Raw genomic sequence first — 144,179 nt, 5'->3', positions numbered from 1 at the left:
ACCAGGCGGTGATACAGCCCGACAGGATGCTCTCGATTGTGCATCTGTAAAAGTTTGTGAGTGTTTTTGGTGACAAGCCACATTTCTTCAGCCTCCTGACGTTGAAGAGGCGCTGTTGCGCCTTCTTCACCACGCTGTCTGTGTGGGTGGACCATTTCAGTTTGTCCGTGATGTGTACGGCGAGGAACTTAAAACTTTCCACCTTCTCCACTACTGTCCCGTCGATGTGGATAGGGGGGTGCTCCCTCTGCTGTTTCCTGAAGTCCACGATCATCTCCTTTGTTTTGTTGACGTTGAGTGTGAGGTTATTTTCCTGACACCACACTCCGGGGGCCCTCACCTCCTTCCTGTAGGCCGTCTCGTCGTTGTTGTTAATCAAGCCTACCACTGTAGTGTCCTCTGCAAACTTCATGATTGAGTTGGAGGTGTGCATGGCCACGCAGAGAGGGTGAACAGAGAGTACAGGAGAGGGCTGAGAACGCACCCTTGTGTGGCCCCAGTGTTGAGGATAAGCGGGGTGGAGAAGTTGTTTCCTACCCTCACCACCTGGGGGCCCAGTTGCACAGGGAGGGGATCGAGACCCAGGGAGGGCACTATGGTGTTAAATGCTGAGCTGTAGTCGATGAACAGCATTCTTACATAGGTATTCCTCTTTTCCAGATGGGTTAGGGCAGTGTGCATTGTGATTGCGATTGCGTCGTCTGTGGACCTATTGGGGCGGTAAGCAAATTGGAGTGGGTCTAGGGTGTCAGGTAGGGTGGAGGTGATATGATCCTTGACTAGTCTCTCAAAGCACTTCATGATGACGGAGCCAGCTGGTCTGCGCCAGCTGGTCTGCGCATGCTCTGAGGACGCGGCTAGGGATGCCGTCTGGGCCGGCAGCCTTGCGAGGGTTAACACGTTTAAATGCTTTACTCACGTTGGCTGCGGTGAAGGAGAACCCACAGGTTTTGGTAGCGGACCATGTCGTTGGCACTGTATTGTCCTCAAAGCGAGCAAAAAAGTTGTTTAGTTCAGGACATCGTGGTCCGCGACGGGGCTGGTTTTCTTTTTGTAGTCCGTGATTGACTGTAGAACCTGCCACATACCTCTCGTGTCTGAGCCGTTGAATTGCGACTCTACTTTGTCTCTATACTGACGCTTAGCTTGTTTGATTGCCTTGCGGAGGGATTAGCTACACTGTTTGTATTCGGTTATGTTTCCAGTCGCCTTGCCCTGATTAAAAGCAGTGGTTCGCGCTTTCAGTTTTGCACGAATGCTGCCATCAATCCATGGTTTCTGGTTGGGGAAGGTTTTAATGGTTGCTGTGGGTACAACATCACCGATGCAATTGCTAATAAACTCGCTCACTGAATCAGCGTATTAATCAATGTTATTGTCCGACGCTATGCGGAACATATCCCAGTCCACGTGATCGAAGCAATCTTGAAGCAGATTGGTCGGACCAGCGTTGAACAGACCTGAGCACGGGCATTTCCTGTTTTAGTTTCTGTCTATAGGCTGGGAGCAACAAAATGGAGTCGTGGTCAGATTTTCCGAGAAGGAGGGTGGGGCAGGGCTTTGTATGCGTTGTGGAAGTTAGAGTAACAATGGTCCAGAATTTCTCCACCCGGGTAGCCCGGCTAGCGAAACAGTCCTGTAGCTTACCATCCGCTTCATCGGACCACTTACGTACTGAGCGCGTCACTGGTACTTTCAGGTTTAGATTTTGCTTGTAAGCAGGAATCAGGAGTGCAGGGTTATGGTCAGATTTGACAAAGGGAGGGCGAGGGAGAGCCTTCTATGCATTTCTGTGTGTGGAGTAAAGGTGATCTAGAGTTGTTTTGCCTCTAGTTGCACAGGTGACATGCTGGTTGAATTCTGGTGAAACAGATCTGTTTTCCTGCATTCATTTCACCGGCCACAAGGAGCGCCTCCTCTGGGTGAGCATTTTCTTGTATGTGTAACCCTCTCACCAGGCTCGAATATGACTCTCACAATATTAACTTATGCAGAGTATCTCAGCAGCATGGGATGTTAGGTGAGAAGGACATCTCCAATAAGAATTCCTATTGTAAACTATCTAGGGTTATGACAATAGGGTATTAACTTCAGATTAAATGATTATAGGTTTCTGTTATTGAATCAGGATAAACCATCCCATGCATTAAATGAAATTGAAACAATCAATGACTCCACCAAGGCAATATACATAACGTTCCATATGTGTATTAAAACATTTTCAAACACAAATACATTTTCAGACACAACATCAAAAGAAATAAAAAAAATAACCCCCAATGAGTCATGCACAACCCGTGTCCAAATTAATTCAAGTTTTCTTAAATAAACCGTTGGCGCGCGTTGGAGCTCCAAAAAATGACGACACCCAAAAATATCCTGAAGCACCTCACGTTGTGGTTACTCACTACTTGGTAGATATTCCCTCAGCGAAGTATGGCAGTTCTATGCAGGTTTCCTCACAAAGTCCAAGGCAAGCACAGTTACCCATGCAGACAGTACTCCTTAGCCGTAACCGATATCCCATGGGAACACGAACTCGTTAAGCTTCCCAAGCAATTATCTCCCGGTGTCACACGATGCTAGGCTAACCTCAATGCTGGCAAATACCTCCACGACGAGACGGTAGCTTCAGTCTTTACTAAGTTTTAACAAAATTATAAAAACTCTTTTATAAAATAAAACATGTATTTCCCTTCATATCTTAGTAGGTATAGGTTTTGTTCTAGTTCTGTCGTCTTCTTTTATAATTTCTTTACCAACCGTCCTAGGATAAAAACGTCCATCCTCTCATCAACGTCTTTTTTCCCTCTCTCTTTTTCCCAGGCCTCCCGTTAACCAGGTCAACTCCCATTGGCCACAACTTAACAAGCGACCTTATTGGTCAAAACTTTAAATTCAAAGTAAAACAAACTATTCACTTATACATTAAATAAATATTTCTTCAAAAAGCATAATGCATTAACAACATTACAGTTTAGGAGCAATTCAATAATCTTTTAAATATATAACCAATTAATTATAACAAATAAACTCAATACCTGGTTCAAACAAGGGTATTACACTCTCCCCCCACCAAAATTAGGCATGTCCTCATGACTTGTAAACACACAGTTGAAAAGTAATAAGTAACCGTGTCAACTCTTAACTGTCTACAACCTACAACTGAGACAAATCTTGTTAGATAATTGAAAAGGAGATACATTTGTATTTCCCTTATCCAATCCACTTGTATAGTGTGGAACAATATCTGACAACTGGGGCTAGACTTGGAACTCCAGGTTTATCATAGGTTAGTAGTACAGGAGCTTTCTTTATTCTCTGAGATCTTCGTATCCCTGGTCCTTCTATTTCCTCCGAAGTTTCCACTTCTCCTTGAACTTCTTGTTCCTCTTCTTGAATCTCCTCCATTGAATTAGATGTCTCATTATCATCTGCTTCAACTCCAGTTGCGACCTTAGCTTCTTGACTAAGGTCTCCAACTTGTTCTGTTCTTTCAGGTTCCCCTGTCATTTGATTCCAGACTATGTCTAGGTCCAAGCTAAACGGTTCCGACATCTCTTCCACTTCTCGGCTCATACAGTTTGTATTAGGCACGTCATACCATACTCCGATGTCCTCATCTTCTGAGTCAAAATCCTTCTCATCTTCTGGATTCTTAACCTCTTCAACTTTCTCATCATTCCGAGGAGTACATTTCCCAGGCAACTTTTCATTTCCCTTTCTCTTCCTCCTTCTTTGCAGGGTCCTTCTACTAGGAGTTAGTTCTATGTTAACCACAGGTTCTAGGCGCACTTTCTGCCCCAGTGGTAGCAGGTGATTCCGATTAAGAATCTTATTGGGTCCATCTCCACTTTCAGGCTTCAAACGAAACACAGGTAAGTTTGACATCTGACTTTCCACCACATATGGTGTAGAAATCTAGCGATCTGCCAGCTTATGTTTTCCATGCAGTCCTAGATTCCGTATAAGGACTCTGTCTCCAGGCATAAGTTGCGTGTAGCGAATCTTCTTATCATATCGCTGTTTGTTTTCATGGTTTTGCTTTCCAGCAGTGCTCTCAGCAACTTTGTAAGCAGCTTGTAACTGTTTCTTCATATCAGATACATACTTGAGTTATGTTCTCTCTGACGAGCTATCACTCGAGACTCCAAAACAGATATCAACGGGCAATCTAGCTTCACGTCCAAATATCAGAAAATAGGGCAAGTAGCCAGTCGCTTCATTCCGAGTACAGTTATACGAGTGCACTAGATGACCAATATACTGACTCCATTTTTTATTTTGTGTAGGATCAAGAGTTCCAAGCATGTTCAACAAGGTTCAGTTGAATCTCTCGGGTTGTGGATCTCCTTGAGGGTGATGTGGTGTTATCCTTGACTTCTCCACTCCAAGCATATTCAGTAGCTCACGGATGAGTCGAATTTCAAAATCTCTACCTTGATTGCTATGCATCCTCTTCGGAAGACCATAATGGATGAAGAACCTTTCCCACAATACTTTGGCGACAGTGGATGCTTTCTGATCCTTCGTAGGAAAAGCTTGAGCGTATCTCGTGTAATGATCCGTAATGACCAGGACATTCTCTGTGTTACTTGAGTCAGGCTCAATGGACAGGAAATCCATACACACAAGGTCCATAGGTCCATCACTTTGCATATGACCAAGCGGAGCAACAATCTTTGGAAGTGTTTTCCTCTGTACACAGCGAGCACAGGACTTACAGTAGTCCTCTACTTCCATCTTCATGCATGGCCAGTAGAACCGGTCTCTGACAAGTCCATAAGTCTTGTCAAATCCTAAATGACCTGAGTCATCATGCAGCGACTTGAGAACAATAGTTCTGAACTTCTCTGGAAGTAGTAACTGAGCACGACGAGTTTCGTTTGGCGGATGCGTGATCCTGTACATAACTCCATCTTCCATCTTTAGCTTCTCCCACTCTCTCAGGAGCAAAGAGATGAATGGATGTTTGGTCTTTGTCACCCTGGTAACATCATGTTTATTAACCTGTTAGGGCTAGGGGGCAGTATTTGCACGGCTGGATAAAAAAATGTACCCGATTTAATCTGGTTACTAATCCTACCCAGTAACTAGAATATGCATATACTTATTATATATGGATAGAAAACACCCTAAAGTTTCTAAAACTGTTTGAATGGTGTCTGTGAGTATAACAGAACTCATTTGGCAGGCAAAACCCTGAGACAGATTCTGACAGGAAGTGGATACCTGATGTGTTGTATTACCTTTAAACCTATGCCATTGAAAAACACAGGGGTTGAGGAATATTTTGGCACTTCCTATTGCTTCCACTAGATGTCACCAGCCTTTACAAAGTGTTTTGAGTCTTCTGGAGGGAGATCTGACCGAACAAGAGCCATGGAACGATGATGGCCCATTAGACACCTGGCGCGCGAGTTCATGTTGGGTACCCTCGTTCCAATACGTTATAAAAGAGAATGCATTCGTCCACCTTGAATATTATTCATGTTCTGGTTAAAAAAGGCCCTAATGATTTATGCTATACAACGTTTGACATGTTTGAACGAACGTAAATATATTTTTTCCCCTCGTTCATGAAGTGAAGTCCGGCGGGCTTAGATCATGTGCTAACAAGACGGAGATTTTTGGACATAAATGATGAGATTTTTTGAACAAAACTAGATTCGTTATGGACCTGTGATACCTGGAAGTGACATCTGATGAAGAGAATCAAAGGTAATGGATTATTTACATAGTATTTTCGATTTTAGATCTCCCCAACATGGCGGCTAGTCTGTATCGCAACGCGTATTTTTCTGGGCGCAGTGCTCAGATTATTGCAAAGTGTGATTTCCCAGTAAGGTTATTTTTAAATCTGGCAAGTTGATTGCGTTCAAGAGATGTAAATCTATAATTCTTTAAATGACAATATAATATTTTACCAATGTTTTCTAATTTTAATTATTTAATTTGTGGTGCTGACTTGAATGCCGGTTATTGGAGGGAAACGATTTCCTGAACATCAACGCCACAGTAAAACGCTGTTTTTGGATATAAATATGAACTTGATAGAACTAAAAATGCATGCATTGTCTAACATAATGTCCTAGGAGTGTCATCTGTTGGAGATTGTAAAAGGTTAGTGCATCATTTTAGCTGATTTTATGGTTTTGGTGACGCCTGTCTTTGAATTGGCACAACATTACACACAACTCTTGTAAATGTACTGTCCTAACATACTCTAAATTTATGCTTTCGCCGTAAAACCTTTTTGAAATCGTAAAACGTGGTTAGATTAAGGAGATGTTTATCTTTCAAAGGGTGTAAAATAGTTGTATGTTTGAAAAATTTGAATTTTGACATTTATTTGGATTCAAATTTGCCGCTCTTGAAATGCACCTGCTGTTGATGGAGTGCACCACGGGTGGGACGCTTGCGTCCCACCTAGCCCATAGAGGTTAAGAGCAACCCACATCTCTCCCAAACAAGGGTCTTCTTGTTGCGATGCAGAAAGTTCCATAGTGCTCAATCTGGGCATTTGAGACTTCAACATGCTCAGGTTACAGTATGCTTGAGGCACAGCATGCATAGAGGCTCCCAACTGATCAATCACTCTACTAGATGATCCAGGAGTTACTCTAACAACATTAGACATCTGGCACATGGCTCGGACACCAGATGCAGGAATGTCTCTCCAATCTTGTTCCACTGCAGATTGCTGATGAGAGCGGCGAGATAAAGCATCGGCATCTATGTTCTGCCTGCCGGGCCTGTACTTGAGACTAAAGTCATAGGTAGACAACGCAGCTAGCCAACGATGACCAGTGGCATCCAATTTTGCGGACGTGAGGACATATGTCAATGGGTTGTTGTCTGTTCTTACCTCAAACTTCGCCCCATACAGGTAATCATGTAGTTTGTCAACCACGGCCCACTTCAACGCAAGAAACTCTAACTTGTGAGCTGGGTAGTTGCGTTCAGAAGCAGTCAGGCTTCGACTCACAAATGCCACGGGATGCAGACCCTCACCTTGATCTTGGTACAGTACTCCACCTAACCCTTCATGGCTAGCATCTACATGGAGAACGTATGGCAACTGAGGATCAGCAAAACCCAACACAGGAGCTTTTGTGAGGCTTTCCTTCAGTGTCTCGAATGCTAATTCACACTTCGCATCCCACCTTGATCCAAATGGTTCTGAGGGGTTAAGGTAGGGTTTCTCTTCCTTAGACTTTCTTCCTTTCTTGGCAGAGGGAAGATATCCACATAAGAGCTGATTCAGGGGGTAACTGACTTTAGAATGTCTTTCACAAATCTTCTGTAATATCCACAGAATCCTAGGAAAGAATGCAGAGCAGTCACAGTTTCAGGCCTTGGCCACGTGGTGACAGCTTCAATCTTTGAGGGGTCTGCAGCCACTCCATTCTGGAATATGATATGTCCAACATAGTTGACAGATGTGCGGAAAAACTGACACTTGTCAAGGGACAGTTTTAGACCTTCACTTTTCAAGCGGTCTAACACCTTCAGTAACCTCTGCTCGTGTTCCTCCAGCGTCCTTCCAAACACGATTAAGTCATCGAGGTACACAAGAACTTCGAGTAGGTTCATGTCTCCAACTGTCTTTTCCATGACACGTTGAAATGTTGCAGGTGCTCCGGACACACCCTGTGGCATCCTCTCAAATTGGTAAAATCCAACTGGACAGATAAATGCAGTCTTCTCTTTATCTGTATCGCCCATCGGAATCTGATAGTATCCACTTCTGAGATCTAACACACTGAACCATTTGCTCCCACTCAAACATGTCAGAGCGTTCTCCACACGTGGGACTGTGTACTGATCTGGAAAAGTGCGCTTGTTGAGAGTCCTATAATCAACACACATTCGTATGGTGCCATTTTTTTCCCTCACCACCACAATAGGAGACGCATAGGGACTTCGACTCAGATATGATCCCAGAACTTTTCAAGTTATTAAGATGCTTCCTCACATCTTCAACATCAGCTGGGGCCAAGCGGCGAGATCTCTCCCTAAATGGTTTGTCTTCAGTAACTCTGATGGTGTGGTGAGTACTCTTTGAACAACCAACATCAAACTCATGTGTTGAGAACACTTCTTTCCGTTCCATCATCTTTTCACATAACCTCTTCTTCCATCCTTCAGGCACGGAAGAATGTCCAAAGTTGAATGAAGAAGACGTCAGTCTCTCAGATGAATCCTGCTTACTTTTCAATGGGACACCCGGAGCAACATCTACAGGAAACAGATGAGCAATAGGCGTACCTCGTTTCAGGGTGATCTCCTTTGTCGAGACATTCCTGACAGTAAGAGTGATTCTTCTAGATGACACAACTGCAACCGTCTGGATTTCAGGCCTCACTAGAAGTTCGTCGGGGAACCGGGGTTCTTCAGGCCTCTCTACCAGAATGGCTTGAGTAGAAGGTATCCCAGGAAACGTTGGAATTCCAGTAACTCTCATCTGTTTTGTCTGTGCAAACCAGACCGTTCCTCTCTTCTCTTCATCATCAGTTGAGCTTTCTATCAGCCTCTCATATGCCTCTTTGATAGCAGGATGAACTTGTAGTGTGCTAAGGAAACCTTCACCTTCCTTTTCTTTGCAAGCAGTCATAAGTCTCTTCACTACAGATGTATTGGTGCCGACCAGAATAGAAACGTCAGCTTTCATGGCCGGATCTGGACATATCAACACAAGTGCTTCCATGGTCTCTGCTACACCCACAACCGATCCTGAGAACTCAAGCTTGAGTGACAAATAGCCATCATATGGATACTGATCAGAGCTAAGGCCCCATATCTCTAAGTTTCCTATAGGAATCAATGGCAAATGCGTCAAGTACTTGTCATAAAAGGATCTGTACAGTAGAGTAATCTGAGAACCACTATCTAGTAAAGCTTTAGTATAGATACCTTCGATCTGTACAGGAACGACAGAACTTGGACCAACTAAACCTGTAGGTAGCATGTCTTTCATGTCTTCATACTTGTGGCACTTAGTGGAACGTATCTTCACCGGGACGTCAGGCCGCTCGTTTACTGGGTCCCTCTGTAGTTTCCCATAGACCGCTTTTGTTTGATTAGGCGTGTGTTGACTTTCCTCAAGTTCTCTTCACCTTCACAGTTTCTCTTGAAATGGCCGTCTTCTCCACATCTATAACAGAACACTCCGGGGTTGCTGTCGGCTTGTGTCTGTTCTTGTGATGGATTTATTCTCTTCTTTTTGCTTTTAAATGCCACATCTGACCTTTGTATGTCAGATTGAGCTGTTGTGACATTAGCAGACATGAGACGTGTCATTTCAGTTTTTAAATCATTCAGCTCTTTTCTCAGCACTTCTATCTGAGAATTAGCTTCTTTGCAAACTGTGACAACAGGAGCAACAGCTGATGACTTCACAACGCTCTTCATTGTGTTCCTGTCTTGAATCATGTCCTCCTCCTCCCTTACTTCTTGCAGTAGTTCAGTAAAGGTTGGTGGTTCACGCAGTTTATAGGTCATGCGAATACGAAGCGCAACCATGTCATGTGAGGATGCACCTCTCACTATTTGACCAATGCGTGTGCGATTCATTTCTGACAGCTCAATGCCTCATTTTCGATAAACAGCATGCAGCAATTTGTCAAGTCTCAACAGGTAAGCTGAAAGCTTCTCTCCTTCATTTTGGAATGTGTTTCTGAACCTTACCATGAGATCAGGTGCACTTTCGGTGGTACCGAATGCTGTTTCTAGAGCCTTCATGTATTCGATCGCTGTAGTATGGGGGTTTCCTGTCTTGAAGAACCTCACAATGTCAGCAGCAGGCCCTTTAAGACTTTCTATTATTCTCTGTTTTTTCACATTGTCGGCGCACTGCCATTCCTCTAGAAAATGGGTGGTTTGTTCAGCCCATGCATCATACTCTTCCTCTCCATTAGGAGTGGGTTTCACACCTGAGAACATACGCAGCTTAGGGTAACTCTGAGTCTCAGATGGCACATTGTTGCATTTCTCTACCAGTGAACTTATGGCAATAACCAGTTCAGTGTTGAGGTCAGCACCAGAGGGACTTACCAGGCCTTTAACATCAGCTACAGTCTTCCCTTCATGTCTTAGAAAGGATAATAGCTTCGCCTGAAAATCTTCACCCTCTCTCTCAACAGGAGATGTGACTTGTGAAACTACATGTACAGGCCAGGGACCCAACCCTCCAGGTATCCCAACAACACTTGGCACAGCTATTTCGTTAAGGTTGTTTGATACCTCCACCAAAACGTACTGCTTTTTATCAGCTGAATAAGAACAACGACCATGAAGTCTAATTTTACCAAAAGCCTTAATATAAGTCAGTGTTTCCAGCAGAACCTCATCAGACATATCCTCTGTCACATTGCTAAGGACAAATGCACGATTAATAGCTAGTTGTTTCTCTCTACACCAGGTAACAATCTCTTCAGCATCCATGTTGTAAGTCTATACCTACACAGCAATGTTAGATAGAAATTTAAAATTTCAATGAAAACATTCAAATGGTGAGTCAGTGTAGAATCTTAGCATAGATGTCAGCAGTGATAACAGTGGACAAAAAAAAATCTACACCAGAGTCATTTCTGAAAATATCCATCAACAATAACAGAAATCCCGGACGAGCCCCCAAAAATGTAACCCTCTCACCAGGCTCGAATATGACTCTCACAATATTAACTTATGCAGAGTATCTCAGCAGCATGGGATGTTAGGTGAGAAGGACATCTCCAATAAGAATTCCTATTGTAAACTATCTAGGGTTATGACAATAGGGTATTAACTTCAGATTAAATGATTATAGGTTTCTGTTATTGAATCAGGATAAACCATCCCATGCATTAAATGAAATTGAAACAATCAATGACTCCACCAAGGCAATATACATAACGTTCCATATGTGTATTAAAACATTTTCAAACACAAATACATTTTCAGACACAACATCAAAATAAATAAAAAAATAATCCCCAATGAGTCGTGCACAGCCCGTGTCCAAATTAATTCAAGTTTGCTTAAATAAACCGTTGGCGCGCGTTGGAGCTCCAAAAAATGACGACACCCAAAAATATCCTGAAGCACCTCACGTTGTGGTTACTCACTACTTGGTAGATAGTCCCTCAGCGAAGTATGGCAGTTCCATGCAGGTTTCCTCACAAAGTCCAAGGCAAGCACAGCTACCCATGCAGACAGTACTCCTTAGCCGTAACCGATATCCCATGGGAACACAAACTCGTTAAGCTTCCCAAGCAATTATCTCCCGGTGTCACACGATGCTAGACTAACCTCAATGCTGGCAAATACCTCCACGACGAGACGGTAGCTTCAGTCTTTACAAAGTTTTAACAAAATTATAACAACTCTCTTATAAAATAAAACATGTATTTCCCTTCATATCTTAGTAGGTATAGGTTTTGTTCTAGTTCTGTCGTCTTCTTTTATAATTTCTTTACCAACCGTTCTAGGGTAAAAACGTCCATCCTCTCATCAACGTCTTTTTTCCCTCTCTTTTTTTCCCAGGCCTCCCGTTAACCAGGTCAACTCCCATTGGCCACAACTTAACAAGCGACCTTATTGGTCAAAACTTAAAATTCAAAGTAAAAAAAACTATTCACTTATACATTAAATAAATATTTCTTCAAAAAGCATAATGCATTAACAACATTACAGTTTAGGAGCAATTCAATCATCTTCTAAATATATAACCAATTAATTATAACAAATAAACTCAATACCTGGTTCAAACAAGGGTATTACATATGCTTATGGCGCTATAGAGCTCATTGAGTGTGGTCTTAGTGCCAGCATTGCTTTGTAGTTGTAAATAGACAGCTACGAAAAATGTACATGAAAACTCTTGGTAAATAGTATTATCTACAGCTTATCATAACGTATTCTAACTCAGGCGAGCAGAACCTTGAGACTCCCTTAAAATCTTAATCAAATCACATTTTATTTGTCACACGTGTTTAGAAGATGCTATTGCTGGTGTAACGAAATGCTTGTGTTTCTAGCTCCAACAGTGCAGTAATATCTAACAAGTAATATCTAACAATACGCACAATCTAAAGTAAAGGAATGTAATTAAAAATATATAAATATTTGGATGAGCAATTTCAGAGTGGCATAGACTAAGATACAGTAGAAAAGGACAGAAGACAGTATATACAAATGAGATGAGTAATGCAAAATTTGTAAACATTATTAAAGTGACTAGTGTTCCAATTATTAAAGTGGCCAGTGGATTCAAGTCTATGTATAGGGCAGCAGCCTCTAATGTGCTAGTGATGGCTGTTTAACTGTCTGATGCCCTTGAGATAGAAGCTGTTTTTCAGTCTCTCGGTCCCAGCTTTGACGCACCTGTACTGACCTCGCCTTCTGGATGACAGCGGGGTGAATAGGCCGTGACTTTGGTGGTTGTTGTCCTTGATGATCTTTTTGGCCTTCCTAGGACAAAAAGATCATCAATGATGTGTTGGTCAGACCGTACCACCCTCTGGAGAGCCCTCTGGTTGCGTGCAGTGCAGTTGCTGTACCAGGTGGTGATACAGCCCGACAGGATGCTCCCAAATGTGCATCTGTAAAAGTTTATGAGGGTTCTAGGTGCCAAGCCAAATTTCTTCAGCCTCCTTCTTCACCACACTGTCTGTGTGGTTGGACATTTCAGTTTGTCAGTGATGTGTACGCAGAGGAACTTGAAGCTTTCCACCTTCTCCACTGCGATCCCGTTGATGTGGATAGGGGGGTGCTCCCTCTGCTGTTTCCTGAAGTCCACAATCAGCTCCTTTGTTTTGTTCACATTGGGCGAGAGGCTATTTTCACCACACTCCCGGGGCCCTCACCTCCTCCCTGTAGGCTGTCTCGTCATTGTTGGTAATCAGGCCTACACTGTAGTGTCGTCTGCAAACTTGATGATTGAGTTGGAGGCGTGCGTGGCCACGCAGTCATGGGTGAACATGGAGTACAGGAGGGGGCTGAGCACGCATCCTTATGGGGCCCCAGTGTTGAGGATCAGTGAAGTGGAGGAAGTGGAGCATGTTGTTTCCTACCTTCTCCACCTGGTGGCAGCCCGTCAGAAAGTCCAGGACCCAGTTGCACAGGGCATGGTTCAGACTCAGGTCCTTGAGGTTAATGATGAGCTTGAAGGGTACTATGGTGCTGAATGCTGAACTATAATCAATGAACAGCATTATTATGGGGCGAATAACTACACTGTTTGAATTCTGCCATATTCCCAATCACCTTGCCATGGTTAAATGCGATTGTTCGCGCTTTCAGTTATGCGCGAATGCTGCCATCTATCCACGGTTTCTGGTTAGGATAGGTTTTAATAGTCACAGTGGGTACAACATCACCGATGCACTTGCTAATAAACTCGCTCACCGAGTCAGCTTCTAAATGAGAGAATGGTCTTCATAAGTAAACTATGCTCACTCAGTGGCCACGCCCAAGTGAACAGACATTGGTTGAGAACTATGAAACACGCCCTTCTCTCCCCATTACAAAAGCCCGTTGATGGAAGTCAACCTTAGTTTCCGACTACGTGAGGATTGGTGTCCATACGTTTAAAAGGCTAATTTCAACATGGAGGTAACAATCATCACGCTGGAAGGATGAATTTCGACTAGACCAGCCAGAATTTGGCACGAGCTGGTATGAACTTTGAATTCTTTTTCACTAAATAAGTGATGCATCCTAGGCGTCGATGTCACGGTTGTCGTCGGTAAAGGAGGACCAAAATGCAGCAGGACTGTGTTTGTTCATCTTGAACATTTATTAAACTCCAAAATGAACACCAAAACAACAAAACAAACTCACGATCACCGAACAGTCTTCTCAGGCTCATACACGCTAGACAAGAAACAATCTCCCACAAAAACCTACACCAAACAATTACCCATATATAGGACTCTCAATCAAAGGCAACGAGGAAGCACCTGCCTCCAATTGAGAGTCCCAAACCCCAATCAACCTAACATAGAAATACATTAACCAGACTACACATAGAAATACATCAACATAGACCATAAACCAAAAAACCCGGAAATAATAAATCAACCGCCCTTCTACCAAAACACCACCCCGAACCACATAAAACAAATACCCTCTGCCACGTCCTGACCAAACTATAATAACAATTAACCCTTATACTGGCCAGGACGTGACAGTCGAGTTATCAGCTACAGTTGTAAACGTACGTGGCTTAGGAAAGGACAGACAATCTCCTAATAAGAACGACAGGGTACAACGTATCCGCCCTACAACACTACGACCAGAAAGATTCTCCATAGGACAATGGCAATCTCTGCTGGGCAAACCAGTCTTCCATTTTCAACCCATCTATCGATGCGCAACTCAGTGTAAATATATATCTTGCATTTTCCTTTTCCAAATGGGTGGTTATTAGAATGCATAAGATTCTGTATTTACAGTAGCATAGCTTCTCATGGTCCAATAGAGACCCAATCCCATTTGTGCCTTAGTCTTCCCTCTCTTTCATCCAAACCCAACCCCCTTTCTTTGTGTAACCAGCCGTCATATTGTTTTCGTCCGCTAGGAACTTTTTCTTTTATGACATGATTAGTAATTGATGTATGATCCATCCTGTGTATACGTAATTCTGTGTGATTATTTAGGTATTTAGTAAATTAATAATTAAGCCAATTTTTGAATTGCTGATTCAACTTCTTAGCGGGGGTTCGTGAAGATAACCAAGAGTTTTACGACGTTCAGATGAGACTGAATAAGGTGACGATTAATAATTGACTGCTATTGATATAAAAGATCTTCAGATCTTTAAGAGTTTATTTGGAAGACAGCAGCTCTATAAACACTCTTCCATGGTGCCCCAGGTTATTAATGAGTTAATTGCTGCATGGTTTAATTCAATCACGTAATCAGTCAAACGTTAGGTAATCGATTTGATAAAATAGCATGCAATATAATTTAATCAGTCAGAGACACGACACCGCCTGGTACGCCAACTGCTCCGCCCACAACCACAAGGCTCTCCAGAGGGTAGTGAGGTCTGCACAACGCATCACCGGGGGCAAACTACCTGCCCTCCAGGACACCTACAGCACCTGATGTCACAGGAAGGCCAAAAAGATCATCAAGGACAACAACCACCCGAGCCACTGCTGTTCACTCCATTATCATCCAGAAGGTGAGGTCAGTACAGGTGCATCAAAGCTGGGACTGAGAGACTGAAAAACAGCTTCTATCTCAAGGCCATCAGACAGTTAAACAGCCATCACTAACATAGAGAGGCTGCTGCCAACATAGAGACTCAAATCTCTGGCCACTTAAATAAACAGACTTAATAAAGGTATCACTAGTGACTTTAAATAACGCCACTTTAATAAAGTTTACATATCCTACATTACTCATCTCATTTGTATATACTGTGTTCTATACCATCTACTGCATCTTGCCTATGCCGCATGGCCATCGCTCATCCATATATTTATATGTACATATTCTTATTCATCCCTTTACATTTGTGTGTATAAGGTAGTCATTGTGAATTTGTTCGATTATTTGTTAGATATTACTGCACTGTCAGAACTAGAAGCACAAGCATCTACACTCGCATTAACATCTGCTAACCATGTGTATGTGACCAATTCAATTTGATTTGATTTGATTTGATTTGAGAAGCATATATTGTTTGGGCCTCAGCTGAGTGCAGCCATGAATGAAAGATTGACTGTTGAAGGTTCTGTATTGGGTGCAGTTAGAGATTGCTCAGGATGTTCAGACGAACGAATTACGTGTGTGTTGCACATTGTTGTTTAGACCAGAGAGAGGGTGTTATCTCACACGTTCAAGCGTGACATAATTTAGCATTCCAGATTTCTCTTCGCCATTTTCAACATCTCACACTCATCAAGGCAATGTCATTTACATTATTAACACATTCAAACAAACAATTTCATTAGAAATCAAAGTTTACCATAAGAATATTTTCAAAGAGGAAACGTTATGAATGGGCATCTTTTCTTTCAACGATGAACTTACAGGGGTTGGCCACTGGTGCAAACAGACATAACAACCGCCAAATTTCTGCATAATCGGTCAGAAGCTCATCTCTGTGTTCATCATCCTCACCAGGGTCTTGACCTGACTGCAGTTCGGCATCGTAACCGACTTCAGTGGGCAAATGCTCACCTTCGATGGCCACTGGCACACATAAATTAATCCCCATTCACGGATGAATCCCGGTTTCAACTGTACCGGGCAGCTCATTTCTAGTCAACAATGGGGGAGTGGTTGCTTCCAACAAGAGCACAAAATGTTTGCATTTCTAGCCATTTTTGAAAAGTGAGTCAGGTAAATTAAGGGGAAAGTGTTGTATTTTGAGACAGTCTTGAATAAGCTAGCTGAGTAGCCATTAGGCAGAGCGTAGCATAATTTGTCTGATTCTCTGTAATAATGGTATAGGAATAATAATACATTTTATATTGTAAAGTGGTTTCTTGCATCAAACAACATTTTCAGTCACCTCCTTGTTCGAAGGACAAGTGAATAAACACGTTAATGTCAAACCCTGCATGTTTGTTTTCCAAAATTCTCATGGAATGTAGGCATTGAACACCACACATTGGTTGCTATTGTATGCTGAATATTATAACAGCTATTTCCATGTTAAAATGTTATGGGATGCATTTTGTCCATTGTTTTTGATGGTACAGTAGGCCACTCTGGTAGGCCTACATTATAATCAAATAGCCACAGTAGCCTACATGGCCACTGTTAAAACTGGAACTTAACGAGGGTACAGCCTCAGTGTTTACAGTAAAAAAAAGCACCTTAAGTTGCATAGAATTTTCAATGTTCAAATTTGCGCTCGGCAGACCTGAAATTTGCTCAGTGATTAAAAAAATTAGAGGGAAAATTCGTCACCACCTATTGAGCAAGTTTGGGATGCTCTGGATCGATGTGTACGACAGCGTATTCCAGTTCCCGCCAATATCCAGTAACTTCGCACAGCCATTGAAGAGTGGGAAAACATACCACATGCCACAAACAACAGCCTGATCAATTCTATGCGAAAGAGATGTGTCGCACTGCATGAGGAAAATGGTGGTCACACCAGATGCTGACTGGTTTTCTGATCCTTGCACCTACCTTTTTTTAAGGTATCTGTGACCAGCAGATGCACATCTGTATTCCCAGTCATGTGAAATCCATTGATTAGGGCCTAATGAATTCATTTCAATTGAGTGATTTCCTTATATTGAAATTGTTGCATGTTGCGTTTATATTTTTGTTCAGTGTATGTCTTGACTAATTCAGGCATGTCGAATGTGCCTGGACCAATCAATCCATAAATGAGAGTCTATTTGCTCTCGGCTTGTAAATTGAATTTTTATCTTATTATCTGGAATGATAATATTCTTAAAACTGTAAAATGTAAAGCTTATTATGAAAGACAACAGAAAAAAGCTCCAGATTTAAAATGAAAATACAGCCTGAATATTTAATACCAAAGATTAATGGGCGACCTGTTTAAATGAGACACTACAAGACTAAGGATTTGAGGATTTGAGAATGTGTCTTGCTGGAGCAGCAGGATTTAAAAGGACAGGCTTATTTGATAAGACATTTAAACATATGTTGGGTAAAAGCATAAGTGTGAGTATATCCGTGATACATATGAACCCTCAGGGGATTACAAAAGGTGGTGAAACTTTACATTGTTGCCCCATTATGATGTAACTGCACAGCAATACAACTTTATGACCCTGTCTTTACATAGTAACACCCATGTAATTACTATGTAATTACTACAGTTATTACTGTGTATTCAGGCTACATAGTTATAGGGGCAACTTAATGTAAAGTGTTACCCAAAGGGTATGAGAGAAACAATAACCGTGACTACATGCAGTACTGTACATGCTACTGAATCATCAGGACCTGCTAGCATTGACCTGCAATATAACTACCATACGTAGCTACTTAGCCGTAATACTTGACCTTTGGAAATAGACATTCTTATACAGTTGTCTTATATTAATTTGGCAGTAAATACACCCATTGTCTCATCATCCCATCTTATAATGTAATCTCTGCTAAACAGCCCTGAATGCAGAGAAAATGGCAAGCACAAGGTCTGTTTGCTTGAGATGAAAACTGAGGTTTAGAGAGAGCTGTTCTCGCTTGTCCCAGAGGACATCCTAGTTTGTTGGGGGTATTGGTGTGGAAATGTTGACAGTTCCTTGAGGACCAGCCTCATTTGATCCAGTACCCCCTGCTACCTGTGAGAGACCTGATGTATGTCAATAGTTGAATGTTACTGTATGAAGCCCCCCAAAGAGTAACAAAGCTTTCAGAGGCACCAGGGGAGAGAGATACACAAACAGGAGGGAGTGACACGGGGAGAGAGGAGGCATGGACCTTTAGGCCTCTGAAGACCAACATACCCAGCATGGAAGCTCAAGCCTGGGGTTACGTGCTACAAGGCTGCTCTACTGGGAGCTCAACACTGACGTCTTTCCCTTTTCCACTGCATCTTACTGCTCCACGATCTGATGAAGAAATATACAATGAAAACATCGAAGCGTGAGACAACACAAGGAGTTGTGGGATGTAAATATGAATTGAGCAGTAAGAAAACAAACAGTGTAGGGTGATGAAATAGATCAGTGTTGCAGATGCAAAAGCTGAAATGTGAAATAAGCTCCCCAGACTCCATGCTGCTCCCCACACACTGTCTGCATTACAAGCAGATGGTAGGTGGTGAGATGTCGTTGACATCTGTTCGTGGGTAGACAGTCTGTAGGTTTTTCAAGGAGATAAGAGCCTGTCCATTGACTGGGAAGATGGACTGTGCCTTCATACTGCCAAAAGTCACAAGTGAACGTTTGCTTTTAAATATATATGTTGTTGTATTTTTAATCTCATGATAGACCCAGACTCTGTGCAAGACTGCACTGTGTTGCCATAGTTATGGGAAGGCGGTGGAAAAACACAGCTGAATGAAATTATTAATAAATGAACTTCTGCATGGAACAAGCCTATGCAAGCCTATGTTCTGCAGAATATGCTAATAACATCCTGCCTATATAAAGACAATAGACAATGGCTTCAGAATTACATGGCTCAATTTAATACAACGGTTGATTTGTTGTTCTGGATGCAGTCCATTTTGTGCTTCATTAAAACATCAGTGTATTTTGGGATGCAGAGATGGTACATTTGCTGGAAAAGGAAGGATTTATTACCTCTTTTCACTGAAACGTTGACAGCATTGTTTACTATGTCCTAAATCCAAGATTAACAATCTGTCAGTGTCCGTGTATAGGAAATTAGAAATAGAGTCAGTCGCAGGACACCGAACTGAGTAAAACATACGTATTTTACTCTAAGAAAAGTTCATCATACAAAATCCACGCAGGGATAAAACAATAACTATTCATACGACGACCACGACCAACAGTAAAACAATAACGCACAAAACATCATGAATATCAGAGGGTTTAAATAGGGAAGTAATCATAACGAAATGGGAACCAGGTGTGAACAATCAAGACATAACAAATGGACAAAGAAACATGGATCGGTGGCAGCTAGAAAGCCGGTGACGATGACCGCCGAACGCCGAACAAGGAGAGGCACCAACACAATCACATAACTACCCAACCAGTGTCAAACTTCTCTATTCGAGGTGTATGTTTAAAACTGATAACCATGCTCCATCAATTTAATTTTTTTTTTACAAACATTGTTTACTGTGTAAACTGACAGTAGAGAATTCAGCAACCCACTCCAAAAAATATGAACCTCTGATCCTCTGGTCAACACTACCATTAATAGGGAGAGGCAGCCGTACAGAACAAAGCTACCATACGATGACTGTACACTTGGCCTAAGCCTTTGTTCATTATGTTTGTGTGGGCATGTTATCATGTGTGAGAAAGCAGGCTAAGACATGAGCAGGGTTATTGACGTGATGGTTCAGACTTCAAAATGAATTAGACTATAAACAACCCAGATGAGGTGCTGTGTTGTTTTACACTGTGTTGCATTGTGATTTCTGAAGTCTGTTTATCAACATTTCTCCATAGCATTCCATTCCAGCCATTACAATGAGCCCGTCCTCCTATACCTCCTCGCACCAGCATCCTCTGCTCCATAGTCAATCTGTACTGACAGACACCTAAGGGACTAATGCTCAATGGCCTCAGTATAGCCACTCTGGCTCTAGTCACAGTGTTTGCAGCTGCCATAGAGATCCCCAAAGTATCCATTTTCCATGATGACATCCTCAGTTCATTATGTCAATCCACATAATGAAGTGGCCACTAAAACAAGACCAAAGATTAGATCCTCATGAGGCCAGCAGAGATGATGAGGAGGATAAGGGGAACACAACTACTGCCCTCCCAATCCTGTTCCCCCTTCATGTAAAGGTACGCAATCAGGAAATTCATTACATCCTGCCCTGGCAACGGCTGACGTGTGTGAGATCAGTAGTACACAGTGGCGTGGGGTGGTATGGTGGGTGGAGAGACCCTGTGGTACGCTAGGTGGAGGGGTGGGGTGGTACGCTAAGTGGAGGGGATGAGGGTGGTAGGGTGGGTGGGGAGACCCTGTGTTACACTAGTTGGAGGGGATGAGGGTGGTTGGGTGGGTGGGGAGACCCTGGGGTATGCTAGGTGGAGGGGATGAGGGTGGTAGGGTGGGTGGGGAGACCCTGAAGTGCGCTAGGTGGAAGGGATGAGGGTGGTAGGGTGGATGGGGAGACCCTGGGGTACACTAGGTGGAGGGGATGAGGGTTATGGTGGTCAGTTGGGGGTAAGGTGTGTAAGGCCTCCTAATCACTTTTCTGTCAGAGGTAGAGGTAGAGTAGTACTGCATTCCTGTGGATAATCTTGTTTTGGGGCCAAGGGCGTAATTGTGGGTTGAGGCCAAAGCTTGACTATTGTACAAATGCGTATTTGCTCTTTACACAACTATACAGAAAAAATATATGAATGCAACATGCAACAATTTCAAAGATTCTACTGCGTTACAGTTCATATAAGGAAATCAGTCAGTTGAAATACATCCATTAAGCCCTAATCTATGGATTTCATATGACTGGGAATACAGATATGCATCTGTTGGTCACAGATACCTTAAAAAAAGGTAGGGGCGTGGATCAGAAAACCAGTCAGTATTGCCTCATGCAGTGTGACATCTCCTTCACATAGAGTTGATCAGGCTGTTGATTGTGGCCTGTGGAATTTTGTCCCACTCCTCTTCAATGGCTGTGCAACGTTGCTAGATATTGGCGGGAACTGGAACAAGTTGTCTTACATGTCAATCCAGAGCATCCCAAACATGCTCAATGGGTGACATGTCTGGTGAGTAAGTAGGACATTATCAGCTTTCAAGATTTGTGTACAAATCCTTGCAACATGGGGCCATGCATTATCATGCTGAAACATGAGGTGATGGCAGCAGATGAATGGCACGAATATGGGCCTCGGGATCTCGTTACGGTATATCTGTGCATTCAATGCAACTGTGTTCATTGTCCGTAGCTTATGCCTGCCCATACCATAACCTCACCGTCACCATGAGGCACTCTATTCACAATGTTGACATCATTAAACTGATCACCCACACAACGCCATACATGCTGTCTGCCATCTGCTCGGTGCAGTTGAAACCAGGATTCATCCGTGAAGAGCACACTTCTCCACCGTGCCAGTGGCCATCGAAATTGAGCATTTGCCCACTGAAGTCAGTTATGGTGCCAAACTGCAGTCAGATCAAGACCCTGGCGAGGACGACAAGCAAACAGAATGAGCTTCCCTTAGACGGTTTCTGACAGTTTGTGCAGAAATTCTTCAGATGTGCAAACCCACTGTTTCATCAGCTGTGCAGGTGGCTGGTCTTTGACAACCCGGGAAGTGAAGAAGCCGGATGTGGAGGTCCTGGGCCGGCGTGGTTACACGTGGCCTGCAGTTGTGAGGCCGGTTGGACGTACTGCCAAATTCTCTAAAATGGCATTGGAGGCGGCTTATGGTAGAGAAAGAAACATTCAATTCTGTGGCAACAGCTCTAATGGACATTCCTGCAGTCAGCATGCCAATTTCACGCTCCCTCAAAACTTGACACATCTGTGGCATTGTGTTGTGTGACACATTTTAAAGTGGCCTTTTATTGTCCCCAGCACAAGGTCCTCCTGTGTAATGATCATGCTGTTTAATCACATGCCACACCTGTCAGGTGGATGGATTACCTTGGGAAAGGAGAAACAGTGGTATAAAGTACCTAAGTAAAAATACGTTAAAGTAATACTTAAGTAGTTTTGGGGGATATCTGTACTTTATTTGACTATTTATATTTTTGACAACTTTTAGTTCACTACATTCCAAAATAAAATAATGTACTTTTTACTCCACACATTTTCTCTGACACCCAAAAGTACTTGTTATGTTATGAATGCTTAGCAGGACAGGAAAATTGCCCAATTCACACACTTATCAAGAGAACATCCCTGGTCATCCCTACTGCCTCTGATATGGCAGACTCACTAAACAAACATGCTTCATTTGTAAATTATGTCTGTTGGAGTGTGCCCCTGGCTATCTGTAAATGCTTAATTTAAGGAATTTGAAATTATTTATACTTTCACTTTTGATACATATTTTCTAGCTTTTACATTTGCTTTTGATACTTAAGTATATTTAAAACCAAATACTTTTAGACTTTTTCTCAAGTAGTATTTTATTTGGTGACTCACTTTTATTTGAGTAATTTTCCATCAAGGTATCTTTACTTTTACTCAAGTATGATAATTGGGCACTTTTTCCACCACTGGGGAGAAATGCTCACTAACATGGATGTAAACAAATTTGTGCAAAAAAATGAGAGAAATGTGCTTTTTGTGCATATGGAACATTTCTGGGATATTTTATTTCAGCTCATGAAACATGAGGCCAACACTTTACATGCTACATTTATATTTTTGTTCAGTGTAATATCAGCAAAGTGTCAGTAAATGGTTGTACACATTTTTTTACATAGTCCTCTTGCATTTACATTTTTCATTAAGATCAAATTTTTATTGCAACCATTAATACTCCCAGTGTCAATCTGTAGTGATTAATAGGGGATTAGACTGCACACTAAAGTAATACTCAGAAAAACCTCAGCCTTATCCCAAGATGTCTGCATCAAATCTATCTCTTACTGTATGTCAATGTCCTATGATTAGATAGGTAGTTGTGTACTTCCATATTTCCTCAACAAAAAAAATTGAAATACTTGTTATGACTTCTCTGATGTTCAATTGAGCAGCATTATGTTTCAGATATTGCAGTCATGTTTCCTTATACTCATCAATTGAAGCCTTTACGCTGCATGTGTACTGTACTCTAGACTTCTATCAATGGAAATCAAGCATCTTCTAGAAACATTTACAACAGCTACTGTAACTGGCATATCTATTGACGGAACCAAAATATTGTTTGATGAGTTTTAACTAAATTTCAATTACCTTGAATGTAACTTTCAAAATAATTGATTAGCAAATTCTGACATTGTGCATAAATGCAAACAAATATTTATTTGAAGTGCAGCTGGAAATTGTGCCTTTGCGTTGTACCCTTAGATTAAGATCTAAAAGCATCCATACAAAATATGCAAAGGAGCAGTAATGTAATTAGTTGCTTTCTGAACCGTCAGTGTACAGCTTCCATTATGCAGAAGGCCATTCCATGAACAGGTCAGGATGGCTTGTCTTGCCAGACTTCCACACCGAGGCGTTCTACAGAGACCAGGCAGCCCATCTCCAAGAGAGCTCCACCAGGCTTTATCCTTTCTTTAAATAAAGACTTCAGCTGGACAGGAGTACGCAATTAGTGTCCCCTCAACTGTGTCTGTCCCCAGGGAAGTACCGGGAGGTACTCCCATTCACACCTTAATATTTAAAATGGCCTGAATGAGCTGAATAATTCAGTGAATCACAGCTCTGCTCAGGGTAAGGAGCACTTTGGTGTTGGCTTCATGCTCAGGCCATACCCTATTACTCTCCCATTCCCAGCTCTTAAGCCTGATGGAAGATGCTGCTGGGTGGGAATTATGGCTCCAACAGCAGAGGATGAACCCAATGGTGACGGGGTGCTGTAGACACGTTATTGTATGAATACGTTTGTGGAACTCACTTCCCATGCTGAAAACAATGGCGAAGCTAGTAGAAAACGTGGACTTGTCGTGTGATTTTCCTTTTTAATCATCAGGAGCAATCCACGATACCTCTCATTCTTGTGTAATAAGTAGATTCAATATGCTTGATTTACTAGATGTATCATTGTCATATGTGTAATCTTCATAATGCAGCTGCAAATCCTACCAACAGTTGTGCTTCTAACTTGAACCATTCACATGGGGAAAATGTTGCATGTTGTATCCTTGTACTCTAGTGCCTCCAACTATTTTGAAATGTTTCTATTTGTTCTACTTGTGAAAAATGCGCTTCATGACCCAATAAAGCTTACATAACATAAACATTTGTAAAAAAAATTGTGATTTTGCCTGGAGTTGAGATTGTCCAAGCACACACAGTATCTCCCTTCATGCTGATCCTAATCCATTATTCACAACATGTATTCCTCTCACAGAAGCCAGAGCAGCACCATTTTGATCTGGTTTTAGGGAAAAAAATTCCTTCACACCAAGACAAACAAAATAGCTAGTGCCTCCTACAACTACCAATTTCCAAATTTAACAAAGCTATGTTGCAATGTACAAATAAAGACTAGTTTATCTACTATATTGAACCAAATTCTGGCATCGCTTTTGGCAACCTACACATCCTCATTGTGAAAACAGCAGTTACCTTGGCAACAAGCACACCACAATAAGGGCAAATTGGGAGACAAACAAATCGTGCTGTGAAACGGAGGCTGGATCCGTGTAATAGATTTACGTAATCAAGGACATTTACTGTACAGCCACTCATACTGAGATCTTGGGTAAAACACCATTCAGTCACATGGACACTGCTGTTGCTTCTTCCTCTAACTTACTGTGGTACCATCTCTGAATAGAGATGGGATTCTGACATGCACCAGCCAGGTTGCCCAGTCCTGGTTTGAAACGGTGCCTGATGGCACTGATACCTCACAAAGGAGGAACACTTCATTCCTTCTTTATACAGTATGTTTGGTGTATGCTTCATACAGTCAAAATGGTTGGCAGGTGGAGATGGTACTTTGAGCACGATTGAATCTGAATTCCATCCATTTTATTCGCCCAGTGCTACTGATAACATTTCATACACTTAAGCTGCTCGGCCCACTTCAGTTAGGCACTGATCAAAGAAGGATTCCTCTGTGGAAGGTTTTATATTGCTGCTGCTTCTAATGCTGAAGGCTCCAGAGGCGTATCATTATGTCACTCAACTGGATTATTGTTAGGAATAGCTTCTGCCTAGGTGACTTTCCATTTGGGCCTTTCGCCAAATACCAGGCAACTCAGGTAGTTTTCCCTTCACACCTACAGTAGACTGCAGCTCATGGAATACTGGAGAATGTGGTTGCTTCATTAGAGCCCTGTCATACGATGGGCCACCGTGTGTGCTCATGCCCAAACACAGCCTCTAACAAGAGATTCACAACAGCAGAATCGCACCACAGCGACAACCTTGGATAATTGTAGGTCGACCTACATTCTGTATGCCTGGAGGAACTGCACCCATCCAAAATCTAATAACCGCCAACCTTGCTACTCTGTCAGTGAAAATGTGGCAAGCACTCCTTGGCCTGCAAGTACTCCATCACTGATGAAGTTCATCTGGAGCTCCATCATCATGTCCCTGCCATGAACAGGAGCCAGGGTTTGTTTGGTTGTTTTTATAGTACGATGTTCAGTTTTGCAATGCAGAATTGTTGGATGCCATGTATTCAAGGCTATTTGTGGAATACATCAGCCATCGATGTGTGAAAGGGAAGTGATATATTTGGAACAAAGCAAGCGGGCTACACAGAAAATATTGAATATATTGTAATACTGAATTATAATATAGGAGTGAAGTATGACACACACCAGACATATTCAGACACCATAGCAGGTCAACAGAGGGGGTTTGTATGAGTTATACTGCTGACAGACCGGCCCAAGTAGGGGTTGGCATGATAAAGACAAGACACAATTATTCTGTCACATCTTTGTCATTCTAAACTACTACATCTACACTGTTTGCTCAAAGTTTCATTGGCTGCTAGGAATGAGACAGTGAATGTGAGGAATTATAGAAAATAATTTGTTTGGGATTTCCTTCAATTGGAAGAGACCTCTAGATAGAATGCTAAGGTGATTCCTACCTCTGTGTTGTTGTTTTGTCTTGATTTATGGCTACACATTTACATAAGTGTTACATTGCCATGGCCTCAGAACAACAATAAGCCTTCTATGTTATTCCACCCTGTCACTACTTATTCCTGCAGATGCGTTAGAGGACCCTGGTGAATGTGACTTATCTGGGTGACTCAGTTGGCTTGTTGCTTCTCTCTCATAACAACTGATATTTAAAATTAGAATTATTTCAATAACACCAAATATCACAAGGGCTACAATCCACAAGAGAATATGTTCAATTTATTCTCCCGGTCTTACTGTAGCCGAACCCACCATCAGCCGGATTAGGAATGTCTGGCTAATTCCTACCTAAACAGTTTATTCAAGTGACACGGAATGACCCTGACTGCATTTAGCCATAGAATTTATGAACTTGACATTTGAGGCAATATCTATCTAAAAGGAGGAGTGGCATTTATCTCTCGCCAACTGGCCCTTTGTATGTGGACCACTGTCTGTGGTGTTGAAACATCAAGTGTTGTAGTTGCATTTTTCCTTCACATTTTCAACGCTGGAAGTTTCAGCACCAAGGATAGGGGCTCATATAAAAGGGTTGCCTGTAACAGCAGTGGGACAGAGAACGAGAAAGAAGCGGATACCCCAGTGTGGAGGGAAGCCCTCAGATGCACAGATGACTTGCAGCTGCTAACAGACAGACCTCTCCTCTAGGGAGCCAGCGCCATAGGCATGCAGGCACCTGGGTGTCCAAACCCAGGAGACGGCCAGCTCACCCTCTCAAACAAATCTGATCTGCCAGCCAGGCCTGGGCTTTCCAGACTGAGACAGTGACACAGAGACAATCTCTTTTTGATGAGATTGTGGAAAAGCTCAATGCTCATGAGATTAGATGTGAGATAAATGTGATTGAGTTCAGCGGGTTGTCCTGGGAATGTCATCCTGAATTCCTGAGGGCCTAAGCCAAATATTAAGGCATGTATGGCGCAAACTGATTTTATTTTGTCTGTCATGTTGAGTTAGGAGAGGAAGCCTCGGGGGTGGCAGCACGGGGGTGGCAGCATCATGTTGTGGGGGTGCTTTGTTGCAGGAGGGACTGGTGCACTTCACAAAATAGATGGCCTCATGAGGTTGGAAATTATGTGGATATATTGAAGCAACATCTCAAGACATCGGTCAGGAAGTTAAAGCTTGGTCTTCCAAATGGACAATGACCCCAAGCATACTTCCAAAGTTGTGGCAAAATGGCTTAAGGACAACAAAGTCAAGGTATTGGAGTGGCCATCACAAAGCCCTGACCTCAATTCTATAAAAGATTTGTGGGCAGTACTGAAAAAGTGTGTGCGAGCAAGGAGGCCTACACACCTGACTCAGTTACACCAGCTCTGTCAGGAGGAATGGGCCAAAATTCACCCAACTTATTGTGGGAAGCTTGTGGAAGGCTACCCGAAACGTTTGACCCAAGTTAAACAATTTAAAGGTAATGCTACCAAATACTAATTGAGTGTATGTAAACTTCTGACCCACTGGGAATGTGATGAAAGAAATAAAAAGTGAAATAAATCATTCTCTCTACTATTATTCTGACATTTCACATTCTTAAAATAAAGTGGTGATCCTAAGTGACCTAAGACAGCGAATTTTACTAGGATTAAATGTCAGGAATTGTGAAAAACTGAGTTTAAATGTATTCGGCTAAGGTGTACGTAAACTTCCGACTTCAACAACTTCCATCCCTGAAACTTCCATCCCTAACTATAACAATTTCCGACAAGATAGAACTGCCAAAGTGGGCGGTGTTGAATCTACTGCAGAGATAGCCTGCAGAGTTCTGTCTTACTATCCAGGTCTGTACCCAAACAATAAGAGCTTCTACTTTTAAAAATCCACCTTTCCAGAAACAAGTCTCTCACCATTGCCGCTTGCTATAGACCACCCTCTGCCCCAGCTGTGCCCTGAACACCATTTGTGAATTGATTGTTCCCCATCTATCTTCAGAGCTCGTGCTGCTACGTGACCTAAACCATGACATGCTTTCCACCTGGCTATCCCTACCCCGATCAACAGCCCTCCACCCCCCACAGCAACTCGCCCAAGCCTCCCCCATTTCTCCTTCACCCAAATCCAGATAGCTGATGTTCTGAAAGACCTGCAAAATCTGGACCCCTACAAATCAGCCGGGCCATACAATCATTTTAAAAATGATCTGCAGAAATTGTTGCAACCCCTATTACTAGCCTGTTCAACCTCTCTTTCGTATCGTCTGAGATTCCCATTGATTGGAAAGCTGCCGCGGTCATCCCTCTCTTCAAAGGGGGAGAAACTCTAGACCCAAACTGCTACAGACCTATATCTATCCTACCCTGTCTTTCTAAGGTCTTCGAAAGCCAAGTTAACAAACAGATTACCGACCATTTTGAATACCACCGTACCTTCTCCGCTATGCAATCTGGTTTCAGAGCTGGTCATGGGTGCACCTCAGCCACGCTCAAGGTCCTAAACGATATCATAACCACCATCGATAAGAGACATTACTGTGCCACCGTATTCATCGACCTGGCTAAGGTTTTCGACGCTGTCAATCACAGCATTCTTATTGGCAGACTCAACAGCCTTGGTTTCTCAAATGACTACCTCGCCTGGTTCATCAACTACTTCTCTGATAGAGTTCAATGTGTCAAATCGGAGGGCCTGTTGACCGGATCTCTGGCAGTCTCTATGGGGGTGCCACAGGGTTCAATTCTAGGGCAGACTCTCTTCTCTATATACATCAATGATGTCGCTCTTGCTGCTGGTGATTCTTTGATCCACTTCTACGCAGACGACACCATTCTGTATACCTCTGGCCCTTCTTTGGACACTGTGTTAACTAACCTCTAGACGAGCTTAAATGTCATACAACTCTCCTTCCGTGGCCTCCAACTGCTCTTAAATGCAAGTAAAACTAAATGCATGCTCTTCAACTGATCGCTGCCCGCCCGTCCAGCATCACTACTCTGGACGGTTCTGACTTAGAATATGTGGACTGCTACAAATACCTAGGTGTCTGGTTAGACTGTAAACTCTCCTTCCGGACTCACATTAAACATCTCCAATCCAAAATTAAATCTAGAATCGGCTTCCTATTTCGCAACAAAGCATCCTTCACTCATGCCGCCAAACATACCCTCGTAAAACTGACCATCCTACCGATCCTCGACTTCGGCGATGTCATTTACAAAATAGCCTCCAACACTCTACTCAACAAATTGGATGCAGTCTATCACAGTGCCATCCATTTTGTCACCAAAGCCTCATATACTACCCACCACTGCGACCGTATGCTCTTGCTGGCTGGCCCTCGCTACATACTCGTCGCCAAACCCACTGGCTCCAGGTCATCTACAAGTCTCTGCTAGGTAAAGCCCTTATATCAGCTCACTGGTCACCATAGCAGCACCCACCCGTAGCACGCGCTCTAGCAGGTATATCTCACTGGTCACTCCCAAAGCCAATTCTTCCTTTGGCCTCCTCTCCTTACAGTTCTCTGCTGCCAATGACTGGAACGAACTGCAAAAATCACTAAAGCTGGAGACTCATATCTCCCTCACTAGCTTTAAGCACCAGCTGTCAGAGCAGCTCACAGATCACTGCACCTGTACATAGCCCATCCAACTACCTCATCCCCATACTGTATTTATTTATTTATCTTGCTCCTTTGCACCCCAGTATCTCTACTTGCACATTCATCTTCTGCACATTCTACCATTCCAGTGTTTAATTGCTATATTGTAATTACTTCGCCACCATGGCCTATTTATTGCCTTACCTCCCTTATCCTACCACATTTGCACATGCTGTATATAGACTTTTTCTACTGTATTATTGATTGTATGTTTGTTTTTTCCATGTGTAACTCTGTGTTGTTGTATGTGTCGAACTGCTTTGCTTTATCTTGGCCAGGTCGCAGTTGCAAATGAGAACTTGTTCTCAACTTGCCTACCTGGTTAAATAAAGGTGAAAAAAAACTGTATATACCTTTTGAAGGCATTCCACCTCAGATCATTTTTCCTCACTTGACAAGTGCATGCCTCAGCCCTTTGATTCCATGTTGCCAATAACAGAATTTCAATGCCCCAATGAAAAAGTATTCTTCCTCTCTAAAACAGGGACCATCAGCTACTGCAGAACAGACAAAAACACCCACCGTTTGGGTGGGCTTCAAATAAACTATTGTGCAACAGAGCTCAGCACCTGACAGCATGCCAATACCAGACATGATACTGTAGTGCCCCAGTCGGAGTTAAAGCAAGTAATTACAACATGTCTAACCCACATCTATAATTGTGGGACAAATCATGCTACAGTATCTTGGCCTGAAACATTAGCATTTTCTTCCACGGCCAGAGCGCCTCAAATTACTGTCATTTTTTTCCCTGCAACAATTGAATTCCAGTGCAGTTCAGTGCAGCAATGCCCTGGAGCCTGTAAGCTTTTTAGAACCTACACTAGTATGTAGGCCTATCCATTTTTTCTATGCTTATTTTCCCGCAGTGAGACACACATACTAGCACTATACTGCTGGAGTGTTTGAAGTGTGAACGAATGACCAAGATCCATCTGTGACAGGCCCAATTAGGCAAGATGAGTTGCACTAGAGGAGACAGAGATCCTTGTGAGTGACGTCAGGCCGCAGATGCCTCAGGGACAGCCTGGGCTCCACTGGTCTTTGTAGAGCGTCAGATGCTGGGATGATCACTACAGCTCCATGTGCTCTGATATGATAGGCAAGTCTCACTGTCCAAACTGGGCTTCAGCACTATAGTAGCCAACACATCAATGCTTTCCATCTGCTCATTTTGGATGGTTTTCGAAATACCAAATTGACATCAGTATCCCCAAATGTCATTTCTTCCCATAAACAATATTGTGGCAAAACTCAGCAGTAATTGCAATTATACTGTATTTATCAATGTCATATACAGTGCATTTGGAAAGTATTCAGACCCCTTCCCTTTTTCCACATTTTGTTACGTTACAGCCTTATACTAAAATGGATGAAATATTTGTTTTCCTCATCAATCTACTCACAATGCTCCTTATAGACAAAGTGAAAACTGGTTTTTCGAAATTTTGCAAATGTATTAAAAATAAAAAACAGAAATACCTTATTTGCATAAGTATTCAGACCCTTTGCTATGAGACTCGAAATTGAGCTCAGGTACATCCTGTTTCCATTGATCATCCTTGAGATGTTTCTACAATCTACAGCTGTCTATATAAGGTCCCACAGTTAACAGTGCATGTCAGAGAAAAAAACAAGCCAGGAAGTCGAAGGATTTGTCTGTATAGCTCCAGGACAGGATGGTGTTGAGGCACAGATTTGGGAAGGGTACCAAAACATTTCTGCAGCATTGAAGGTCCCCAAGAACACAGTGGCTTCCATCATTATTAAATGGAAGAAGTTTGGAACAACCAAGACTCTTCCTAGATCTGGCTACCCAGCCAAACTGAGCAATTGGGGTAGAAGGGTTTTGGTCAGGGAAGAATCCGATGGTCACTCTAGAGTTCCTCTGTTGAGATGGGAGAACCTTCCAGAAGGACAACCATCTCTGCAGCACTCCACCAATCAGGCCTTTATGGTAGAGTGGTCAGACGGAAGCCACTCCTCAGTAAAAGGCACATGACAGCTCGCTTGAAGTTTGCCAAAAGGTACCTGAGGGACTCTCAGACCATGAGAAACATGATTTTCTGGTCTGATGAAACCAAGATTGATCTCTTTGGCCTGAATGCCAAGTGTCACATCTGGAGGAATCCTGGCATGGTGAAACATGGTGGTGGCATGGAGTTGTTTTTCAGCAGCAGGGACTGGGAGACTAGTCAGGATCGAGGGAAAGATGAACGGAACAAATTACAGAGAGATCCTTGATGAAAACCTGCTCCAGAGCGCTCAGGACCTCAGACTGTGGTTAAGGTTCACCTTCCAACAGGACAATAACCCTAAGCACACAGCCAAGACAACGCAAGTCTCTGAATGTCCTTGAGTGGCCCAGACTTGAACCCAATCGAACGTCTCTGGAGAGACCTGAAAATAGTTGTGCAGCAACGCTCCGCATCCAACCTGACAGAGCTTGAGAGGATCTGAAAAAAAAAATGTCAGAAACTCCCCAAATACAGGTGTGTCAAGCTTGTAGCAGTCATACCCAAGAAAACTTGACCCTGATATAGCTGCCAAAGGTGCTTCAACAATGTACTGAGTAACGGGTCTGAATTCTTATGTAAATGGTTGTTTTAAAATAAGTGTTTTATTTTTAATACATTTGCTAAAACTTCTAAAAACCTGTTTTTGCTTTGTCATTATGGGGTATTTTTAGAATACAGATTGTAACGTAACAAAATGTGGACAAGTCAACGGGTCTGAATACTTTCCGAATGCATTGTATGTATGTATGAAACCTTTTTTTTAATCTGGTGCATTGGTTTTGGAAATATCTAACTTGAGAAAGTGGTGGAGAATTATATATTATTTATAATTTATTATTCATAGTCTCTCTAGTCTGTAGTATAGTGGGACATTTTTAAATATCCAATTATTCTAAATAAACTGAAACAATCCACACATCCTTATTGTAATCTGATGCAAATACAAAATGTAGCAACAAGTTTAATGTTAACACAATTCCTTATAAGCTCCTTAACTCAAACATTTCCCCTCGCTAGCATCTTTTGAAAAAACTAAATGCATTGCAAGCAAACATATACTGTATGGTGTTTATTCAAGTGGAAACATGGCAATGCTTTTTTGGTCAATAATGGCTCTCAAAAGCAATGATTCCAAACCTAACTTTGCCCAGATCTGGAGCAGTGAGAAAAAAGAAAAACTAGTCCAGGAAAAGAAAAAGAACAGAAAACCCTGGGATAGCAGTTAGTTGCTGACTGCAACCTGAGCTCCTCTCTCTCTCCTTTTTCTTTGTGTTATTGAAAGGAGATGTGAGCAGTGCAGTGTGAGATGAGAGGTTAGAGCGTTTGGAGGGAGGTGTCACTGGGGCTGAGACGAAAGAGGTGAGAAAAATAGGCTCATTACAACAACAATGTAACCAGGGGCGCAACTTTGGTTTTATAAGTGGGCGGGACATAACTTTATTCGTTTTTTATCCAATTGGATAAAAATTCCAAACCGACCACTTGGAGGCGTCCGCATGGTCCTAAAGCACACCTTTGCACTCGTTTTGTATCACATTCCAATAATAAAACTGGGAAGGAAAAAAAATGCAATTTCAGAATGTGGGGGACATGTCTCCCCTGTCCCCAGTCAAAGTTGCGTCCCTGAATGTAACACACCAGCCGAGGGACAGACAGAACCATTGGCACTATGTAACTATCCAACCTGGTCTCAGAGCACTTCGTATTGTTCAGTACGTAAATCCGGTACACTACATTAAGAAAGGTATCTTACGTTTCATATGGTATGTATTCATTTGTGGATGTCCATCACCCATTTTGTATTATATGTTACACATTTGTGAATGTACATTATGTTATGAATTTACAAAACCTACTATATGTTCCGAATTTGCAAAACATAGTATATGTTATGAATTTTCTAAATGTATGATATCTTACGAATTCTAGCTAGGTGACTAGCTGGCTAATGTAAACTGGTCTAGAGGCTGGGTTAAGGTTAGGATTAAGTTTAGGAGTTAGGTTAAAGGGTTAAGGTTAGCTAACATGCTATGTAGTTGTAAAGTAGCTCAAATGTATTAAGTAGTTGAAAAGTTGATAATTAGCTAAAATGTTGATGTTGTCCATGATGATATTCAAACTCGCATCCTTTGGGTTTCTAGACATTCGCTTTATACGTTGTTATCTTAAGTAACTATCTGTCTTATTTAACTATACCAAGCATAACATAGCATACTAATTTAAGCCTCGCAGATGTACATGTACTATGTTACATCTACTCTATGATACCAGGCTGAACTATCGCCACATCTCAGATGATACTGCCTTTTTTTAAATTATTGTCAGTCACATGTTTCACCATACCCTTGTGGTTATATAGTATTGATTATAATTGACTGTGTTTTGACCCCCATGACAGCATATTACATGACGTAGAAATTCATTCTCAATCAAATAACAGCCCTCTTTGGGCTAGGGGGCAGTATTTTCACATCCGGATGAAAAGCGTGCCCAAAGTAGACTGCCTGCTACTCAGGCCCAGAAGCTAGGATATGCATATAATTAGTAGACTTGGATAGAAAACACTCTGAAGTTTTTAAAACTGTTAGAATAATGGCTGTGAGTATAACAGAACTGATTTGAAACCCCGAGCACAATCCATCCAGGGAATTTTCTTTTTGAGGTCATTGTGTTTCCCAATGGGTTCTATTGAAAGCCCTATTTATGATGAACCTGGTTGCAGTTCCTATGGCTTCCACTAGATGTCAACAGTATTTAGAAATTGTTTTATGTTTTTCTTTTGAGAAATGAAGAAGTAGTGTTGTTCTTTGTAAGTGTCACTCCAGGTAGACTCCACTGTTTTGGTGCGCGTGAACTGGAACGCGCTTCACATTGTTTTTGTCCGGTATTAGAAACAGTTTATTCAGTCTTAAATTTTATTGTTTATTTACGTTTTAGGGTACCTGAAGTTGGATTAGGAACGTTGTTTGAAATGTTTGGACCAAGTTTGCAAGTAACTTATTAGATACTTTGTAGGCATGTTGGGCGAGTTGAAACCGGTGTATTTCTGAATCAAACGCGCCAAATAAATTGACATTTTTGGGACATAAAGAAGGACATTATCGAACAAAAGGACCATTTGTGATGTTTCTGAAACATTTTGGAGTGCCAACAGAAGAAGATCTTCTAAGGTAAGATATTCATTATATTGCTGTTTTTTTATTTTTGTTGCGCACCTGCCTGGTTGAAATCTGATTTTCATGTGTTTGTATGCGGGGGGCTGTCCTCAGATAATCGCATGATGTGCTTTTGCCGTAAAGCCTTTTTGAAATCTGACACAGCGGCTGGATTAACAAGAAGTTAAGCTTTATTTTGATGTATTACACATTTATTTTCGTGAATGTTGAATATTGATATTCCTGTAGTTTGAATTTGGTGCGCTGCCATTTCACTGGATGTTGTCAAATCAATCCCGCTAAAGGGATTGGCGCGTGAAGGGATCCATAAGAGGTTTTAAGTGCTGTCACAGCAAGAGGGTAATTTAAGGTTACAATATGTGTGACTTGTTTGGAAGGAAACCCATTATATTGTACAACTACCAGAAATTGCCAAACATACCCTCATCATGTAATTGCCTACTGTATGTAATAACCTGCATCTATCAGTGAAATGGACAGTGTGTTGTCAATATTTCAACAAGTCATTGTTCATTATAACATTTTTTTTTTTTTCTGATGTGGTAGAATATTTAGGGTAACAAAAGGGCAAGCATGTTAATGTGTGCATGGCCCATAGAGATGTATAGAGATCATTACTTGGAAATAACCCTTTTTTGTTTGGATATTAAGGGATTCCACCATTTTAATGTAGTCAACTGGGTGGGGATTCCAATGAGTTGGTAGGGATCAGTCAACGATCAGAGCATCGTCGTCTTGAAATTGGTTTATGTAGTTTGTAAATGAATGACAAGATTTGGTTCAAGACTCCAGCACTGCAGATGGTGTTAAGTCACCAATATTGGCTTTAAACTTTTTTTCAAACATCAAAAGAAGAAGAAAATGTACTACTTTAAAATGGAGACAGTCTCAATGGTGCTTTCCATGCTGTCACAGATGGCATAACAGCACAGATACAAAGTTGCGATCTCCATACATCTATATGGCATGCCCTGTGTAGGCTACTGATAAAATCACTGACATGCCCTACTATAACCTTCACCCACTGTGCCTGCATTACCATAATTACTGCTAATTATCTTGCTATACTAAACAAAAATATAAATGCAACATGTGAAGTGCTGGTTCAATGTTTCATGAGCTGAAATAAAAGATCCCAGAAATTGTCCATACGCACAAAAAGCTTATTTCTCTCAAATGTTGTGCACAAATGTATTTACATCCCTTTTAGTGAGCATTTCTTCTTTGCCAAGATAATCCATCCACCTGACAGGTGCGGCATATCAAGATTCTGATTAAACAGCATGATCAATACACAGGTGCACCTTGTGCTGGGGACAATGAAAGGCCCCTCTAAAATGTGCAGTTTTGTCACACATCACAATGCCACATATGTCTCAAGTTTTAACAGGGTGTGCAATTGGCATGCTGACTGCAGAAATGTCCACCAGAGCTGTTGCCAGAGAATTGAATGTTAATTTCTCTACCATAAGCTGCCTCCAACGTCGTTTTAGAGAATTTGACCGCACGTCCAACCGACCCCACAACCCCAGACCACGTTTAACCACGCCAGCCCAGGACCTCCACATTCGTCTTCTTCACCTGTGGGATCGTCTGAGACCAGCCACCTGGACAGCTGATGAAACTGTGGGTTTGCACAATCAAATCATTTCTGCACAAACTATCCGAAACCATCTCACAGAAGCTCATCTGTGTGCTCGTCGTCCTCACCAGGATCTTGACCTGACTGCAGTTCGGCATTCTAGCCGAGTTCAGTTGGCAAATGCTCACCTTCAATGGTCACTGGCATGCTGGAGAAGTGTGCTCTTCACGGATGAATCCCGGTTTCAATTGTACCGGGCAGATGGCTGTATGGTGTTATGTGGGTGAGCTGTTTGACGATGTCAACGTTGTGAATGGAGTGCCCCATGGTGGCGGTGGGGTTATGGTATGGGCAGGCATAAGCTACAGACAACGTACACAATTGCATTTTATCGATGGCAATTTGAATGCACAGAGATACCGTGATGAGATCCTGAGGCCCATTGTCATGCCATTCATCTGCCACCTTAGCCTCATGTTTCAGCATGATAATGCACAGCCCCATGTCGCAAGGATCTGTACACAATTCCTGGAAGCTGAAAATGTTACAGTTCCTCCATGGCCTGCATACTCACCAGACATGTCACCCATTGAGCATGTTTGGGATATGTGTACCAGAGCGTGTTCCCGCCAATATCCAGCAACTTCGCACAGGCCACAATCAACAGCCTGATCAACTCTATAGCGAAGATGTGTCACGCTCCATGAGGCAAGTGGTGGTCACACCAGATATTGGCTGGTTTTCTGATCCACGCCCCTACCATATCTGTGTTCCCAGTCGATTAGGGCCTAATAGATTTATTTAAATTGACTGATTTCCATACTGAACTGTAACTCAGTAAAATCTTTGACATTTTTGCATGTTGCGTTCATATTTTTGTTCAGTGTACAGTATATTTGTCTTCTCTTGCTGTTTCGTTGGCCACAGCAGTCAGGGAAATGTCATATGTTTTTGGTATGTGGGAAAGGTAACTCAAGAACAAGAACATGAGGTCGGCTGTTTTCAAGAGCTGTGTCTGATGTACTGTAGCGTTCATATTGCAAAAACCAATGACCACTTTAGTACACTCACTATTCCTATGTTGCTGAATCATTTTGAATTTAGCTGGCAGAGGTAAGCTCTGCTGTCCTCCCCCACTGTCATTGCAATGTTGTAATTAAGTATTATGTTAATTGTCATTGCTGGGGTTGAGGAGTTGCAGGTTTTCATTAGCTGCTGGGATAAGTACTAATTTCTTAAGGGGTGGAAACCAGGGCTTTCTCTCCAGTGTAACACTAGATCATAATTATACCCTGTGTTTTTTACAGGGGAGTGGGAGGGTCAGGGTTCTGCCAGAAGTCAGATGACTCAGATTGGAGGTGAACAAGTCCATACTATAATACAGAATGTGATCCAGATTCCTGTAAGTATGCCCTCAACGGGGGTTTCTATTGTCAATAGCTAACCATGTCACATATGTATATAATGTTTTGGCAGCTCAGCAGCAAGACACAGCCCATTCAACTAATCAATAACTTGTATCCAAGCTCTCGTTTTAAAATGATACATTATGGAGCCATAAAGACAGTCACATTCACATCCATGAGCTTAAAACATTTTTGAATAGGAAAACCGAATTTGCTACAAATGGCTTCATTTGACTGGTGTCTAGCCCCGTTGAGAGCTATTGGCCAGACAAAACAACACACGGGAATGTCTGCCTGTATTCACTGGAGTCAGTGTGGCAGAGGGAGAATAGTAATTTGCCAGGCGTTTCTCCAGGAAAGTTCCTAACCTCTGGGTGTAACTGTAGCATGCCGAGTGAACTCAACATGGCGTTTCATAGGGCTGGATGATATTTTGTGAATACTGGTATACTGTTCCGGTATGGATTTTTACAATACAGTCTATTACGATACTTTTATACAGTGCTAAATGAAATGAAACGTTCTAAAAATTGGACCACTTCACTGTGAGTTTTGTCCTAGTTTGGTTGAAAGCCATTAAAACCACATAGAACTACAGTAATTTGTTGCCATTCAAGGGTTATGCACTACTCAAAACATATTTAGAACTTTCATTATTGAGAAACATAAAATATCGTAAAATACCACCATACCTTCAAAAATATAGTGATATGATATTTTGGCGATATCACCCAGCCCTGTACAGCAAGACCGCTGGAGCCAACGGAATATCTGACATGTCAAATTCTACATTTCTGTCATCATTTGTCATCAGTGTCTCGCTATATTACTCTCTTTCAAAGATGAAATTATAGGCTGAAACATAATCGAGGAACAGCATTTTTTATTTAAAAAAATGATGACTATTTAAGATCCCTAGAGTGTTTCACTCTTCAGAATAACAGAACTAAGTCAGCTTTAGGCTAAACATTTTATCAGAACAATATTTATCTATTTCTTTATTTGTTTATATGATGTTGATGATTTCTTAGTTGCATATTTTACATTTTCATCTTCCTAGACATTCAACGGATGTATGAGCAATAGAAATATATAAAGATCATTTATTACAATGTAGGGCCTACCAAAGGTTTGTATTCACAGGTAAAATAGATTTACATTATATAATATGCAAATAAACATGCACAACTCCACTCAACTCTAAACCCAACACCAAGACTTTAAAGCTATAACTGACACATAGCCAAGATAACCGCAATTGAAGAGATACCGCATCAAGAATGAAACTGGTTAACAATATTGTACATATATTGAAGTAAACACAACATAAGGACTTGTAACAATAAAGTGAAAGAGGACTGTTTTGAATGACTTCTGTTATGGCAGTTTGGTAATAATACATCTTATTTTAAGTGGTTTTCACAACACCCAAAGTCACTTTACATACACAAGAAAATCAGCAGGATAGTTACTTTATAAAAGTACACTAAACATAAGTACAGACTAACCATGGAGAACAGTAAACATGATGAGAGACTAACCAGGGAAGTGAACTAGACAGAGGATAAAAGCTAAGACAACAGAATCTGGGTAAGCCTGTGTGAAGAGATGTGTCTTTAGTGCGGATTTGAATATGTGTATGGGTATTGGTGCCTGGAAAAGTGGGTATAATCTAATTTTGCCAAACATTCTATGAGAAACATTGACACACACTCTGAATGACCTAAAATATGAATCCCATATTGTTCTTTCACAGTCAGGGCCAACCCAAGCTGTACTGTGCAAGTCAGCTAATAGTAGGCCTATTATTGAAACAGATAAATGAGGCTGTCAACTGAGTAAGAAATGCACAGGTTTCCTCCCGAGTGGCGCAGAGGTCTAAGGCACTGCATCGCAGTGTTAGCTGTGCCGCTAGAGATCCTGGTTCGAGTCCAGACTCTGTCGCAGCCGGCCATGACTGGGTGACCCATGGGACGGCGCACAATTGGCCCAGCATTGTCTGGTTTAGGGGAGGGTTTGGCTGTCAGGGATATCCTTGTCCCATCACGCTCTAGCGACTCTTGTGGCGGCTGGGCAAATGCACGCGGTCGCCAGGTGTATGGTGTTTCCTCTGACACATTGGTGTGGCTGGCTTACAGGTTAAGCAGGTATTGTGTCAAGAAGCAGTGTGACTATTTTTGTGTGTAGTTATTCTTTCATTCAAGTACACAGGCACCTAGTACTGTTAGCAAAACAAATGGCCACTGGATTGATGCAAATAGTCATAAAACCATTCTGCCAGGTAGGCTACTTTGTAGCTAGTTAATATTTAATTGAGAAGGTTTTTGGTAAAGCTTTTCCATCTACCAGGAGATGGTTAGACTTATCATTAGAGTCGCTATATTTTTCCTGTTCCTTAACTGTTTGAAACCTGGATTTGTTACTTCATGAGGCATGTCTTACCTTGCTTCAAAGTAGCCTATAGCCAAAATCCCAACATAGAAATGTGGAAGCAATTATTTTATAAAGACTTCCTCATATGCCTTCTCCTGTTTTAATGGTTTTCTTTCAACTTTCTTCCATGGTCTAGCAGCCAAAGAAGGCATTATTCTAGTCATATTAACAACCCATGATAGTATCTTGAGATCTCCCCTCATTCAAAATTTGGAATGGATAATTCCATCTCTGTCCATGAAACCGCTGGCATCGGAAGTGCGCATTTTAGAAGTGTTTTCCCACAAATTGCATTTTCGAACATTTGCGCTTAGGCCTAGTGCCATGTGCACATTGCTGCGCCTAAAATGTGAAGAAATAACAGTTCAACATTTTAAGCTAAACGTTCTGGTCTGTTCCATCAGCCTTATTAATTGATACGACGTATACCTCCACTACACTACTTTGATACACATCGTAGGGATTAAGAAGTGAGTTTACACAATGTCCACTGGAAAATAAGTGGGTATATAGCGTATACTATACCTCTGTGTAATCGTTACCCATGTAGCTCTGACACTCCACAGATGGTACAAGAGAGGTAGGCAGCAGTTCCAACACTTTCCAAAGAACAGCATTAAGAGCTCTTATCCCTCTCTGCAAGCCGACACTCTGACACAGGGCTGAGGCACTTGATGAGCATGAGCATCATTAAAAATGGATGTTGATGCATAGGGAGAGAAAATGTCAGCATGATGTTGCTGTAACACAAAAGTAAGTTGCAGCAATATTGATATCTCCCTATGTTGTCATTGATTACGGTGAGTGAGTGGAGAGTATTAAAGAGACGTCCAGTCCCCAGGAAAAAGCCATGTGATTGATGTTTGTTTTACTGCGTGCACTCATCCTCACATTGTCAAATAGCTATCTCGGCAGAATTTTTTTTATATGCCATAGTAAATATGTTGGCTTGAAATTATATTTCCAAAATCTAATAGCAATCCAGTCTAGGTATGGTTATAATGTACTGTATCTCCTGTATTTTTAGGTGGAATGTTCTCTATGAATTTGAAAGGAGAGGAACATTCTGGCCTCAGCTCGTCAAAAGGTGCACAGCAGACTCTTTTGGTGTTTCTCTCCATCTCTCTTTCTTCTGATTATAGAAAAACATCTGAAATCTTGAGCAGTGCTGACTCAGTATAGCTTTACATTTCCAGAGATATTTCAACAGGCGCTGGCCTCAAAAGGATAAAAAAAACAAGTCTGTGCCTCAAAATAAGATACTCTACACTTTTGAAACAAGTCTACTGGCTGAATAAATTAGAATTCCATTCTTTCATTTTACCCTCAGGTCATTCTGATTCAGTGTGATGAGATATAAGCTCATGCTAAGGCTGACTGTGTACATGCAAATCTCTGTAACAAACCCTGACCTCCACCACAGCAGATTAGTATCTGCTACTCAACAAAATCCATTAACAAATACTCCCTGTTGGCACTGATGTGATGTGATGATGTGAATGCTCCTGAAAATTGTGTTCTCTATTAGCCTTCTGCAAACATTTACTGTGTGATAGGGAGTGGTAGGGCTATCACAAGATAACCATATCACATACATTACTGTGATAAAGACATTTTTTAGCAGGTATTTTCACAAACTGCATACAAATTATAGGGCTTGTTCAGTAGCTGCCTAAATGTGGACATTAGGCTGGTGTCAGGCAGTCAGCTGCCACTGTATTAAACTCTTATCATACTGTACCAATTTGGGCACAAGTTTATGGTACACATGTGCAAACAAATGAATGTTATTGTTATAATCCATATATGTTAATTGTGGAACAAAATGACAGAAAAACAGTCTGCTGCACTTGCCTTTTTGCAAATGTTAGTTACATGTTGTCATGTCTTTGACATCATCAAAGTGAAGAATGTTATTTTATCAAATCAATTCTCGGTAATTATTATTACGTGATTAAACTAATCATGTAAATGTAATTAACTAGGAAGTTGGGGCACCAAGGAAAATATTCAGATTACAAAGTTATAATTTTCCTAATATAACTCTTTAGACATTTTAATATCTGATCAATTAGTCTTCTAATTAATGAATTATTCTTTACCTCAAGTTAGTCTCATTCCAAACGTCGTAAATTCTTGGTTATCTGCACGAACCCAGCCTTTACTATGAATCATCCATACACCAATTGTCTTAATAATTTATTTACTAACTAACTAAACAATCACAGAAATGCATAAACACACAAACAGTAGATATGGTTACAAGGAAATAATAGGGGAGGTTCCCTAGTGGGCTAAGCCGATATGACGGCTTGGTGGACAAAAGGGAGGTGGGTGTGGACTGAAAAGGGCGGGAAAGACAAAAGAAGTCACTACATAGTTGATAATTATATCAATTGAAATGCTAATCCTTTGCACATGAACGCTCACTCATTCGGGGATAACTGCAATCAATATATATTTATGCCCAGTGTGTCGTCGTGATCTCTGTTGGAATCGTCAGTCCTTCTGTTGGAGAGTCAGTTTGTCCTCGTCTCTCTCTCTGCTTTCCTGAAGATCAAAGTATTGCGTGGTTAGAATGGCTACTTCAGAGTACCATTCAGAAATGCTCTCATAGAATAGATGTTTCGGCGGTTGTTTCTAGCTGCAGACTAGTAATTATTATCTAAGATTTCCTCTTATTCTGTAGGGATTGATAGTCTCAGAGTTTAACCATTTCCAGCTGTGCAGGCAATGCTACACGTGGTATGGTTAGGAATTCAACAACCATTTCAACCTTAGCTTATACTGAGGTTTTTGTGGTCTGAAGAGGATTTCCTCAGGAGGGGGTTTTATTCGTAACAATAGAAAATCCGGTCTATGACGCCAAATCATGTCTGTGCTCACGGGGGCGGGCAAATGACTTAGTTAAACTTTAAAGGGAATACAATGCTCTCACATTAAAGGTTTAACATCACATTACATCATTTCACAAATAGTTTCATCTGTACTCATTCCTTTTATACAAGAATTAGATGCAAACCCCATAATTGAGAAATGTACACATTCAGAGATATAGTTATGTGTGTTTCCTGTCCTCTCTGAGGTCACCAAATGAAGCACAGTCGTCATACCTGTCCCTTAAGTGTCCACGGACCATTCCGTCATGACAATGTCTTCTGGCTCAGTTTGTGTGAAGCACAGACAGTCTCACTTTTCTATTCTCAGAAAATTTACTCTGGGGTGATTGAATTCTGCCTCTTTTTTTTACAGACAAACACCACCGCAGCCCTTTAGGTCATTGTAGAGATGGTGAGTGACTAAATGTTTGCCATTGTAAATTATTCAGCCAGCGTCCCAAACAGTTACATGCTGAGCTGCTTGGGGCTTCTTGTACTTTGGCATGGACGGTAAGCAGTGTCAGTAGTTATTAATGAAACATGACATAAAGAACTGCACGGTCGTATCCTTAACAAGATACAGTTTACGTGATATAGAATTTATGGTTTGGGACCAAGGGGCAGAATGAACCATGTGGTCAGTTAGACCTTTCCTTCACCTTTCATTTGAGCACGAGACACTCACTGTATAGAAACGGTTAATCACACTCTTAGCAATTATGAAAAGACCTTTGGTCTTGTGGTTTGTCTCAGTTGTAGAAGAAAGGTCAGAGGTTCATGTGGAGTTGATGCTTTGTCAAGGTCTCTAATGTATTATATCAAACAGTATCCTGCCTAATATAGTCTCATGGACAAGACACCTCCACCCCACTCACAGCCTCACACTATTATATATTATCTATTACACTGAATCTTGTGGGACTTCCTGAGATCATGGGGCCATTACCAGAATACAGAGCTGAATCACTTCCTGAGAACATGGGGCCAATATCAAAAGACAGAGATGAATCACTTCCTGACAACTTTCCTGGATTAGGTACCATACCAAAAATCTTGAGGGGAGCAGAATGATGATTCATGCAGGAATTTAAAAAGCATATTTAATAGAATATATTGAATGTTATTATTCCTTATAGGGGGGTGTTTCTATATGCCTCAACTCAAAATTAAAAAGATGTTACCAATATGTTTAGAGGGCCCCTTTAACAAATCCTCTTCGCTCCTGGGCAGAACTGTCTCTGAAATTCATTTAACTTTTTCTGATCGTGCTCTAAAGAGATTAAACCAAAACATTTAATGTTTCTTCCATTGTTGATTATTTTTGCGTAATACTTTACATGTGAGCAATTGGAGCTATAGGAGGACGGCCTCATTGTAATGGCTGGAATGTAATTATGGAATGGAGTCAACCATGCGGTTTCCATATGTTTGACGTTTGATGTTTGATTCCATTCCAGCCATTACAATGAGCCCGTCCTCCTATATATCCTCCCACCAGCCTCCTCTGCACTCAATGTAGCATACACTATTGTTCAATTCTGATTTTAGATGATGCCTTGTATTCCTGTTAGTGCTCTCAGAAAGTCTCTAATGGATTCTAGTGTTTTCCTCATTGCCGTGCTAGTGAAGCTCATATGAAGTATAGCTCTAATGTGTCACTGAATATTACACATGAAGCCTTTAATGGGGGAGATGCTTATCACCCAGATCAATCTCAATTAATATTTAGTTAGGAGCTTAATATATTTTGGAAAAGGTCATACAATTTTTGCAAAGTCCAGGGCACACTTCATTCACCTTTTTACTTAGCCTACACACTATGTTCCCTTGCCTGCTCACCTCGACTTGAAGCAGTGTGAGACAGAGACCTAAAAGTATGGGTCAGTGGGTTTGGATGGACATTCCCATAATCCTTTCAGGTCCAGACTGTACTGACTTTCAGTAGTTAAAGTTAAGCTATACTGTGATGGTGTTAGGGGGAAAGTATTTAGCTTTTTAATGCTATAGGCTAATTTGTGTGGTTGGAATTTACCCCTGTATGAGTGCAGGGGTCAGTAAGTGCACGTCTTACAGTGCAGATATAACCCTAGGACCCCTGGGAGCTAGACCCCTCTCTAACAGTGAGTCAGAAACCTCAGTGTTTTAACACAAGCCATGCTCTTAAGCACTACTAGCAGAGGTGAGAATGGACCTGAACAACTCCACACACTCTTGTTGAGGATTTACTGGTGTCCAGGGAGAAAGCTTGATAAAGACTGAAGTCGACAAGAAATCATTAGCCCTCCTCCATCTTCAATTGGGCCATACCTTGAAGTCTCAGGTTAAGTCCATTAGAAGATAGGAAAGAGGGGGAAATGCTAAACTCTGACTAGTATTGTGAGAGATGGTTCAGAACCTCTGAGAGACCTTCTGTTTAAGGAAAAGATGTGGTGCTTCTTCAGCATGCGTCAGACAAGTTAAATTACCACAAGCAATAATTTACTTGGGATAAGAGACAGCATTGATCATTGCTTTGTCTGTGTCTGCTTTTAGGATTCCAATTTACTGAGCACATTTACAGAGCTAATCAATTTGGAGACAAAAACAACTTTCAAAAGCCAAAACTGAGACTAAATATAATTTGGAACTATGCAAACACTAAGCAAACTGTGTCTATCCATTCACCAAAACCATTGATGTGTCAAGGCTGGCTCAAGGAAGCAGGAGAGGTAGAGTCAAGCGCAGGAGACAGTACATTTCAGAGAAAATGTGTATACTGTTCTCTCTGCTATCGCACGGCAAGTGGTACCGATTCACCAAGTCTGGAACCAACAGGACCTTGAACAGCTTCTACCCCCAAGCCATAAGACTGCTAAATAGTTACTTAAACACAGTATTTAAAAAAATAGCTACCCGGACTATCTGCATTAACACTTTTTGCACTCACTTTTTGGACTCATCACATACACTGCTGCTACTGTTTATTATTTATCCTGTTGCCTAGCCACATTATTCCTAATTACAGTAAATGTATATCAATTACCTTGTACCCCTGAGCATGGACTCTGTACTGGTACACCGTGTATATAGCCAAGTTATCGTTACTCGTTGTGCATTTATTATTATGCGTTATTACTTTTCTACTATTTCTCTATTTTCTCTCTATCTCTCTCTCTCCCTCTCTGCACTGTTGGGAAGGGCCCATAAGTAAGCATTTCACTGTTAGTCTACACCTGTTTTTCCGAAGCATGTGACGAATAAAACTTGATTTTATTGTATTCCTAAAGCGCTACGTGCCAAACAATATTCCTAAACGGATTCTTTACACTTTTAATATTTTTTAGAGCCCTTCTCTCTCAAGTCATGCAAAGTGTTTCCAAAGAAATCAACAAGATTTCTTGACCTCTTGTCGCTTAGGTGAAATAATTCAGGCATGTTGCTGTGAAATCAATAGCTTTTAATATCACCATATTTCAAACCCATCTTCCAGGACCCTGGACCAATATCAGCTTGTCAGAGTGAATCTCCTCTCTGCTGTCAACATGGTCTGGAGAGAAAAGGTTAGATGTTTCTGCTCCCTTTCAAAAAATATGTGTAAATTATTAATGGCTTGTATTAAAGATGCTGGGGAGTAAAGTTTTCTTCCAGATGAAGAACTGCCATCCCACTGGGATAACTTGGATAATTGGGTAATACACCCCAAAAAGACACACAAAACTGAATTGAATTTCCAATGTGTTATCACTATGCTTTCAACCATTCAAAAGCACTGCAAAGTTCAAATGGGAATACAATGTCAGATATTTTGTTTATTTATACAACAGATGAATACGTTATCACTGTGCTTCATCTAATAGCAAAACCAAATGGCTTGGATTGCAGTTGAGATTACATTAAAAGTAAATGGTGAAAGTGTTACATTTGCCCCTGCCACACACTCTACTTCTAATCCTGTCTCCCTAACCTGCCGCCACTCCCCCAGTGCTCTCTCCCTCTCTGTGTGTGTGGGTGTATCTGATTGTGTGAGTGTAGACAGGTGTGCTGGAGTCAGAGCAGATCCCCACCAGCTGCAACCTGTTCCATAATCAAGACCTCTACAAATACTCAGCAATGCCACTTCCATGCTGCCAGATCGTAGCCAATGCTCAGTCAGTCTGCATTTCAAGCCGGTTGTTCCTGCATGTTATCCTGTACCCTAACCTGACGCTGCCCTTCTCTCCGCTACAGTTCCACTACTGGTTCCCTACTATCCGCCCGAGCTCCCCCTGGCCTGCACCCTATCTCCCCCTGCTTTTCAATAAATACCTTGTTTACATTATCCCTGTCTCCTCATCTGAGTCTGCACTTGGTTTCACCTGCTCCACCCCGCATAACAGCAAGTGATCAATGCCGTTCAAGATTCTGCACAGATTATCACAGCAATTCTGAAGATCTCCACAGACCTGCGATGACTTGTACATGCTATCTTGAACATGCATCCTTTATATGATTACATCAGAAGAAATGTATAGTTACAGTAACCTCAATGTGCCATGGAGGTGTTACTCATTTTAAGGTTGAATGTTGTCTATATTTGTAAGATAGCTAGGCCCTTAACTTTAGGCTATTTACTGTATTACAAAAGTAATTTTGAATTGTGTTTGGTTGACAGCGCAATCAAATATCAACATTTATAGACATGTATCTACTGCTTGGATAGTTCCATCTGAGCAACTGGCTCAATCCCATTTAACTTTTTTTGTGATTGAGTTTGAGATGTGAATGCAACAAATTATTTGTTAACTTGTCGACAAGTTAATAGGCAATTTTTTGTATTTAAAAAGAGATATTGAATTGTGTTTATCTATATCAACATTTGAAGGAGATTTATCTTCTGCTTGGATCGTTCCACCTGTCACTGACTTAGTCTGGCTTTAATTCCAGTTTGTCTACAAATTAATAATTTATGTTGGATTCACATCTGCATCATAACCAAAAATCTTAAACTTAATGAATAGGATTATATCAAAACAAACATTAAATGCACTTTAAATAAAGTTGGATTTGATTTAGTCCTATTCTTTAATTTAGATTTTAGGTTGAGATGTATATGCAAATGCAACATATTAATTATAAATTTGTAGACAAACCGGAATTGTCAGCCTCACAGGTGTGACTAATTGCCTGATTAGTGAACGAGGAATTTGATTGGACAATTGATGATTGAATATGCCACCTGGCATATATTTAAACCCTGTTTATTTCTGTGTTCTAGGTGGCTGCCCACAGGATGTGATGTAGTCCAGAGAGGTGTGGCAGGTTCCTGTTTGCTAGGCCACGTTTGAGGTGATTGATTTTGAGGACAATGGAAGCTTATAGAAAATTATTGCCTGCATCCTGGGCTGTACCGCATCCTGTGCTTTTTGTTTATTTTGTCTTTTATGGTATGTTTTGTGTGTATTCATTTGCATGGTTTTTTTGAGTAACAAGTTGTTTTTAACATGCTGTATATTGTAGATGTAAATCAAGAGAATAAAAACATGGGGAAACTTGCATTTGTGAGAACCATGCCTTAAAAATAAAATGTTCAAACTGGTCATTTGTCTGTCTCTACTTCACACTGCCTGCTCAACCCAGATCTTAAGAACCTGGTCACTTTTCCACCATGAGCCAGACTGAGGGCACTATTCAATCCGTATAACAGAAATTTAGCTTCACAGTATGATTGAAATTTAATGGCAACGTTGCCGCATTAGCAGAGACTGCATTCATGGTAAACGCACCATATGTCGGCTCAATCAGAGATTACCATTTCATTTCTAGCATGCATATCTATGACACTTCAGCAATACAGATTGAATAAAGCCCTAAGTCAGTGGCACAGATGGAACTATCCAAGCAGAACACACTGTACATCTTCAAATGTTGATATTTGGGTTGTGTTGGCAAACTAACAATTCAATATCATTACATTTGAGATCAACCAGAGCTTGAATCCTAGAGCAATTGTACTGTCAATTTTTGTTGTTGAATTGAAACAAATGCTGTTGATGACTTTGCAAATGCTATACAGGCCTAATAGCATCATTGAAATGAGTGATAAAATATTGTCACATTTCACTTACAGTACCAGCCAACAGTTTGGACACCTACTCATTCAAGGATTTTTAATAATTTTTACTATTTTCTATATTGTAGAATAATAGTGAAGACATTAAAACTATGAAATAACACATATGGAATCATGTGGTAACCAAAAAAAGGGTTAACGTACCCATATGGAAAAATAATATGGCATTATGTATTTATATGGGCATATATGGTGGAAACATATGCCCATATATGTGTCCACACAAGTACATATAAGTCACTCATGTTAAAATATACAATCATTGGCCGTTTCAATATATGTGATATTTCTGCCTTATAAACACATATGTGCATATATGTGCGACACATGGCATTCAAATGTGTATTACATACATGTCCCTTATGTCACAATACATGTTAACAATGGGAGCATTATTTCAGTGATATTTGTAGTCATGGTAATAAAACAGAACAAAGGTCACAACACAAAAAACGTAATTTAATCCTATTCACTTCTCAATTCATTTTACTGTTTTAAGCCGTTCCCACTTGTCCTTTTGTTGCACCCGGGAAGCGCTTCATGACAGCATCTGTGGTGGGAAAGCAACAAATAGAATTTAAAGAGCTCATTGAACAGTTAGGGGTTGGGTTTATGGTCATAAATTAAACAAAAACATTTTAATAGAAAAGCTTATCAGATTCAGTTTAATAAGAAATGCTTGACCATTAATGCCCTATGTGCAATGATTTGTAAATTCAATTAAGGGATAGTTCACTTTTTTAAAGCCAGTTCCTTACACTGAAAGTGTCTATGTGCCAGACACTGTAATGCATGGTTTAAACAGCCACTATTAACTCGAGGGGATTTGACCACAAATATTGAACTTTGTCTAACACCCACATATTTTTTTTGATAGACATCTGACTATAAGGTGTAAAAAAGTGAACTATCCCTTTAACATCTTCAAGGTATTAAAATTGAACCCAACCCTGTTATGGGGTGTTCATTTTTGAAGTGATACTGAGAGATTTGGAGATTGGACATTTTTCTACTTACCCAGAGTCAGATTAACTCATGAACACAATTTGTATATCTCTGTGTGCAATTTGGAGATTATTGAAGTTAGCATGCCATGAGTCCTATTATTTTTAAAATATCATGTCAATAACCACAAACTGTCAAATGCTCATTTCCAATTGATGAACAAAAACCTACTCACCAGTTATCGTAGCACTTTTTTAGGATCCAATCAGTCTTTCTCCCCATCTTCTCCCCTTTTAGCTTTCCACCTTGAATTGTTCAAATGAAATAACTTCAACGTGTCATAAATAATTATCCAAAATCCTAATAACACAGCCAGATATTAAAATGTTAGTTAGGTCTGAAGATAATGGCTTATCTGTACAACACTACAAATACATACTGTACCACAGCCATTGTTACATAGCATTAGAATGAATTAGATCAGACCCCCATCCAAAACAGTGATTGAGTGAACAACAAGTAGCCTCTTTTCACAGGTGATGTATCTCTGACACAACACCTCTTATCCTTGATATGTGCTTTCTGAAATGGACCCCCCAAAAATTCTTAGAACTACTGAGCCTGAGAAAGCTCCTTCCTCACCCCCAAGGCAGAGCCCCTCACAGCAATGATCTAAGGGCCTATGTCTCCTCTAGTAATTCTAAGGTCTATACAAATCTCTAAAGCAGGGTTTCACAAACTGCCCCCCCCAATGCACGTATTAGTTTTTGCCTTGGCACTAAACAAGTGATTCAAATAACCAACTAATCATCAAGCTTTGATTATTTGAATCAGCTGCGTAGTGCTAGGACAAAAACCAAAATGCGCTCTTGCCATTTCAGTGGAACTGTTAGCCTGGTTGCATGGCCGCCCTCCAGACGTTCTTTGGGACTGTAACGTTGGAGCCAGGGATATTTCCATCTGCAAAATATGAATAATTAAGTCAGATGCTGTAAAAGACTAAAGTACAGTAATAGAATATGAATAAAAAAATACATTCTCAGTATTTATCTTAACCTCAAGTACTAAGTTTCAATAAAAATGCCTTTAAATAGCTAAATGAACCATAAAACAGTACATACCTTGCATAACCGCAAACCCAGTCATCTCTATGTCAAGATCTCTAACAGTTCACTTGATCAATTTACACATTTAAATATTACAATTTCAACATAAAAAGGTAAGTATCACTCAGATAATCATTTTGACTAACATTTTCTATAAATAATGTGCTTTTGTACACTATATACCTGTTTAATTAAGAGAACAAAGCAAAAAAAGAGAAATGGTAGTTGTTACAGGAGTCTTCGAGTGTTAAGTGGAGGGGAGATGCAAACCGCTGTGCTCCCTTGCCCCCTGCTGGTGGCAACAGGCATATCCATTCCCAATTGAAATCCTTGGAGGACTCATCCCAAAATAATAGTGGATTAAAACCATATTCAGACCGTCATAGAGTACAACAATATCTAAACAATGTTTTAGAAATACAATGTGATTCCATAACCTCATGGGCAGCCACAACTATAGTGTACGAAAATAAACATTCATACTTAGTTTTCTGTGCATTTTCAAAACGTGTACATCACAAATTATAATCCTACAATGGTCTATGACATCTCAATCTAATTTCAAAATGAGATGGCAACATCTACAGTAGATACGAAGATCTGACAAAGTAATCATAAGGTTTCCTAACACTAAATGAAATTAGAAAATAATTCATCCCTACATGTGAAATGTATGTATTGCTTTAAAATATATGGCATGTAAAAATAAAGAAGTTTCTGGAACACATTTCAAAGCAACAACATTTTTTAAATAAATCTGAGTACATTTTTCATGATGAAAATACATATCCATATTATTCTTTTTGTATGGGGGATGTGAGATTTATGTTATTAAACTATATGATCTTAGATTTTAAAATGTTTGTCGGGTTTATAAGGGTTTTAAATATACGATCATATATTAAAATATATGTCATGGTCTTTGATATATAAGGCGATATACACTTCGGAAAGTATTCAGACCCTTTGACTTTTTGCACATTTTGTTACATTACAGCCTTTTTAAAACTGATGAAATTCTTGTTTTTTATCTTCATGAATCTACCCACAATACCCTATAATGAAACAGCAAAAAAATGGAAATGTCACATTTACATAAGTATTCAGACATTTTACTCAGTACTTTGTTGAAGCACCTTTGGCAGCGAACACAGCCTCGAGTGTTCTTGGGTATGAAGCTACAAGCTTGGCACACCTGTCAAATGCTGTCAGGTTGGATGGGGAGCATCGCTGGACAGCTATTTCCAGGTCTCTCCAGAGATGTTCGATCAGGTTCAAGTTCGGGGCTCTGGCTTGGCCACTCAAAGACATGCAGAGACTTGTCCCGAAGCCACTCCTGTGTTGTCTTGGATGTGTGCTTGGGTCGATGTCCTGTTGGAAGGTGAACCTCCACCCCAGTCTGAGGTCCTGAGGTCCTGAGTGCTCTGGAACAGGTTTTCATCAACGATCAACGATCTTCCCTGCCACTGAAAAATATCCCCACAGCATGATGCTGCCACCATCATGCTTCACCGTAGGGATGGTGCCAGGTTTCCTCCAGACATGACGATTGGCATACAGGCCAAAGAGTTCAATCTTGGTTCCATCAGACCAGAGAATCTTGTTTCTCATGGTCTGAGAGTCGTTTAGGTGCCTTTTGGCAAACTCCAAGTGGGTTGTCATGTGCCTTTTACTGAGGAGTGGCTTCTGTCTGGCCACTCTACCATAAAGGCCTGATTGAAGGAGAGCTGCAGAGATGGCTGTCCGTCTGGAAGGTTCTCCCATCTCCACAGATGAACTCTGTAGCTAGGTCAGAGTGACCATCAGGTTCTTGGTCACCTCCCTGACCAAAGCCCTTCTCCCCCGATTGTTTGGCCGGGCAGCCAGCTCCAGGAAGTGTCTTGGTGGTTCCAAAGTTCTTCCATTTAAAAATAATGGAGGCCACTGTGTTCTTGGGGACCTTCAATGCTGCAAAAATGTTTTGGTACACTTCCCCGACACAATCCTGTCTCGGAGCTCTAAATCAAATCATATTTTATTTGTTACATGCGCCGAATACAACAGGTGTAGACCTTACAGTGAAATGCTTACTTACAAGCCCTAACCAATAACGCAGTTTAAATTCCAAAAATGTAAATAATTAAAGAGCAGTAGTAAAATAACAATAGCGATGCAATTTACAGGGGGTACTGGTAGAGAGTCAATGTGCGGAGGCACCGGTTAGTTGAGGTAATTGAGATAATATGTACATGTAGGTAGACTAATTAAAGTGTCTACAGACAATTGCTTCAACCTTGTGGCTTGGTTTTTGCTCTGACATGCACTGTCAACTGTGGGACCTTATATACACTGCGTGCACAATTATTAGGCAAATTGTATTCCTCGGGATTAATTTTATTGTTGAACAAACACAATGCTCTCAGTCAATCCAAAATGTTATTGAACCTCAAACCTGAATGTTTTACAAAGGAAAAGTGCGTTTTGTCTTTCTCAGGGAAATATATAAGTGTGCACAATTATTAGGCAACTATTAGTGTGCACAATTATTAGGCAACTAAATTACAAAAATAATTTCTCTCAACTCACTTGTTTATTCTCAATTTTTAGAGTAAGTGTAACAGATAAGTAACACAAAATGACAATTATATAACATTTTTGGCCTTTCAGAAATATTCAGTGACCAATATAGCCACCCTTATTTTCAATAACTGCCATGAGCCTTCCATCCATGGAGTCTGTCAGTTTCTTGATGTGTTCACGATCAATGTTCGCTGAAGCAGCAACCACAGCCTCCCAAATGCTGTTCAAAAGGTGTATTGTCTTCCATCACTGTAAATCTCACGTTTGAGAAGGGCCCACAAGTTCTCAATAGGATTTAAGTCAGGTGAGGAAGGGGGCCAGATCATTATTCAGGCATCTTTGAGGCCCTTGCTGGCTAGCCAAGCAGTGGAGTACTTGGATGCATGTGATGGAGCATTGTCCTGCATAAAGATCATGGCCTTCTAGAATGCTGAGGACTTCTTCCTGTACCACTGTTTGATGAAAGAATATTCCAGAAACTGGCAGTAGGTTTGGGAGTTGAGTTACAGTCCATCTTCAACCCGAAAAGGTCCAACTACCTCATCCTCAATGATAGCAGCCCATACCAGTACCCCTCCTTCACCTTGCTGGCACCTGACTCAAAGTGGTGCCCTGTGTCCATTACTGATCCAGCTACGGGCCCATCCATTTGGTCCATCAAGAGTCACTTTCATTTCATCTGTCCATAAAACCTTTGAAAAATCTGTCTTCAGGTATTTCTTTGCCCAATCTTGACGCTTCAACTTGTGAATCTTATTCAGTGGTGGTCTTGTTTCAGTCTTCTTGACCTTGGCCATGTCTCTGAGCACTTGACACCTTGTACTTCTGAATACTCCAGGTAGGTTGCAGTTCTGGAATACGGTGGCACTGGAGGATAATGGGTTCCTGGTAGTTTGACGTTTAATTCTTCTTTTGCAGTTAATTTGCGCCTTTTCTTCCCCATACGTTTTTTGAGCCCCAGTTGACAATTCGCAACAAAACGTTTGAATGTCCGGTGGTCACACCTCAATAGTTTAGCTATTTAAAGTGTCGCATCCGTCTGAAAGGCATTTTACATTTTTGGCTTTTCAGTGTCAGTTAAATTCGTTTTTTGGCCCATTTTACCTGAGGTAATGAGGCTGCCTAATAATTATGCACACCTTGATATAAGGTGTTATTCACTTTCGCCACACCCTCCCTCATTACACAAATACATATCACCTGAAAATGATTAAATCCAACAAGCATTCAAGTTTATATGGTTTGGAGTTCAAAAATGTGAATAGAAACAATGATAAAATCAGAATACTCACTTGCTTAATAATTGTGCACGCAGTGTAGACAGCCTTTTGAATCATGTCCAATCAATTGAATTTACCACAGGTAAATTGTAGAAACATCTCAAGGATGATCAATGGAAACAGGATGCACCTGAGCTCAATTTCGAGTCTCATAGCAAAGGGTCTGAATACTTAAGTAAATAAGGTATTTCTGTTTAGAATTATTAATACATTTGTACACATTTCTAAAAAACTGTTTTTGCTTTGTCATTATATGGGGTATTGTGTGCATACCCAATAATGAGGATTTTTTTTTTTTAAGTATTTTTTAGAATAAGGCTGTAACGTAACAAAATTGGGAAAAAGTAGAGGTGTCTGAATAGTTTCCGAATGCACTGTCTGCACAAAAGTATGTGGACACCCCTTCAAATTATTAGATGTGGCTATTTCAGGTGTATAGAATCGAGCACACAGCCATGCAATCTTCATATACAAACGTTGGCAGTAGAATGGCCTTAATGAAGTTCTCAGTGACTTCAACGTGGCACTGTCATAGGATGCCACCTTTCCAACAAGTCAGTTCATCAAATTTCTGCCCTGCTAGAGCTGCCCCAGTCAACTGTAAGTGCTGTTATTGTGTAGTGGAAACATCTAGGAGCAACAACGGCTCAGCCACGATGTGGTAGGCCCCACAAGCTCACAAAATGGTTTGGGATAGAACCTTTAGTTCTAGTGAAGGGAAATCTTAACCCTACAATGACATTCTAGACAATTCTTTGCTTCCAACTTTGTGGCAACAATTTTGGGAAGGCTCTTAACTGTTTCAGCATGACATTGCCCTCATGCACAAAGCGAGGTCCATACAGAAATGGTTTGTCGAGATCGGTGTGGAAGAACTTGACTGGCCTGCACGGAGCCCTGACCTCAACTCCATCGAACACCTTTGGGATGAATTGGAACGCCGACTGCAAGCCAGGCCTAATTGCCCAACATCAGTTCCCGACCTCACTAATGCCTTTGTGGCTGAATGGAAGCAAATCCCCACAGCAATGTTCTGACATCTAGTAGAAAGCCTTCACAGAAGTCACAGAAGAGTGGAGGCTGTTATAGCAGCAAAGGGGGACCCACTCCATATTAATGCCCATGATTTTGGAGTGTATTACTTTTCCGTGTGGCTAACCATGATTGCGTTCCAACCCCAGTGCAGCTCAGTGTAAACAAGCATAACGGTAGAGTCAGAATCTTCTGGCAACAACCCCAGAGGCTCTGTAATAGGCCTATACACTACTGATAAATGGCTGAATCAACACGCTCAGTTGCTCAGCACGCCTCCTACGTTGCCGACTTCTATTCTGACATTGCTTTTGTGCCAGACGATTTGTGCCAGAACCCTGATTTACCAGGAGTTGGCCAAATGCGGTACTGTGGAAGTATTGTTACGAAACCAGCTAGCCAGCTTTCTGAAATGTCTACTCTCGCTATGTCTAGGGTTCTAGTCCTAATTAACTTAACCTGTCTTAATGTGTGCATTTAACATTAAAGTAAGAGTCCACAGACAGAGTGTTGGATGCATGTGTCTAGGCAACAGATTACTCATCAGGGTCCAGGGACAGCTTTGTCTGGATGCCAACAGTCGGCCAACCCAAGCAGGTTATGAATTGCTGGCCTTCCGACACTAAAGATTCAAACAAAAGCAGAAAGGCCCCGCCAAGTTCCAGAGGCTACTGTTCAGCCTCACTGCTCTCACCTACCACTCCCCTGCACCTATAAAGCCTGGCCCCGTTGCTGCTGCCACCTAGGTGTGGAAGTGCAAGGGTACTGTCTACCTGTGCACCTAATCACTTCCTTACATGACTACCCTCCATTCCTGAAAGTGTTTACACTTTGATTTAGCTTATGCTATAACCATACTGCAGTGTGTGATACTATGTCTTTTGAAAGTTAACAGTCATTCATTCTCTTCATGTATACTGTAGCTAGTAAGAGCTGACAGAACACGTCCCACAACTCTGATGTTTGAATGAAATCCTAGAGAAAAGCATGTGTTGAATCATTATAGATACCGAACATCATAGATACTATAGTTTCAGATGAGAATGCACTTGTATAAATATTTATTGGATGTGTATTGCCTGCACATGGAGAGAAGAATCACTGTATGATCAGAGACCCAACACTGAACCGACAGAGGTTCTCAGTCAGATAAAGATGAAAAGGAGAGGCAGGCAGGTTAAGTTGGGTGTGATGAAACCAGGTTTCACAGTGGCTGCAGCATTAGCACACAGACAGGCAGGCAGTGTGGTGGAGAGAGACAGAGTTTCTTCATCCCCTCATTCTCCTGTAAAACCCAGGGTTCTGCCCTACTGGGTGTTACCCTCCCCGGCACCCAGGCACATTTTTTACAATGTGCGCTTTTCTTAGAAATAATAAAATGTCCCGCCAACTGGGAATTCACTTTTGTTCTCATGTAGCTTGGGAAAAACATAGACTTTATGTTTATTTCCCTCTTGTTTTATTTGTCTTGGATTCTTTTTGTGTGCAAGAAGCGTGACTGTTGTGTGACTTTTGTATTTTTCAACTTTGTTGCTACTTTACACAGAAATCCAGCTCATCTTTGGATGGGTGTTTTATGGTTGTTCTTCCAATTAATTCATGACAACAGCCAAATCTAATTGGCTAATGACCACTGTGTGCACTCACAAAGACACATAGATATGCAATTTAAAAGTATGGAAAGGATATTATCCATATGGTATGTACACCATTACGACATGTTTTTCAGTGAGCTATTTCTCTTTTACTTTATGGTGTTCATACAACGTGAGTCACATATTAAAGTGCTGAATTTTCTCCATATTTCTCCAGCGTTCCGTAAATATAGTAGAACACTGGCCTCTAGTGGAAGCCTTTCTCAATGACAGTAATAATATCCTGATGGACTCATTAAAAAATATATATAATTTGGTGGGTGCTTATATTTGTTCTATTTCACACATGTACACGTTTATTTATACACGTGTGAATTGGAAATGTGTTTTTTAGCATATCCCAGCTACATATTTACCAGTGACAGTTTACACAAGTGTCATTTGTCTCTGATCTACTGTAAGTGTAGAGTGACAATGGGTGAAACCACCACATGGGAAGAAGCCAGCGTAGAAAATGTTAAAACTTAAATTACATAAATGAATATCTTATCATATTGGAATTTTACATAAATGAGCCATTTTACTCAAATCTCACAGGAACAAGAGTATATAAACAAATAAATATGTTAATTTATTACACTATCTAAAACACATTGTGCATGAAATAAAAATAACAGAATAATGACAGATCACTGTTAAAACATTAGGGTACATTTTGTTTGGTAAAAGTATGATCCAAAATATACAGTATAATTACTACATCTCAAGAAAATTAAGAGAAAACATATAGACATTACATCCATTCTTATTTACAAAAAGCTTTGCCAGGTAATATACTATAATGTGAATGGGGGAGGACCATTCAAGTCCCTACACTTTCAAAACTAGGTAGTAAAAGACAAGTCATTTTCTCCAGGATAACCGACGACCTTTAGTTTGACTTTCTAACTGAGCCCCTTGTGCTCATAGCACCAAGCCATACTGTACTACATGTACCTGTCCTGATGTGACATCAGGAGGACATTGAGCGTGTGTCTTCGGTGTCTGAGGAATCACACTCGTCTGCGGACTCTGTGAGGGCAGGGTAGGGGCGTGGCTGGTCCAGATTGACATAGGTGACCTTGAGGCTGATGTAGTGCTCTCCCTCGAGGCCAGACAGGATGGTCAGGACAGCAGACACCAGCGTTGCGAAGCTGGGTCTCATCTCTGGGTCTGGATCCCAGCACTGCAACATGATGGCATACCTGGAGAGAGTTACATATAGCACTTACTATGGGGCTTTCTTCTAACAATAGAAGTACAAGTCATACACTACCGTTCAAAAGTTTGGAATGTCCTTGTTTTTGAAAGAAAAACATTTTTTTTTTGTCCATTAAAATAACATCAAATTGATCAGAAATACAGTTGTTAATGTTGTAAATACAGTTGTTAACATTGTTAATGTTGTAAATGACTATGGTAGCTGGAAACGGCAGATTTTTTTATGGAATATCTACACAGGCGTACAGAGGCCCATTATCAGTAACCATCACTCCTGTGTTCCAAGAGCATGTTGTCTTAGCTAATTCAAGTTTATCATTTTAAAAGGCTAGTTAATCATTAGAAAACCCTTTTTGCAATTATGTTTGCAGAGCTGAAAACTGTTGTTCTATTTAAAGAAGCAATATAGCCTTCTTTAGACTAGTTGAGTATCTGGAGCATCAGCATTTGTGGGTTCGATTACAGGCTCAAAATGGCCAGAAACAAAGTAATTTCTTCTGAAACTCATCAGTCTATTTTTGTTCTGAGAAATGAAAGCTATTCCATGCGAGAAATTGCCAAGAAACTGAAGATCTCGTACAACGCTGTGTACTACTCCCTTCACAGAACAGTGCAAACTGGCTCTAACAGAATAGAAAGAGGAGTGGGAGGCCCTGGTGCACAACTGAGCAAGAGGACAAGTACATTAGAGTGTCTAGTTTGAGAAACAGACGCCTCACAAGTCCTCAACTGGCAGCTTCATTAAATACTACCCGCAAAACCCAGTCTCAATGTCAACAGTGAAGAGGCGACTTCGGGATGCTGGCCTTCTAGGCAGAGTTGCAAAGAAAAAGCCATATCTCAGACTGGCCAATAAAAATAAAATATTAAGATGGGCAAAAGAACACAGACACTGGGCAGAGGAAGATTGGGAAAAAGTATCTACAGGGACTAATCTAAGTTTGAGGTGTTTGGATCACAAAGAAGAACATTTGTGAGATGCAGAAAAAATTAAAAGATGCTGGAGGACTGCTTGACGCCATTTGTCAAGTATGGCAGTGTGATGGTCTGGGGGTGCTTTGGTGGTGGTAAAGTGGGAGATTTGTACAGGGTAAACGGGATCTTGAAGAAGGAAGGCTATCACTCCATTTTGCAACACCATGCCATACCCTTTGGACGGCGCTTAATTGGAGCCAATTTCCTCCTACAACAGGACAATGACCCAAAGCACAGCTCCAAACTATGCAATAACTATTTAGGGTAGAAGCAGTCAGCTGGTATTCTATTGAATTGTTGTGGGAGCAGCTTGACCGTAAGAAGTGCCCATCAAGCCAATCCAACTTGTGGGCGGTGCTTCAGGAAGCATTGGGTGAACAAATTGACAACTAGAATGCCAAAGGTCTGCAAGGCTGTAATTGCTGCAAATGGAGGATTCTTTGACGAAAGCAAAGTTTGAAGGACACAATTATTATTTAAATTAAAAAATAATTATGTATAACCTTGTCAATGTCTTGACTATATTTCCTATTCATTTTGCAACTCATTTCATGTATGTTTTCATGGAAAACAAAGACATTTCTAAGTGACCCCAAACTTTTGAACGGTAGTGTACAAATTGCTTAACTGAAATAAAACAATATTGTGCAGGCTATGTACTTATTTCAATTTAGGGACCGAAATGACTAAGCAAAAGCGATATGGAGACGATTTATGGCTTTTACATATTTGATGTGTTTTTTCCCCACACAGAAAAGTCAGCCATTATGTTTTGTTATCCTACTCTACTGTTGTTTTGTCAATTGTTAATCTGTATTTCAACACTTCCTGTTTTTCACTGGGAGAAGGGGCACATTAGATTAGACTGTAGGATGTATCATTGGTAAGTGGACGAGGACACATGGAAAAACATGTTGACATTCAGATGTAATCTCACACCAGTAAATGTGCGTGTGTATGAGGATATCTTTCAAGTGAAGCATATTGATGATCATTAACTCCCAGACGACATTACTTAACAATATTTGGATATGTGTGTGGTGGACATTTACAGGTTTAACACTGCAGGTTGACCTTTACAACATCCTTTAATTACTGGCTATACTTTCCTGTTCCTCTTTGTTGCAACTGTAGAGGTGGAAAATTCATCCATTCTGATTTTTTAAAGCATCTATGTTACTGTATAACCATATTTACTATAGACATATCATTTGTTTACTTTGAAAAGGGCTTCTCTTTTTCTTTTGAGTTCTACTATGAGGTATTTTCAACAAAATGAACTGTTATCTAGACTATCATTACCACTACTTACAAAGGGTCAGGACAGAACTGTGGTTGGGGGAGTCTCCTGCCTTTCAGCAGGTAATGTGTGATGTCATAGGGGTCCACCTCTGGGTAGGGGCTTGCTCCTCTGGTTATCATCTCCCATATCAACACCCCAAAGGACCACTGTAATAGGAGGTCATAATGAAAGTTAGCATGGTGAGAAAAGATTTGGGTGTAATATAAAGTTGCTCTTATTGCTGTGTAGTAACACTGTAATTAATCAAGTAACAACATTGCCAGTCCTAATTCCACAAATGCTGCCTAATTCTTATTATGTTATCAGAAAGCAATTCCTCCACTTACTACATCTGACTTGGCAGTGAATTTCTGTGTCTGTAGGCTCTCAATGGCCATCCACTTGACTGGTAGCTTGGCCTTCCTGTGGTCCTGAACACTGTAGTACTCCTTATCGAACACATCCCTGGCCATGCCGAAGTCTGCCACCTTCACTGTGTACGACTCATCCAGCCTGCACAGACAATAGTAAGGGCAAACATATGGGTCACAGATTGGTGATCTGTGAAAGCAAGCCTGCAACTATAGTACAGTAGCATTGCTAAGTAAAATAAAACCAGTTTGCTTATGTCAGGACTAATGTATAGTTTAAAGTGGTGACTAGCCCCAGTCACAGAGAACTGAAGTGACTGCTCAACCCTGACTTACATGCAGTTGCGTGCTGCGAGGTCTCTGTGCACAAACTTCATATGTGCTAAGTACTCCATCCCCTTAGCAACCTGAAGTCCAAAGCCAATCAGGTCTTTCACCGTAGGGTTCTATAGGAAGAATCAATACCACACAATAAAGATGTCGGTCACATAAGCCTTGAGATATATCACTGAGGTGTTAAGGAGATCCCTTGTACGCTGATCAAAGTGAACAGGTGGTAGTATTGTAGCTACTGTTTTGGCGCCGGCTTCCTCACCCTTTTCTCACAGCGTATGAAGTGGCGGAGGTCCCCGTGCTTCATATAAGGTAGCACCACCAGGGGGAGCCCCTCCTGAGGCAACAGGATGCCCAGCAGAGAGAGAACGTTGGTGTGATGGAACCCCTTCATCAAGATGCCCTCCTTCAGAAACTGCTCTACCTCTTCTACATCTGTTATCCCTGATATGGCACACACACACACGACACATGCACAACACACACACACACACACAAATGCATGCTCATATGCAGGGCACACACACAAATTAACGTAAAAACTGCTTATGAACAGTCAACATTTACAGATAAAGCTTAAAAACCCTAAACAAACCACATTAAACCTAGTGTACATGTTTAATTATTCCCGCGTATGAGCAGGATTGTTCCATGTTTACCCAGCTGGTCACATGTACAGATGACTAATGCTCAGTCCACCTGGTTCAGCTCTAGAACATTGTGAATCAGGAAGGAGGCGCTCACTGTTCAATGACTTGACAGCACAGTGGATTTCTCTGTTGTTATGGTCTGTGAAGTAGCCATGGTAAACTGTGCCAAAATGACCTGGGGTAGATAAGAGAACATTATTATCATCAGAAACAAAATTCAACGACATACTGTATATCACGTCATCGGTGTGAGTCCCTATTATAATCCATGAACTTTAAATTGCTGATTTATATGCTATAATAACACCCTCTATCCATCAGTCAAGGTGGTATGGGAGTAGTAGCCTATGTGCATTTGATTACGTATGTACACACTGTAATCAGACTGACCCTTGCCGATGATCTGGTGGTGCTGGACGATGAGCATGTCTGCTGGGATCAGCACATCCTTCACCTCCTCCAGGAGCTCTGGTCTAAAGCTGGAGATGGAGATCTTCTCAGGGGGCATGAGGGGGGGTGAGGGTGGGGTCCATGCTGCCTGCAGCATAGGCCGGGCTGGGGAACACCACTGGGCTTCCCAGAGCCGAACTTGATCTCTGAGGCAGGACTACTAGAGTGGTGAGGGACAAGGTCAGTAGAGTTCCTTCAGCATGTGTAGATAATTAATCTATGTCAGTATGTGTAGATTTCAACCACTGTTGTTGAAACCTATGAATAGAAATTGAACGAGACAAAATGGATTGATAGATTCCTTACATAAAATATTATATTAGCCAATTACAGTCTCACCTCTTCTGTAGTCCCCTACAGGGGACAGTTCCACACTACTGCTGCCGGAGCGGTTGTGGTTATGGGCCAAACGGGTCTCCACCTGAGAGGCTGGAAATGAGTTTTCAATCATAAACCAAGGGAGTAGGGAACAGCATCAAAAGTCAACAAGACAATGTTAGCTACCACTGTCACTTTTCATGGCTGTGGATGTCCTACTGAAACCAGTTGCATAAGACATCCTCATTACCAGTCATTGGGGTTGTGTAAGATGGCCTGATTAAAGTCCAGACAGACAGGGAAACCCACCTTTCTTCTGCTTCCTCAGGTGCTTCATGACTACGAAGGCCAGCACGGCCCCCGCCACCAGGGCCCCCAGTATCCCCAGTACGATGCCCACCATGTAGTGGTTACTGACCAGGACCACTGTCCCAACGTTGTGAACCTGCCCATTGATGGAGATCTGGGGGAGGAGAGACAGTGGGTCAGATCAAGACTGCTGCCAGAGACTACTGTCTTGTTTTCCTCACTTAAACACATATTTAGGGAAAACAACCAATTGGAGCCCAATAGTAGGATGTTTATTGTTTGAATCTATGTAAAGCTGTTGACATACTCTGATGTTGAATGGACAACATAATGTCCAGTTACTGACTTACCTTCACAGGCAGTCCACTGATGGTTACGTTTCTAGGGATCCTGCAGGTGATTTCATTGTCCAGAACTTTCGCGTCACAATCCACTCCTCCCACTGTCATAGTGATTGTCATGCAGGAACTCACAAGATTCAGTTTCTGGTGCTGTGAGGGGGAAGAAAAAGAGAGTTCTGAGTTTTTCTTCTTGAAAAGGTTTAAACAGTATGTAAGCAATAAAAACAATATTCTTACTCCTTCTGACAGTAAGTTGCAGTCAAATAGACATGACACCATTAACATTTTGTTGTTATGGCACTGTTGCATTTACATGTAGTGACACTTCATCTTGTCCAGCATACAGCCTAAGTACATGGCCCTCAGTTTCAAAGGGTATTGGCTCGCCATAGGGGTGGTAGGAGAACTCTCCATTCCACAGTCCAACAGCTCCATCCATATCAAAGGAGAGCTCCCCTTCCTCTGTCTCTTCCCGGGGGAAAGCAGGGGTTATGCACTCCATCCGTGTGGGCAACGACTTGCCTTTGCACTCCTGGAGGGAATTAGAAAAATAGCTGTATGAATATGATTATATTATGTATACTATAGAGATAAAACATGTTTTCATCTCTATCATGTACACAGTATGTGGTAGTATAATCTTACAACGAGATCTTACTCTGGTGACAGGCTTTAGGTGGCTCTCCTTGGGCCTAAAGCGGATGATGGTCCTGTATACAGAGTCCAAGTTCTTCCCCTCAATGATTATCTTTGACCCCCTGGAGAGTGGAGAGACGATAACATAACAGATTCTACAGAGACCCAGCAGCAGGGCTTAGATCGATCCATCTTGTCTCATGGTTGAGGTGGTAACACTGATCGTAGAGACTGGTCATTCCATATAGTGAAGAAGCCTCACTGGCTTGGCCTACCTGTCAAAACTGCAGTCTGGGAGAACGGCTGTGACCTCGGGGTTCTCTTTGTAGTAGAAGACCTTGGTGGTGAGGACAGGGGACTTGTCTATGAACACACTGAGGGGGACGTCCCTCACCTCCGTGATGGGCTGAGACAGGCAGATGATGGAGGACATGTTCCCTCTGGGCGCTGTGACACTGGAGACAGGTGGAGTGGAGAGGAAGTCCAGGGTTAGTGCTCCTACAGGCTATACTATAGGATTTAGGTTCACCTCACTCTACATGGGGCTTTCACATCTGACACATTAAAAAGTTTAACAGACAACTTAAAAGATATAAAGATATATTTCCACCACAGTGAGTTAGTCATCAAAACAACTCGTTTTTCATTCACTCCCTGTAATTGAAAGGTTTAAAGGTAAAACAAATGTAATAATAAGTAGTCTGAGCACAGTCAGATCAAAATCAGTTTCCAATACTAACATTACTGTACAAACAAATGCTGGGACAAGCATGCGGCTCTCACAGGTAAATAGTATACAATGAATTATGTCATAAACTCTTAGAAAAAAGGTGCTATCTAGAACCTAAAAGAGTTTTTCAGCTGTCCCCATAGGAGAACCCTATGAAGAATCATTTTGGGTTCCATGTAGAACTCTTTCCACAGTGGGGTCTACATGGAACGCAAAAGAGTTCTACCTGAAACCAAAAAAGGTTCTACCTAGAACCAAAAAGGATTCTCCTATGGGAACAGTGGAAGAACCTTTTTTTCTAAGCGTGTACAGTCAGGTATTTTAGAAGTCCAGGTTAGTTAAAACAGACTTTGGGTGAAAACATCACAAGAGAGACATAATAACATAACCAGTAACTGCATCTGCCCACCTGGTGATTGGGCAGGGCTCTCCATTCAGAGTGACCCTTCTGGTCTTCCCAGCGTCCAGGTGAGGCCCAGTCACAGTGATCAGAGTTCCCCCAACACGAGGCCCGTAGTTAGGCTGGATCTCTGTGATGTTGGGAATCTGCCAGAGGGAGCCAAATGTCACCAATTGAATCATAAGGCCATTCATCAAGTATTGCTGAAAAAGTGATGGTGACTTTGTATGTACAACAGAGGATACTTCCAAACTCACTTGATATTTACAATATGTTTCTGTTACATGCAATAATATATCTTATTATTAACAGAGGCATAATCACATGAATCACCCAACTACAACTAAGCAGTTAAATCAATGGTAGGTTCAAATTACCACAAAGGTAAATCCTGGCATCTCTGCTTTCCCGTGGATGGAGTAGCGGCCCTCCACCTTCCCCTCTTGTACCTCTACAGTGATGTTAACTGGCTTGGACAGCTCAATGGCCCCAGAGCGAATCTTACACACCAGGCTAAGGAGCGGCACAAGAACAGGCTCATCAACATGTCAGTGTCAAACTAACATTGATGCAGCAGAAAATCACCACGAGACATGAATACATTTCAGTTCAATTAACATCTATGCTGCATTACTAGTTGAGTAAAACCTACCTACATATAATAAACCTACTGTATAGACTGAGTAAACAAAACATTAAAAACACCTGCTCTTTGCATGACACAGACTGACCAGGTGAATCCAGGTGAAAACTATGATCCCTTATTGATGTCACTTGTTAAATCCACTTCAATCAGTGTAGATGAAGCCTTAAGACAATTGAGAGATGGATTATGTATGTGTGCCATTCAGAGGGTGAAGACCTGCAATGCTGCTGGGTTTTTCAGATTCAACAGTTTCCTGTGTGTATCAAGAATGGTCCACCACCCAAAGGACTTCCAGACAACTTGACACAACAGTGGGAAGCATTGGAGTCAACATGGGCCAGCATCCCTGTGGAATGCTTTCAACACCTTGTAGAGTCCATGCCCCAATGAATTGAGGCTGTTCTGAGGGCAAAAGCGGGGATGCAACTGAATATTAGGAACGTGTTCCTAATGTTTGGTATACTCAGTTTATGTCAATATGTCTAATATGATTCACTGTGTATCTCTGTCATTGTGAGTGGTACTCACTGAGAGTGTTCAAACTTAGTCCAGGGCTAAGAGAGTATCCACACTTAAACATTCTAAAGTGGGCTAGGACCAACCTTGGCCCAGGACTAGCTGGCCCTGCTTTGGAGCAGGATTAGCACCGACTTTTCGGGGCTAGCCAATCACAGAGTTCTATTGTTACCTCATTTGAATATTCTACTCCAGAAAAGTGACAGTTGGTTTCAGTTAGTCCTGCTTGTGTGAACACAGGCTAAGTTAACCCAGGGCCAGTCTTTGCCTGGGGCTAAGAACAATGAAGTGTGAAAAAGCCTACTGTGTGTTGTTGCTCTTCAGCGGCAGCACAGCACAGGCTGTCTGTCCCAGTCTGACCAGGTGGGTTCTGGAGCTGATGGCAGGCCTCAGGGGAGACTGGAACTCCCAGCCACACAGAGTCAGCTCTGACTGACCATCAGGGGGAGCCATCTTGGGGAAGAACTAAACCAAACAGGAACAAATAGACTCAGCATATGACCAACAATAACAACTTAGCATAATCACAACATACAAATACAAAGTTATGGTGACGTTATGCTCAGGTAATCTGTGAATATGGACCATCTCAAACAAATCTTTATGATAACCAAACATGCATATGACTAATTACATTTCTAGCCAGCATTAACAACCATGGTATTGGTGGGTAGCAAATTGCTCCAATCTAAACTGTATTAAACAAACACATCCCTCTTCCCAGTTCTTCTCACCCCGGTGATACCAGGGGGGCAAGACTCATTCCTCCAGTGGCCACTGCACTCCTCCTTCCAAGAGCACTCTCCAGAGCACCAGCCACAGCCCATGAACTCAGGGGCCATCAGGCACATTGCACAGGTCATGAAGTGCTGGCAGCCTGGCCCCCTCTGAGGCACCTGGATCACCTGCCAGCCAAAGAGAGAGATTTGATTAACTTTGATAAAATCAAAGAGTCACTTTGATTGTTGTGTACAGTGTATTTACTAACTGTAACTGATTTTGAACAGGCTTTTCCATACCTTGTCTCCAACCACAAACAGTAGAGATTCTGACGAGTACACAGCAGCAATGGAGGAGACCCTCTGGTTCTCTACCAAGGTGTAATTAGCAAAGATAGTAGGGCTTGATCTTCTCAAAACAAGCTGACAAAAAGACAGAGCAGATAGTTGGTAATCTATCAAAGAAGGGCCGGACTATGTTCACATTTTTCATTCATTAGATCAAATAGATCAGGATCACACACTATTGGGAGCTCTCTGTCCCCCTCCATACCTGCAGGAGCCGTCCAGTGGAGGTGCCAATGTGTGCCACGGTCTTGTTCTCAATGGTGGTGACCAGCAGTGAGGTGAGCAGGACATCATTCATCTGCTTGTTGAAGAGGTCCACTCTGTAATAAGGCTTAGATACCATGCTGGGGTGGTCCCTGCAGGTGGCGTTGTTCTCCATGCTCTAGTAACAGGGAGATAGGCCATAGTAGATAGGGAGACGATGTACGTTTTTAGTAGGGCCAGGAGTTTTTTCTGACCACGGGCCCAGACCAGGAAAACATTTGGGGTCCTAGTTATAGCCCATAACAAGGGCCCAGAGTTTTCCTGGTCAGGAAACCATGTCCTAGTTATGAGTAGTATGAATCTATCAGAATCCTTCTGGGCTTCAAACAGAGGACACTTAGGGGTATGAAGGACACTGCATATATAAATCTACTTGTGCTCTTCAAATAGTAACATAAAAAAGTACATACACAATATTTAGATAACACTCTTAGAAAAAAGTAGTTATCTAGAACCTCAAATGGTTCTTCGGCTGTCCCCTTAGAAGTACCTTTTGAAGAAACCTTTTTGGTTCCAGGTAGAACCCTTTCCCAGAGGGTTCTACATGGAACCCAAAAAGGGTTCTGCCTGGAACCAAAAAGGGTTCTACCTGGAACCAAAAAGGGTTCTACCTGGAACCAAAACGGGTTCTACCTGGAACCAAAACCGGGTTCTACCTGGAACCAAAACGGGTTATGTTATGGGGACAACCAAAGAATACTTTTGGAATAATTTTTTCTAAGAGTGTAAATAACAGAAAGCAAAAAAAATATTATCTTGATGCATGTACAAATTGCGTTCACATTTCGCAACAAAAGCCCTCCAGCTACAACCTGTTGGCTAAAGTGCTTTAGTAAACGTAGGGCAGTAAATGAGGGTACTTGACATCAGGCCTTGAGGCACTACAGCCTACTGCTGTTGTTTTGTAAACAAATGTGGCATGAAAGTTCTAGGAACAAGGAACTGGATGAGCAGCTTTTCTGATGCCAAGTGAACAAGGAAGAAAAAGTTGTAAAGTAAATGCACCCAATCTTGGAACTCTTTAGAAGGGAACACTTTGAGAAAAGGCTAACCAGTGAGTTGCTCCACAGTTCTGATGCTATTATTATGTCAGTTGTAGTCTGTGCATCATTATTGACTCATTCTGCCCACCTTCCTCATGAGACCAGAAAACCACAATGGTGTCTGGCCTCAGAGGCCACAGTGATTCATAGTGCTACTATATTCTAGTGATCATTCTGACGTGGTACAATTAAACCTATTATTCGATCCATCTAAAGAGGTACAAATAACATGATAAAGAAGCAATCATTGTCTCAGATTTCAAGTTACAACAGTCAAGAATATGCACACAAGCTGTTGTGCAAATTAGGAATTCTCCAAAAAGGCAGTTGAATCAAAAACTAGAAGAAGAAGGATATAGCCAAGGAACAGTATATGCTCATTAGTTCACCAGAACTGCTTGTGGTGTTTGGAAATCTAAATCTGTACTACTGACACAAAATGGAATATGTCGTATGATCAGAGTGTTTTTTCTGACTGTCTCGGGAACTTATAAAAAAAGTGTTTTCTCCCACAATACTGTACTAGGAAAAGATTGGTTAAGGTGGGTTTATTTCCATGGTTTCATAACATCTGGGTGTGCTGGAGGTAGAGGGCAGACAGTGTGGCAAAGACCAGTCAACAGTAAGCACTCAATGCCATGGGCCAGTAATAGTACACTGAAACAGACTTCAAATTATACAGTCGGGGCCTAAATTATTGGCACCCTTGATAAAGATGAGCAAACATTTTTACACATTCTATTATTTAAATTATTTACATTTTAATACTAATACAATTGGTCAGAGGTTTTGTTTAACAACTAATAACCTCCGCTTGCGAGGATAATGACACTGAGCATTTTTCTCAAATATTTTATGAGATTGGAGAACACAATGGGAGGGATCCTTGACCATTCCTCCATACAGAGAGATCATTCCTCCATATTTCCAGATCCTTGATATCCTTAGTGTGCACTTATCCTCTATGGGCTAGGTGGGACGCTCGCGTCCCACCTACTCAACAGCCATTGTAATCCCGTGGCGCGTTATTCAAATTCCTCAAAAATGCAAAAACTTCAATTTTTCAAACATATGACTATTTTACACCATTTTAAAGATAAGACTCTCGTTAATCTAACCACACTGTCCGATTTCAAAAAGGCTTTACAACGAAAGCAAAACATTAGATTATGTCAGCAGAGTACCCAGCCAGAAATAATCAGACACCCATTTTTCAAGCTAGCACATAATGTCACATAAACCCAAACCACAGCTAAATGTAGCACTAACCTTTGATGATCTTCATCAGATGACAACCCTAGGACATTATGTTATACAATACATGCATGTTTTGTTCAATCAAGTTCATATTTATATCAAAAACCAGCTTTTTACATTAGCATGTGACTAGCATGTGACTAGCATTCCCACCGAACACTGCCGGTGAATTTACTAAATTACTCACGATAAACGTTCACAAAAAGCATAACAATTATTTAAAGAATTATAGATACAGAACTCCTCTATGCACTCGATATGTCCGATTTTAAAATAGCTTTTCGGTGAAAGCACATTTTGCAATATTCTCAGTAGATAGCCCGGCATCACAGGGCTAGCTATTTAGACACCCAGCAAGTTTAGCACTCAGCAAAGTCAGATTTACAATAAGAAAAATGTTATTACCTTTGCTGTAATCGTCAGAATGCACTCCCAGGACTTCTACTTCAATAACAAATGTTGGTTTGGTTCAAAATAATCCATAGTTATATCCAAACAGCGGCGTTTTGTTCGTGCGTTCAAGACACTATCCGAAAGGGTAAATAAGGGTGACGAGCATGGCGCAATTCGTGACAAAAAAATTCTAAATATTCCATTACCGTACTTCGAAGCATGTCAACCGCTGTTTAAAATCAATTTTGTATGCCAATTTTCTCATAAAAAAAGCGATAATATTCCGACCGGGAATCTGCGTTTAGGTAAACAGACGAAAGAAAATAAAGCATTCGGTCGAGCCCATAGTACTATTATCGGCCACTTGCCAAAAGCGATAATGTGTTTCAGCCAGAGCCTGCCTCGATATCGTTCAGCTTTTTCCCGGGCTCTGAGAGCCTATGGGAGCCGTAGGAAGTGTCACGTTATTGCAAAGATCCTCAGTCTTCAATAAAAAGAGCCAAGATGAAACACAATTTGTCAGACAGGCCACTTCCTGCATGGAATCTTCTCAGGTTTTGGCCTGCCATATGAGTTCTGTTATACTCACAGACACCATTCAAACAGTTTTAGAAACTTTAGGGTGTTTTCTATCCAAAGCCAATAATTATATGCATATTCTAGTTACTGGGCAGGAGTAGTAACCAGATTAAATCGGGTACGTTTTTTTATCCGGCTGTGTAAATACTGCCCCCTATCCCCAACAGGTTAAGGACTATCCTCTTCAATTCAAACTACAGGTTTCAATGGGGTTCAAGTCCGGAGACTGAGATGGCCATTGCAAAATGTTGATTTGTGGTCAATTTACCACTTCTTTGTAGGTTTTGTTGTGGGTTTGGGGTTATTTGTCTTGCTGGAAAATCCACTTGTGGTCAAGTTTCAGCCTCCTGGCAAAGATAACTAGGTTTTTGACAAAAATGTCCTGGTACTTGGAAAAGTTCATGATGCAATTGACCTTAACAAGGCCCCCAGGACCAGTGAAAGCAAAATAGTCCCAAAACACCATATTTTGCAGTAGGTATGAGGTTATTTTCTGCATATGCATCCTTTTTTCGACACCAAACACATCACTGGTATGTGTGGCCAAAGAGCTCTGTTTTCAAGTCTTCTGACCACATAACAAAATATATCCACTTCAATAATGCCTACTACACAACAGATAATGACACTAAAAGGAAGTGTAGTTGTTCTTGTGAGAAGCAGGGTTATTGGTTATTTTGGAGAGGAAGGGGCCAGGATTTCAGATTCCTGTAAATTCCACCTGGCAGGCCATTCCTGCCCTGAATTGTGAAAACAGACAGGAACAAAAAAGTACTGTAAAACATGGTAGAGGTGGCCTCAGTTGCCTTCACCTGGAATTGTAGTTTTGCAGAATGAGAATCTAATGAAGGATTATCATTCATCCACCCATTTAATGTCAAGTGTGACTAATAATGGAGAAAACTACACAATCAACATGTTAGGTCTTGAGCTTCTCTTAGCATTCAGCTAACGATGTCTGAAAGGGATCTACCTGAAACGATCTACCTGAAACGATCTACCTGAAAGCCACATCCATTTTTCCTCTCACAAGTTTCATGACACTTGGATTAACATTAAAACTATGTTTTTTAATTCCCTATTCCTGGGCCATAATATTTCAATTTTATATCAATGTTCCGTGAGCACAGGAGTTCGTTGGCAAGTTCTTAATTTGGCATAATACTTCGCTTATGAATCTGGCAAAGACAACATTTCAAGCTGTCATCCATCTTCAATATCATTGGAACCTCTAAATTGAGGCAATAGTTATCTGATCAAGTCAAACTCTCCAACGGCCTTACAGGAACATTCCACATTCAAGGAAGTTCATGGCCAGGCTTCCTTCAGTTCGCAGGAGGCTGAATGTATCTCACCGGAAAAGCATCCGAGGGAGTGAAACAGCACCCCTCTGTCTCAGTATGTGTACGCCCTCTATCTGATGCCGTCTGGTCAAAAAGAGTATGACATTTTTGCCACCCGTAGCATTGAATGCAAGGGAAGCCAGCGAGCATTTCGCCTCCCTTGATAATTAAAAAAATTAAATAATAGCCAATCAACATTGAGCTAAACTGAGTGAGCTCAACTGTGAATGATCCTGGCACACCAAAAAAAACTGTCAAGGGAAGCCAGTTTGGATTTGGCTTCAAACCAATCACAAGCCAAACGTAATTTACAGAAAAAAAATTGAATTATTGCATCTCGTTGTGTCGTTGTCCTCCGGTGGCTAACTAGCTAGCTAAAATCGTCCCTTTCCTAAATTACCCATGGATCGAGATAGGGATTTGGGCTAGTGGTTTTACTTAATTCTCCGTACTGGCAAATTATTATAATGGCGATTCTGATCTAACCATAAATTCATATATTGTGTCCCTGGCCTGAGAGGATGGAAGTTCAATATGTAGCTACATTTACATTTAAGTCATTTAGCAGACGCTCTTATCCAGAGCGACTTACAAATTGGTGCATTCACCTTATAATATCCAGTGGAACAACCACTTTACAATAGTGCATCTAAAAGCTAGAGGTAGTAGGCTAATGTTAAACTAGCTGGCCTGGCGCATCGTTGCCCATCAAAGGAAGTTAGACTAACGAGCAAGCATTTTAACCAGGTAACCTAGGACAACAAAAACTAAAAGTGTGTACTGTATGACAGAGTCATGAAAGAGAGGAGGATGGCATTGGCATTTCTGGGTGAGTCAACATGTTTTTTTCTACTTGAACGCACGCACGCACGCACACGCACACACATAAATCATTACCATGGACAGCCATATCATATCTAGCGTACGTTGGCTGGACTAAATCGTTTTTGGTATCTTAGTTGTCACTGTATTAGACTAAACATAGGTGATTTGATGATGTTGAAATATTGATGTTGAAATGCTGCTGGAATAGTGGAGGCAGCTCCTGTTTTCTTTGCAACTTGCAGTAACTCTCTGTGGTTCTAAATCAATCGTTCTTTTAGTAGTCTGAAAATGTTGGAAACATTAACTTGCTTGACCATGCTGTAGTAGGTCATGTAACTGTTTGTTTTGTGGACTTCACCAGGCCGATGTTGCTCTCAGATTTTGTGATGAAACAAATGTGTGGTTGAATTTATTCTGCCACTGTGGCTTCTTATTGTCTCAGCCTTAGGTCTATATATCACGGTGACAAGGCATATGAACTAACAGGTTATAGATCAAACAACGCAATTATCACAACACATAGGTTGTAATATGGCTTTTTTTCCTGGCTTGGCTTCTTCAGTAATTTTACCTATGCACCGCTACTGCACAAAACATTGTATTTTACCCAATTTAACAGAAGAATGTCAGAACCAGAGATCTGTAGAGGTCTGGGAATGTTTGCAGAGTCAAATGAGATGTCATAGTGGCACTCATTGGCATGTTTTCAGCTAGGCCTATTTGCTGACATTCTTGGTCTTACACAAATAAAATTAACAACAAAAAAATTTACAATCAACAATGTTGTTTAATTTCCAGATTAATGTGGCATAAAATTCATTTGACTGACAATAGAACCTTGCCAAAGGCACTGTTAAAGTACATGTTCCATGAGAGATTTATTCAAAGACACATATCTGGAAACAAGTTTAAAACCTAACTAACTCACAAATACATTGGCCTCTGTCCAAAATCCGGTTCCTTTTCAGTTGTTTTCTTGTGTTGGAATAATGGTGTGTCCTTTTTCCATAAAGCAGTTTTACATCCTAAAAAAGAGCTTCCGGACAAATTGATTGCTCCCTAGAGGAGTCAAGGAGTCAGAAGTAGGGTTGCAAAGCTACCGGTAGTTTACCAAAGTTACCGGAATCTTCAGGTATTTTGGTAATGAAGAGAAAATCTATAGCAATCTATGGTCAATTTTGTAATTTATACTTGAATAACTTAAAATATATATATATTCATATATACTATTCATTTTTTTATATCAGTGTCCATATTGTCCCTGAGTTTCTAATTGATACGCCATATGGTTCAAGAGAAAATTGCCTTTTTAATGAAAAAAGGATCTAATCATCAACAAAACAAAGAAATCACAACTGCCACTGGTTTGATGCCAAAACATTGACAAAAAATACATCTTGACATTGTAAAATAAATACAATTGTGTAAAAAATATATAAAGGATATTTCATGCTGAAAACCTCATACTAAACACCAATGCTATTCACTAAGTTGAATAGACAAAATATTAGCTGACAACAAAAGAATTTTGATTAAGCCTTATGGATGTGTCATCAAGGCAAAGGGTGGCTACCTTGAAGAATCTCAAATTATAAAATATATTTTGATCTGTTTAATACTTTTTTGGTTACTACATGATGCCACATGTGTTATTTCATAGTTTTGAAGTCTTCACTATTATTCTACGAAGTAGAAAATAGCAAAAATAAAGAAAAACCCTTGAATGAGTAGGTGTGTCCAAACTTTTGACTGGTACTGTATGTAAGGTATTATTATTTTTATTATAAATTTGCAAAAATGTATAAAAACCTGTTTTCGTAGAATAAGGATGTAACGTAACAAAATGTGGAAAAGGTCAAGGGGTCTGAATACCTTCCGAATGTACTGTAGAATATACAAATGATCTTATATCTTCATCTACACAGGAATGAGAGTCGTTAAAATAATATGGGTTCCTGCCATTAGAGTAGTAATGAATGTTCCAGTCCTCTAGACAACTCCCACTTGTCTCCTGGTGCACTCATTATCCTTCACACTGTTTCATACTTCTGTAAAACTTTTTTTATATAGTTATCAGTGGATCACCCACTCTCGCTGACTTCACAGACATCCAAGTCTCCATTTTACCAGTCCAGCCAGGCATGTACGCACGCATCTGGGCTTCCTCTCTGTACTGCTCAAGCAGCCAAACTAACTAACGTTTACTCAGTCTGTCACAAATATTAGAGTGCAGTAAGCCTGTAAGCGAAAAACTACATGCTATATATGCATTGTGGAGACATACTGAACAGACGGAGTATACATACAGTATATAACACAATTTATCAACACCTCTCTGGAGAAACCTGTGTGAGTGTTGCGTGGGTGGGCTGGTGAACTCACCTCATGAGGACAGCTCTCGCAGGCCTGGAAGTGGCACAGTCCCCGGGACAGCTGCTCTGGGCCGGACTTACAGCAGTCATCCACCCCGTCATCGATAGCCTTGTTCACGTTGTCCATGGGAAAGGCACAGAGGGCTGAGTCGTGCTCTGTGACCCCGTTGTCATCTGTGACAGCAAACACTCCATACAGGATGTCATCCTCTTCCTCTGCCCCTAGTTCATCTGCCAGCTCCCTGCCTGCCTTCCCAAAGTGGGCTGCCTGCACCACATTGTAAACCACATCCTTAAAGGCCTCGTTCCCGCTCACCGTGTTCCTCCTCCTCCTCCGCTTGGGTTCGAAACGGCACTCCAGAACCACCTCCCGGTACCTTCTCATCTCCCACTCGCTCCTCGGCAGGCGGCCCAGCCGAGTCTGAAACGGGGAGAACTCCTGGTCAGGGCTCTCTCTCTGGACGGACAGGAAGTAGACAAACTCCTGGGTGAAGAAGCTGTAGACATACTCAATGTTGTAGGTCCTGCGCAGGCTAGGCAGAACGGTCAGTCCCCGCACGTCGCTGTAGAACCCATCTTCTGTTGCCAATGGTCGTCGCACTGATATGGACTTCCTGCCATATCTCTGTGTAACACTGTCGTTAACAGTGGCAGCCACAAAAAAGTATACAGTCTGCCCCTCCTCCACCATGGTGACTTTGGTGCCCAGCGGGCTGGCAAGGCAGTCAGGGCAATAGGCAGCAGAGTTAGATTCTTTTCTAAATAAACATTTTGAAGAATTCTTATTGGGTGCTTGTCCATCTGTCTTAAGTTGGTGAAAATGGCACACACCATATTGAGAACTCCCACAAGAATATAAATACATAAAGAACGTATCCAACAACAATACCTCATTGTCGGTGTTCTCTAGGAAGTTGGGATCCTTGTCAACATCACACAAATTGCAAATCTTACACTCAGGGCTGCCCACAGGGCCTGTAGGAAGCTCCCATACCTTCTCCAAACTCATGTTCACAGCTTCGACCACATTCTGAGATGCAACATACACTTCCTGGTACATTGAGTTGGTCACTATGTTTTGGATGGGGCTTTTTGTTTGGAAGAAGGGCATGGTGTAGACCACAGAGAAGTTGACAGGGCTAGGGGCTGTGGAGGGACAGGTGTCCAACGCGGAGGCCAGGACAGTCTGGAGCCAGACACATGTCAACCACTGGGTGGCCCAGTGGACCATCTCCAATCTGGGACACAGAGAGAAGGGAGCACTGACGTCTTTGGGTTACCTCCAGGTCTGATGGTTGGACAATGTCATACTTATTGAGACCAGCTGCAGATCTCTGAAGAGACAAAAAATTATGAATTATTAAAGTAGGACTCCCAGACAGTCCACAAGATTGCAGTCAATATGACTCCTAAACTGTAAACATAATGGGATTTTATCTGAAAAACAAAGAGCTGAGTACTTTCTGGTCAAGCCAAATATGAGAGACAGTGCTGAAGAGATGTGTGGTGATAAAGAGCCAATGTTAAAAGCTTCTGCTGAATTATAGTAAATAACACCCTAATAGAAAATATTTAGATACCGGTAGCCAAAGAGAGCTGTGTTGGTGTTACACAGTATGTGTCTGTGAAACCTTTTCTTAATTAACAATCTGAAGTATTTCATAAAGTGCCTAAAAATGTCATGCTCTGTCCTCTGTCCTCACAACCTAATAATGTAAAAGCCCTAGTAGTGTCAAAAAGCATCTATCCCAATGTGTTCCATGTTCTCATACAAAGGTTATAGTAATTCAAACCCTCTGTCTTTCTAGTTCGATACAGATCAATAATCCAGACTTCTTCTAATTCAAGAGGATAGTAATCTCCCTGGAGGTTTTAATTTCCCTAGAGGTCTTTACATTCAAATGATGAATTGGTTGAAATAAATAACTGCTAATCAATACTGAACAATGTAATTACAGCTAGTACTGAAGTTGACCAAAGCACGCCATGTCCCCTGGACATTCTGCATTTTAATTGAGCCTGATCCCCTGGGTTGATGTTTAACTGGATACATCATAGCCATGTAGCACTCAGGGACCTGGGCCTCTCTACTTTGCATTCCTGTCACAACCACTACGTGCCTTTCTGGGAAAAAGATGCACACGGACTGATGGTCATACAATACGTGCCTTCTAAGTCCCACATGAACATGGGAGCTTCTCAAAAACGTGTTGTGCAATTTCAACAACAGAATAATTATAATGAGGTTAACTACCGGTATAATCTTCATGATACAGTAAAAATACCTAGAATAATTTGCCTTTAGACTTGATTGAAAATTGGAAATATAAAATGTTGAGTCTATATACGACATCAATAATTCATAGAATTGCACTGGTGTACATGTTACATCTTAACACCTGCAACTTCATGTCAAACCAACTGAGGTTTAGTGTTTAAAACCAGAAGGGACATGGCTATACATATTAATAGGACGGATTGACTTTCTGCATGCTCATGGTTAATAAATCAAAGGTTTGAAATTGAGTTTCCATTCATTGCCATTTTTAGGTAGGCATGTGATGCATTGTAATCTGATTTTGGTCATTGAAAAGTCACAAATAGCATTACCTTAGCCTTTTCAGGTGCTTTCTACAAATGTCATTAGGAGAGTAGAGCATTACAATAGGCTATGTATCAATGAATACAGCAGAGTACAGTACTTTGTCTATGCAGCTTGGTCAACTGTCTGAGCCATGGGTCCGCCTGGGAACATCTCCAATAGCACTAATGTAATAGCTATCCAACTAAACTGAGATGTGATTAATAGGTTTATAATTCTCACAGCTGCCCTGTTAAACATGCAATAAGGCAATAAATTTATCTGAATTGCAGGAAATGCCATGTGTATATCATTATGGAACAGTTAAGGTACACAATGCCTCCATAAAACCAGGTAAATACATACAGTAGTAGTCAATACACTATTATATATATATATATTTATTTCAGAATATCTCAACCTAGTTCTAAGACTGACAAAAACAATATAAACAGAAAGAATGTTGTCCAAGTGGAGTAGAAACAACACACTTGACACACACTTACTGATTGAATCAACGTTGTTTCCACGTAATTTCAACTAAATTAAATTGAACCAACGCGGAATAGACGTTGAATTGACGTCTGTGCCCAGTGGGAGGTTTGAAACACCCAACGTGGACCAGTTGGTGGGAATCAAAATCGTAGATTATATTTCAGATTATTAAATCATATCAGTGTGAATATAACCTTCTTCTGAATCCAAATTGAATCCATTCGATGATGTCTAAATCACAGAATAGTTGGGTGAGGAGGGAGAACGAGGAAACTCATCTCACATTATATAAAGCATTTTACGACACCATAGCGTTTCGCTACTTACCTGTTTGAGCTAATGAAAATAGATCACGAATCTCTCATTTGTCTCTGACTGCATTGCCAAACTCTTGACGGCGCGCGGACTTGAACATGTAAGCCTACTTTTTCACTCCACCGATAGGCCTATTGATTCTAATACAGCAGTACATGAGCCTGAATTTTCCCAAATAATATAGCCTACCCTATTCAAAAAAGTATATTCAAAAATGAAAACAGTTCTTAATTCCATGCACAAGTTGAACCATAGACTACATGCAATACTCCTCAAATGAGGGAACGCACGCCCCTTCTCTTGGCGCGCACTAGTAATACAGTGTAGCATCTGCCAAGTGCATAAAATGACAGTGAAATTGACGACGCTTGCCACTTGACTTCAAAAATGTATTTCCTATTTATTTATTCACAAAGAAAAAACTGTTTTTGATTTAACATAAATATATGAATGAGTAGTCCATTTGAAATGGTTGAAAACGAAAAACAATAAAAAAACAAATTACAATAAAATCTTACCAACGAGGGGGTAAAAAAAAAAGCTACTGTCTCTTGTATGTGGTTAAATAGTTACTGATGTCAGTTGTCCTATAATAGCCTACAGACAAAATTCTCACAATGTGTTGTATTCAGACATGAACACCTACACATTACATATGTATTATTTATCCTAATATTAAGTCACTAATCCCTAGGAACATTTGTAAAATGTTAGCAGATCTACAAACTAGAGTTGTGGCACAAATGAACAGTGGAGTACTTAAGTAGTACTTTAAAGTATTTTTACTTAAGTATTTTTTGGGGGGGTATCTGTACTTTAGTATATATATTTATGACAATTTTACTTTTACTTCACTATATTCCTAAAGAAAAAATAAATGTACTTTTTACTCCATACATTTTCCCTGACACCCAAAAGTGCTCATTAAATTTCGAATGCTTAGCATGCAGGAAAGTGGACTAATTCACACACTAATCAAGAGAACATCCCTGTCATCCCTACTGCCTCTGATCTGGCGGACTCACAAACACATGCTCCGTTTGTAAATGCTGTTGGATATCCATAAATTACACAAAACAAGAAAATGGTGCCGTCTGGTTTGCTTGTATAAACTCAGCAAAAAAATAAACGTCCCTTTTTCAGGACCCTGTCTTTTAAAGATAATTCGTAAAAATCTTCATTGTAAAGGGTTTAAACACTGTTTCCCATGCTTGTTCCATGAACCATAAACAATTAATGAACATGCACCTGTGGAACGGTCGTTAAGACACTAACAGCTTAGACGGTATGCAATTAAGGTCACAGTTATGAAAACTTAGGACACTAAAGAGGCCTTTCTACTGACTGAAAAACACCAAAAGAAAGCTGTCCAGGGTTCCTGCTCATCTGCGTGAACGTGCCTTAGGCATGCTGCAAGGAGGCATGAGGACTGCAGATGTGACCAGGGCAATAAGAGGCATGAGGACTGCAGATGTGACCAGGGAGACAGGACGGACAGCTGATCGTCCTTGCAGTGGCAGACCACGTGTAACAACACCTGCACAGGATCGGTACATCCGAACATCACACCTGCGGGACAGGTACAGGATGGCAACAACAACTGCCCGAGTTACACCAGGAACGCACAATCCCTCCATCAGTGCTCAGACTGTCCGCAATAGGCTAAGAGAGGCTGGACTGAGGGCTTGTAGGCCTGTTGTAAGGCAGGTCCTCACCAGACATCACCGGCAACAACATCGCCTATGGGCACAAACCCACTGCCGCTGGACCAGACAGGACTGGCAAAAAGTGCTCTTCACTGACGAGACGCCGTTTTGTCCCACCAGGGGTGATGGTCGGATTCGCGTTTATCGTCGAAGGAATGAGCATGACACCGAGGCCTGTACTCTGGAGCGGGATTGATTTGGAAGTGGAGGGTCCGTCATGATCTGCGGCGGTGTGTCACAGCATCATCGGACTGAGCTTGTTGTCATTGCAGGCTATCTCAACGCAGTGCGTTACAGGGAAGACATCCTCCTCCCTCATGTGGTACCCTTCCTGGCATGACCCTCCAGCATGACAATGCCACCAGCCATACTGCTCGTTCTGTGCGTGATTTCCTACAAGACAGGAATGTCAGTGTTCTGCCATGGCCAGCGAAGAGCCCGGCTCTCAATCCCATTGAGCACGTCTGGTACCTGTTGGATCGGAGGGTGAGGGCTAGGGCCATCCCCCCTACAAATGTCCGGGAACTTGCAGGTGCCTTGGTGGTATAGTGGGGTTACATCTCACAGCAAGAACTGGCAAATCTGGTGCAGTCCATGAGGAGGAGATGCACTGCAGTACTTAATGCAGTTGGTGGCCTCCAGATACTGACTGTTACTTTAGATTTTGACCCCACCTTTGATCAGGGACACATTACTCCATTTATGTTAGTCACATGTCTGTGGAACTTGTCCAGTTTATGTCTCAGTTGTTGAATCTTATGTTCATTCAAATATTTACACATGTTAAGTTTGCTGAAAATAAACCATTTTTTGCTGAGTTTATAATATTTGAAATGATTTATACTTTTAATTTTGATACTTAAGTATATTTTAGCTATTACATTTACTTTTAATACGTGAGTATATTTAAAACCAAATACTTTTAGACTTTTACACAAGTAGGATTTTACTGGGTGACTTTCACTTTTGAGTCATTTTCTATTAAGGCATCTTTACTTTTACTCAAGTATGACAATTGGGTACTTTTTCCACCACTGTAAACTAATCAGCTACAATACCCTAAAACCCTAACAAGCTCCAGCCATCACACCCTATTAGCTTAGCACAACTCTGAAGGTAATTAGGTAAGGCATGAAACATGAGGGAAGGCTTTTGATGACTGTCAAGGTGAATGTGAAAATTACAGTATTTTTCCTTAATCAAATGTGATGGACCCATGAAACACTTATAATTTGTGAGATAACAAAAATCATATTAATACAGACAACTCAGAGATTCCCATCTTAAAATAAAGATACTTTTCCAATTACATCATCTTTGACGGTAAAAATCCATGATCAAAACATTAATCCAAGCAAAAAATGAAGACACAAATTAACATTAAAAAAACTTTCAAAATAATATTTAGAGAAACAACAGTAATCATGGTAGAATTTTCACATTACTCTTGCAGTATGCAGACAAACAAAATAATGAAATTAATAAGTATATTTAAGTAAGCGGATTTGTGCCTAAGTAGAAAGCATGGGGCTAACTGCATTACAGTCATTAAGTGAGATTAATCTTTTTTTGGTTTCATCAATTATTGGGCTAACGATAAGGGACTATTGACAATATTGACTCTATTAAGTCACAGGAATGTGCTTTCCCCAGAAAGTTAACCGTTGCCCTTGACATGCATCCCCTAGCCAAGCAAGAGCATCTTGGTAAACATAAAACAGCCCCTCAAGCGCATACTAGAGTTAGATAAAAACAAATGTTGTTCCTTTTCAAGATGGTCAGTCTCTATTGGCTATGTTTGTAGGTTACTGCTAAAACAACACACAGCATTCCTCATGTCCAGGTAGTGATTCCATACAGTGAGTTTAAAATAATCTTATAGCAACACGGACAGCATCACAGATGTTATTGTTATTAATTGAAATGTCTGCTGCGTAACTCTCAATTCCCATAGGGCAATCACCGTAGTTGAAGCAAACAATTAAAATAAAAAACTTATGTTTGATAAAACATAGCTGTACCCTCATTGTGATGATCTCATTGGACCCCCTGATGACCATAGACTGAAGGGTCTGCAAAGAGGAAACACAGACTGCATATGCACAACAGTGATGTATGATGGTTTGTTGGCATTATATCCATGGCCTCCAATAGTGTCCATCAGACTTCAACGTCATGAGGCCGGTTTAGAGGGCCAGGGCTTCTTGGAACTGTAGCTAGGTCAGATGGGGGCTCAGTATGTCATAGGACTAAGGATGAAGAGGCGGTCCTCCTCCCTCCTGATCCACTTCAGCAGCTTATTAACAGCAGCCACGGCCATGGCCTTGGTCCCAAGAGGACTGAAACAGAGGTAGAGCTCAAAGCCACTGGTCACCTAAAGGAGAGGTAGGGTAGAGGTGGTGGAAGAGGGTTTAGAGGGGAGATGAATAACAATGGTACTACAGATACCCCCTGAAGAGATCCTTATGAACCAATATCTTTATTATGCACTGCAAGACTGAATTGTAACATCTACAAGATGGTATCAATAAGATGAGATGTATAACAATGCAAATCTATAGATTGGTATAACACTATGCTTACCCAGGCCAGCAAGTTCTCAGTCTCTCCACAGCGGTAGATGGAGCGCAGGGGACGTGTCGGTTGGTGCAAGCGGCTGTGGAGGTACTGGTACAATCCCATCAGCCTCTCCTGCTCCTCTAAAGATTGGTATGGCAAGGGTAGCTCAGGGCTGATAGAGAACACAGAAACAGAATGGTTTAATTGGTGGTAAGTCAGGATAGGAGATCATGTGTGCCATCATGTGTGTCTGGTGATCCATACTCACCTAGTGTAGAGCCCTGAGCTCTTGGACTTGTACAGAAAGTGCCTGAGCTCTGGGATGCCGACTTGGGTGACAGAGTAGCTGGGGCACTTCAGCGCCTCCTTCAGGGACTGGTAGGCAGTGCGTCGGCTCAGCCGCTCCAGGAAGCGGCGCTTGCAATCAGACAGGTTAAAGAAGTCTTCCCGGTCGGTGGACACCAGGATGAGGCAGAGGTCAGAGGCAGGCTCCAGGTAGGAGATGTGGGCGTGGAAGAAGCCAGCAGTGTTGAATTTAGGGAGGCAGATGGGCGTCCAGCCTTCACCCTCGCGGAAAGATGACGAGGAGCCCACCAGGTTGAAGAGCAGGTGCAGGTCCATGTGGTGCAGGTACTGGTCCTTCTTGCGCACCAGGGTGACCAGACGGTCCCCAGCCAGGAGGATGGAGAAGACCAAGCTCTTGGCCTTGGCGGCCTGAAGGCTGGAGGAGACCAGGTCGCGGGTGGAGCTGGCCAGGGGGAGGCAGGTGACAGCACTGAGGAGCAGGCCCGGGTCGCGGTCCAGCAGACGCAGCAGGTTGTCAGTGAGGTGCTCGGAGCCTGCCAGTAGGCGCCGCAGGTCGTAGTTCTGCTTGTGCTGGAAGATGTGGTTGAGCTGGGTGAGGGTGAGCAGGCTGACAATCTGGTAGTAGATGTACTGCAGCTCACGCGTCAGCTCTCTGTCTGACTGACAGGTCTGGGATACGCCCACCAGGACCAGAGGAGTTTTGCGAAGAAACACCACTTTGTAACCGTCTTGAACAGAAGATTTGAATGAGAGGGCAATGAAACATCTACAGTACTAGTAGATAGGTGCAGCCTTTCTTGCAATATGGCATGTCTTACTGACAGAACTACCGACTGAGCTTTCAATTATGTAGCCTACTTCATAGTTGTTCACCATGTTTCATTGACAAAAACTGCAAGGCTACTCTAACTAATTTGCCCCTCCACAGATACTCCCTACATCTTCTACTTACCTGCGTGAATGGAGCGGATGATATTCTTATCTGCCTCCACAACAGAGACCAGTGCCATCATGACCCCCATGGTGCTGGAGAGGGCTTCCTCTGTGCCGTAGCGGGTGTAGATGGGCTTGCCTGCCTCGCTCAGTACAAACACATGCTTCCTGTGGCTACGCCAGACCTCACTGCACACATCCTCTTCCTTACTCCTGTTTTCTGGGCGCTCCTCCTCTACCTCCACCTCCGGCTGCTGTTCCTCCTGGGTCTCCTGCTCAGCTCCCAGACATAGAGCCTCCTCCTCTGCTGACTCTCCAAGCACAGTCTCTCCTTCTGGTTCTGGCTCAGTAGTCGGCTCACTGTCAGCAGTCAGGTCCTCAAAGGACTGTGCGTGAACAAACATGGCACTCTCCTGGCCAGCACCTGTGGAGATGAGATCATGTTTTTAATACAGTGATTCTGTACATAAACCCATCCTCATCAACATCTGAATACAGGGGGGAAATGTATGGCTTAACTGACTGTCCTGACAGCAAACCCTGGGTAAAATATTGGTCTTTTATAATATGAATTGATGAAACAGTGACATCTAGCAGGCAAAAATATTAAATGAGTACAAAGTAAAAGTGAAATCAGTTTATGGATGTTCTTGGAAGGACAGAGAACTGAAATGCTTTGACTACAACACTAAAAGCCATTCCAGACAGAAGTCATAAGTGGTGTGCATTATGATAGCCTCCAGGAGAACAGCACTTTGACGTGAGTGCCTAAGGGGAATGGGAAAAAGAGGGAGGCCATCTTTCATTGAATGATGTAGGAATGTTTCCTGGACAGCAAGTCATATCCTATTTAGAAAATCTAATCTAGATGACACTTCCATCTGCAGTAAGAGTTCCCAAGCCTTTTCCCAGGTCAGACTAGGATTTAAGTTCTCCCCTGGAAATATACAAAAACAGCATGCGAGAGAATCTGAGGGGGGCCGAAATGATGTCAAAAAATATATTTTCAGCTTTGCTTTTCCTGGGTGGTCTTAGTCTTTGTTATTTTAGCTAATTATTTATATATTACATTTCAGCTTTTGGTTTTTACCATGGATTAGTCTCTACAGTCCTCTTGTTCTCTGCTTTTACCGTTTGAACTCCCATGACTTATCTACAGATTGTCTGTCTGTCACGTGCTCTTTTTATTGTTTTTATACATTTTCCGGTAAAGTGCATTGCTTTGCATCCGTGTCTGAAATGTGCTATATAAATAAAGTTGGATTTGAAAAATGAACGTACCCCTGTTAAATGCCCACATCAGTAGAAATAAATGTTTTCGTACTGAAAGACAATGGCCAGTGCTTACCCAAGATGTTTCACAACAATTTAAGTCGATAAGTCATCGTTTTAGTCAAAGTATGACATACTTGGGCTTGAAGTGACAAATCCGAACTGCCTACTTCTTGCAAATCCGTGTGAATGTTTTTTCCTATGATATGACAGCCTACATTTCATTTCAGGGCTGGGTTTTATTTTAATGTTACCACCTACCAGCATGGCATTGTTAATTAAATAGAAACAGCAGCTGCAAAGTTATTCCTCTTAATGACTGAGATGAGCCAAACAGCCTTGTGTCCACTTGGCCGCCTGAGCCATGGAACAAATAAAAATAGGGGCTGCAAACTTGTGTTTATGCATATCCACTTTTTTATCCATCTTTCAATAGTTATCCATATTACCCGAGCTTCATCTTATTTTTTCAAACTATTTCTATGGCGGATTCGCAGGCGCAATTTATGGAAGATGTCAACATTTTGGAGATAACAATAGATTGCGAAGTCAAAGATGTTTCCATCTGTGGAAAAGTTTTCCCAAAATCAATGCTTCTCACAAATCCAGCTCCAGAACCAGCCACAGAGCCAACTGGCTAATCTTTTGAATACGGTGTAGTAACAACAGATAACATTAGCTAGCAAGATAAGGTTAACATGCTCGCTAGCTACACTGACAGCTGTCAGTGCCCTATTTGTTAACGTTTACCAAATCAATGTGGAAATTCCCACACCCAATTCATGAATACGTATAAGCAGCCTTTGTTATTTTTCAGAGGTGGAACCTCAACGTGCATTTCATCTCTAGGACAGGAAATGACGTCGATGCCAAGAGGCGGGCCTTTGAAATGTTCCTTTCCAGGGCCCGAGACTTAATAGGTTCATTGGCCATGCACTGCCAAAGTATTGGTAAAACTCATTGTATGCCATTTTTATCCCACTCAAGTTGTGTTCTGATTATCCCTGAAGAATTTGCTATCATAAAAGGGGTCTCCGGCCCCAAAAGGTTTGAGAACCCCTGCTTTAAAAGAAAGTTGAAAGTCATAAACCAAAAAAGAAAGAGATTCAACACTGCAAGCCAACAAAAGGTTCCCAGTCGTAATGTTGTCCTATTTTCTCAGTAATACTGGTGTTTTAATCAGCAGAGCCAGCAGCATGAATCACTCCTGAAGAATAGAGTACTGTAATTCCTTCCCCAAAACAAATCTGTATCATGACCTTCAGAAAAGGCAAATAAACAAATGTACCATATCAATCATAATCCAACTCAGTCTGAAACAGAACAAATAAGACAAGCAAAACCTACCACTTATTTCAAAGACCACTTATTCTAAATCCAGGAAGCAAGATATGTGGATGAGAAAGGATACATGTGAGCTCTTGTGCAGCGACATTCCTACTCCTTATCCAGCCAACACACACTGAAGGTGTGTTCAGAGGTTGCATGGTTCAAAATGTGTCAAAGCGGTTACTTGGAAAACGTCACATGATGAAATTGAGTTAATGGTAGATTCAACAGTTATTTCATGCTGCCGTCGCTCCCGTCGCTCTCGTGACATTGTGGCACAGCAAGAGCTGTTAGCCCAATCAATAGAACATGTGGCTTGTAAAGTATTTACTTGAAACTACTTCCAATGAAGTAAAATAATAATAATAATAATTAGGTCCATAGTTGGCCAAGTGCAATATTATAAGCAGCCCATTTACCCTCTGTTCAAGTGGACACATATTGCAATTAGAGAAATATTCATTTTCTGTCACCATAAAGTGGCATTGTTCAGAACTATGACTGGATGTGTAATTCCGACAGGGGAGCTGGTCTGTAGGAACATGACATCTACAGTAAGTAGGCTACAAGTGGATATCGGTCACTGGAAAGTGATGCCATTATTAGAGTTGCCATGCCCACCTGGTTCTGTGCCCACCACCAGGCCTGGAGTGGGGCTTTCAGACCTCTCGTTGCGGAGATGGTCCACTGGTGCCAGGGTGCCATTCTGCTGGACCTCCCACGGTATACCTTTGTTGTGGACATATACAGCCATCACTGCTGCACAAGTTACTACAGGGACAACCACCTGTAACACGGGATAGTAGATACCAAATCTGTCAACATCTGAAACAGTGAGTTTCAGTATTCGCATAGGCCTAGTCTCGTCTTGTTGTACACATTGACTCCAAGTTGAGTATACTGCCTGTGTTTTTCTGTGACTATGCATGCATGTCATGTTAAAGCTAAGAGGGAAAGACGATTGGTACAACAGTCGACAACTTGAGCGGATCTTAGAGCTTTTCTTGCTGAGACAACACTTAGCTATCTAGCTAGCTAACGTTAGTTTGTTAGCATAGCTAGCTAGTTTTGCAGGTAAATAGGATATTTAGCTAGCTATTGCATTTTCCTGTGTACACATTATTTTCAAATCATATCTAAGTTACCTTTAATTTCTTCGAGAAGAATTTAAATGCATGTTAAATGTTGTAACGTTATCGTAAACTGTTGTTTGACTCTGTGTGTAGAATAATGCCACCTCTAGCGGGCGCGCATCTCCTGACGGAAGTACAGTGCCTTTATTATTGAATTATGGGGAATGAAGTAATTTCTCACCATTTTGAGTGCGTTGGGTACGTTCCCGAATGCGTCTATTTTCACTTTACGAGGGTTTGCATGATGCTGCGTAGATTTGTTCATATTTTGTACATTTACAATTTTCAGTGTGCTTAACTCGCTAGTTTTGTGGTGGTTAACAATATTTCAATTTAAAAAGTATGCGATGGTCTAGCTCAGACTAATCTATTTCACGGCATAGCTCAGACAAAGAAAGCAAAAAAAAGATATCTGAACGTACCCTTTTGATGACAAGGGGCAGATACTTTTACTTAAACCTGCTAGGTGAAATCGCAGTTCAAGTAAAACAAAAAAACACATAAATCAAATCCTTTACCTGGTTGCTGTTTTTTTTTTTTTGTCTGCCTGTTTTTCCCACAGGGGGTTTCCCATGAGCACCCTCATAGATATCATCCTGACCAATTGCCCTCTAAATACACCTCTGCTGTCTTCAACCAGGATCTCAGCGATCACTGCCTCATTGCCTGCGTCCGTTATGGGTCCACGGTCAAACGACCACCCCTCATCACTGTCAAACGCTCCCTAAAACACTTCTGCGAGCAGGCCTTTCTAATCGACCTGGCCCGGGTATCCTGGAAGGATATTGACCTCATCCCGTCAGTAGAGGATGCCTGGTTGTTCTTTAAAAGTGCTTTCCTCACCATCTTAAATAAGCATGCCCCTTTCAAAAAATGTAGAACTAAAAACAGATATAGCCCTTGGTTCACTCCAGACTTGACTGCCCTTGACCAGCACAAAAACACCCTGTGGAGTACTGCACTAGCATCGAATAGTCCCCGCGATATGCAACTTTTCAGGGAAGTCCGGAACCAATACACACAGTCCGTTAGGAAAGCAAAGGCTAGCTTTTTCAAACAGAAATTTGCATCCTGCAGCACTAATTCCAAAAAGTTTTGGGACACTGTAAAGTCCATGGCGAATAAGAGCACCTCATCCCAGCTGCCCACTGCACTGAGACGAGACTAGGAAACACTATCACCACTGATAAATCCACGATAATCGAGAATTTCCATAAGCATATTTCTACGGCTGGCCATGCTTTCCACCTGGCTACCTCTACCCCGGCCAACAACTCTGCACCCCACCCGCAGCAACTTACCCAAGCCCCCCCCCTCCTTCCCCCAAATCCAGACAGCTGATGTTCTGAAAGAGCTGCAAAATCTGTATCCCATGAAAATCAGCTGGGCTAGACAATCTGAACCCTCTCTTCCTAAAATTATCCGCCACCATTGTTGCAACCCCTATTACTAGTCTGTTCAACCTCGTTCGTATTGTCTGAGATTCCTAAAGATTGGAAAGTGGCCGCAGTCATCCCCCTCTTCAAAGGGGGAGACACTCTAGACCCAAACTATTACAGACCTATATCCATTCTGCCCTGTCAGATTTGTCAGATAAGAACAAATTATTTACAATGACAGCCTAGGAACAGTGGGTTAACTGCCTTGTTCAGGGGCAGAATGACAGATGTTTACCTTGTCAGCTCAGGGATTTGATCTAGCAATCTTTCAGTTACTGGCCCAATGCTCTAACCATTAGGCTACCTGCCGCCCCAGGTAGGACTCGCTATACTTGTGTCCCCTTCTGAACACTGGTGTTTAAATCTGCATGCATTACATCAATCCCATTCATCTCAAAATGACTCTACAAATTCTTCTTCTGCATCTTTATCTTTATCTGGACTCTACCCTCAGGCTAGCATCAGACACATCAACAAGTTGTTCTTTGACATTCATGGTGAATGTCAAACTCTCTGCTGACCCAGAGAGTTTGCAGGTATGCCTATACCAGGAGGAAACACTATTTACTCATGTTGTGACAACATTGAATAGCCTATTGTCAGTGTCACTCATGGCATGTGGATTGGGGTTAATATTATTGTATGATTTGGCGTTTATTCAGTGTTTTGTTAATTTCTTCTGCAGAATGAGCTCGATGGAATGAAAGCTGTTTTAAGTACCGAAGGTAAGAGGCCAGTGAATAAAACTGATGCTAGCTTTGATAGACCATGTGTCATTATGATGGTGTAACTATTTTGCATTTGGTACGGCTGAAACATTTACTTGTATTTTTATTCTCAGAGACTCGAGGGACAGACTGAAGATAGTAGGGGGCTTAAAGGAGACTGTGGACAGGCAGAAGAAAGACCTGGACATTGTGAGGAAGGAGATTGAAGAGAAAGAAATTCTCAGCTCACAGGGTAGGATACCAAGTTGTCAAACACAAAGCCAAATGTATTTACATGCTCCTGTCTACCTGCCATGTCTCTGACGTATAGTTTTTTTTTCTTTACCTGTCCGAAAAGGATGAAATACCTGGAGAACCAGCAATGTGAGACCCAGGCTGCCAAGGAGGAGGCCCGACGACTCCGGACCAAAATGAAAACATATGAGAGGTAGCCCGCAGCACACTCACACAATAATAATTAGCACACTATCATGCAAACATTAACCATACTTTGCTGGTTAGTATATTTTGTTTGTGTGTGTGCTTCCCAGTCTGGATGTGGTGTTGCAGGGTCAGAGAACTGAGGTGGAGTCCATGATCACTGACATGGGTGTTGGCCAGGCTGCATGTGGAGCAGCTTTCCATCTACTGTATTTCTCTCAAGAAGTAAGGAACATCAAACTCATAGCTGCTGTGTGTTACTGTTGCACTATACATTGTCAGGGGCATCAGTGTTTTGTAAGTATATTTATTAAGTAATCCTATTATCCTTGGCAGAGAGTATGACAAGCCGAAAGGGAGGTGTTTGCTTCAAACAACAAGGTAATGCATGTAAACGAAATGCATGAATTGACATTTTCTGGGATAATGTTGGTTGTGTCTCTACTTCTGATCTCAGACTGACCGTCTCTCATATCTCTGTAGTTGCATAAAGCCACAATGGAGTTGAACAGGACCAAGGATGACATGAAAGCTGTCCAAAAATGACTTGACCAACACAGACAGAGATTACCGTAAGAAGCCCCCCTTCTTGAAGTTATAAGCACTATATAATTTGCAAAGCTATGTTTCATTTGTATAATAAAAATACAAATTTAGTTTACTACTCACTACTTTGTCTTTTTAATATTATGTTAGTCTGAAGAAAAAGTTGTGATTGTTCAAAAGACCCTGAGCACACTAACCCACACTAACGAAGCTTTGAGCCGACTAGTCTTCGAGAGGTTTGTCACTTCACCAATCGATTCTCTACACAACACGTTACTTAGTATACAGTGCATTCGGAAAGTATTCAGACCCCTTGACTTTTTACAACAACAACAAATGTTACAGCCTTAATCTAAAATTGATTAAATTAAACATTTTGACAAATTATACCCCATAATGACAAAGCGAAAACTTTTATTGTTATTATTATTGCAAATGTATAACCCCCCCCAAAAAATAAATAACTTATTTACATAAATGTTCACACTGTTTGCTATAAGACTCGAAATTGAGTGCAGGTGCATCCTGTTTCCATTGATTATCCTTGAGACGTTTCTACAACTTGATTGGAGCACCTGTGGTAAATCCAATTGATTGGACATGATTTGGAAAGGCAAACACCTGTCTATATAAGGTCTCACAGTTGACAGTGCATGTCAGAGCAAAAACCAAGCCAGGTTGAAGGAATTGTCTGTAGAGCTCAGAGACAGAATTGTGTCAGCACAGATCTGAGGAAGGGTACCAAAACATTTTTGCAGCATTCAAGGTCCCCAAAAACAGTGGCCTCCATCATTCTTAAACAGAATAAGTTTGGAACCACCAATACTCTTCCTAGAGCTGAAACATGGTGGCAGCATCATGCTGTGGGAATTCAGCGGCACTGGGACACTAGTCAGGATCGAGGGAAAGATGAACGGCGCAAAGTACAGAGAAATCGTTGATGAAAACCTGCTCCAGAGCGCTCAGGACCTCAGGTTCACCCTCCAACAGGATAACGACCCTAAGCACACAGCCAAGAGAACGCAGCAGTGGCTTCAGGGACAAGTCTCTGAATGTCCTTGAGTGGCCCAGCCAAAGCCCAGACTTAAACCTGATCGAACATCTCTGGAGAGACCTGAAAATAGCTGTGCAGCGACTCTCCCCATCCAACCTGACAGCGGTTGAGAGGAGCTTCGGAGAAGAATGGGAGGAACTCCCCAAATACAGGTGTGCCAAGCTTGTAGTGTTATACCCAAGACTCGAGGCTGTAATCACTGCCAAAGGTGCTTCAACAAAGTACTGAGTAAAGGGTCTGAATACTTACGTAAATGTAATATTTTAGTTTTCCTAACCCTGTTTTTGCTTTGTCGTTATGGGTTATTGTGTGTAGATTATTGAAGGAAAAACACAATTTAATACATGTTACAGCCTTATTCTAAAATAACAAAATGTGGGAAAAGTCAAGGGGTCTGAATACTTTCCGAATGCACTGTAGATACCTTCTTGGCTGATCTGGTGTCAGTCACTGATGGGTTCTTTCCCCCCTTGTCTTTCAGCCCTGCCCCAGTGGAGCTGAAACAGCCCCGTCTCCACCAGCCTGCCAACAGTGAGGATATTGCCCTCAACATAACCTTTGACATCATCACCCCTGACCCGGTGTATAAAAGGTTGTCACAGGTCCCATCCAAGAAGATGCGTCTGGACCCAGTTGCGTGAGTCTCCCTGTAGTGTGTCATTGACGAGGAACATATGCTACTGGCACTTATTTTTTTAATAAACAGTTCTGATTAAGTATTGATCATAATTATCTTATGTTTTTGTTTCTCAGGTTGTCGTCCTCACCGACCAAACACCAAGACAAAGCCTTGTTTGGAAGTAAGGTATTTTACCACTTCCAAGGGTTCACTTAACACACGAACAGACTTTTCTCTGGATAGGATCATTTTTGAAATTACTAATGTAATGTTAAATTTTAGCGCAAGGTGTGTTGTACATTAGTGTGCATGGCATGCCATAAGCTTCTGTTTATGAATTCTCTCAGGCCAGAGGCGACGACACCCATGGATACCTCCTTCCGTAAGGCCAACCTGTTCAGGAAGAAGACCTTCGTCAGCATGCTGGACCCCAAGAGGATTAAACTGGGAGCTGTAGGTTTAACCTGACTCCCTGTCTTGTTCTTGTCAACAATATGACAATGTATCACTATCATATTCCAGGTCAGAAATGGTTACGGTGGACTTGGGGGAAGAACCAAATTCGTCCAGCCTGTATCCTTTTCTCAAACCATACAATTCAGGTGTACTGTCAGGTATTTTTATTGATATGGGTATTGAAGTAAATATTGACTATTATCCTGTCTATTGACAAATATATGTCGTTATACATTTTCTGTAAATAATCTCATAGGAAACCATAGTGGAGGAACACGTGAATGCCATTTGTTATGGAATACCACTTTCCTTAATTCAGCCCCCCACACCAGTCTCTTTTGTCAGAGATTCGCCCGCTCATGATGAAGGCCAAGATAAAAAAAAAAATGGTTCCCGACCAGCTCCTCCCAAGATCTCCACCTGCCTTACTCTTAACAGTTTTCTGGTGTGACCTTTCCATCCCTGACTGATGCATGTGTCAGTTGCACCTCTGACACTAGGGACCAGCCCGTCTGGGGCAATATAGAGGGGCAACCTGAATAGGTTTACCAGTCAGGTAAAAAATAACTTGGACCTCTTACTTGAGGGCCTGCTCCAAGCTTTGTGCATGAATGGGCATAGCTGCTAGTTTGATGAAAATATTTGTTTTGGTGTATTGAGACTTCATTTGGCTCATGAAACACCCTGTCTGTGTTTAGTAATTTTGTGTTGAGACATTTCATTTTTTTCTGGTTTATAATTTTGAGTGTGGAAGAGTTATCTGCTGACTGAAACATATCATTACTAGCATCTGTGAAATGTCAGGCATTTGCCTGTGGCACATTACACAAATCCACATTTTATCTATCTTTCACACTTGAACATTTCTTGACTTACTTACTGTCTGAATATTGTAATACAGCGTTGTATTGAATATTTAGAAGTTGTTTCCCACTTGGGGTGGCAGGTAGCCTAGTGGTCAGAGCGTTGGGCCAGTAACCAAAAGGTTGCTAGAGCGAGTCCCGGAGCTGACAAGGTAAAATCTGTCGTCTGCCCCCGAACAAGGCAGTTAACCCACTGTTCCTATGTCGTCATTTTAAATAAGAATTTGTTCTTAACTGACTTGCCTAGTTAGATTTATTTTTTTTTAAATCCCCATAACAGCATCTTGTTCCAAGTGTAATTTCTTTCAGATGCATACTTTTACTTGTGATTATTGCGTAAGATCTCTTGTTTGTCAAATAATAAACTTGTTTTTTTCATAAACTGTTGATTGAGTGTGGTGTGTTAAACTGTTTGTTTCTCCATTCTACACAGACCTGGATAGGGTTTGCTGCAAGATGTGTCTCACTATGATACTGTAGTGGAGACATCTCCACAGGGCAAGTAATGTGCCACACTCTAGTCTCCAGACTACAGAATGGTTAGCTTACCCAGTAAGTAGTTCTATTTTACTGTACAGTTTCAATAAATCTCCCACAGGGGGCAATGGTAGCCTCACTCAATGGAAGAAAGTTATAGAAGTACAATACTTAGGTGGAATTGTGGGGTACTATTGGGCTTTATCAAATGGAGTTGTCATTATTCATATCTTAGTATATAACCGTTGAAAATATAAAATGCCTATCAATATCATTTCAATCACCTTTTTCCCTTAACCTGAGCATAACCCCGGCAAAGTAAAACATCTTACTGCAAATAACAATGTTGCAAACTGAGCCACCACTGCATGGCGTTCGAACTCACAAAATAGAAACTCAGTACCCCTCAGCACAGAGTGAATGCTGCATGCGTTCTGGGACTGCTAGAAATGTGACCTTAACTGGGCTATCGTGGTTTTGTGGACCATTATGGTGCCACAATATTCATTTACAAATAGGTTTACATAAAATCACTATGTAATTTAAATTAAGGAAAACTTAACATTTTGATACAACAAACCTGTGATTTTATGGCACAATATTGAAGAACAAAAGTAGTCATTGAAAACACAAATTATATTCCCAGTGTTACCATAACTGTTCTCACAACCCCAGCAGCACTAAAGATATTTGGAACAATCTAGGGAAATGCCATTGTTTAGTGTCTACCATAAGTTGTTCTAACAACTCAGGTGCCTTACAGAACACAATATCCTGTTTAGAGAGACTGCAGCAGCATATACAAGTCATTACCGCTAAAACAATTAACACCAAACGGAACCAAAGCATTTACTGTAGATGTTATATTAAAATGGTCCCTTACATGAGGTTAGATCTGGTAGGATTGACGTCAGTAATCAAAATTCCCTACAATTGTTTCTCTTTAAAAGTATGTCCTCCAAGAACCCTACACGTATTCCAGGATTTAGTAGTGTATAGAAAAGCTAGTTCCTTCCGGTGAAATCAGTAAAAAAGAACGAGTCAAAGTCGTAACACTCATACACACAATACTATGGAAGCATTCATATAATGTACACACAAACACACAACCCATGCAGTGCTGATAAATCAAGCAAACAAAGCTTCATTGTTTTCAAAATATCCTACTTTGGATCATCCAGTCGGGAAAAGGTTTATCATTTGATCAACTACTGACCCAAATAATTGTCCTGAGGAGAAAAATCAGACTATTTCATTGCCATGGTCAATTTGATCCTACTGTAAAAGGAGACAGTGTCCTGAAGTCTGGCAAAGCTGTCTAGAATGTTCATTGTGTTCTGTTCAGGATGATCCAGGAGGATGATCCAATGCATCAACTGTTCCGTTTACAGTCAGGTCACAGCACTTGTTGCGAGTCAGTCAGTGTTTATTTAGAATGACAAAGTTAGCATCTCCTTTTCATTTTATTTCCATCCCACCCATGTGACAGTGTAGCCTTCACCATTGATCAAAAGCTGTGCTTTGTAAGGCGCCAAGTGTCGCATTCATCTCCGGTTTCCTGCTGGGTTATCTAAAGTGATTGAAGAGAGAGACAATTACTATTGTCTTAGTGAAAAATGAACACTGTAATCTGTTTCTGTCATTGTGAATACATACAGTAACACAGGTGAAGGTTCAGTGGACACAGAAAAAAGGGTTCCGAAGGGGTTCTTCGGCTGTCACATAGGAAAACCATTATTGGTTACAAGTAGTTAACCTTTTCGGTTCCAGGTGGAACCCTTTTGGTTTCGATGTAGAGGTTCTACATGGAACCCAAAAGATTTCTAAATGGAACCGAAAGGGTTCTACCTGGAACCTAAAAGGGTTCCCCCATGGGGACAGCCGATAAACCCTTTAAGGTTCTAAATAGCACCTTTTTCTAAGAGTTCTGACTGGACACTGTCTCTGCTTTACTCACTGTGATCTGTCAGGGACTATGGCGCTACTTTTGGACTCTCCGTTCTGCTTGTCTTCTTTCTGGGAGAGTTGTGTGGTCACTGCTGAAGCCACAGCCTTGAAGCTGCGTTTGCGTTTCTGTACGTTCTGCTCCGGATGGAAGATGATAACATAGACCTTAGGGATGTACAACATGCCCAGGGACACAGTGGCACTCAGGCTCATGGACACCGTCAGGGTGGTGGTCTGGATGAACATCTGGAGCAGATAGAAGGCAGGGTGAAAGTTAATAAATACCTCAGTATAAACCTATACATTTTACAATAGGGGTTGGATTGCCTGTCTGGGTACTACGTGAATTGCATGTGTTGCATTCATAACTCAAAATATAAATTTTCTTACAAAAAAAATAAAAACTATTAAAAAAAATCAATCCTATGCCGGTAATTCCTTCTATTAATCAGAGAATAACCTGAGAATGAGTATATAGTATTCTGAGAATATGCTGAGAATACAGTAAACATTCAATAAACAATGTATGGGGGTTGTCTTACATAATATTTTCCATGGCAATCCCCATGACACCTTTATTATGCCTAACTACTATACAACGTCTGAAGAAGCTATATGATGAGAAATCTCAGAGGTACACAGCATACAGACGTTGTTTCTTCATCTGAATGTTCAGGAGCTGTTCTGGATGACTGTGTGATAATGCTCTCGGTAGCCGATGTGAGCAAGACCTTTAAACAGGTCAACATTCACAAAGCCGCGGGGCGAGACGGATTACCAGGAAGTGTACTCAAAGAATGCCCAGACCAACTGTCAAGTGTCTTCACTGACATTTTCAACCTCTCCCTGACCGAGTCTGTAAAACCTACATGTTTCAAGCAGACCACCATAGTCCCTGTGCCCAAGGAAGCGAAGGTAAGCCGACTAAATGATTACCGCCCCGTAGCACTCACGTCGATAGCCATGAAGTGCTTTGAAAGGCTGGTCATGGCTCACATCAACACCATCCTCTCGGATATCATAGACCCACTCCAATTTGCATACCGCCCCAACAGATCCACAGATGACGCAATCTCAATCGCACTCCACACTGCCCTTTCTAATCTGGACAAAAGGAACACCTATGTGAGAATGCTGTTCATTGATTACAGCTCAGTGTTCAACCCCATAGTGTCCACGAAGCTCATCACTAAGCTAAGGACCCTGGGACTAAGCACCTCCCTCTGCAACTGGATCCTGGACTTCCTGACGGAAGGGTAGGCAACAACACATCTGCTCGCTGATCGTCAACACTGGGGCCCCTCAGGGCTGTGTACTCAGTCCCCTCCCGTACTCCCTGTTCACTCATGACTGCGTGGCCAAACAAGACTCCAACACCATCATTAAGTTTGCTGATGACAATAGTGGTAGGCCTGATCACCGACAACGATGAGACAGCCTATAGGGAGGAGGTCAGAGAACTGGCAGTGTGGTGCCAGGAAAACAACCTCTCCCTCAATGTGAGAAAGACAAAGGAGTTGATCATGAACTACAGGAAAAGGCTGGCCGGAAATGGCCACCATTAACATTGACGGGGCTGTAGTGGAGCGGGTCGAGAGTTTCAAGTTCCTTGGTGTCCACATCACCAACGAACTTTCATGGTCCAAACACACCAAGACAGTCATGAAGAGGGCACAACAAAACCTTTTCCCCCTCAGGAGACTGAAAAGATTTGGCATGGGTCCCCAGATCCTCAAAAGGTTCTACAGCTGCAACATCGAGAGCATCTTGACCGGTTGCATCAACGCTTGGTATGGCAACTGCTCGGCATCGAACCGTAACTACAGAGGGTAGTGCGTACAGCCCAGTACATCACTGGGGCCAAGCTTCCTGCCATCCAGGACGTATATAATAGGCAGTGTCAGAGGAAAGCCCGTCATATTGTCAGAGACTCCAGTCACCCAAGTCATAGACTGTTTTCTCTGCTACCGCACGGCAAGCGGTACCGGAGCGCCAAATCTAGGACCAAAAGGCTCCTTAACAGCTTCTACCTCCAAGCCATAAGACTGCAAAACAATTAATCAAATGGCCACCAGGCTATTTACATTGTTTTGTACACTGCTGCTACTCACTGTTTATTATCTATGCATAGTCACTTCACCCCCACCTACATGTACAAATGACCTCTAACCTGTACCCCCGCACACTGACTCGGTACCGGTACCCCCTGTATATAGCCTCATTATTGTTATGCTATTGTTACTTTTTATTATTTAACATTTTTTTACTTTAGTTTATTTGGTTAAATTTTTCTTAACTCTTCTTGAACTTCACTGTTGGTTAAGGGCTTGTAAGTAAGCATTTCACGGTAAGGTCTACAATTGTTGTATTCGGCGCATGTGACAAATAAAGTTTGATTTGATTTGATTTTAGACGGCTGTGTTTTTAGCTGAATAGATTTATAACCCAGTAACTATAAACACTGAGGAGTGGTGTTCTATTCATGGGTATTTTACCTAATCATCTTGGTGTTCCTCTGTTGTCAGCCTGGCAACAACAATAATGACAACAGACTTGTGGTCTGAGTCCAATGCACTGACAATTCAAAAGCAGTACACCTCATTAATTAAGAAATAGCTACATGGCACAATATCCTGAGGGGATAACCCACATATCTTTTTATTTCTATATTCTCTGTCCTCTTCTTTGTTATGGTTTTTATTGGCTCTCAATGACCTGGCCAGCACTGATGTGGCAACGCATGGATGAACAGAGAGCACCGTTCACATCCGTTAATATTAAAGACATCACTGACCCCAGGCTAGTGCTAGGTACAGTATGGCTCAGCAACTAAGTGGCATTGAAATATGACAAAGAGCAGTTCTAATGAGACCCAAAGGCAGTACAGACCAGAGAGAGATATATATCTTATCATGTGCATCAGCAATCAAGTCAACCATCCACACCAAAACAACACACATTGAAGCAAGTCAGTAGAAAATGTAAAACCATAGCCAACCCTAAGTTTGCCGTGCTCTCCCAAATCTAACCCCTTCCATTCACACTTCCCTAATGATCAGCATGCAACTGTTGACACTTTTCTGAGTACCTCTCAAAATGTAATGCATCAATACCCCTGCATTCCTATCTAATATCACTGTTCTACTGTTATTTTGCTGTTATAATACTGTCTGCAACTAATGCAATCTGACAACTAAATGTTATTGATGCTATATTTAGACATTCTAAGCTATGAGTAACTGTGTAATTGAAAAGCATGTATAGGGTATTTTTTGTCACTCAGGGACCCATTTTGTCCCTGAGCTCATCTGACCTAATTTCTGAGTTCCCCCGTCTTTGATTAATTTCATTTCCATTTGCAGAGGGTAAAATACTTTTAATTCACCTGGGGGTTGGATCATTTCAGTTTGACTGACTCTTAATAACACACCCTACTAGTCTGAATATACTTCCATCTTTTAAATCCTGACCATTGTTCCACTGCTTTGTAAGCATAGAAATAAACCACAAGCTAAATTGGCATCTGTCATTTAATGAAGAGATACTGAACATACTGTGAGTACGACAGGTAACAAACTAGCATTTGATAACAGTGTTAACAGTTCTTCAATAGAGAAGTTAGCTCTAGAACTAATTCTAGAAAACATAGTTCTATGGTTGCTTTTTTTTAAAGGACATCAAAAATGAACTTTTTTCCCACAGGGTAAATACCAGCAATTATATAAATATAACATTGAATTTCAAACCTTCTCAGTAGACTGGGCTGTGCCAAAGAAGATGGGAACAAAGGCCAGCCACACGATGCAGGTGGTGTACATGGTGAAGCCAATGGGTTTTGCCTCGTTGAAGGTCTCTGGCACCCCTCTGCTCTTGATGGCGTACACAGTGCAGGTCACCATCAGCACGATACTGTAGCTCAAGCAGAGGACCAGGGCCAGGTCGGACATGTCACATTTCAGGACCCCACGTGCAAACTCTGGGTTGGGCGGGCGCTGCTCCTCATAGTCTATGATGGTGTGTGGGGGCACCACTCCAAACCAGATGAAAACTCCAAGTAACTGTGGATATACACAGAATTAGCAAAATATTGATGTGGCCCATGGTTCAGCAGTTTGAGCTAATTCTACTGTATACCATTCCAGACACCATTTCCTGTTTCTTTAACAAAAAAACACTGTTGTATTACTGCCTCGTTTTCATCACATGCAGTAGGAGAGAGGCAGAAACCCACTCACCTGCACTCCAATGAGTATAAAGGTGATGATCAGCTGAGAAGCAGGGCTGATGAACGGAGGTGGCGTGACTGCTTTCTTGCCCTGCTCAAAGATACGGTAAATGCGGTTGGTCTTGGTGAGCATAGCTGAGTAGGTAATACACATGCCCAGACCCAGCAGCAGCCTGCGGAACGCACACACTGGGGCGCTGGGCTCTGCAATCATGAGAAAGGTGATGAGGTAGATGAGGAAGATGCCTGTCAGGAGAACATAGCTGAGCTCCCGGCCAGAGGCCCGGACGATGGGGGAGTCGTTAAAGCGGATGAAGGTGATGATGCATCCAGAAGTGGCTAAGATGCCCAAGACAGCGAGGAACACAGGGATGATGGCCCAGGGGGAGCTCCATTCCAGCTTGATAATGGGTGTGGACCGGCAGCCCGTCCGGTTTGGCATGGGACGCATGTCGAAGGGACACATGTCACAGTTTAGCTCATCCAGCTGGTACTGATATCCGTCACACAGCTCGCAGTGCCAGCAGCAGGGCACACCCTTCACCATCTTCTTCCTCTCTCCTAGCTCACAGGGGAAACTGCACACTGAGTCAGGAACTGCACTGTCCCCACCCGACCACTGCATCTCCTCAGCCTTCCACAGAAACAGAGACAGAAATAATGCTGAAGAACATCAAGTGATAACAACACTGATAAAGTGAACATCAACATAGCTAAATTAAATAGGCCAAAACAAATGTTTACATTGAGTCGCAGATGGTTTGTCCACTGGCCAATACACCGGTAGCCAGGGTTGGTGGTGTTGGAGAGCTGGAACTGGAAGATGTCATAGCGACCAGGAGCATCTCCATTCTCATTGAACATGACCCCAGTCCCTGCACTGCCTGTTGGATAGAGGAGCAAGGATTTTCAACAGGGCTACCCACTATTGGGAAGTATATTGTATGCATCATAAAGGGTCATTAGTGTTCCCTGGTGCAATGCCTTTACCTTTGACCAAAGAAAAATGTAACATTAGAGGAGGTGAACCTATAAGACTCGTGTCTTATGCAACCAGGGCAAAGCTGAGCATAAGATTGTTCCTGTGGAGGGTTCTTTTCCATACATGATGCTATTCTTTCTGTACTCTCTGGTCTGTTGCCTTAACACTATAGTTTGTTCCTGCCTGTCCGTTCAGACATTCAATCAGAGAGAGCTTTCTATACAAAGATCATCCACTAAGAGGGAAAAGGAAATTGCTATGCTTTCATAGAAAGCTCCTTGGACTCCAAACAGTGATAAAGAAAATAATTTTTTATGAAAGATGGAGCTAAAAAGAGGAGTGTGTCTTGTGTATGAAGAAAGAAGAGGCAGCCCTGGGGAAGAAGAGTGCATTGAAGGGATGTGCTGTGTACTGTGACTTAGTACATTAGCAGAGATCCCAAGGCTAATGCAGAGTGCAGTGCTGTCTTCAGACTGAACTCCCTCCACACTCCTCTCTTAAACCCATGGGACATGATGGGAACCAGGAGTGGAAAAGGCTTCACGAAACCATGCATTAGGCACACCATGTGATTTCAATGTGGAAATTTGGGTAACATTTGTTTGAGAAGTTGATCAGTGAGATTTCATCATGTATTCACCCACTCAGAGAGGCAGCCAGAAGGTTGTTGAATTGTCAATGTATTATCACTATGCTTTCAACAATCTTAAAGCACAACCAAATTCCAATGGAAAACAATGTCAGAATGTTGGTTTAGTTGTCATCTAAATGTATTATCACTGCACTTTCAACCATTTAAAAGCACAACAAAGTTAATAACATTTTACTGCAGTTGGCTAAATCAGGGTCACACAGAGTGTTTCTTGGTAGTCTTAAACAAATCTACTTTGAAACAAAAGTGTACACCTCACACACATGATTAGGGGCTTAAAAAAAGAAGACACCTGTATCACAATATTACACGTTATATAAATCACAGAACACTGAAATATAACAAAACAGTTTGACATAGAAACACCATATTTTCAGTGTTTAAAAAACTAAAAAATGATGTTGATTAATTACAAAATTATGAAAAATATAAAAAACATTCCACCCATGAGTCCACTGAAGGGTGATTTGGTATTTTGACTGCAGGAAAGGTCTACAATGGGAATACAAAGTCTGATATTTTGTATTATATCACTGTGCTTCATCTATTAACACAACTAAATGACCTGGATTGCAGTTGAGATTACATTAAAAGTGCAAGTGATAAATGCCGTTCAAGATTCGGCACAGATTAATGTAGCAATTGTGAAGATCTCCACAGACCTGGGATCTTTGCATGCTATGTCTTCAACATGCACACTTTCTATGATAACATAAGAAAACATTTATAGTTACAGTAACCTCAAAAATGTGGCCATGGATGTGTTCCTCATTTTAGGTTGAATAAATACTGATGCATTCATTTTAGGCTATTTACTGTATTATGAAAGTCATATTGAATTGTACCCAACCAAATATTACAATTTAAAGGAGATTTATCTAATACTTGGACAGTTCCATCTGAGCCTCTGGCTTCATCCTATTCTTTAACTCGTTTTTCGGATTTAGTTAAACTCGTGAATCCAACATATGATTTATTTGTCGACAAGTTCATAGGCTATTTACTGTATTGCAAAAGTTATATTGAATTGTGTTTGGTTGTCAACGCATCAAAATATTAACATTCAAAGGAGATGTATCTTTTGTGCCACGGCTGTCGAAAGGATTGGACCAAAGTGCAGCGTGGTTGTAGTTCCACATTTTATTAAATCCGTGAAACTTTGCAAAACATAAATAACTGAATTTACAAAACAACAAACCGTGACGCAGAGAGAAACAAACACTACTCAAAAGATAATCACCCACAAAACCCAGGAAGAAAAACCCCTACTAAAATATGATCTCCAATCAGAGGTAAGAAGGACCAACTGCCTCCAATTGGAGATCAACCCCAAAAACAACAACATAGAAATAGAAAAACTAGAACTTAAACAGAAATAGAAAACATAGAAAAACACAAAACACCCCCTGTCACGCCCTGACCTACTCTACCATAAAAAAATCACATCTTACTATGGTCAGGACGTGATACCACGGAATTAGTCTGGCTTTAATTCCAGTTTGTCCGGATTCATGTTTCCAAGTTAAAGAATAGGACTAAATCAAATCAAATGATTTAAAGTGCATTTAAAGTTTGATTTGACTTCGTCTTATTCTTTAAATTAGATATTTGGTTGAGATGGAGATGTGAATCCAACATATTAATTATTAACTTGATCATTACATTTGAAATCAACTTGAAACCAGCTTGAAACATTAGGGCCTATATATATTGTCTATTTTTAGTTTAATTCTAGGTTGAATTGAAACAATAGCTGTTGATGACTTCGCAAATGCGTTATAGGCCTAAACAGCATCATTGATTATACAGTTGAAGTCTGAAATTTACATATGCTTAGGTTGGAGTTGTTTTTCAACCACTCCGCTTATTTCTTGTTAAAACAAACTACAGTTTTGGCAAGTCAGTTAGGACATCTACACTGTGAATGACACAAGTCCTTTTTCCAACAATTGTTTACAGACAGATTATTTCACTTATAATTCACTGTATCACAATTCTAGCGGGTCAAAAGTTTACATACACTAAGTTGACTGTGCCTTTAAACAGCTTGGAAAATGATGTCATGGCTTTAGAAGCTTCTGATAGGCTAATTGGCATAATTTCAGTCAATTGGAGGTGTACCTGTGGATGTATTTCAAAGCCTACCTTCAAACTCAGTGCCTCTTTTATGACATCATGGGAAAATCAAAACAAATCAGCCAAACAATTGTACCACAAGTCTGGTTCATCCTTGGGAGCAATTTCCAAATGCCTGAAGGTTCCACATTCATCTGTACAAACAATAGTACGCAAGTATAAACACCATGGGACCAAGCAGCAGTCATTCCGCTCAGGAAGGAGACGTGTTCTGTCTCCTAGAGATGAACGTACTTTGGTGCGAAATGTGCAAATCAATCCCAGAACAACAGCAAAGGACCTTGTGAAGATGCTGGAGGAAACAGGTAAAAAAGTATCTATATAGTAAAATAAGTCCTATATCGACATAACCTGAAAGGCCGCTCAGCAAGGAAGAAGCCACTGCTCCAAAACTGCCATAAAAAAGACAGACTACGGTTTGCAACTGCACATGGGGACAACGATTGTACTTTTTGGAGAAATGTCCTCTGGTCTGATAAAACAAAAATATAACTGTTTGGCCATAATGACCATCATTATGTTTGAAGAAAAAAGGGGGAGGCTTGCAAGCTGAAGAACACCATCCCAACCGCGAAGCATGGGGGTGGCAGCATCATGTTGTGGGGGTGCTTTGCTGCAGGAGGGACAGGTGCACTTCACAAAATAGATGGCATCATGAGGGAGGAAAATGATGTGGATATACTGAAGCAACATCTCTAGACATCAGTCAGGAAGTTAAAGCTTGGTCGCAAATGGGTCTTCCAAATGGACAATGACACCAAGCATACTTCCAAAGTTGTGGAAAATAGCTTAAGGACAACAAAGTCAAGGTATTGAAGTGGCCATCACAAGCCCTGACCTCAATCCTATAGAAAATGTCTGGGCAGAACTGAAAAAGCATGTGCGAGCAAGGAGGCCTGACTCAGTTACACCAGCTCTGTCAGGAGGAATGGGCCAAAATTCACCCAACTTATTGTGGGAAGGTTGTGGAAGGCTACCGAAACGTTTGACCCAAGTTAAATAATTTAAAGGCAATGCTACCAAATACTAATTGACTGTATGTAAACTTCTGACCCACTGGGAATGTACTGAAAGAAATAAAAGCTGAAATAAATAATTCTCTCTACTATTATTCTGACATTTCACATTCTTAAAATAAAGTGGTGATCCTAACTGACTTAATTAAGACACGGAATTTTTACTGGGATTAAATGTCAGGAATTGTGAAAACTGAGTTTAAATGTATTTCACTAAGGTGTATGTAAACTTCCGACTTCAACTGTATATACAAAAGCATGTGGACACCCCTTGAAATTAGTGGATTTGGCTATTTCAGCCACACCTGTTGCTGACAAGTGTATCAAACCGATCACACAGCCGTGAAATCTCCATAGACAAACATTGGCAGTAGACAGTGGTGGGAAAAGTACCCAATGGTTATACTTGAGTAAAAGTAAAGATACCTTCATAGAAAATGACTTAAGTAAAAGGGAAAGTCACCCAGTAAAATTTTACTTGAGTAAAAGTCTAAAAGTATTTGGTTTTAAATATACTTAAGTATCAAAAGTAAATGTAATTGCTAAAATATACTTAGGTATCAAAAGTAAAAGTATACTGTAAATAGTTTCAAATTCATTTTATTAAGCAAACCAGACAACACAATATTCTTTTTTTAAATTATTTATTTACGAATAGCCAGGGGCACACACCAACACTCAGATATACTTTACAAATCAAGTATTTGTGTTTAGTGAGTCCGCCAGATAGGAGGCAGTAGGAATGACCAGGGATGTTCTCTTGGTAAGTACGTAATTTGGACAATTTGCCTGTCCTGTTAAGCATTCAAAATGTAACGAGAACTTTTGGGTGTCAAGGAAAATGTATTGAATAAAAAGTATATAATTTCCTTTAGGAATGTAGTGAAGTAAAAGTTGTCAAAAATATAAATAGTAAAGTACAGATACCCAAAAAACTACTTAAGTAGTACTTTAAAGTATTTTTACTTAAGTACTTTACACCACTGGCAGTAGAATGGCCTTACTGAAGAGCTCAATGACTTTCAACATGGCAACGTCATAGGATTCCATCTCTCGTACAAGTCAGTTCGCCCCGATATGTACTGTTATTGTGAAGTGGAATCTTCTCAGTAGCAACAACAGCTCAGCCCCGAAGTGGTAGGCCACACAAGCTCACAGAACGGGACCGCCAAGTGCTGAAGCGCATAACATATAAAAATCGTCTGTCCTCCGTTGCAACACTCACTACCGAGTTCCAAACTGCCTCTGGAAGTAACTGTTCGTCAGGTGTTTCATGAAATGGGTTTCAATGTCCCAGCAGCCGCACACAAGCCTAAGATCACCGTGTGCAATACCAAGCGTCAGCTGGAGTGATGTAAAGCTCGCCGCCATTGGAACAGTGGAAATGCGTTCTCTGGGGTGATGAATCACGCTTCACCACCTGGCAGTACGACGGACAAATCTGGGTTTGGCGGATGCCTGGAGAACGCTACTTGCCCCAGTGCATAGTGCCAGTTTGGTGGAGGAGGAATAATGGTCTGGGGCAGTTTTTCATGGGTTGGGCTAGGCTACAGCATACAATGACATTCTAGATGATTCTGTGCTTCCAACTTTGTGTGAGATGTTCGACGAGCAGGTGACCACATACTTTTGGTCTTGTAGTGTACTTTATACAAGGTTTGTCTATGTTGAAAATTTGTTACAATGATGACACAATCCTGTGGTTAAAATTTCACCCTCAAAACAACAGTTGATAACTTCTTTCAAATCCAATGTGTTTTCCATTTAGATTCCACGTCACAATACGTTGACAAATTACGTTGACACAACATTGATTCAACTGGTTTGTGCATTTTCTCTATACACTTTCTAGCCAATTTTGTTATCATTTAATTTATCAAAAATATATTCTGATTTGACAGCAACAACAAAAATAAAAGTCAGGATGGAAAATGTATTTTCAAACTTGATTTAAACAAAGTCTATAGAATGTTCCAAGACCTGATTGATTGCTGCTCCAATGGAATCCCTCAAGACCCTAAGAGCTGTTGGAAATTACCGCCTGCCTGAAATCACTACCTGTTTTGGTGGGATGGAGTTTTGGCCTTCCATGGTGACATCCTCATGCACTAAATTAGTTAAAAGACCACTCAAACCATTCCCAGACAGTCTTAGCAAAAGTTGTGCTTGAGAAATTGCCCTTTGCTATGAAGCAATTTTTGTACTTAATTGTTATCCAGAAAGGATTTGATATTGCGCTAAAAACTGACCTTTAACGACCCGTGCTCCCTACATTTCCAACTCACCATTAAAGTTGACTGAGCGAATGTATTGGAGCAGCTTACTCCCTTCCACTGGGTCCATCTTCTCACAGACACCCATGGAGCCCGGACAGAGGTCCAGGTTCATGCTGTGTAAGGCATGGGCCATGACATACACCGCGTCAATCACAAACTGTACCTTCCCTTCCTGCTCATACTGAGATTCTTGAGCGATTCTCTCTTCACCTAAAGAAGGGAGGAAGGGTGGCATACAATGGTTAAAGCCAGTGTAGCCTATAAATAAATCTGCTGATTTGAGATATAAAATATGTCAGAAATAACCTCTTCTCCTACCTGTACATTTTCTCCTACCAAGGTCGTACTTGATACCTGCTCGGGTCAGTTTACATTTGAAGTCGTCCTCCCAGTATTCAGCAAACCAGATGTTCCTTCTGTTGTTTTCCAGAGATCTTGAGGTGAAGTAGTTGTCGAACCCTTGGCAAAGAACCAACAGAGGACAAACAGAGCATCACTATCACCAGATGTTTAAGACTTTCCCATCACCCACTGAAGTTAAAGTCATAATGAATACCAAAATATAATGTATCTCTGCAATACCTCTTCCATATGTTTTCCTTACCGTCGATGGAGGCCCTCTTAGGGAGGATGGTGACAGCTCCCTCAGCCACATCCTCCTGGTCCAGGATGGGCGAGCTCTTGGCCCCCCAGCTGTCAGAGCCCACAAAAAGGAAGTGACCCGTCAGGTTGGCCCTCTTTGCTGCCTCTAAGACACGTCTGTGAGAAGTGGTGGTAAGGTATTAGCACACTGGTCCTTTAGTAGCTCTAGACTCTATAAGAACTTGGTTCTGTAGAGCTTAGAGAACAAGTAGCATGGTGGTTATGTGACAACCTTCCTAGGGAAAGGAAAAGTTACAACTAAGTTACCACTCACCTGATGTCATCCTCATTGGCAAAGATGATGACCCCACGAGCATTAGAGGTCTCCATTAGTCTCTTGATGATCTTATCAAAGCCCCCTGGTTTGGGCTCTCGGGGGATTTTAATGGATTGGGCGATGCATAGACCTCCTGAATAAAGGGAGAAGAAAGACACAAGATCCAAACCATCAAGGTGTTTCTTCATTGGACCTCATATCCTCCCCATAGAGTACCATCAATTGCAACACCATGGTGGCCATGGTTACACTACATCAGAAAATGTCAATTTACCACTAAATTCAGTACAAACCTGCCTCTCGAGATATCTGGAGGAAGGCATCGACACCGCTCTCTCCGTAGTTTCCTTCTGAGGCCAGTGTAGATACGTAGTTCCACCCCATAGCCTTGACGATGTCCACCATGGCCTGGGCCTGGTAGGAGTCAGGAGGGACCACACGGGAAAAGAACTCATAACGGCTTTTGTCACTCAGCTCTGGAGCCGTGGACGCATAACTAATCTGGGGGATCTGAAAGATACAGATGTTACATGATGTTAATGGCTGCATGTGCTGAATTTTAAGAAGAGACCAGAGACAATCATTAGATTCAAAAGGAAAGTTACTGGATGTTGGAAAGTTACTGAACCATGTGGGCCTTTCTCTGCAGCACCAGACACCATGTGTCATTTATCAAATCAATCTTCGTCTGGATAAATCATACACACAGTTGGTAACAAACGACATAATACCTTATGATGACACATTGCCAGGCATTTTGTCCCAAAACAACACTATAATGGAGGATGCTGAATAGTTCTCACTTGTCCAGCCAATTTAATCCACTGGAACATTCATACAGTGTAATATTGCTACAGCTTTAACTACTGGTCTTTGCCGGCCATAAAAGCCAACGTCATGGTAAAATACAGATGATAAATTTCACCGCAGTAAAAGCATTTGTTTGGAAAGAAATTGATGAGAAGATTAATTTACTGGTGTGCTACTTCCTTAATGATACAGTTTATGTGAGTGGTCTTGGCTCTGACCCCACTAATGCCTGCCCATGGTTTAATGAGAGGTTCTTTAGAGGATGAGGAGAGAAAGGTAGACACACAAGGGGTTGTGAAGGGAGAAGGAGAGAAGAGGGAGAGAACCACTTCACAGATTATCTGGAAGGATTATATGGGTTTTAGTCAAATTACGTTAAGCACAGAGGGAGAGAGACAGAGATCAAGAGACAAGGTTACCATTTCTCAGCTGTACAATTAAATACAATATATTTAATTCTGATGGCCACATGCAGCTTAAATTTGTTGCTTTACTTTCACCCTTTCCCTCTAGTGGGAACATTCATATATTACTCTGATACAGATCTAAGATCTTAATTTGATCACCCTGTTGCAAGTGAACTTTCCTACAATGCAGACCATTTTAATCTTGTAGTGTATTTGAGATTTAAATAGGCTTCTGAAGTTTGTAATTTCCACTTTGAAATTACAGACTTGATTTTCCCATAAGAAAAATATATCAACCCCTACAAAAATGTCCATTAATTATAATCCCCATAATAATTCACATTAACTGTTACTGCAGGATTATTTTCTTGCTGTTGTAAACTGTCTCAAATTAAGATCCCACATCTGCATGAATACCATATATGGCTCCTACTATATAGTCTTCTGTTGGGGAGAGTGAAATTCAATACACCAAACATTGATGTGATCAATGATAACATCAATAGTAACATTCATTTCCAATATTTACATTCCAACACTAATTCCTAAAACAACATTAAGCCTCCTTTAAACCAAAAGACAAGGATGACATCAATTATCTTCAGAAATCAATTGATTATGGCTGTCAGACAGTCTATCAAAAAATAAATAGACTGTTCTGCTATGTTGCAACCCTATCAGGCTATTTGGCCATGCCATGTATATTGTCAGTGCCATGTGTGTTGAGTTCAATGACATTTACAGGGATCTCTGACTTCAACCCTATAGACAAACCTTACCCTTCCCAGAGCTCTTACAATTCACTCTCAAGACCAGGACAACTCAAACGTTTAATAAATATCACAGAGAACATGTAGTTCAGATGTCATGTTAGAATATTATGTATTGTGATTAAAATGAGAGAACAATCATATTAAATCATGAAAATTACAATTTAAACAAATTCTCTCTGACTCTGGTATTAGATAGGTGATACAATGCGTATTAAATCAGACTGAGGACATCACACATCAGACTCTATCTGAGTAACTGTGCAAACTCTAGAACAGTACATTATGGGATGGAACTTAAGGATTTTGGGCACTGGCCAGCTTGTAGACCACAGTTTTAAGTAGCCCAGTTCCAAAATCTGTGCCATGCAATATTTGAAAACACAGTTTCTCTAGTCAGCAGGCTAGTTGGATACATTTTCTACAAGCCTGGTCTAAAGAATACTAGCCTCTGGCTAGCGGGCTGACTTCCATCCCTGAGTACATGCGTACAGGACAAGCCCACCATTTAGTTAAATCTGCAGAACACCAGTTAGAAAGTTGCTGATATCGTAGAACCAATGTCATCCCTCTGGCCTGATGCTCTATTTTCAGACTGGGTCCTGAGCTGCTGAGGGGCTTAATGGAGGGTGGGATGTATAATTCTGTAGTTAACATCTTCACGATATGCAAGGTGACTCCTTGGTTCACAACTAATAGCTCTCCATAAAGAGAATTAACTAGTGACAGAGGACTAGAGATGGTAGATGCTTAGCTTCTTGAACTTGAAGATTATTTAACCTAGTTGAAATGGCTAGTTTTAACAGGGACATTTCTAGATTACTAGTTGGTTATTAATGAGTCATGTCACTAAGTCACTGAGGGATTTAGGCAGCCTTAGTGTCCCGTTACAGCAATCAGCAGTGTTTCTTATATTGAGTTTGTGTGAAATGAAACAGTTGAGGAAAATGCCAGGGTGTGAGTTCACAGCTGATTCATCAGAGGGATGACATTTTGATTTTTATCAAAACACACAATTGCCCCACACATTACATTATGTAAAAGGTATATTAAAGGTCCAATGTAGCTGTTTTATCTCAATATAAAACAATTTCTAGGTAACAATTAAATAACTTACTATGATTGTTTTTAATTAAAATGGTCAAAAAGAAACAAAAATAGCTTTAATTTCTCAAGAAAGAATTTAGCCAAGATTGTGTGGGAGTGGTTTGAGTGGGGAGGGAAAAACTGAAAATGTGCAGTTATTGGCAGAGGTTTGGAGCTCTCTTTCTTGTTGGTCTATTAACTGCATGGCATGTCAACATAGAAGGCCAACACTCCTTCCCACCAAACCAGGAAGAAATTTCAGGCAGTTTTTTCAAACACTTCTTACACTAAAGGCATTATCATAATTTCCACAATTTCACAGTATTATTCCAATCTCATAGTATGGAAATATATATAAAACTTAGGAAAACCAAGTTTTTGACTGCACTGGGCCTTTAACTCTGATGAAGAATATATATATATGTGTGTGAGGATGAGGCTGTAGCATGGGAATATAGTAGAGTGAGGGCTAACAATGCACAGCACAAGAAGGAGTCTCACCGCAAAGAGTCTCAGCACGTTAGCCACCATGATGGACACTGAGCTGCCTGATGCCCCGATTACTCCGACCACCCTCTCCGGTTTGGGAATGATGGGTGGCTCGCCATTAGAGCAGCGCACGTCCGAGTTATCCTTCTGGATGAGGGCCTGGACGAAGGTGAGTGACTGCTCCAGGGCGTAGGTGTCTCTAGAACAGGTGTCCAGGATTCTGGCCCCCAGGGTGATGTTAGGCAGGAGGTCAGGGTCACTGTTGATCTGATCCAGGGCATACAGCATGGCCTCCATACGGTGGATACCTTTCTCCCGCTTGATCTCACCACAGGGCACACCGGCTGGCCCACGGGAGTGCACTGGGAACAGGCCACCCAGGGTGATGTCCCCCTCAATCTTGATGGAGTGTGGTTGTGTGCCCTGCTGAGCCCATGTCTCTGGACTTAGACCCAGAAACAACATTAACAGTAACCTGGGAAATGTTGTTACATGACATCCAAACGGTGGACCAAACCCACAGCAGGACTGGGATTTGTGGCACTGTGATGTCATGATTTTGGCCATCAAAGGTTCCTGTATCCAGTGTTAAAGTACCAGGCTCCTCCCTCTACCTTTGATACCTGTGAACAGTTTAACGAGGACATGTTGGTCTTTGGTTAAGTTATATACATCTGAATAGCTTTCATTACATACATTTTAAACTAACACTGCATGAGTCAAATAACTGTTTATCATACAAATTGATCTGCAAATGCTCTAACCATGGCAGCAGAAATTACTATACACTATGTCTTGACATCACTGGCATATATACTGAACAAAAATATGAATGCAACATGTAAAGTGTTGGTCACATGTTTCACGAGCTGAAATAAAAGACCCCAGAAATGTTCCATACACACAAAAAGCTTATTTATCGAAACTTTTGTGCTAACATTTGTTTACCTCCCGGTTAGTGAGCATTTTTCCTTTGCCAAGATAATCCATCCACCTGACGTGTGGCATATCAAGAAGCTGATTAAACATCATGATCATTACACAGGTGCACCTAAAATGGCACTTTAAAATATGGGGGGGGGGGTATTTCTGTCAGAAAACTAATTGTGTACCCCTACCCAGTCATGTGAAATCCATGGCTTAGGGCCTAATGAATTTATTTATATTGATTGATTTCCTTATGTGAAATGTAACTCAGTAAAATCTTTGAAGTTGTTGCATGTTGCATTTATATTTTTGTTCAGTGTATAATATTACCAAACATTATCATTCAAGTAGACAATATAGGACATGCCACTTCAGTTCTTCACCACAGCCTCAAAATGAGCATAACAAATTTGTTTAAAGGTGTGTGTCTGTCCGAGAATATCTACTGCTCCTAGTGTCAGGTGCATCGTAGAAAGTGGACCAAGGCACAGCGGGTATTGTGCTCATCTTTTATTTATATAAGTGAACACTTAAACAAAATAAATAGACGTAAACCAACAGTTCCATAAGGACTATACGGGAAAAACAACTACCAACAAACACAAGAGAAAATAAACTCACTTAAATATGGCCTCCAATTAGAAGCAACGACAACCAGCTGCTTCTAATTGGAGGTAGTTCCCAAAACTAACATAGAAATAGAAAAACTAGAAAACCCACATAGAAATAGAAAACATAGAACATACACCAAAAATCCCGAAACACACAAAACAAACACCCCCTGCCACGCCCTGACTAAACTACAATAACAAATAACCCCTTTTACTGGTCAGGACGTGACACCTAGATTCAAAAATCATCCCGCTCAAATGCCACAGCAAAAAAGAGTCTTCATGTGTAAAGGTTATCTGTATGAAAAGGGTTGGACAAGTAAAACACAGCCAAGAGAGCAGCAAAGTACATAGTAATAACATCGCATAAATATTTCACAAAAGCTAACATGGACAGATACAGTGTATGTGTTTTATGTTATTTTTATTATGTTCTGTAATACTGTTTAGGTTTAATGAAACATAGGGGAGACATAGGGGTGAGAAATAGAAGAATTAAGGTGCATGTCCAAGATAAAAATATGAGTTGTGTAAGGAACAAGGAATTTCATCCCGATATGACGCAAAGAATATATAGCTCACAGTTTGACAGCCTATCCAGCTTACTTTTCTTACATTTTCACTATGTGAGGGGGAGATCCGAATAAGTTATAACAGTATTAAAAATTTCTAAAATATTTGGTGTACCCGTTTCCTGCAGTCAAATGACCGAGTGGCCTCAAGGGTGGAATGTTATATTGTTCATAATTTGTCATAATTAATAAACTTGTCTTTTTTGAAGCTGCCAAAAATCTGGTGTTTCTATGTTAATTTAAAAGGTTTTGTTATATTTCTGTCTTCTGTGATGTATATAAAGTGATATATTGGAATGCAAACTCAAAATATAATACATTACAAATCTATATCTGACATGGTACAGGTGTCTTTTATAAGCCCATAACCATGTGTGTGAGGTGTATACTTTTGTTTCAAAGTAGATTTGTTTAAGACTACCAAGAAACACTCTGTGACCCTGATTTAGCCAACTGCAGTAAAAGGTTATTAAGACATAACCAACTAAAGTTATTGAAATTACAATAATATTGTTATGCAAATATGACGTTCCACAGAGTAAGTATAATTAAACCTTTAAACCTTTTGTTGTTGCAAAACAGAGTTTTATCTTAGTTGTATTATTATCATCCAACCAAACATCACATGCTATCATTTGATGCACATATCAATATTGTGCAAACAATGAAAAAACTGTGTTGGATACTGGCCTGAAGTCTACACAAATTCTGCAAGGCCTTGAAATAGAGATGTGACACATATTTGTACATAAATATAAGAATTGACTGCTTACCTGAGCATTCCATTTGGACCAGTCTTGATTTGACCCATCATGCCATCATTCCCAAATAGGCCTATTCTCATATTTAATATGTAATGATATTCAGTGCCGGTTTCTTCGTTGTTTTAGCGAAAAGTAAATCTATTAACATCTCAGATATTATATTTATTTTCCCAAAATAACTGTAATGGACTCAAATCGTTCAATAACATAAAAAAACGTGTTTTAGTTCATAAAAACATATTGAAAACGTTGGCTTTCGAGGCTTCAGTGTATAGCATCATGTCTAAATCAGTAGAAAAAGTAGAAAAAGCACATTACGCCACTGAGATTCGACAAATCACTGCCAAATCCCTTAAAAGCTCTCCCCCTCTCGCTCTCTGTTTCTCTCTGTCACTCCCCCTCTCTCTGTTGACCCCCCTCCCTCTCTCTCTCCCGAACCCTCTTCTCTCTCAGTGCACTAATGGCCACAGATTGGGATTATCATGCGGGCGTCTGTGAAGAAATCCCTAGGTGGACTAGCCTATATATTTTTATGCAGCTGTACTATATGTAGTCCCTCCCCCTTTTATGATGGAACACCGTCACTCCGTCACTTTGCAGGGGAGATTAGAAAGGCATTGATTTGATTCATACATTCTCATACACACCTGTTAATTCACATGTCGAATATCATGTAAGGGACATATTCTACCAACTATCAACTGAAACAATACTGTGATTCGCAATCAGGTGCATCTGGTGCATCTGTTTCTCTACTGCATAGATGCGATCATTTTCTATAGCGTCTCCAGGATAAGTTACATTAATCAGTACTGTTAATATCCGGCTTAAGTTTATACCTTAGTCATTTGTTTGATACCCATTGGACTTTATCAAATCAAAGATTTAAATCTATAAAATTAGTTTAAAGCATTGCAACATAGACCTTTCTCACAGAACCTTTAATAACTCAATGTAGATCTGATACAGTGTCATAACAAAATGTTTATAATTATTTTAAGTTGCTAGATCTGGTGTAAGACTTTAGACCATTTTCTGTCTGCCTAAACCAGAAAGAAGGCTATAAATGCTATGAAGTTATGACGGGACCACTGCATGCTGCTTTTTAGTTGTCTGATTGAATCTCTAAAAAGGCACACTACTGCCACCTAGTGTATTAAATCCATGTTTGAAAAATACATTACATTTACATTTACGTCATTTAGCAGACGCTCTTATCCAGAGCGACTTACAAATTGGTGCATTCACCTTATGATACACTACTGTAATTCTGCAGCTGTAGAACTGATGGTATTTTCATAATTTGCATAGCAAGACAGCATTGTGACAATGTCAAAACACAAGTAGAAATAGTTTTCCAAGGACATATTTGTTTACTCTAGATAACATCAGTTCTACAGGTGAAGAAATGCTTAGCACAGTAAGTTACAGCATGTCGTAACTAAGATATAAGGCGGCACTTTAAATTGAAACTAACAACAACAAAAAATATCAAGAGAGAGTTATAGTGTTTTAAAGCAAGAGGATCACTGTTTGGCTAGTACCCTAAGAACGCAGACTTCTCCAGGCCGTTCTCTGCTTTAGTGTACTCCAGGTGTGATCTGTAGTAGTGGCTGTTGTAGCGAGAGCTGTTGCGGACGTACTCCAGATAGTCAGGGGTTCCTGGACAGATTACATTGTCTGCCAGCATCACTGTGCCTTTCTGTATGAGACCACACTCCTAGAGAGAGAGGGAGATAGGAGGATAGAGTTGGGGGAATGGGAGAAAGAGAGGGAGAAAGAGAGAGAATAATTACATTTGTTTTGTGTTTTGTTTGATCATATCAATGTAAGAGTGTAAGACTATCAATGATTCCCTATAATCACAGGACAGTGAAATGAGTTATCTTACATACCTCCAGAGGTTTTGTGTCAGGAAGGTAGCGATCTTTCCAGTGGTCCAGTAAAACTAAGTCAAACGCCTGGACCCCGAAATGCTCCTTCAATTGAGGGATCCAAGCTCCTGAGGAGCTCCCTCCACTAGCTGCACCTGGACAACAGTAATGAGATCTCATCTAAGCTTCTGAGCTACAACTGACCTGTATGTTGTAACATCTACAACCCACCCATATTTATAGGAATGTACATCCCGTTCATCATCATGTCATTATGTTAATCCATCCCAATCTCCTTTTACCTTCTCCTCCAGTCCTGACCATCTGATGACTTGACGAGCAATTGCAGAATAATCTGGGTTGAACTCCAAGGCAATGACACTGACGCCAGGGGGTAATAGGTGAGCTATTCACACTGTTGAGTACCCACAGTAAGTGCCTAACTCCAAGACAGTAACTGTGTAATGAACACATACAGTATATAGACACACACACACACACACACACACACACACACACACACACACACACACACACACACACACACACACACACACACACACACACAAAGATGTGGCCTGAGTCAAGACCAGGTAGACATGTGGCCTGGGGTGGTCTAGCAGTCTAAGCCTTTGCCTCTGGAACACATACAGTAAATACTGCTCCACCTACTGCTCTTCTAGCACTATCTCTCTATCCAATAATCATACAACGAGACTGAAAGAAATATATACATTCACCTCCAAAATGATTAGCACCCTTGATGAAGTTAAGCAAAAAAGACTGTATATAATAAAACAAATATATATGTATTGCTATATAGTACTACAATTGCTCAAGAAAATATTTTGTTTAACAAGTATAAAAATAAAAATAAATGTAAAAACATTTTTGTCTCATCTTGTCACGTCCTGACCAGTATAGGGGTTATTTGTAGGTTGGTCAGGACGTGGCAGAGGGTATTTGTTTTATGTGGTTCGGGGGTTATGTGTATTGTAGAAGGGTGTTTTATTTATGTATTACGGGGTTTTGGTGTATGTTCTGGGTTTTGTATTCTAGGTTGGTTTTCTAGTTTGTTTATTTCTGTGTGGTCTGTGTGGCTCCCGATCAGGAACAGCTGTACGTCGTTGTTCCTGATTGGGAGTCATATATTAGTTGCGTGTTTTCACCTGGGGTGGACTATAGGAAGCAGTGCGCTCGGGAGGAGATGGCATCCTGGTCGCTGGAGGTGTTGGAGTCAAGGATTGACTGGACATGGGAACAATTATTGGACCACTGTGACAACCTGCCTGGGAGGCACCCCCAATAATTTTTTTGGGGGGGCACACGGGTATTTTGGCTGGGCCAAGGGTGAGCCCTAAGCCTGCTACCCGTGCTTATATGGAGGAGTGTATGGAGTGGAGGGCGCCGAGTTATGAAGAAGTGCGCACGATCTCGCCCATACGCACGCACAGTCCAGTGCGAGTTTTTCCAGCCCCTCGCAGATGCCGTGCTAGAGTGGGCATCCAGCCTGGTAGGAGGATGCCTGCGCAGCGCGTCTGGTCACCGGTGCGCCTCCTAGAACCAGGCTACCCTACGCCCGCTCTACGCACGGTAACCATCAGGCCCCTGCACAGCCCAGTTCACCCTGTAGTAGCACCCCGCTCGTACAGGGCTGCTAGTTCCATCCAGCCAGGACGGGTTGTGCAGGAGGTGCGATCAAGGCCACCTGTGCGCCTCCATGGCCCAGTTTTTCCAGTTCCCGCCTCTCGTGCTGACCCGGAAGTGCGAACCTCTAGTCTGGCACGTCCAGTACCAGCACCACAAATCAAGCTTCCAGTGAGTCAGCCTAGTCCTACTCAGCCTGTTCCCGCTCCTCGCACTAGCCCTGAGGTGCGTGTCCCCAGGTGGGTACCTCCACTACCAGCCCCACGCATCAGGCTTCCAGTGCGTCAGACCAGGCCCGAGTATCCGGCAACAGTGCCTCATCCAGAGTGTCCGGCAACAGTGCCTCGTCCAGAGTGTCCGGCAACAGTGCCTCGTCCAGAGTGTCCGGCAACAGTGCCTCGTCCAGAGTGTCCGGCAACAGTGCCTCGTCCAGAGTGTCCGGCAACAGTGCCTCGTCCAGAGTGTCCGGCAACCAGGTGAGACGGCCCACTGTCCGGAACCAGGTGAGACGGCCCACTGTCCGGAACCAGGTGAGACGGCCCACTGTCCGGAACCAGGTGAGACGGCCCACTGTCCGGAACCGAGTGAGCCTGCCCGCGGCCCGGAACCGAGTGAGCCTGCCCGCGACCCGGAACCGAGTGAGCCTGCCCGCGACCCGGAACCGAGTGAGCCTGCCCGCGACCCGGAACCGAGTGAGCCTGCCCGCGACCCGGAACCGAGTGAGCCTGCCCGCGACCCGGAACCGAGTGAGTCTGCCCGCGACCCGGAACCGAGTGAGTCTGCCCGCGACCCGGAGCTCCCAGAGTCTGCCCACAGCCCGGAGCTCCCAGAGTCTGCCCACAGCCCGGAGCTCCCAGAGTCTGCCCACAGCCCGGAGCTCCCAGAGTCTGCCCACAGCCCGGAGCTCCCAGAGTCTGCCCACAGCCCGGAGCTCCCAGAGTCGCCCTACAGTCCAGGGTCTTTAGTGACTGTCCTCAGGCAGAGGTATGCAGTGGGGGTGGTTAGGTCAGGCAGGGGTTTAAGGCCTGAGCCTAAGCCACCTCCACTGTAGGAGGTTTGGGGAGGGGGGGGTGTAGCACAGGTGCCGTCGGTGACGGCAGCCACCCTCCCTTCCCTCCCTTTAGTTAGGGGTTAATTTTTTTTATTTTTGAGGTTCATCTGCACCTTTAGGGGGGGGGGGGGTACTGTCACGTCCTGACCAGTATAAGGGTTGTTTGTAGGTTGGTCAGGACGTGGCAGAGGGTATTTGTTTTGTGGTTCGGGGGTTATGTGTATTGTAGAACGGTGTTTTATTTATGTATTACAGGGTTTTGGTGTATGTTCTGAGTTTTGTTTTCTAGTTTGTTTATTTCTGTGTGGTCTGTGTGGCTCCCGATCAGGAACAGCTGTACGTCGTTGTTCCTGATTGGGAGTCATATATTAGTTGCGTGTTTTCACCTGGGGATTTGTGGGTAGTTGTATTTCGCACTGCTAGTGGTTATTGTAGCCTGTGAAACTGTCACCTGTCGTTCTTTGTTTGTTTATTGTTTTGTTTCGTGAAATCTTTATTCATTAAATATAATAATGAACATGCAAGCCGCTGCGCCTTGGTCCTCTCTACAATACGACAGCCTTTACACATCTCACCATACCACCCAGTTCCAAATTGTTACATTTGTCGTGACGTTGTATTAGTTAATGTGACGACTGTTGCTCATCGAATGATTAACGGTTTATAATTGCGTGATTAAATGAATTAAGCAATGAATCAAGCAATTATTAACTCATCAACCTGGGGCACCATGGGAACAGTATTTTGATTGAGTTTCTATTTCCCAAATTAACTCAAAGGATATCAGAATATCGATTTTACAACAGTCGCTACATTAATCAACCTCTTGTCTCATGTCTGAACGTCGCATAATCCGGGAATCTGCACGGACCCGGGTCCCACCAATGAGTTTACCACACCAATCTTAGTTGATTATTTATTTACTAGCAAGCTAAAATGATGATAAAAATACACATACACAAAACACAGTATAGCTATTGATTAGGACTTAGTATAACGGGCCAACACACTATGGCACGTGTTACCCAAGATAGGGATTTAGAAGAGAGAGAAACCAAGAAAGTACACGAGAGAAATATACATTTGGGTTCATTTGTCAGCCATGCTTATTTAAACCTAGCCTTGCCCCGAACTGCCGCTCTTATGGGTCAGAATATAATGATGTAATTACGTGTTGCAGGTCTCAGGTGGGAAGCTCCGCGTGGGTCGTTTAGGCTTCTCAATGATGCACTTCTCCGGCGCAACTCTCTGGTTGTCCTCACGATGTCAGTGTCCTTCTTGGCTTAGTGGTCTGATCTCTCGCGGTCTTCTGAGGACAGACAGCTCTGTAGCTCAGAGCTCACAGCTTCGGACTCGAACGGTGTAGGTACCACGATTCAATGGAGAGTGGAGGCTGGGTGGTTCGGCTTGAATTCACCCGCTTAGACACAGCTACTCGTCCGTAGCTCGTGTAGAAAAAGATTTCTTTGTCTTCAACCTTGTTTCGTTTTGGGGTTCGTTGACTTCGTTAGACCTTCGCTGCAGCTTGGGGTCAATTAGTCTGATATGTTAATTCTTCACTCTCCTGTCTTATAGTCTCGGATCAGAAGTGGGCGTAACCGCCTTTAGGGCAATTCTCTGGGCGGACCAAGTAAAGGGGCAAGGCCTAGATTTTGACTAAAATCCTATTTTAGACACTACCTTCACATCTCATCTTTACCAAAACATTCTCTTTGATTTGGATATTTTCCACACAACGTACAATGTATAAACATCAGGCATATACTGGGAAAACTCTTAAAGGTACAATGTTTTCATAATAACGTCATCTCTTAACCTTTAATAACAATTCAAAAGTTACATACATTTTCATATTCCACCTCTCGTCATGACCACCATTGTGGCTGACGGAAACCATTGTTCCAAAGTCCCTTTATTGCATGTTTAATGTTCTGAGGCCAGTTCTCCATAGTGAGAGGACAAAGGAATTTCTCAGTGGCCTAAGGTTTATTATGGGCGTGAGGTGTCATAAAACCCCCCCACATCTTCAGACCCCTAGATCTCTCCTCCTCTGTTGGGGGTTTGGGAGATAATCTGTAGGGTGGTGGTCTCCTGTACCCTGACCTGATCAGGACAGTCATGACAGTCCCCCTCTGGTAGGTTCAACTTGGAATGATTCTGCATGTTGCAACCCACCATAAGAATGACCATCGGATGTCCTGGTCTGTGGATCATCAGAGCAGCCCCCCCCCCTTTGGTGGTTCACCCTGGTAGGCTTTCCGCAAGCTGTGGATCACCACCAGAATGGACCTAGGAGGTCTGGCAGTGGCTCTGTGTTCCGGCCCGTCGTCCGGTTATCCCGGCTAGTGGACCTCGGCAGTAACTTGGCAGACGTTAATAACGCACAACACTCAGGCAATACATCATTACATTTCCTCCCCAAACGAGCGGCGTCTTGGCTCTAAGGCTTCCTAAGTGTCAAAGGTAATGAAATGAAAAATTGGAATAAAAACATAAAAGTATACAAAATATGTCTACCACACCTTAATCATCTAATATGGACTATGTTCTATATATGTCCAAGGTCTTGGCTAAATAGCTCTATCATGGCATTGTCTCTAATGTCATGTCTAGGGTGATCCTACTTGCAGGTGGGTAGTTAAGGCACTTGGAAAAACTTGGCCCCTGAAGGCCAAAGCTTACATTAGGGACATTACTGGGCTGACCTAGCGAGTTCGGGAGAGGAGGCTGGGACTGGGCCCTGTAAGAGGGTTTCCGGATCCATTGCCAACTTTCCAAAAATCGGGATCGCTTCCGTCCCACGGATGATCCTAGTATAAGACCTCATTAGGTCTTCCATTGCACGTGTGCGCCTGTGTACGTAGTAGGTGCACACGCCAAGGGAAATGAGACCAAGGATCATAGTCACAGTCAGGATACTGTCCGGCACCGTCCAAGAGCGGGCGACAGACCAATCTTTTGGTCTGTAGTCAGTTGGGTCGACTAACAGTGCCTCATCCAGTACGCTAAGATCAACAGTCATGGGTCCCTCGTACTGGATTTGGTATTGAATGGCTTGTGGTAACTCAATGGAACGTTTAGCAAAAGCGTCCGGCATTTCAATCTCTGTGTCTATCCGGTCGTCGGGAAGGTGGTATAGAGCGAGGTCGTCTACGTGAATAATCGCCCCCTCTGGCACCGTAACAAAAACAGTCTGGTTGGGGAGGTTCAATTGGGTGATGGAGTCATGGCGTTCGTAAGTCATAGTGGCGGACGCGAACGGTGTGTTGACCAACCATCGGTTCCCTACCACCTCCACTTGTGTGGTGGTGGCCCCATCCCTGGCTGTTAGTTTGGCTCTACAGCGTTCTTCTCTGGTGATAGCTTTAATACCACAAAGACGCTCGGTGTTATCCCTGACAAATGGTTTGCTAGGACAAAGGTAGTGGACATCTTTGGTTAGAGTACACATTAGCAGGTTAGGGGTGAGATAGAAATCTGGGTTGTTTTCCTGGTAAGCTACAACTGGTGGCGTGGCAATCTTTACGTGGGTACTGTCGCGCCAAAATCCTACATTGAGAACCGTTTTCAATCTATAGATATTCTCCAGTTCAACAACCGGCAGCGTCAGTAGAAAACCCACTTCATTACGATCAACATCAACGTGTATTGGGATGGCCGACCCCAGACTATAGGCCAAATGTGACTGTAACGGCCTTATCGTGGTTGAAGTAGCTGACGTCAATATGTCGTGCACCATTGAGAGGGGCACTAGATATGAGGGGATTCTATTCATGGCCAAGTGGTCCATAGAAGAGCTAACTTCACGGAGAAAATCCTCCAGTAACAATCGAACCAATTGGACATGGGCATAGTCATGGTTCATGACCTCTGCTAGCTTTCCTACAGACAGGATAGTTTTGTTCAGGAGAGTAGCGTGTGTGTTGACCACCAGAATAGTGTCCTGGAGAGACTTTCCCACATGTTGCAACCTAAGGGCCTGTGCCTTCATCTGCTGCTGGATAAGTGGCATCTCTTCAGTAATCTCCCTAGCATTCCTCTTGACTGTGGCTAGACTGACTGCGTTGACGGCAGTGGTACCTAGGGCAAATAGTGACCCTACGGCTGCCCCTATCGATAGTAGCGCCCCGACAAATCGTTTTTCTCGCCTGGGCTCAGCTAGTTCTGACTGTGTTACTGTGAACTTTTGGAGTTGGGCCAACATATGGGCAGTGTCTAGCTGGGCGTGCTTAATTGCCTGGCTGGTCCAGTCAGCACCCCGGCCCAACTCAAATGCGCCGCAGGTGGAATGTGTTGGCGGTACACATTCTCTGCATCTAGGCGGACATATACCCTCTGCGTGTGTACTCTGCAGTTAGTTATGAGGAGTCCTGGATCGTCGCGGAGAACGATTCCCGTAGGGGGTCCGTTCGTGATTACGTCTGCTGGGTTGGTTTTGACCAGGGCGCAGAGTGTCAGGATCATCCAAAGGAACTCCATCCTACAGAAACGCATAATCAGAGATTGTTGGATTATTTCAGTTATTTGTATTCGTAAACAAAAATTGTTTTGACAACTATTTTTCTGTTTTTCTTATTTTTAATCAGTACAGCGCAGGACGATATCACTAGTGACAACAGATGTATATCTGGTAGCTGGGAAGAGAATAAAATATATTAGGTGCAACGTACTGGTCTCCTGGAAGGGATCAGCTGAGGGTACTTAAGAATTTTCTTAGTACCTCTGGTTTTGCTAGGGTTTTTATCTATTCGGTGCTGGCTAGCACCCCTTCTATTCCCATGGGGGGAGTGTACAACTTGATTTGGTTCCGGTGGACCCACTTTAATGTGGCGTTTTGTCGACCTTTGCTGATTTTGATCTGGTAAGCTACAGGTGATAGCTTCACCACAATCTCGTGTGGCCCCGTCCAGTGGGGCAGGAACTTTGTTGCGACGCCCGCGGGTTTGGTGTATATGTAGTACCACACCTTATCTCCGACCTCGAACACCTGGTGTGAGGCTTTTTTGTCGTAATAGGTCTTGTCACCTTCTGCACTTCTTTCCAATTGTCCTTGAGCGTACGCAAAGGTAGTCTGGAGATGGTTCCGCAAGTCGGTCACGTATTGATGAGCCGTGTAGGCGGTGGCTGCGGCGACATCTCCCGGTTGGTACAGGAGATGCAGTGGAAGGGTCATTTGCCGGCCCGTCATCATCTCAAAGGGTGTCATTCCCGTAGACCTGTTGCGTGTGGCTCTGATTGCCATCAGTACCAATGGGAGTTTGAGGTCCCAATCTTTGTGGTTGGCTGCCACATATTTCCTCAAGATTCTGACAATTGATTGGTTGCTCCTTTCTACCCCCCCCCGAGCTCCTAGGGTGGTACGTGATGTGGAGTTTAGCTTTGACTCCCAGGAGTTTCCACAGTTCGGTCATTACAGCTGCCGAAAAGTGGGTTCCTCTGTCGCTGTCCACGGTTTCTCCTGGCAGGCCGAAACGACTGAAAACGTGGTTTAGCAAAAGAACGGCAGTGGTTTCCGCTGTGTCATTGGTCGCCGGCAGGCACTCCACCCACTTTGTGAATGCGCAAGTCACTGTGAGGAGGTACTTGTTGCCTCTGGCCGACCTGGCAACTGGGCCGACCCAGTCGATCTGGATCGAGCTCCTGGGGTAAGACACACCCTTGCGTTGCAGGGGTGCTCTGTGAAGTGGCTTGGTGGGTTGAAACTGGCAGCAAACTAGACACCCCCTCACGTATCGTGCCACGTCTTGTTCCATGTGAGGCCAGTGGGCCACCTGTCGCAATGTTTCACATGTAGCCTTGACCCCCCTATGGCCTCCACATGGCTCATCGTGGGCATGAGCTATCATTATCCCCCTCTGTGTTTTAGGAACCACCCACCTTTGAGCGGTGTCGGTTTCTGAAACATACACCAATAGGTCATCTACAAGTGTGAGGTGCTGTTTAGTTGCGTACAGCGAACGCAAGTCGTGTGAACCTGCCAAAGCCAGTTCGGACACTGGGTGGTTGACAGGATCCGACAGGAATGCCATCAAAGTGGCGAGGGACTCATCTTGGTGTTGCATTGCTACCAGGTCGCCATTCATGAATGAATGCGTTAGCAGCACATTATGTTCGTGCGAAGACGTTTTCCGTGGTGCTACATGGCTACGCGTTACCGCAGACACCATAGCTTCCTCAGTGGGTTTCTCGTCTCGAGCATCAAACACCCAAGGGGTGCCGTGAATTGCACCAGATTTCGCCATGCTGTCAGCATGGTCGTTGCCAAGTTTGGAGTGTCCCTTGACTTTCTTCCAATACACCTGTATGTCGTGTTTGGTGATGAGGTCATCACAAGCTAGAATGAGCTCTTTGTTTTTCACCTCTTTACCACTTGAAGTAGTCATGTGCTTTTGTTTCCAAAATGGCAAGTGGCATAAGAAGGTGAGTCTCGCGTAGTTTGAGTCGGTGCAGATCGCCAGTTCTGCCAATTCGTGTTTTACCGCTGTTTGCAGGGTGATCAGCACGCCAGCCACTTCTGCAAACTGGCTGGTCTTGTTGTCGAGCTGAAATTGAAGTGGTTTGCACGGAATGTCGTTGTGCCATACCAATCCCACCCCAGCTTGCAAGTGGTCTAGATGGCGGTAAGAACAGCCATCTACAAATGCCATCGGCATGTCGAGACACACGTTCTCTTCGAAATAGTGATGGTTCGAAGGCAATGGCGGAGCGATGTCACGCGGGGGTGGTCCGGAGTCGGTTTCATCGTCACCACAGTGTTGACACACCGCCAAAGCACTGCCCAAAGGCAGGTTTTTTGCTTTTGCGTAGTTGATTACTACATCATGGCTCTGCAGCGTCATGAGCCAAGCCGCTATCCTGCTGTTGTGTACAGCACCCTCACGGATTCGTTGGCTTTTCAGAAAAGTCACAGGCTGGTGACATGTTTCTATGATCACCTTTTGTCCGCCGACATAACTGGTGAAGTGTTTGATTGCCCAGACTGTCGACAGCAGCGCTTTTTCGCAGTCTGAGTATTTGTGTTCGGCGGGGTTGAGTGTTTTGCTCGCGTAAGCAACCACACGTTTGTCTTGGTCGTATTTTTGGTACAACCCAGCGCTAAGGCAGTGCTCTGAGAAACCGACTTCCAAAAATAATGTCTTGTCTTTGTTGGGGTATACCAGGCAGGGTGCCTCGCAAAGCAGGTTTTTCAAGGAAGCCACCGCTTCGTTGTGAGTGGCATCCCAAACGAATGGGGTGTCTTTCTGAAGAAGGTGAGTCAACGGTTTTGACAAGTCGGCGTAGTTTTCGATGAATTGACGGGAGTAATTACATACTCCCAAGAAGCTGCGCACCTCGTGAAGGTTTGTAGGTGTTTTGATGTTGCGGACTGCTTGGATTCGGTTAGACTGTGGCAGGATGCCCTCGGCACCCACCAGAAGCCCAACGTAGTTTACCTTGGTCCTGCACCATTGTCCTTTCATGATGGCCAACTTAGCCCCTGCAGTCCCGAGTTGGGTGAGAACGTGGTCCATTTCATTGAGGTGATGTGACCAAGTCTCACTTCTCATGAGAACGTCGTCCACGTAAATTATCGTCCCCCTAGAGGCTGCGTCTGGCATCGCCTTGTGCAGGAAGATGTTGAACTCTGAGGGGGAGTTCGCATACCCGAATGGGCAACGATTGAACGTGAAGAGCTTGTTCGAGAAAGAGAAAGCCAACTTGTGTTGGTCACGCGGGTCGACTGTCATGGTCCAGAAACCATTTGCCACGTCAACGGTGGAGAAGTACTTGGCGTTTGTCACCTTTGGCAACTCTTGGTTGAGCTGTGTCATTGGCCAACGAGACAACGGAACCAGTTTGTTGAGTTGTCTATAGTCAATGGTAAGACGCCATTTACCCGTTGGTTTCAGAACGGGCCACACGGGAGCGCTGTACGTACTGTTACATTCCCTGATTATCCGTTTAGCTAATAAGGAATCGATAATCTCTTGTACTGCTGCGTATGCTGCGAGCGGGATTTTGTATTGTCTAACAAACATAGGAGTTGCTCCGGGTGGCGTAGGAATATGCACCACATGGATACCCGTAACCCCGCAATCCAGCGAGTCTGTCGACCAGATCTCACTGTGTTTATTAAACAATTCTCTCAACTGATGGCGTTCAGTGTCATTGACAAGAGCATCAGCCTCCGACAGTAGTTGTATTACCTGTGCATGGAAACCAGGATATGGTTCGGCGACATTGTACAGGTCTTCATCGGGTGGTGACGGCATGTCACTTTTGGAAGAGTCATCGGTTGTTACCTCACAAGAGTGTACTTCGCATGCCGGAGGAGACGCAATATCATCCTCCGTGACGATGGAGTATATTAACAGGTTGCTGTCAGGATCGACATCCAGCCGGAACGCCGATGTGTCGTCCAGTGGCAATACGGGAGTTAGTGCTATTGCTTTTGACTGACAAGTAAACAGTGTACCTCCCTCGCCATCTAGGTCTAGGGAGGACGGAAGAGGCCTAATCACGGGAACAACTAGTTCAAAATCATGGAAGGCGTAATCGATCAATGTTCCTAGCTGAGTGTGCCGAGTAATGGAAATATCCGCTTGAGTCAGATTTTGTACCAGGAGGTAAGTGGATCTAGCGGTTAGCTCCAACAGTGGGTTGCCATTGATAGTTAGCCCCAAGTCGAATAGTTTTGGAGAGGGTTGGAAGAACGCAGTGGTGCCTTCCATCCGGTATCCGGGCGCCAGGTTCAGTCTTACAGAAACCTCTGTGGTTCTTGCCGGTATCAACATGGCGGACTCAGTTATCGCCTTGCAAGCTTCAGGAATAGTCTGCCCGGAAGCCATTCGCACCGGGTCGAAAGACAAGGCATGTTGGTTTGGCTGCGCCAAAGACCAAAGAACTTGGTGTATGGTATCAAGTTTAACACCCAATCTTACCAAGATATCCGCTCCCACATAGACTGTATGTGGGAGGTCCGCGACAACCAGTAGGTAGTGGGATAATTCCTTGGTTCCAATGCGGATCGATAGCGCACACACCCCTATTGCGGTGAGTGTTGTCTGGGAGTCGTTCCCAGTGGAAATCTAAACGTTTTCGGCACAAGGGGATGGCAGTTAGCTGTTTTCGAAATTTCGTTGAACATTTCCAAACTGATTGCGGATTTTTCTGACCAGGTGGCCAGCCTGGTATCCTCAGCCATAGTGCCATTCAGGCACACGCCCCCTATCAGAGGAGGGCGGTAAGTGTCGGCTGGTGAATCACCCAAGCCGCACAAGAAAACCTCATGTTCGGTTAAGTTCCGAGTCCAACTCACATTGTCATTTGCCACAAATGGCGGGCTCATGGCCAAGTTCACCGGGTTTGCGTCAGATGCTGACGTCGGACCCACGTAGTTGCACAATGTATGGCAGGTAGCCTTGGAAGAATGCGGCGAAGTCAACGGAGTTGGCATAGGTATTTGTGACCAGATTTGATTGGTTTTCCAATCCATTAGTGGTACCAAACGGTCAATTAAATCACTCCCAATCAGCATCCGTTCGATTTCGATGCTAGTCACATATACGGGGTGTATCAGTGACATGCTTTCGAAGTTGAGTTTAAGTAGGAGACGTTTGGTTAAGGGCGAGGTAGCTTGAGTGAAACCTTGAAGATTCGTATCGCAATGTTCCGTTTTCAACCAACGTTTTGTTGGGTCCACTGCCCTTTTTAGTTCATCCAGCAAGGTTTCGGATATGAGGGAAATTGTCGAACCCGAATCTATCAGACCGTGACAGGTCACACAGTCCTCCAGGACTGTTCTAAGGTATGGCCTGTTCGAGTTGGTTTTTCTCGTCATATCCCCAAAAAAATTGAGTGGGTTGGGAGAACGGAGCGGTTTGTAATCTGCGTCGATTTCCAAGACAGATAAGTCACCTACGTGACCCAGTGGGTCCTCTATCGGAATGGGAGAGGAATCATCTGTTGCAAAGCTGCTTATCTCGTGCATCTCCACCTCCGTGTCCAAGTCTGTAGACAAAACCTGCGGGCTTGTGTCTAGAACGGGCGGTACCTGGACAGGGATTTGAGTGGGGGCGGGGGTAATGGAAATGTTTGCGTCCTCTTGAATTGCATGAATTTCGGCGGACTCGGTTTCCAACGATTTTACGCCTAGTCATGAGGACTTATCCTTGTCCTCTTTCTCAAATTTCTTACGATGCAGTACATCTTTTATCAGAGCTTCTATATCATTTCGGTTAGCGTTTAAATCATTGTTGAACACTTTGTTGCCCTTGTTACGCTTGTTACCCTTGTGTCCTGACCCTTTGTGAGAGTTAGGCGGAGGGGCATGTCGGCTAGGTTGATCTCTACGGGACCTGTTAGATTGGGGACGTTCCTCGTAGCTATTGTTACGGCGGTGGTTGTAGGGGTGGTGGTTACTTGGTAGCCACCCGCTTTGATCGTCCTCTTTTACCGCATATGTCCCTGATGCAGCCCCTTCTAATTCGAGTGATGGTTCCCGCCTAACCTCGAAAGTCAAGGGGTCCGGGCTCTTAGCCCGGCTTGCTTTTGATGCTTCAAAAGCGGTGCTTGCCAGCTCTCGGAGCGTCGAGATTGGCAACCCGACGTGGGCAGTAGGGCCCAAGTAGTTAATGAAGTTGGGAGACATGTTTGACAGAAAAAGTTGTTTGAACGGTAATAGGTCTTCCATTCCTGTTTCAGTGAGCATGCCAAAGTAAGCTGAACGAAGCCGGTGATAGTAGGCTTGTGGGTGTTCATTTCGAGCTTGTCTGATATTGTTAGCCAACGAACTATCGTGTTTGCGAGTTGCAGAACCACTGAATTCTATTTTCAAAACCGTGGCAAGTTTAGCATAGTCGTTTTGCACGTGTTGCTCTTGTAGACGGATGAACCTTGTCACGTGTCTGTTGGACGTTCGCGTCAAAAGATAGAGCCTGTCTGCATTCGTAGCGTTTGGGTAGCCATCCAAGGCGTCCTCTATGTCTGCTAAGAATGTCTCAGTGTCGTTTGGCTTTCCCGGGAACTGGGTCGAAGAGGCGGAAGTTTTTGACGATTTTGTCAAGGCGATCCCCGCCAAGTGTGCGGGGAGCATCTGCACTCTCCCGTGGAGAATTGTGGGCCGAGAGGCCAAGAGGAAAAGTCAAGCTGTGGTTGTGTTGGCGAGGAGGCCCCAATTCACTGTGGGCCGAATGGCCAAGAGAAAGAGGCTGAAATCTCCTGTCATCTACCTTCCCTCGTTCTCTTAGCTCCGGATGTGAGCTAGGTTGCTTGGTTTGGTTGTCCCGCGATAGCGCGTGACTGTTCTGGAGTTCCTCCAGATGATACCTAAGGGTGGTGTTATGCTGCATCGCAGAGTCCACCTGGGAGTTGAGGGTGTTTATTTTCGACACGTAGGTGTCGCCCTTGCTTCGCTCGGCCTCATACTTATCTGTCATGGTTTGCAGGGAGAGGTCGCGAGTGTGGAGTGAGAGATCCAGTGATGCGATGTCCTCCTTTTGTTTAGAGGTCACATTTTCCAACTTTCTCACCTGGTCTTTCTCATCCTTCATTAAATCAGCGACTTCAATGAGTTCTGCTGTTTTGTCCTCCAACTTGGTCATTGTGTTCATTAACTGATCGTCTTTGGTCTGCAGCTTTTGGAATAGAGCATTATTGCTTTGAGTGGTTTCATTCACAACCGCTTGCAGGGCATCAATTTGCTCGGCCCGTTTTCTAGCTAGCTCGTCCGACTCATCTAGTTTTGCGTGGACTTCATCGTATTTAGTTTTAGCTAAACCGAGTTGTTCTTTTAGAATACGGACTTGGTCAAGAGTTTGTTCGCGTTCTTTGTTATAAGTGTTAGACAGATCTTCGAATTTATCTGTTCTCACACACAGTTCCTCGGCTAGCAGTAGCTTATCTTTTTCGGCTTTCGATGCCAGCTCCCTGGTTCTCTCCACCTGTACCCTGAACTCCCCAGCTTCCTGCTCGTGCCTCTGCTGGGCACTGAGGTACTGGTGCACTGTCCATCTCTGCTGGTGGGCATAGTTGAGGGCTAAACTGGAGAGAACCTTCACAAGGCCTCCGCCTGATGGTCTATTTTGAAGAGCGTCTGTCGCAATGTCTGCATTTTTCTCGCTTATGGCATTGAAATCTAACATTTTCAGCCCCTCGGCATAGTTAGGATTTGCATCGTTGCTGAGGTCCGCGATCAATCTTTCCGTGGGTGAAGGTCCGCTGATTAGAGGGGAAATGGGTGGACACCCATCTGATGGATTGCTCATTATTATGATTGTCAGTTATTTCAATTTACGTAATGTTTGGGTTTTTTAGTTGGAGGCTGCAAACACAATTTAACTCAGTTTGTAAACGTCAATGAATCATCAAGACTGGGTCAGTAATGTGAGTTGGTTATTACCGAACTTGCCAAAACAGGTTTAATTGATTAAATCGATTTTAATGATAAATCTAACCTGTATAGGCTATTTGGGAATTTTAATTTTAATTCACCTGAAAGAGTTGCTATCTCTAAGTTAACGTTGAGAAGTTTAACTATGTCTCATTGGTTAGAACACATTAGTTTGCGTATTATTCCAATAACCACCCTGGACAGGTAGTGTAGCAATTTAATGTATATTAAATTGAACGAGACAATGATATCCAATCAGTTGAGACTGGTTAGATATTGTACAGCATAACCTGAATTATTTAAAAATAATTACTGGTGATTCTTCACCACCGGAGGTCACTGTTAACACAAGCTAAAATCGACAGGGTACCAGTGAAAATAGAATTTTACAATACTGTTAAAAAGTCTACCTAAACACCATTAAGCTGGTAAAACAGCTTTAATCTATTAATCAATTTGAATGATTAGTCAACCCCATATAGGCTAAAGGAATTAGCTTTAATTAACCTGAATTAGTTACTATATCTAAGTTAACGTTGAAAAGTTGAACTATGTCTCATTGGTTATGGCACATTCGTGTGTGTATTATTCCCATAACCAACCTGGAAAGGTAGTGTATCAATTTAATGTATGTATAAAATTGAACAAGACAATGATATCTAATCAGTTAAGACTGGTTTGATATCCTACAGCGTAACCTGACTTATTTCATGAAAAATGACTGGCGATTCTTCGCCAGAGGTTACGGATAGCCCCAGCTGAGATCTCACAGGATTCCTGCCTAACGCGGGAATTCACTATGAACAAAGAGGAAAACAAAAATGGCTGCTACCCCTTTGTTAGCTTAGCATCTGGCGCAATGCTTAGCTTTCCTTGCGCGGGGTTTCCCCCTCGCCGCACAAGGGAAGTTCCCTCCAACAAGGGAACAGGTTTACTTGGTGACGTCTCATGTTCCACCCTTAACCTCTTCCCGTTTACCAAACGGGGAGAGGTAGAGAGATAATAACTTCGCTTCGGTCAAACGAATAGATCTACTCTAATTTCCGTAATGGCTGGCTCATATGTCCTCTGCTCTAGGAATTACTTATGACCGAGTCAGATCACTCCTGAAAGCGATCGACAGAAATAACACTACGTTAGGCCCAACTAGTATTATTTCTCAGAATGCCTACATCGGCTGGTACATATGTCCTAGCGTGTAGCATTCAGTAGACCCCCCTTCACACTGGCTTTGGTCAGATATACAACAGGGGTCGTTCTCTTCCGACCAGTATCTGGGTGAAATGGAACGACACACACACTTCTCTCCCGCACTAGTCCTGCCTATAGCTATTAATGGAATGTATATATCTTGCTACGCAATTGATATGGAATAACCCAACAGTGCGGCCTAGTCCTATCTTAGACTCCTCACAGGGGGCACCATATGTCGTGACGTTGTATTAGTTAATGTGACGACTGTTGCTCATCGAATGATTAACGGTTTATAATTGCATGATTAAATGAATTAAGCAATGAATCAAGCAATTATTAACTCATCAACCTGGGGCACCATGGGAACAGTATTTTGATTGAGTTTCTATTTCCCAAATTAACTCAAAGGATATCAGAATATCGATTTTACAACAGTCGCTAAATTAATCAACCTCTTGTCTCATGTCTGAACGTCGCATAATCCGGGAATCTGCACGGACCCGGGTCCCACCAATGAGTTTACCACACCAATCTTAGTTGATTATTTATTTACTAGCAAGCTAAAATGATGATAAAAATACACATACACAAAACACAGTATAGCTATTGATTAGGACTTAGTATAACGGGCCAACACACTATGGCACGTGTTACCCAAGATAGGGATTTAGAAGAGAGAGAAACCAAGAAAGTACACGAGAGAAATATACATTTGGGTTCATTTGTCAGCCATGCTTATTTAAACCTAGCCTTGCCCCGAACTGCCGCTCTTATGGGTCAGAATATAATTATGTAATTACGTGTTGCTGATTTTGTACGTTTGATCACTGACAAAGAAAGGATCCGTCTATAATTTTAATGGTAGATTTATTTGAACAGTGAGAGACAGAATAACAACAAAAAAATCCAGAAAAACACGTCAAAAATGTTATAAATTGATTTGCATTTTAATGAGGGAAATAAGTATTTGACCCCCTCTCAGTGAGAAAGATTTCTGGCTCCCAGGTGTCTTTTATACAGGTAACGAGCTGAGATTAGGAGCACACTCTTACAGGGAGTGCTCCTAATCTCAGTTTGTTACCTTTATAAAAGACACCTGTCCACAGAAGCAATCAATCAATCAGATTCCAAACTCTCCACCATAGCCAAGACCAAAGAGCTCTCCAAGGATGTCAGGGACAAGATTGTAGACCTACACAAGGCTGGAATGGGCTACAAGACCATCGCCAAGCAGCTTGGTGAGAAGGTGACAACAGTTGGTGCGATTATTCGCAAATGGAAGAAACACAAAAGAACTGTCAATCTCCCTCGGCCTGGGGCTCCATGCAAGATCTCACCTCGTGGAGTTGCAATGATCATGAGAACGGTGAGGAATCAGCCCAGAACCACACGGGAGGATCTTGTCAATGATCTCAAGGCAGCTGGGACCATAGTCACTAAGAAAACAATTGGTAACACACTACGCCGTGAAGGACTGAAATCCTGCAGCGCCCGCAAGGTCCCCCTGCTCAAGAATACATAGACATGCCCGTCTGTTTGCCAGTGAACATCTGAATGACTCAGAGGACAACTGGTGAAAGTGTTGTGGTCAGATGAGACCAAAATGGAGCTCTTTGGCATCAACTCAACTCGCCGTGTTTAGAGGAGGAGGAATGCTGCCTATGACCCCAAGAACACCATCTCCACTGTCAAACATGGAGGTGGAAACATTATGCTTTGGGGGTGTTTTTCTGCTCAGGGGACAGGACAACTTCACCGCATCAAAGGGACGATGGACGGGGCCATGTACCATCAAATCTTGGGTGAGAACCTCCTTCCCTCAGCCAGGGCATTGAAAATGGGTTGTGGATGGGTATTCCAGCATGACAATGACCCAAAACACACGGCCAACGCAACAAAGGAGTGGCTCAATAAGAAGCACATTAAGGTCCTGGAGTGGTCTAGCCAGTCTCCAGACCTTAATCCCATAGAAAATCTGTGGAGGGAGCTGAAGGTTCGAGTTGCCAAACGTCAGCCTCGAAACCTTAATGACTTGGAGAAGATCTGCAAAGAGGAGTGGGACAAAATCCCTCCTGAGATGTGTGCAAACCTGGTGGCTAACTACAAGAAACGTCTGACCTCTGATTGCCAACAAGGGGTTTGCCACCAAGTACTAAGTCATATTTTGCAGAGGGGTCAAATACTTATTTCCCTCATTAAAATGCAAATCATTTTATAACATTTTTGACATGCGTTTTTCTGGATTTTTTTGTTGTTATTCTGTCTCTCACTGTTGAAATAAACCCACCATTAAAATTATAGACTGATAATTTCTTTGTAAGTGGGCAAACGTACAAAATCAGCAGGGGATCAAATACTTTTTTCCCCCACTGTACCTCTTAGCACTATTAGGACAACAATTGAGAAGTTTAAAACCTGCCTGGAGTAGGACTCTTGTGTATCTTGTCCCCACGCACTGTGAGGAAGATGGTTCAGGAGACAAAAGAAAAGTCCAAGAGCCACAGTTGGAGAATTACAGAACTTGGTTGCATCTTGAGGTGACCAAGTCTCCAATTCAACAGTTACATGCCACTTTTAGGCCAGTAGGCTAGTTGGTAGGGTTGCCATAAAAAAGCCTTCATTGAGATCAATTAACAAATGTGTCATGACTGTCCTGATCAGGTCAGGGTACAGGAGACCACCACCCTACAGATTATCTCCCAAACCCCCAACAGAGGAGGAGAGATCTAGGGGTCTGAAGATGTGGGGGGGATTTATGACACCTCACGCCCATAATAAACCTTAGGCCACTGAGAAATTCCTTTGTCCTCTCACTATGGAGAACTGGCCTCAGAACATTAAACATGCAATAAAGGGACTTTGGAACAATGGTTTCCGTCAGCCACAATGGTGGTCATGACGAGAGGTGGAATATGAAAATGTATGTAACTTTTGAATTGTTATTAAAGGTTAAGAGATGACGTTATTATGAAAACATTGTACCTTTAAGAGTTTTCCCAGTATATGCCTGATGTTTATACATTGTACGTTGTGTGGAAAATATCCAAATCAAAGAGAATGTTTTGGTAAAGATGAGATGTGAAGGTAGTGTCTAAAATAGGATTTTAGTCAAAATCTAGGCCTTGCCCCTTTACTTGGTCCGCCCAGAGAATTGCCCTAAAGGCGGTTACGCCCACTTCTGATCCGAGACTATAAGACAGGAGAGTGAAGAATTAACATATCAGACTAATTGACCCCAAGCTGCAGCGAAGGTCTAACGAAGTCAACGAACCCCAAAACGAAACAAGGTTGAAGACAAAGAAATCTTTTTCTACACGAGCTACGGACGAGTAGCTGTGTCTAAGCGGGTGAATTCAATCCGAACCACCCAGCCTCCACTCTCCATTGAATCGTGGTACCTACACCGTTCGAGTCCGAAGCTGTGAGCTCTGAGCTACAGAGCTGTCTGTCCTCAGAAGACCGCGAGAGATCAGACCACTAAGCCAAGAAGGACACTGACATCGTGAGGACAACCAGAGAGTTGCGCCGGAGAAGTGCGTCATTGAGAAGCCTAAACGACCCACGCGGAGCTTCCCCCACTGTATATTTGGTTTTTAAGTCGTTTTTTTGTACCCATTGTCTGATTTATGAAAGTCAACAACCATTTTTCTCTTTTCATTTGTGAGTTCTTTGCATTTCCCCATTGTGATTTTACATACGTGTTACCTAATTTTGATACCCCATTGAAACAAGAAACCATGGAAGGCCACAATACAGTTCCTTAGACTGAGATTAACTTCAAGAAAGTATAATGTTAATGCAGAATTGATTTTGTTTGATTTTATTTATTATAATAATCTTTATGGGTGCCATTTTTAAAAACTTTTTAACAAAATCTCTTTCTCTGAACAATTGTATTAGTATAAAATAATATATATATTTTATACAGACTTTTTTGCTCATCTTTATAAAGGGTGCCAATAATTTTGGAGGTGTCTGTAGATATAAAGAAGATTAAGTATGAAAAGGACTTTTATCTATAACCCATTCAAAGAACATTTAATCCATACAGCACCATTCTCATCGCCCACATTCATGGCCCATTCTCTATGTTTGTGGTCGATAGCTGTGATCACACTCTGGGGGTCTACTACAGCGGCTTTCCTCTGCACTGCCTTCAAAAGACGCTAGATATTTCAGAGGGAAATGACAGCTGGTATTGTAGCTACGATGAGGCATACATTACATTACATGATTAGGCCTAGATTAAAGGGATGACGCACACACTGTCATTTCACTCTGAAACTTTGGAAGGGAAATACTGTCATGAAACCTTTCATGACAGGACTGGGAGAATCACAATACCAACATACTATAGATTTTTTTTAAACCAAAGACTGAACTGTAAATCTGTTTAGAGAGCTCACCTGAGGACGTGATGTCCGGGTCGAAGTGTCCAGAGCACGCTCCACGATGACATCATGCCACAGTAGTGCCAGTCCTCCATGATACTGCATAGCTGTGGGGATCACCCAGCGGTAGAGAGCAAAGAGGAAAGCTGCTCCGCCGATCAAACCAGAGAGAAGGCTCAGCCACATGCTAGGACACACAAGATGAATTAACTGTAATATAAAATATTTTTTGTTTAGTGGCTGCTTGTATTTGTCCTAAGTCTTTTTTGCATATGCCAACTCCTGAGACACCCTCAGAGTATTTATGATAAACACATAAGTACCATAGAAACACTGTACCCATTTTAAAATATTTTGCAATACAGTATGTCCACAAGAAATCTGTATGACCATAGCGAAATGAATAGCTCCTTTAGTACTAGGCTAATGAAAAGGGTGTTTACTATGTAGCAGATGACACAAACATATCCTCCTGCGTTATTATTTAACCCCTGTTGTCATATCCACTCATTACTCTCCAGCAGAGAGCAATTTATATTAATATTATAAACAAATACATGAATGTGTGAATGTGGCAGCCCCCGGCACCTCTCTGATTCAGAGGGGTTGGGTTAAATGCGGAAGACACATTTCAGTTGAATGCATTCAGTTGTACAACTGACTAGGTATCCCACTTTCCTTTCCAGTTAAGTGTTACAAAATAATACTTACTAAACCCACTGGACTATGACAAAGTAACAACAAATATATAAAGTGTCTATGCATTAAGAAAAAACAGTCAACAATATAGCGCTCATATTGAAAATCCAAACCACCTCTGAAACATGGTGGTTGAGTTGAAGAAAAGTGCAAAAAGCATAAGAGCCTTAATCCAAAACACAGAAAAAAAGGGATTTTCGGTTTTCTGTGAAAACAGAAAATGTAACTCGTGTCTGAAAGACCAGGAGAGGCTGAGCTGAGGTAATGCCTATTAAGTTGGGCTTTGAGTTGCATAGCAACGGGCAGAACAGGTCAAGAGCTGTGAAACAAAAGCCATGGCACTGGGGTTGTTAGCATCTTTACTTTGGCTTTCTTACACATGTACTGTATCTACATACATAAAAGCCTCTGGAAATGAATAAGGCATGGTTTGCTCAGTCAGGCGCTTTGAGAGAGTGTCTTCATTCGATGGCAAATATACTTTGAGTTGTTTGATGAAGGAGATTAACTGTACCATATTCCAGTGGGCATTACACCCCAGTGAATCAAGGTTCTTGGTGACTAAACTGAAAATCTATATAAAAGAGAAAATATTAAAGTCAGATTATACTAAATGATTATAAACTGCAATGTACAGAGAGCGAGAACTCAATGAAACTGTCAGGAGGTCTATTTGTAGCTGGTATATAGGTTTCAGGCGCAGGACAGCAGATAAGAGTAAATAAATGTATTTTACTCAACATATAATATATACAATGCAAAAACAGAGCCACAATAACGGACCTACCTACATAGAAACAATCACTCACAAACAAACATGGGGGAACAGAGGGTTAAATAATGAACAGGTAATTGGGGGGTTGAAACCAGGTATGTAAGACAAAGACAAAACAAATGGAAAATGAAAACTGGATCGGCGATGGCTAGAAGGCCGGTGACGTCGACCGCCGAACGACGCCCGAACAAGGAGAGGGACCGACTTCGGCGGAAGTCGTGACAGTACCCCCCATTGACGCGCGGCTCCAGCAGCGTGCCGACACCGACCTCGGGCCCCTCGATGTCCAGAGGGGGCGGAGGAACCTCCCGCACCTCAGCTTCCTGGAGTGGTCCAGCCACCACCGGCCTGAGGAGAGACACATGGAACGAGGGATTAATGCGATAATCTGGGGGAAGCTGTAACCTGTAGCTTACCTCGTTTAGTCTCCTCAGGACTTTAAATGGCCCCACAAACCGCAGACCCAGCTTCCGGCAGGGCTGGCGGAGGAGCAGGTTTCGGGTCGAGAGCCAGACCCGGTCCCCCGGAGCGAACACCGGGGCCTCACTGTGGTGGCGGACGGCGGTCGCCTTCTGCCGCCTTATGGCCCGTTGCAGGTGCACATGGGTGGCGTCCCAGGTCTCCTCCGAGAGCTTAAACCATTCGTCCACCGCAGGAGCTTTGATCTGGCTCTGATGCCACGGTGCCAGAACCGGCTGATACCCCAGCACGCACTGGAAAGGAGAGAGGTTAGTGGAGGAGTGGCGGAGTGGGTTTTGGGCCATCTCTGCCCAGGGGATGAACGCCGCCCACTCCCCCGGCCGGTCCTGGAAATATGACCGCAGAAACCTACCCACATCCTGATTTACTCTCTCCACAAGCCCGTTACTCTCAGGGTTAAAACCTGAGGTGAGGCTGACCGAGACCCCCAGACGTTTCCTGAACGCTCTCCAGACCCTGGACGTGAACTGGGGACCCCGATAAGAGACAATATCCTCAGGGACCCCATAGTGCCGGAAGACGTGAGTGAACAGAGCCTCTGCAGTCTGTAGGGCCGTAGGGAGACCGGGAAAAGGGAGGAGACGGCAGGACTTCGAAAACCGATCCACAACGACCAGGATTATGGTGTTGCCCTGTGATGGAGGAAGATCTGTCAGGAAGTCCACCGACAGGTGCGACCACGGCCATTGTGGAACAGGTAGGGGTTGTAACTTCCCTCTGGGCAGGTGCCTGGGAGCCTTGCACTGGGCTCACATCGAGCGGGAGGAAACATAAATCCTCACGTCCTTGGCCAAGGTGGACCACCAGTACTTCCCACTAAGGCAACGCACCGTCCGACCGATGCCAGGGTAACCAGAGGAGGGTGACGTGTGGGCCCAATAGATCAAACGGTCGTGGACAGCAGACGGAAGGTACAGGCGCCCAGCTGGACACTGGGGGGGAGTGGGCTCTGTGCGTAATGCCCACTCTATGTCCGCGTCCAACTCCCACACCACCGGTGCCACCAGGCAAGAGGCCGGAAGTATGGAAGTGTGATCCATGGACTGCTCCTCTGTGTCATACCTCCGGTGACAGTGCGTCTGCCTAAACAGAGCCTTCAGGTGACCAAAAGCCCTGCCCGCCTCAGCTGACCACTGCAGCCGCACCAGTCCCCCCTTCAGCAGTGAGGTAATGGGAGCTGCTACCTGACCAAAACCCCTAAACCTCCGGTAGTAGTTGGCAAACCCTAGAAACCGCTGCACTTCCTTTACCGTGGTGGGAGTCGGCCAATTACGCACGGCTGAAATGCGGTCATTCTCCATCTCCACCCCTGACGTAGAAATGCGGTACCCTAGGAAGGAGACGGACTGTTTGAAGAACAGACATTTCTCAGCCTTGACGTACAGGTCATGCTCCAACAGTCGACCAAGCACCCTGCGCACCAGGGACACATGCTCGGTGCGTGCAGCGGAGTATATCAGAATGTCATCGATATACACCACTACACCCTGCCCGTGCAGGTCCCGGGAAAATCTCGTCAACAAAGGCCTGGAAGACTGATGGAGCATTCATCAACCCGTACGGCATGACGAGGTACTCATAGTGCCCTGAGGTGGTACTAAATGCCGTCTTCCACTCGTCCCCCTCTTGGATACGCACCAGGTTGTAAGCGCTCCTGAGATACAATTTTGTGAAGAAGCGCGCCCTGTGCATTGACTTGATCGCACTGGCGATGAGAGGCAGCGGGTAGCTGTACCTCACAGTGATCTGATTGATACCTCGATAGTCAATACACGGGCGCAGACCCCAATCCTTCTTCTTCACAACAAAAAAAAACTCGAGGAGGCAGATGAAGTGGAGGGCCGAATGTATCCCTGCCCCAGGGATTCGGAGACATATGTTTCCATAGCCATCGTCTCCTCCTGTGACAGAGGATACACGTGACTCCTGGGAAGTGCTGCATCTACCAGGAGATTTATCACACAATCCCCCTGTCGATGAGGTGGTAATTTAGTCGCCTTCTGTAAGCCAAATCGGCATATTCTGAGGGGATGCGCATGGTGGAGACCTGGTCTGGACTTTCCACCGTAGTCGCACCGATGGAAACCCCCACACACCTCCCTGAGCACTCTCGTGACCACCCCTTGAGAGCCCTCTGTTGCGACGAAATAGTGGGGTTGTGACAGGCCAACCAGGGTAGGCCCAGCACCACGGGAAACGCAGGAGAATCAATAAGGAAGAGACTGATTCTCTCCTTATGACCCTCCTGCGTAACCATGTCTAGTGGAGCGGTGGCCTCCCTAATCAGCCCTGACCCTAATGGTCGACTATCTAGGGCGTGCACAGGGAAGGGCATATCCACAGGAACAAGTGGGATCCCTAAACTAAGGGCAAATGAACGGTCAATAAAATTCCCAGCTGCGCCTGAATCTACTAGCGCCTTATGCTGGGAATGCGGGGAAAACTCAGGAAATGAAATAAACACATACATGTGAGCAACAGGGGGCTCTGGGTGAGCCTGGTGCCGACTCACCTGGGGTGACACAATAGTGCCCTGCCTGCTGCCTCGACTCCCTGAGGAACCCCCCCAGCACCGACCAGTAGTGTGCCCTCTGCGGCCACAGATGGTGCAGGGAATGGCCCCTCCTCCAGTCGCCCTAAGTGCAGCACCTCCCAGCTCCATGGGCAGGTAGAGCTCAAGCTGGAGTAGGAACCCCTGGCATCTGGCAGCGATCCCATCATACTCCCTCGGGAGCGCGAGCCGGATCCCGTTGGAACCGGGTGAAGGAGGGGTGGACAGTGGGACCTGCTGTAGTGGGGCTGGTGGAGGCGCTGGACGACCTCCTCCTCTCTCCCAACGATCCATCTTCTGCAGCACGCGATCCATGGCGGTGCCCAGATGTTGCAATATGGTCGCGTGCTGCTGGACTCGCTCCTCTATCTCTGAAGGGAGGGCGTCTGCTCCTGCTGACTCCATTCTTTCGGGTGAGTGAATCTGTCAGGAGGTCTAAGCGTAGCTGGTGTATAGGAGTCAGGCGCAGGACAGCAGATAAGAGTAAATAAACGTATTTTACTCAATATATAATAAATGCAATACAAAAACAGAGACCACAATAACGGACCTACCTACATAGAAACAATCACTCACAAACAAACATGGGGGAACAGAGGGTTAAATAATGAACAGGTAATTGGGGGATTGAAACCAGGTGTGTAAGACAAAGACAAAACAAATGGAAAATGAAAAGTGGATCGGAGATGGCTAGAAGGCCGGTGACGTCGACTGCCGGACGCCGCCCGAACAAGGAGAGGGACCAACTTCCGCGGAAGTCGTGACAGAAACACAACTCTGAAGATCATTCCAGGGTGAGGTGAAGAGAAAAACATATTCCACACATATTTAGCTTCAATAACCTCTGATGTAATTATGGCATCTGAAAAGTTCCATTCAAATCTA

At 42.4% G+C, this 144,179-nt stretch overlaps 2 protein-coding genes, 1 non-coding gene and 2 pseudogenes across 4 annotated transcripts; 1 reads left to right on the top strand and 4 right to left on the bottom strand.

Moving 5' to 3' along the window:
* Positions 1–58,690: 58,690 nt before the first annotated feature.
* LOC106565756 (macrophage-stimulating protein receptor-like) lies at positions 58,691–80,169 on the bottom strand (annotated as a pseudogene).
* Positions 80,170–82,767: 2,598 nt separating this feature from the next.
* LOC106565757 (protein SAND-like) lies at positions 82,768–89,197 on the bottom strand. Its single transcript, XM_014133241.2, has 6 exons — positions 89,084–89,197; positions 88,560–88,725; positions 85,357–85,761; positions 84,367–85,132; positions 84,123–84,270; positions 82,768–83,913 (listed from the first exon to the last, which is right to left on the bottom strand). Exons 2-6 carry the CDS (start codon positions 88,690–88,692, stop codon positions 83,773–83,775), a joined length of 1,593 nt encoding a protein of 530 aa, XP_013988716.1. The 5' UTR covers positions 88,693–88,725; positions 89,084–89,197; the 3' UTR covers positions 82,768–83,772.
* On the top strand, positions 88,591–95,371 carry LOC106565925 (uncharacterized). Of its 2 annotated transcripts, none has more exons than XR_006758085.1 (12): positions 88,591–88,771; positions 90,965–91,046; positions 91,196–91,235; positions 91,352–91,470; positions 91,576–91,665; positions 91,769–91,883; positions 91,995–92,039; positions 92,142–92,230; positions 93,740–93,895; positions 94,012–94,058; positions 94,225–94,450; positions 94,666–95,371. It is a non-coding gene; the product is annotated as an uncharacterized protein (transcript). The 2 variants fall into 2 exon arrangements; XR_006758086.1 differs by having other exon boundaries at positions 94,012–94,063.
* Positions 95,372–97,626: 2,255 nt separating this feature from the next.
* Positions 97,627–114,004, bottom strand: LOC106565758 (metabotropic glutamate receptor 6). Its single transcript, XM_014133243.2, has 10 exons — positions 113,401–114,004; positions 110,120–110,336; positions 109,824–109,959; positions 109,512–109,666; positions 109,226–109,366; positions 108,917–109,117; positions 102,590–102,729; positions 101,856–102,479; positions 101,367–101,678; positions 97,627–97,866 (listed from the first exon to the last, which is right to left on the bottom strand). Exons 1-10 carry the CDS (start codon positions 113,953–113,955, stop codon positions 97,627–97,629), a joined length of 2,721 nt encoding a protein of 906 aa, XP_013988718.1. The 5' UTR covers positions 113,956–114,004.
* A 2,399-nt stretch (positions 114,005–116,403) lies between these two features.
* LOC123725560 (catechol O-methyltransferase B-like) lies at positions 116,404–138,975 on the bottom strand (annotated as a pseudogene).
* Positions 138,976–144,179: the final 5,204 nt, after the last annotated feature.

This window comes from Salmo salar, chromosome ssa12 (genome assembly GCF_905237065.1).
Source record: "Salmo salar chromosome ssa12, Ssal_v3.1, whole genome shotgun sequence".
NCBI classification, from domain to species: domain Eukaryota; kingdom Metazoa; phylum Chordata; class Actinopteri; order Salmoniformes; family Salmonidae; genus Salmo; species Salmo salar.
This window is presented reverse-complemented; position numbering and strand designations above follow the sequence as displayed.

What these genes read in the sequence shown, in the direction of transcription:
- LOC106565757 (XM_014133241.2), bottom strand. Translation starts at nt 88,692, where the DNA reads ATGGCTGTATATGTCCACAACAAAGGTATACCGTGGGAGGTCCAGCAG. An exon ending in GGTGGTGGGCACAGAACCAG is followed by an intron (nt 85,762 to 88,559) that starts GTGGGCATGGCA and finishes TCATCTCCACAG; the next exon opens with GTGCTGGCCAGGAGAGTGCC. An exon ending in CTGAGAACTTGCTGGCCTGG is followed by an intron (nt 83,914 to 84,122) that starts GTAAGCATAGTG and finishes CCTCTCCTTTAG; the next exon opens with GTGACCAGTGGCTTTGAGCT.
- LOC106565758 (XM_014133243.2), bottom strand. Translation starts at nt 113,955, where the DNA reads ATGGCCAAAATCATGACATCACAGTGCCACAAATCCCAGTCCTGCTGT. An exon ending in GCCAATGAGGATGACATCAG is followed by an intron (nt 109,667 to 109,823) that starts GTGAGTGGTAAC and finishes CACTTCTCACAG; the next exon opens with ACGTGTCTTAGAGGCAGCAA. An exon ending in CAGCCCAGTCTACTGAGAAG is followed by an intron (nt 97,867 to 101,366) that starts GTTTGAAATTCA and finishes TATCTGCTCCAG; the next exon opens with ATGTTCATCCAGACCACCAC.